Below are 103,163 nucleotides of genomic sequence, written 5' to 3' on the forward strand. Positions count from 1 at the left end.
TGAAGCGACTTATCACACACACACCTCCTCAAACACAGCTCTACTACTGAAGCCTGAACTGTCTTGGGAATTCACTGCATCATCCTAAGACTTTGTCTTCATTCTTAGAAAAAAGACAACTTCCTGTTTCCTAGGGCCCTGGATCCTCTCAGCTGTGCTAGGGGTGCAGTTGGGGGCTCTCACCGCAGGGCCTGATTAGTGGGACAGGGGTCTGAGTCAATTTCCGCAGGAATGGGAGCCCACGGCCCCTTTCTCTGCAGAACTACCTGCTGCTCCCTCACCAGCCTCTGACTCTGGGGACATGGGTCACCTCCTCAGAGTAGGCCGAACAGAGTCCCTCTCCCCGAGTATTTACATGGGGTTTTCAAAAGGGCCAATTCTTTCCGTGTGATCGGTACTGGTCAGATAGCTGCCTTCCTCTAAGTCGACCACATGCCAGGTGCCCTGCTGGGGCTGTAGGCTGGAGGTGACAGGGTGCAATGTCCTCCTGGGCCTCTCCCAGGTGAACACAGGGTCTCAGCATCAGCATCGCCGCAGTCAATGGCATGGCTGGCCGCCTCCTTCTCTGTGTGTGCGCCCACAATTGCCAAGGGGTGTTAGAATCATGACCTTGTAGGAAGCCTCGTAGTCACCACTTCATTTAGTTTTCCTTCTCAGCTTTTGCTTCTTTTTAGTCCTTAGTTTAAAATATGTCACATATACAGAAAATAATGTAACAGTTGCACCTTATTCAATTTTCAGGTTTAAACAGTATTAACATTTTGCCATATGTTGCCGTTAAATTGCTAAGTCATCTCCAATTCTTTGAGACCCCATGGACTGTAGCACGCCAGGCTCCTCTGTCCTGCACCATCTCCCAGAGTTTGCTCAAATTCATGACCATTGAATCAGAGATGCTCTCTAACCATCTCATCCACTGCTGCCCCCTTCTCCCTTTGCCTTCAATCTTTCCTAGCATGAGGGGCTTTTCCAATGAGTCAGTTCTTTGTATTAGGTGGCCAAACTATTAGAGCTTCAGCAACACTCCTTTCAATGAATATTCAGAGTTGATTTCCTTCAGGATTGACTGGCTCAATATCGTTGCAGTCCAAGGGAGTCTCAAGAGTCTTCTCCAGCACCACAATTCAAAAGCATTAATTCTTTGGCGCTCAGACTTCTTTATGGTCTAACTCTCACATCCATACATGACTACTGGAAAATCCATAGCTTTGACTATATGGACCTTCATCAGCAAACTGATGTCTCTGGTTTTTGATATACTGTCTAGGTTTTTCATTGCTTTCCTTCCAGGGAGCAGGTATCTTTTAATTTCATGGCTGCAGTCACCATCTGCCATGATTTTGGAGCTCAAGAAAATAAAATATGTCACTGCTTTCACTTTTCCCCCTTTTGCCATGAAGTGATGGGAAATCATGCCATGATCTTAGTTTTTTGAATGTTGAGTTTCAAGCCAGCTTTTCTACTCTCCTCTTACCCTTATCAATGGCCTCTTTAGTTTCTCTTCACTTTCTACCATTAGAGTGGTATCATCTGCATATCTGTACATGTACATATTTTAGGTTTTATTCTTACATAGTTACATATTTATGGTTTCTTTTTTTGAAAAAGAAATAAAATATTAACTTCTAAAATTTCTCTTCTTCTTCACCCACTCACTATCACTCAGACCTAGAGGTGACTGTTATCCTGAGGTTTTGTTTACCCTTCCCATGCATAATTTAATACTTTAATTCCCTATGTCAGTGTCCAGTCATAATACAGTAGTGTTTTGTGAGTTTTCAAATGACTGAAGACTGTGTAATACTTTACATACCCATTTGTAGTTTGCCTTTTTACACATTATATGTTTATGGCACATCTGTGATGCTATGCCTACCTCTAGATCATTTAATTGTTGGATGGTATTCTATCCTATGTATATAACATGGCTTATTTGTACATTCCTCTACTGGTGGGCAATTTTACTTGTTTCTAATTTTTGATAATATAAAAAAGACCCTCAGGAGGGAAAATGGTGAATTCTGTTACATGACAGCTTCAACACTACTAGAGACAGTCAAATTATTCTTGTTTATGTCACTGCAACCAGTGGTGATAAAGAGTGTCTGTTTTCTCACTGTCTCGCCAACACTTGATGTTATCAGCCTTGTTTTCATAAATAAAATGTGGCAACTCTGGCTTGTTAGTTATAATGACTCTGATGAGTCATGTTCTCATCGGTCCCCATGGCACCTATCACATCATATTATAGTCATTTGAGTTAGTCACCCCCACGGGACAGGGTTCCTGTCCATCATTTTTTGTTTCTCTGGTATCCAGAATGGTGAATGGTGACTGTCACATACTTAGTCAGTGCTCAGTACACATGTGTTGACTTAAATATAAGAACAAAGAGATCAAGGAACAGAACAGCCAGGGAAGACTTAGTGAAAGGGGTGAAATGAAGATTTGCCCAAGAACTGGAGCCTTCACACACTCCTGGATAGAGGGCCAATCAATGTAATGTCTTTGGAAAACTCTGGGCCAGTGTCTGATAGAGCTGTGTACACCCTCTGACCTACCAAATTCACTCACAGTAGAAACATTGAGCATATGAGCCCCAGTGACATACCCTGGACTGTTCATAATAGCACTATCTGTAAAAGCTCCCAACTGGTAATCGTCCACATGCCCACCCATGGGAGAATGGCTAAATAGACATAAGCCATACAAGGCAGTGATGGGAATGTAGGACCTATAGCTGCCAGGAGCAGTGAGGGAAACCCCACAATGCGGTGCAGAGCAAAAGGTGCCACATCTCAAGGAGCATAAGCTGTGTGCCTTTGAGTTGAAGTTCTGCAGGACTAATCTAGTGCAGAAGTCGCGATACTGATGACTTTTGGTGGGAAAGTCAATCCCTACTGGAAGGGGTCACGGAGTGCCCTTAATGTTTTATTTATTTATTTCATATTGGGATAAAACTTACATATGATGAGATTCAGTTTCCTTAAGTGCACAGTTCAGTGAGTTTCGACAAATGCCTACACTTGTGTAGCCACCACCGTAATCAAGATGTGGAACATTTCCATCACCCCCAACAGCCTCTCATAAGCCTCATACTACATTTCTTGACTTCTGTCACAGGTGTCATGACAGGTTATGATTTATTTTGTGAAAATTCACTGAGCTGTGTCCTTATGACACATGTGCATTTTCCTGAATGCATGCTTTCTTGTAATAGCATTCGAAGAGCATCTTTAACAAAAGGTTGGCTCCAAAATTGGCAGTTGGCTGCAAGATGGCCAGTTGAGTGGCAGAGGGGATGCGAGAGGAGCAGTCAGAGAAGTGATGGGCTATGTATTACAGCAAAAACAGAGAAAAGGCTACAGTGAGGGAGGCTGCAGTTTTGACTCAAGCTTCGGTTTCTGCCACTTGCTGCTGGTGAGTGGTGAACCAGTCTCTATCTTTCCAGCAATGGATCCCAGGATCCCTGCCCTCCTCTTTTTGTTTCTCCCTTTATTTGCTAAGTCACTTCAGTCGTGTCCGACTGTTTGCAACCCCATGGATTGTAGCCTGCCAGGCTCCTCTGTCCATGGGATTCTCCAGGCAAGAATACTGGAGTGGGTTGTCATGCCCTCCTCAAGGAAATCTTCCCCACCCAGGGATCGAACCTGCATCTCCTGCATTGCAGGCTGATTCTTTACCCACTGAGCCATCTGGGAAGCCCATTTTTCTCTTTATAATATCCTGTGATAGCAGGAGGGAGCCCTCAAGAGTGTCTTAGAGCCAGGCTTCTTCTTGAAAGTGATGAAGGACCTTGAAATGTTCCTATCAGAAAGTACTACCCTTCCTGGCCAGTCAGCACAAGACACCTCGCTCTCTTGCTCTCAGGAATCCTGATCACATGACTTAAAGTTGTGCCATCTTTGACAGTCTCTTCCTGGTCTTGGCTGGGTGGCTGGCTGGGTGGGACCCAACCATGCTAGCCTGGGGATGGGAAGTCTCCTTGAGGGCAGGTGCATCAATGCTGTGGGTCTCTCTAGGGGGACCATTTATGAGGATCTTACCTTAGTTACATTAACAGAGGTTCTAAAGAGAATTTCATCCTGGAGATCCTGAATTTTTCTTCTTTCTTTCTTTTTCATTTTGCTTTTTATCTTTTTGGCTTTTCTCTTTCTCCTTTTGTTCACCTCTCCAAAGATTTAAAAGAACCCAACCCCCTTAAAGAAACCTAAAACCCAACCAAGTCAGGATTAAAGAGGTGGAGGGTACAGCTAACCAAATTGAACCTCCCTGTCTACTGGTGTAAAATTTTAAAATAGTGCCTTTCAAGATCTGCTACCAATCCTTTTCACTAAGGAATTAAAAGTTTACTTCATTTAGACTGTTCCTTTCCATGGCAAATAAACCTAACATTGAGCCATGACCTTTGTGAAAAAATAAACTTAGGAACTTGCAGAGAAAAAGAATTTTTTCTTCTTTGAAAGTCAGGTTTGAAATTTTTATATCCTTTGAGTCATATTCTTGAAGCTATTGGCTGATTAGTTCAAGAAATGTTACTTTCCCAACTCAAACATGACATTTTGAAAATCATCCATGAATTGCATGCCTCAAGAATGAAAGGTTTTTCTGTGCCGTATAAAAGTTGTTTTGTTTTTTTTTTCATTTTAAGAGCAATCACGAATATCTATAAGGGCACATTTATGACTCCCAGAACAGATAGAAAATTAGCAAAGCCATAAAATTCTTACCCAGCTTTGCTATTGCAGCTGTGTCTCAGTCCAGTCCCCCACCAGCCCTCCTGTTGCTAAAATGGCTAAGGATGATGTTGTTTTTGCCATTACCGGCAAGGCAAATCTTGGCCGGTTGGCTTTTCAAATCTCTACATGCAGATATGAAAAAAAAAAGTCTCTATCTAAGCTTTGTTCTTCTGGAGCAACAAAAAGGTTGCTGTTCCCATAAATTTATTCCTGAAAAGTCTTACCTTCTGATTCTGGAAAACACCCCACTTCTTCTAATCCTATACAGTAAACCAATGTTTAACCTCAGAAAAGCAACTGGCTGTAAGCTTTCTGCCTTAATTTACACTACTGTATTCAGGATCTGTAGACATGGATGTATGTTTCTGTATATGCCCACCCAGTAATTACTGAGGCAAGCCTTTAATTTGTCTGAAACCGTGCAGGCATAATGGTGGAAACCCACACATTTTTCCATTGGAAATTGTAAATGGAAGACAAAGAAAGACCCCCAGCTCCTCTCTCCCCACCCCCTCCACTTCCTGGGAAGATTTTCATGACTCTTTGTTCATCGGGCCAGAATTAAGTCAACACTCAAGGGGTGTTGATCACTGTCACTCAGGTGCTTAGAGCAGTATTACTCAAAGTGTGGTCCCTTGAAGCAGAACTCGTCTTTAGTCAGCAAGGAATGAAGTTAAAAATTAAGAAAATATGTTCAGGAATTGTTTAGAGGGAGAAATGTTTAGAGAATCATTTCCTGCCTGTTGAACCTAATGATATAATAAGTCGCTTCAGTCGTGTCCAACTCTTTGTGACCCCATGGACTGCAGCCCGCCAGGCTCCTCTGTTCATGGAATTCTCCAGGCAGGAATACTGGTGTGAGTTGCCATGCCCTCCTCCAGGGGATCTTCCATGACCCAGGGATCGAACCAGCGTTTCTCATGTCTCCAGCATTGGCGGATGGGTTCCTTACTACTAGTGCCACCTGGGAAGCCCCTAATCATAAAGACTAGGGGTTTATTTTCAACTTGTAAAAACTACATGGTATGGTATTGAAGTCTAGTAGAGCTTTTATTGGGCTTCCCAGGTGGTGCTAGTGGTAAAGAACCCACCTGCCAATGCTGGAGATGTAAGAGACACGGATTTGATCCCTGGGTCTGGAAGATCCCTTGGAGGAGGGCATGGCAACCTACTCCAGTATTCTTACCTGGAGAATCCCACGGACAGAGGAGCCTGGTGGGCTACAGTCCACGGGGTCGCAAAGAGTCTGACACGACTGAAGCAAATTAGTGCACACTCACAGAGCTTCTATCTCTGGTCAGAATGAATTTTCTTTTTTTTTTGGAAGAGGTATCACTAACACAAAACTTCATCTCACATGAGCACAATGGCAGTACTATTATTATACACTCATATCTGAATAACGAGGTAAGTATTAAAGCATGAAGCAATGTCTTGGTTTGGGAACCCTCGGAAGCAGATTCAGAGAGAAGGATCTGGGCAAGTAGCTTATTTGGGGGATGATTCCAGTGAACGACAGCAAGGGAGTGGGGAGAAAAGATAGGGAAGGGAAGGGGGCCAGTCACCAGTGTGTGAGCAAGCAGGTCACCACAGAGGGTGGCCGGATCTCAGTCTTAGGGGGAGCTGGGGTGTGGTATAAACTACTCTTCAGACATGCCCCACTTGAGGGACAAGAGAGGTGGCATATTCATCCACCAACGTCATTTAAAAGAAAATGTATTTATTTACTTGGCTGTGCCAGGTCTTAGTTGTAGCACGTGGGATCCTTAGTTGCAGCACGTGGGATCTAGTTCCCTGCCTAGGGATTGAACCTGGGCCCCAGGCAATGGGATCATGGGTCTTAGCCACTGGATGACCAAGGAAGTCCCCCACCAAGTCCTGTTATGTCTCCTGGGGGCATGGTTAGTTCCCTGGCACTTCGGTTTGCATCTGTGCAACCAGAGTAGCCCCAGTGGTCAGATAAAGCCATCAACTAAGGATTTGTAGGAGCTGCCGGTTGAAAGCTGAACTGGTCTTAATAAGGTGAGAAGGATCACTCCCTTTGGTCACTAACTTTGGGCCTGTACAGAACCTTTTCCACTGGCCTGCTCTTCCACATTGTGTAATTAGTTGGTGGTCTACCTGTGTGGCTCACACAGGCCATCACTGCCTCCTGGGCCCCCAGTTGGACTCTATTTCCCAGTCTCCCTTGTAGAAGACTGTGGCATGTGACAGCTGTACTTCCCTGGACCACCTATGTAAGTCATTGTCCCTGCTCTTCACTCCTTATGACACCTGGAATAGAGATGACCCCTAGGGCAACAGGGGCTTCCCAGGTGGCACTAGTGGTAAAGAACCTGCCTGCCAATGCAGGAGATGTAAGAGATGAGTGTTCAATCCCTGGGTCAAGGAAGATCCCCTGAAGGAGGGCATGGCAACCCACTCCAGTATTCTTGCCTGGAGAATCCCATGGACAGAGGAGCCTGGCAGGCTACAGTCCATGGGGTTGCAGAGAGTCAGACATGACTGAAGTGACTTAGCGTGCATTAGGGCAACCTAGACAGTCATGCCTTGAAGAAGGAAAGAGCCTGGGTCCTTAGAAGGGAGCCACTTGACCAGAAACATAGTTTTTTGGAGGTTTTTGTATAAGCCATTGTGATTTTGAGGCTTATCTATTACAGCAACTAGCATTAATTTAAGTAATGCAACATACACATGTGATCAAAAAATTTATCTTTCTGGCTATCACTTACCATTATCTCAGATCATGCACTTATTTATTTATCAGCCGTCTCCCCTCCACCAGGAAAACTTGGATTTGTATGCCGCTGCATCCCTGACATCTAGAACAATGCCTCAAAACTAGTATACACTCAGTAATTAATTCTCCAATGACTCAACACCAATGCACAGGGTCCATGACAGGCCCCGTGCTAGGAACTTCATATCTCTTATCTTATTTCATTCTCCAAACATCTGTTTGAGGAAACTGGAATATGCATAGACTGATTGAGTTATCCAGAGCTACCCAGCTGACAACTGAGGGAGCCAGGACTGGAATCTAGGCAGTCTGACTCAGTCCTCACACTCTTCTGCCCCCATCCCTTGCTTGATGACATCTGCCAGGTGCCGAGCTCGGGGCTGGGAACAGAGGAACGCATGAGACCTGGCACCCGCCCTTAAGGTCTACCCAACAGCAGTGGTTGACACGGGGCTCGGGTACAGCAGGGGAAACAGACTGGTCTCTGTTCTTATCCATGGGGCAGGCTGTCTTTTAGAAAGTCAGGCTCTGCTACTTACCCAGCCTGAGAAAGGGCTGAGATATAGGATTCAGATCCTCTTGTGGAATACAGAAGAACTGGGCAGAGCTGAAGCCAGGTCCTCTGTCACCAACATGAGACACCGTGAAGGTTGGTGGAGGGACATTTGGCAGATTTGAACAACTTGATCAAAGGCAGAGTGATCTGGAGCAAAGCCCCTAATCCTGAGTGGTGGGAAGAATTAGAAAGAGAGTTGAGTAGGGGATACAGTTAAGAACATGGACTTAGTGATCAGACAGAACGGGCTGCTACCAGCTTTGCCATATACACAGCCTCATGAGCTTGGGCAGGTTAGAGGACCTTGTTGGGCTTTTTGTGCCTTGTCCGTAAAACGTATGTAACCTGCTTAACTCCATGGTAGAGTGATCAGCTAGAGGAACAAAGTGTGTCCTCAGGAAGGGTGGTTGGTATGGTACCTATTCTTTGATCTGTGGTCCCTGGTCTCAGGGTGGGCAAATCTACCCCTTGGCCACTGAGCCACAAAGTTGGAAAGACTTGGAGACTAATCATGGATGCTTGAATGGGGTCAGGAAGCTGCCCAGCTCTTCGGGGGCCTCGTCTTCCTCCTTCCCACACATGGCCACCAGAGGGCCTTGGCTTCTCTGTCTGCCGCTGTCGGCTTGCTCAGACGTAGCCCCCAGAGCCCCAGTGGGGCGCTAGAGAAAGGGCTCTCTTCCCAAGAAGCCAAGGAGCAAGGCATTCAGTGAGCGGTGTTTGTAGTCACTGGTGCTACAGGCGAGGGAACAGACAGACCACTCTGCAGTGGGCGAAGTTGGCCCTTGAGCACATGATCTGCTTTCCATGAAGGGATTACCCAGGGTTACTATGGGGCTGACGTGGGGCCCTTAGTGAACGAGGGACATTTGGATAGAGGCAGATTATAGCTCAGCAAATTTCCAGCCAGGATGGCACCGTCTGGATGGTGGGTGGGAGGCTAGCGGTGTTCTCAGTAGGTGAAGAGCCCAGGAATCCTCCCCAGCTCCCAATTCACCTCACCTTCTAACTCTCAGTTCATTATGTCAGTAAGGTTTGATATTAAAAAGCAAGTAGCCCATTGGAAATGTTGCTCATATCAGCTATTCACACCGTAGTAGGAAAGAGCTTTAATTTTCCATGCTAAATGAAGTAAAAGTGAAAGCGTTAGTTGCTCAGTCATGTCTGACTTTCTGCAACCCCATGGACTGTAGCCTGCCAGGTTCCTCTGTCCAGGGGATTCTCCAGGCAAGAATACTGGAGTGGGTTGCCATGACCTTCTCCAGGGGATCTTCCAGACTCAGGGATTGAACCGGGTCTCTTGCATTGCAGGCAGATTCTTTATCATCTGGGCCACCAGGGAAAGTGAAAGTCGCTCAGTCGTATCCGGCTGCTTGTGACCCCATGGACTATACAGCCCATGGAATTCTCCAGGCCAGAATACTGGAGTGGGTAGCTGTTCCCTTCTCCAGGGGGTCTTCCTAACCCAGGGATCAAACCTAGGTCTCCCACATTGTGGGTGGATTCTTTACCAGCTGAGTCACCAGCCCATGCAGGAAGTCCATGCTAAATCCTTAACAAAAACACCTTAGACATGGCTCCATAACCTGCCATTCTTATCCCTCTGGCTCATCACTCTAAACATTCCAGTTTTCAGAAAGCACCACGCTCTTGCCTGGTTCCTTGCCTCTGCCCACGATGTTTTCTTATTCTGAATGCATCCACCCGCCCTCCCTCTTCTACCACCCCTCCCTTCGATCCAGCAGGTACCTCCCCGATTCCTGCCTCTATTTTCCCAGAGGACTTTCTACTTATCCTTTACAGAGCACTTATCAGAGGAGGTGATTGCTATATGTTTTTGTCTCTCCTCATCACTAAAGTGAGCTTCTCATGTGATTCATCTTCACACACTCTGCTTGAATACCTGTCCTGAGATACTCACCATCTCGAAGGTGATACATTCCATTGCAACCACCTCTCTTGGCAAAAAATGGTTTTCTTATTATTAGGAACCAAATCTCCCCTGATATATGAACCTACTGATTTTCTCCCCAGCAGTTCAGTTACCTAAAATTCTTTCAAATCGAAATAAAGATTCTCTTCCTATAATTAGGAATAGATCTCAAATATAAATATCCTGAGAGTGGGCAACACATGTGTAACTTATTCTAAAGTGTAAATGGCAAGAGCTTTTCCATAAAACAAGATCTTACTAAGAGAACCTAAGGATTTAGGAATACAAAAGGCATCAAGAATATAAGGACATGAAAAATCTGATACAGTAGAAAGAGCACTGGATTAGGAAATGAAAGATGGGCCCAATTTGATCTGTTATTTCTGAGTTTTGGTTTCCTCATCTGGAAAAGGAATCACTGACATGATGAAGAATTCTATTTATTACTATAATTGCAAAATTTTGTGTGGAGTGGTCCATTCACCTGGGCTTGTCTTAAGCCTTTGATTTGGCTTGGCTTTCTCAGCTCTTGGCTCTGGACGGGCAAAAAATTGCACGTGTGTCAATGAGCTTCAGTCTCCTGGGGACTGGGTTGACGTTCTTGGTGCCAAAGATGCTGACTCACACCACTCACCATTACATCAATCAATGAGCCTTTTATTCCCACCTGTTTTGAACCTTCCTCTCCCTTGCCTTGAAACCCTGTTTTACTATGACTATTTATGGAATTTGTATCATAAATATTTGCAGGTAACACATTAACTGCAGGTAACACATTTTATTATGATTTTATTATATAATCTCTTTTCCTGGAGTTTTGCAAGTAAAGACTGCATAAGAACCAACTCTTTATTTGTCCTAAGTTCCACCCTACAGAACCAGGCCAATATTATAATTGCTTGATGCACAAGACTCAGTGACTCAATAAATACTTTACAAAAATAATGTATTTTTTTCCTTTCTTAAAACATAAAAAATTAGGATTTTCTAGATGAATTCCCTTCCTCATTTTTATATTTATTTACTGGAAATATATTGGTGGAGAAAAAAATTGTTAAGATGATATGAAAATAAAATAGATGAAATGAAGTTCATGTTCTTTCCCCATTTATTCTGCAGTTTTCTTTGGAAAAGTGCTACTCCTTGTTTTTAAGTCTGACCTTCCTGTAGCCTTCTGAACCTATTAAGGCATGAGCAGAAATTCTACCATTCTGGGGTCTTTTAGTAGAATTACAGCATTGTGCTAATATCATCCTTTATTTTAAAGCTTATTTAAAACCAGGTCTCAGATTTGCTCTTGAAATACCCATCTGCTCTGCCTCTACCCTCTACCAGTCTGAAGGAAGGGCATTTTGGCAGCTGAGACTTCAGCAAGGTACCTCACTGGCTAACTCACCTTTGGTTTCAGGTTTTCTTATGTTGATATGCTTCTATTGAATTTCTTGTCTTTAAAGAAGTCATTCCTGGAAAATTCCCTTTCTCTTCCACCTCCCTAAACCCCTTTCTGAACTCTCATGGAAGTGATTAAATAATTTTGGGATGACAACTCCAGAGAAAAGGTTATGCATAAACCACATTCATATTAAATAAGTTATACATAAAACTGCTTATCACGTTTACAATTTCAGTCTCTGCCCCATTGCTTCTCTCGGAACCACTGAGTCCGAGGTGAGTTGAATTCCACCCACTACGACTTCCAGGTTCTTCTTCTGGCTGCTTTCTCCACATCCTCCTGAGAACATCCCTCCCTCGGAAGAGTTCCAAGGGGATTCTTGACATTGAAGATGGCAACGGTGGCTTCAGATGGCAGTTGCGAGGGACTGGCGCACAGCCCTCATGTAACTTACGACAAATGCTCACGTGGTATATACACATATACATGTATGCTGGTGAGAGGGGCTCTCCGCCAGACTGCGATCAGTGCAGGGCGTTTGTGTTGGGAACACCAGAGGCGGTGTCTCTTTAATACTCCCTGGCCTCTTGAAACTGCTTGATGTAATCTTCGTCTGAGGGGCTCTCCGTGCACTTCTGTCCGTTGTTGGGAGGCCGAGCCTCGTTATACCTGCTCCAGTCGCCCTTGCAGATAATCCAGGGCAAGATGTCCACTTTGTAGTGAAGCTCCGCTGAGAACTCCGTGCTGATGAGGTTGGGTGTCCCCGCCCCTTTGCCCCTGGTGATAAGCTGCATGTTGTCGCCATAGCAACAGTGCTGGGCAGCCAGCGTGGTGCTCTCTAGGGACAACATGGAGCGAATGCAATACCGGGCTGTGGGTTTGTAGATCTCCAGCTTCTCCTTGGGCCCGCTGGCGTCCTTCCAGCGGAAGTCCTTGCGCTTGATGCGGTCGAAGATGTCAGCTGTGCTGTAGGCCACCTCCGTGGGGTAGGAGCAGGGGCAGCTGGGCAGGTCGTTGATGACCTTGTGCATGTACTTCTTTAGGAACTCGCTCTTGCAACTCATCCAGCGCTCACAGCTATCCGTGTCTGAAAAAGGCCACAGAGAAACTTCTCATCACGTGCAGAACTGGCAGCAGGATGACTTTAAAGTCAACCTCTCCATTCCCGAGTGGCAGCCCCTGGTGAGGTGAACACACTCACACTGTCCTTGAACTTGGGAATTTCTTTGTCCACAAGATTCTCTGCACCACAATTCCTTATTTTATACTATGAAAAAACTTTCAGATACATAGGAGAGAAAATATACAATGACTGCCTAGATTCCATCACCTAGACTCAATCATCATTATATTACCCTCATTAAAATTTTCTTTTGTAAATATATAATATTATTATTCCCAAACCAGTCAATGCTAAAGGAAATCAACCCTGAATATTCATTGGAAGGACTGATGCTGAAGCTCCAATACTTTGGCCACCTGATTTGAAGAACCAACTCATTGGAAAAGCCCCTGATGCCGGGAAAGATTGAGGGTAGGAGGAGAAGGTGGTGACAGAGGATGAGATGGTTAGACATAACCACTGACTCAATGGAAATTCCAGGAGATGGTGGAGGACAGAGGAGCCTGGCCTGCTGTAGACCATGGGGTCGCAAGAATTGGACATGGTTTAGTGACTGAACAACAACAACAAGTTTTAGTAGGCATCTACAAAAAAAGGTGTATTTTCTATGGTTTCCTAAATAACCATAAGCCCATTATCTATCACTCATAACTAAATGAACAATAATTCAGAGGTCCATTCTGAATCTTCTCTCTAAATAAGCAACGAGTGATACAAAGTACCTCAAAGTAGTATTTGTAAGACTAAGTTTTATTCTACCGCTCACTGACTTGTTTAAACTAGGCCTAACCTCTTAACCTTAGGCAGGAAACAGTAACAATCATTATATGCAAATCTCCATGAAAGATGCCTTAAAGAAGAGGCTGGTAGACCCTGGTTTTAGAGAATTTAACATTTGGCCCAAGGCCACTGACCTGTAGGCTTATAGCCAGAACTTCTCATCAGAGGTGTGTCGTGTTTGGCCCTTACAGTATTTTAAAATAATGAATTAATTGCCAATATTTAAGAATTAGTTGATTCTATTTATTCATGTAGATTCCCTGTTCTATTTGAAAAAACAAAAGATATACTGATGCTGGTCCTACATTGTTCCCATGGGAACAAGTGGTCCTGTGAATAGGTGACAAGTGACCACTTCTTGGTCAAGGCAGGAGGTCGCCAGTTTGTCACCTTCCCTGCCTGATCCTGTCCCTATGGGTGTTCGCTCTGGGTCCTTCAGTCTTCAGGGTCTAGGGCTTCTGGGTTAGTGAATGAGTCAGTTTGTGTTTTCCCAAGCCTTGAGACAAAGATGCAGTGGAAACAGTACTTTGGGAGGTGATGCTTGGAAACACCAGCAGGGAAGGGAGGTGGGACAGGGAGGGAAGGTGGCAGTGTGGAGTGTGGATCAAACACGTAACCACTGGAGAGACTGAAGCATCTTTTCCCAGGACCTGGGAAACCCATCCAGAGTCAGGGTGGACCTTTACCCAAGGCCCGTGATCCTGGGAAACAGCCAAGGTTAAGAAATCTCCCCACTTTTGCACATTTTGGAAAACCACTTTCTGTAAGAACCCTCTTCCCCACAGGACATGTTAAGTCTCACCGCTGCCCCTGTGTTTTCCATTGACAAAACCAGACACAGGGACTTCCCTGGTGGTCCAGTGGTTAAGACTTGGCACTCCCAAAGCAGGGGATCCAGGTTTGATCCCCGGTCAGGGAACGAGACACTGCATGCCACGATTAAAGATCCCTCATGCTGCCACCAAGACCCCGTGCAGCCAAATAGAAATAAAACAAAACAAAACCCAGACTTAGATGCTCCAGATTCCCTTTCTTTGCCTGATAAATGATTAAACTGCTCATCCCTACTGATCAATTAGAGCAAAATGTATCTCAAATAAACTTTAGTGAATATTCTCCCCTTCTTTCAAGCCCCTGCCTGAACTTGGGCCTGCCCTCAGCCTGGGCCAGAATACAGCCTTTCCTTAGGGGTGCCTCCCAAAAACAGGCTGGTCTCCCGGTAGAACGTTCTCTGATGTCCTGTCTGTTATTGACACTCTTCCATTTCACTTCCCCTCACAGGGTTCTTCCAGCCTTATGTACCCCTCTATCAAAGAAAATTCTTTAGCCCTAACCCTTGAGATGCTTGCAGGCTTCTAGATGTAGTGTTCTCTCTATTGCTAACAGGCCCCTTGCCCTTTGCACTAAATAATCCTTGGAATACAGTCTTTGAAGAGAGATGTTTTTATTTGGTGGGGGTCGAGGTATTATCCATCACTGACTGGGGGCTGCTCCTGGACTTGTGGATGACTGTGCATTCATGGGCTGGCGGGCTCTGGGGGCCAGAACAGGCTCACAGGCGGAGACCCACAGGGGCTGCTGGGGTGTCAGCACGTGGCATGGGCAGGTTTCCTGCAGCATCTGGCTCAGGAAGCTGCATTGGGTTGGATGATCCATATCTCAGGAAACCCTCTGTGGTGGAATGCAGGGGTGTGTGGCAGAGAGCAAAAGCAAAAAGTCCCACCGGTGTTAGAAAATGTCATTTTCTATCAGGGCAAGTCAGGGGGTACTTCCAGGGGTGAGTGACCCCAGGCTGGCCTGGAGGCTTGGAGGGGCAGCCACAGGTATCTCGCTCAGAGCTCCTGCAAGAAGGCCTGCTCGGGTGCTTTGCTGCCTGGTGCAGTGCACGTGCCCTGGGGTTCACATCCAGGTTGCGCTCCCTTGGGGCTAATCGTGGTCAGGCAGGGTGCTGCCTGATGGGGGACTCCTGGGTCAGGCAGCCTTTGCTGGCTTCCCCATGGGTGTAGGTGAGACTTTCTCCAGCTTCTCTGAGGCCTTTGCCTCCCGGTCCTCTTTCCTTCCTTCCCTCCCTTGGCAGGGGTCAGGCCCTCCCCTCCATCTGAAAGCTCTCCCCGCCTCCTCCTGCTCCCACACCTTTGTCCCTCATAGGCAGGGGTTACCCCAAGGAGGGTTTTGAATGTCCAATCCCATCTGAGAGGGCTGGACTGGACCCAGACTTCGTCCAAGAGCAGAGAGGAGGGCCAGCCAGGTTGGCGATAACTGTGCGGCCCACGGTGAAGCAGAGAAAGGCTGAGGGCAGGGAACACATTGTTTCTCCGGAGCAGAGGATGTACAGAAGGGAGATCACTGGTGTCAGTACCTGGGGGTCTTCAGTGTGGTTTAGGCCCATTCAGATGACACTAGGGAAGCACGCATGGGTTTTGAGCGACAGGAAGTTCTTCAATGCCAATTGTAAGAGTCCCAGCGAGATGCTTGGCAGGTACGGAGGGTGGGATCAGGAGTAGTCAGGGAGGGGGGCTTTCAGGCCTTAGGAGGCTTGAGGGGAGAGAGGGAGGCGTCAGAAGTGACTCTCTGCCACTGACCTGGGTCCTGGGAGTGGTGTCAAGAGTGAAAATCAAGCGGTCAGGATTGGGAGCCAGCTTGCAGGGAGGTTCAAGGTCCTCTTGAGGGAAATGAGGAAGAGAAAGCTGGGGCACCTCTCAGGAGCTTGGGAAAGGCCTGGCCTCAGATGGCATGTGTGGGCCCTTGTGTCAGACTGCCTGCATCAAATCCTGGCTCAAGTATTTAGTGGCTCCATGACCTGGTGCAAGGTATTCTACCTCGCAGGGCTTCAGTTTTTTCATCTCTAAATTGGGGATAAAAAAGGCACCGATCTCCAAAAAGTACCAAGAGGGTTAAACCAGAAGACAAGCAGGCCGTGTACACAACAGAATGCCGCCTGCAGGAATGTGCCGGACTCTATGACTCCACCCCAGCGAGCCCCCGAGTGCGCTGCTGCAGAGAATGGAAGGTCCATCCTGGAAAGCGCGTGTCTGCAGAGCCAGTGGGGGTCCTCCTCAGAGGTCAGGGTTTTCAGAAACAAAACTCACAGAGACTCCAGAAAACAGCTTTGCATTTTCCATCCAGGGCGTAAGGGCATCAAAAGTCACGTACATACAGGACATGCATCCATTGACTTATTATTATTTTTTTTAATCAGACTTACATGGAGTATTCAGTGTGAATGTTTTCAGTGCTTTATGAGTATCACCTCATTCAACTCTACAATAGATCTAGGAGGTAGGCACCATTAAAGTATGAAAGTGTTAGCTGCTTAGTCATATCCAACTCTTTGCAACCCTATGGACCGTAGCCCACCAGGCTCCTCTGTCCATGGAATTCTCCAGGCAAGAGTACTGGAGTGGGTTGCCATGCCTTCCTCCAGGGGATCTTACTGCCCCAGGGATCAAACCCAGGTTTCCTGCATCGCAGGCAGATTCTTTACCGTCTGAGCCAACAGGGAAGCCCAGACACCATTACCTTAGACCATTTTTCAGATCAGAAAACTGAGGCAGGAGTTGGTTAAGACACTTGACCTTATGCTAGTCAAGCTTTTCTCACCCCTGCTGGGCATATTCCATTTGTCCTTCTGTCTCCTCATTTCCCTTTTCCTTGCCCTGGAAGGCTGCCCTGCATGGATCTGATTTGTGGACTCCCTGAGCCCTAGTTTCTAATTGGGGTGCGCCGATGGAAGGACCAGTTCGGGGGGCAGAAAGAAGAAGGAGCGAGGTAAGGGTGCTGTCCCTGAGGTTCCTCCCTCCCTGGTACACGTTGGCTACATCCTTCTGGGAGTCAGGAGTGTGTCCGGTAGTCCGCTCTACCCAGTGGTTCTGGGACCCGCTCCTTCCCCTAGTCGCTTTGGTCCCGTGGGTGGTAAGGGCTCCCACTGTTGCCAGTCCCAGAGTGCTGTACAAGCTCTTCCTGGTTTCCATCCACCTGCTCACACCATTGCCAACAGATCCTCATCAAATGCTCCTCCGTCACCTGATTTGAGTGTGAACGGTGCCTGTTCTGCCCAGAACCTGCCTGACATGCCCTCCCTTCTCCTCCAGTGTGTCCTGAGCTGCCCATTGGGGGCACCTGGTCCCATCCCCTGTGAAAGGGCAAAGCAGCTGCCTGCCTGTGGGGCAGGAAATGGGGGAAGACAGAGTCGTTCTCTGCCCCCAAAGCCTGCCTTGTTGCTTTACTAGTTTACGCAAAACTCCCACAACCTTTAAATTTTGGGGATCAAATGCATTGTGTTTGCAGAAGGCTTCTGCTAGTGGCAGTTGGTTATACGTGAAGGACTGTGATGGAAACCCTGGGCAACCGAATTTCCAAACTGATTCCAGCTTGGCTGAGGAGAGCAGAAGTGAAGTGGCCAAGAGTTTGGTTGTGGGGGCGGGGGGATGCAAATGAGAAATGGGGCAGAAGGAATCTTACCTTTCTGCAAAATAGAATTACATCCAGAAGCACATGCAGCTATTTTTATACAGCAGGATTTCTCCTTGCTGAATAGACACTTTTAACTTTGTTTGGCCCGTGTTTATTGTGCTTGCTCTGGCACTTTCTATCAGAGGAGTAGCAGGGTGTTACAAAGGTTTCCAGAAAACTCATGTGGTCGGGGGCTGGGAGTGCTGGGGGTGGGGTTGGGATGGGGAAGGCATACCTTGAGAAAGTGCCCTTTCTCTTCTTTCCTCCCCATGACCCTCTGCTGGGAAACTGACATCATCATTTCTTTATTTCGTTGGGGACACTTGGTGAGGGCTGCGAGAAGAGATTCCACGAGGCTTGAGGCCCCATGATGGATGAGTCCCACGCTAGGGACAGGGCAGTCCCACCCGCATGCTAGGGAGGCTGTATCGCTAGGGGGGCGGACACAGCAAGGCTGCCGGGCTCCATCTGTCGTTGCAGAAGGCTCCCTTTTGCTTGGTGTATATTTGGTAAGCAAGAAAAACGCTGACAGCATTGGACCCCATAAGAGGAAGACGCAACATTTAAATGGATCCAAGGATGGCATGGCAAAGGCAAAAGGAATCTCTAAGACACTAAATCAACATTTGGATGAAAAACAAAAAGAAAACTCTTCATACCGACTTCAAACAGTTTGGTGGCATTAAACTCTTCATTTCCCGCAAGCAGACTCACTTCGGTGGCAGCTGTCCTGAAGGTGTCTTCAATTCCTAGACACAGACAGGAGCTCTTTTTTCTCTAGTTATATGGAAAAAGTCACCCCGCCACCCGCCCCAGCCCCACTGGCAAATAAAAAACAAATACACGTGAACAAAGCCTTTTTTGTATTCATTACTACTCATGGGCAGAAACTTGCCAACAGAGGAAACAGTAAAAAGCAGGTATACAGCATAAAATATATTAAAACCCCAGATACCATTTGTGGCATGAAATCAGATCCAAATGTGCCTATATGTCCTAAGGAACTCATTCCCTGGTCCCAGGAACGGGGTTTTGGGTGGTGCCGGACACACATCAGGATGTGTGTTTGTCTGGAGGTGTCAGGTTGGCAATGTAAACCAGAGACTGGAGAGTGTGTTGTTGTTGTTTGTTGTTGTTGAGTCACTAAATTGTGTCCAACTCTTTTGAAGCCCCATGGATTGTAGACTGCCAAACTCCTCTCCCCATGGGATTTCCCAGGCAACAACACTGGAGTGGATTGCCATTTCCTTCCCCAGGGAATCTTCCTGACCTAGGAATCAAACCCATGTTCCCTGCATTGGCAGGCAAATTCTTATCCACTGTGCCACCAGGGATGGAGAAGGCAATGGCACCCCACTCCAGTACTCTTGCCTGGAAAATCCCATAGACGGAGGAGCCTGGTAGGCTACAGTCCATGGGGTCGCGAATAGTCGGACACGACTGAGCGACTTCACTTTCACTTTTCACTTTCATGCATTGGAGAAGGAAATGGCAACCCACTCCAGTGTTCTTGCCTGGAGAATCCCAGGGACAGCGGAGCCTGGTGGGCTGCCGTCTATGGGGTCGCACAGAGTCGGACACGACTGAAGCGACTTAGCAGCAGCAGCAGTGCCACCAGGGAAGTCCAATGTTAACAACTTGTCTAGTGGTTAACACTGGTCTTAAGGACTGACTCACTGGGGTTCAAATCATTGCTAGCTGTGTGACTTGGGTAAGCTCCAGAACCTCTGGGTGATTTGGTTTTCACATCCATAAGCAGGGAGAACCAACAACCTTCCTCAGAGCCTTGAATGAATTAAATGAGTTATGCATAAAGAAAGCACTTAGCATAAGAAGCAGTAAGAGTTGGCTGACATTTTCTCCTTCAATATTTGTCTAGCTCATTCTGAGGATGCAGTGGTGTATAGCTAAAAGACCCATTTCTTGTATGCTGGGACTTTTAGCACCACTGATGATGCTGCAAAAAGAATAAGCTGGGGGAGGGATGGATTGGGAGTTTGGGATTAACAGATACAAACGATTATATATAGAATGGATAAACAACAGGTCCTACTGTATAGCACAGGGAACTATATTCAATACCCTATGATTAACCCGTAATGGAAAATAATATGAAAAAGAATGTATGTATAAATATATTTAGGTATGTGTAACTGAATCACTTTGCCATACAACATTGTAATTCAACTATGCTTGAATAAAATAAATTTTAAAAAGTTAAAAACAAAAAACTTCAATGTTAAAAAAATAATATGCTGAGTTTGTCATTACTTGCTCTGAGCAACTGAACCTAGTTTGCCTCACGTTTCCTGGCTCCCTCCCCTACTCAAATGACAATCCCCACTCAGGCTTCCTTTGCAAATGGGAATCCCCTGCAAATGGAAGCGGTCAGGAGAGGAAGGAACAGTGGAATGTGGACTACTTGTTGGAGAACCTTGACTGTCTTGCTAGGTGTGAGTTGATTTCTTTTAAGGGGCTCTCTCTGATTTTATGTGAGGCCCTTGGAGCTCATTTGTATGGTCAGCCTAGGGGACAGACTTTTACAGTGTAGTCACCACCAGGCCAGGGAGACTGCCTGGCCCTTAAGTCTTTCCAGTGAGGCTGAGAATCAAGACACCAGGAAAGTAAAGAGATGGTGCAAAAGAAGATCCTTCATGTTCAAGGGAGCCCTGAAAAGCTGGGAGAATCAGGAACAGAAAGGCAAGAAAGGATGGAAGCCAGGTCAGATGAGAAGAAAATGTAAGAACAGGGCTGCTGGCCATGCTGCTTTCAGCAGAGAGAGAAAACATTCAACATGGCAGGAGAGATGATATCCACTATCAAGTTATCCAGCTCTACTGTTTTGTGTCTGCATGACAACTCTGGAGGAGAAAGCAACAGGCAAGTTGCCAAGCCCTGACATTAAATGCTATCTGTATTCACGTGTGGCTGAGTTCAGTACCCTTCACCCTGGTGGTGGTGGAGGAAGAATTTAATGGTTAAGAACATGGATTCTGGAATCATTCTGCCTGGGTTCAAATCCCAGCTGGACCAGTTGCTTCTTGTGTGGCTCTAGACAAATTAGCCCACGTGTCCCAGTTTCCACAGCTGCCAAATGAACACCATCATCAATACTTAGTCCATGACATTATTGTTAGGATTAGATGAAATAACACATGCAAAGACCTTAGAAATTTGCTTGATACCGAAATACTCAAAAAGTTCTACTCTTCATGACCCTCATTATCATCTTTTTTCTTCCTCATCTTCCAATCTTTATCTTCATTTTCTTTTGTTTCATCTTGTCTTCATCTTCTTTTCCCTCTCCTCCTCTCCACTTTCTTCCTGCCTTCCTCCTCTTCTTCATTCTCGTTATTATGTATTGGTTTATTTCCACCCATCCCACCAGACTTCTAACTCTGTTTCATTGTGATGAGTGTGAGAAAGATCAGGACACACATCTTGATGGAAATTGATCAAGCACTTTTGGAAATCCATCCACTTAGCTGATGGGGTCCAGAACTGCCTTTCCTCACACAACAGCCCCATTTTCTGTACACACCCCTTTGTTATCATACGCATACCCAATCTGATCTTCTCTCTCCGCAGAAAACCCTTTGCTCCTCCACATTTTTGTTCTAAATCTCAGCCTTGTGGTTTGAGAACAAAGTTTCTAGGGGTAGAAAAAGGAAGTCTGGGGTGTGGGGAATCAAATGTTCTGCCTCTGAAATTTCTTTCAGAGGAAACCATTTGGAAAGTGTTATTTCTAGGAAGATCCTGAGATAGTATTTTAGGCTGGTTTTCTACCTGTCTGTGGGGAACATGGTAGATGGAAAACCACAGACCAGGAGTTGATAAACTCTTATGTAAAATGTCAGAAAGTAAATATTTTAGGCTTTGTAGGTCACATATGGTCTTTTAAAAATTGAAGTATGGTTGATTTGCAATGTTGTGTTAGTTTCAGGTATACAGCAAAGTGATATATACATATATGTATATATATATATAAATGATAAGAATATATATGTGGTATCACATGTATATCATATATATTCTTTTTCATATTCTTTTCCATTATAGGTTATTACAAAATATTGAGTATAATTCCCTGTGCTATACAGTAGGTTCTTGTTGTTTATCTATTTTATATACAGTAGGATATATCTGTTAATCCTGAACTCCTAATTTACCCCTTCCTCACTTGCTTCCCTTCTGGCAACCATAAGTTTGTTTTCTATGGCCGTGCATCTATTTACATTTTGTAAATAAATTCATTTGACATACGGTCTTGGTTGTGTATCCTTCTTCCTCCTCCTCTTTCTTCACAACCCTTTAAAAATGTGTGGGCCATACAGAAACAAGACTAGACAGTGGTTTGACAATACTACTATAGTCACAATTGTTTTCCACTCCAATATGGCCTCTCACTGAGTTTGCAATTATTAGTTAAGCTTTAAAAAACATGGACAATGCAGTTTAAAGCAATAATTAACTGCCAAGTTGTCCCAATTTGCTCCCTCTGGAACTTTCAGCAACTCTCAGGCTAATACACGGTTTTTCTGTAGATGGCTGTTAAGCCTCTGATCCTGGCTTCCTTATTAGCCCATGAACATCCATCTTCATGTGTCTCTTTAAGGTACAACCAGTTTCACATCAAAGGACCAAGTTAACCAGAATCACTCCTTAAATTAAGTACATGGTAGCATTGTCTTCTAGGTCATGGTTACTGCAATTGCGTATCAGACTCTGAAAATCCATCTTTTCATCCTCTAAGTTCATTATTTGTCTCTTGTCCCAGTCTGGTCAGAATTCTCATTAGGAAAATGGTTGTCTTGTAAACAGTCAATTTCTATAAGTTTTTAAATAGAAGCTACACCCTTACCCAGACTCACAGAGACAGAGAACAAACTAGTGGTGAGTGGTGGGGAGGGTGAGGAGGGGCACCATAGGGCTGGGATATTGGTGGGGTGTACAAACTATCGGGTGTAAGATAAGCCACAGAGATGTATTATACAGCATGTGGAATATAGCCAATATTTTGTTATAACTGTAAATGGAGTATAACACTTGGAACTTGTATAACAAGATAGAAAATAGAACAAAAAAGATTCTCCGGGAATGTACAGCCACAGCCCTGAGTACACCCACCTGGGCAGTTGGGACGGTCACACGTCCTAGATTCGGTTGCAGTACACGCATAGCCACAAGACCTGGTCCGTTTCTGGTTGCCATTCCCACAGGTGACGCTGCAAACAGACCAGAGACTCCAGTCGCCCTCACCGTCTGTGGAATCTGGAAGGGAGCCAAGGAGATGGTCACCAGCCTTGCCCAAAGAACCCTCACAGCACCCCAATCCGGCTGCCTGCCAACTGCCCACTTGCAGCATTCCCACTGTTGGAGGGGACCAGGTGCCAGCTAAAGGCGAAAAGTTATGGCCCCAGTGCTCATTTCAGGGATTAGCTTCATGATGGCAGGGACTCTGTCTGAGGTTCTGACCCCTAGAAGATGCCTGCGTGCATGCGTGCTAACTCGAATCTGACTCTTTGAGACCCTGTGGACTGTAGCCTGCCAGGTTCCTCTGTCCACGGAAAGAATACTGGATTGGGTTGCCATGCCCTCCTCCAAGGGATCTTCCTGACCCAGGGATCTAATCCGAGTCTCCAGTGGCTCCTGCACTGCATCCAGATTCTTTACCACTGAGCCTCTGGGGAAGCCCAGAAGATGTCTGAAAGTGGAAGTCGCTCAGTTGTGTCCGACTCTTTGCCACCCCATGGACTATACAGTCCATGGAATTCTCTAGGCCAGAATACTGAAGTGGGTAGCCTTTCCCCTCTTCAGGGGATCTTTCCAACCCAGGGATCGAACCCAGGTCTCCCGCATTGCAGGTGGATTTTTTACTGTTGAGCCACTCAGGAAGCCCAGAAGATGCCTAGTAAGTGCTTATTGAAAATGCACACATCCACAGAGCATGGGACTGCAATAATGTGGTAAAGATTTTCCAAAATGACAACCATCATTTCTTTCACAAGCACAGACAGGAGTCACAGGAAGGGGCCCCAAAACACTCCACATGGGAATAGAGCCTTCTTGGACCTTCCAAATGCAGCTGAGGCCATTGGCAGTAGAGGAGCTGCCCAGTGGAGCCCTGCCTGAAGTTCTGAGTCACAGAATTGTGAGAAATAATACACTATTGATGTCTTGGTCACCAAGTTTTGGAATGGTTGCTATGCAGCAGTAGATAATTGATGTGTGCTTAGCTGCTGTCTGACTCTTTGCGACACCATGGACTGTAGCCTGCCAGGGTCCTCTGTCCTTGGGGATACTGGAGCAGGTTGCTATGCTCCTCTCCAGGGGAACTTCCCAACCCAGGGATCGAACCTAGCTCTCCCTCATTGCAGGCAGATTTTTTACCAGCTAAGCCACCAGGGAAGCCCAGATAACTGATAGATAATGATAGAGCTAGATGGTTCTTTGAAGTCATCAGTCAACATCCACGTGCCAGGCCCAATTCTGGGTATATGAGATATATCATTAACTAAAATTTGCAAGGATCTCCGCCCTGTGGTACTAATAGTTTTGTGAGAAGAGTCAGACAATAATCAAAAAACACACACAAAAATAACTAAATTATACAGTGTATCAGAAATCAGTGAGTGGTAAGGAAAAAGGAGAAATGAGCCAGACTGGGGGCTTGAGAGCTGTGAGAGAGGTTGGTGTGTTATCTAGACTAACTTGCTGTTTTTATTTTTTAATTTAAAAAAAATTAAAAAAAAATATTTGGCCACACTCCTTGGCATGTGGGATCTTAGTTCCCTGACCACGCATCAAATCCACACTCCCTGCCTTGGAAGCCTGGAGTCTTAACCACTGGACCACCAGGGAATTCACCTAATTTCCTCTTTTTAAGAGTAAGGGAAGTAAGTCCTGGAGTGCTTGGGTGACCCATTCACGGGTAAGGGGAAGAGAAAAGAAAGCTTGGGCCCTAGTGCTAAGTTCTTTTTCTCTAAAACCTCACTCTGCAGCATCTCCCTTTGAACTACCTTTTCCCGCTTTGTCCAAATCCTCTTCCAGCCTTGGGGCCTCTGCCAGTGCCAAGCGTGTAGCCCGTCATTTTCCTCACAGGGTACGGTCCTGCTCCACTCGGAACAGGTCTTGGTGATTATTATTACGTAGGCCTGGCAAGAATGCGGTACACACATGTTTCTACCTGAACTGCGGGACCTGTGCCAGACTCCCAGGCTGTCGTTTACAGTATGTTCACTCTCAGGCAAACCCAGGGCCACTGACTCTCAGCCCATTGTGTGGAGTCGGTGGGGGCAGTCCTAGTCCCTTCCCCTAACCCACGGCTGAGAGTCCAATCACACCTCACCTGCCCCCGGGGGCCCCATCCCTTTCTCCCAACTCCCCCAAAGGGGTTTTTCCGAATTTGATTTCCTTCTAAGACATGATTTTCCAACCACATGGCCAAGCAGATGTTTGAAACTCCTGCTTCGAGCGAGGGAGGCAGGTCTGCTTCCCCTCCCACCTTGGCTGCCTCCATCTCTCCATCTCCTCCTAAGCATCAGTGTTGTGGAACCGGAGAGACAGCTGAGCAGGGGGCCAGGGCTGCCACCTCCTAGGCTCTTGGTAAACTCACCAAGAATACAAAGGATGTGCCTGAAACAATCACATGCTCGGGCATTCTGTCAGTGGGTGTATCCATGTGTTACATGCACACAGGAATACACTCAGCACCTCCTGTGTGACTCTTGCTGGGGTCTGATTTGTTAAAAGCTACAACCACCACCACAAAAAGTCACCAGTCAAGATGATACTGTCTTCAGACTCGTAAAAAGGGGGCAGTGGGTAAGTCGGAAAAAGCTTATTAATTTACGGAGGAAGAGTTGCTGTCCCCTGTGGGGTGGATCTCAGCCTAAGACACGATCCAAGTAATGCCAAGAGGTATCTTGCTTGGCTCAGCAGAAGCAACGGGGCCTCAACCACCTAGAAATCTCTGCAGTATGTCCTCCCTGGTATAATAAGATGGAGAGCTAGCTTGGGGGAGTATCATCTCTGAACATCGAGATTTTAGCATTAAACATACCATCTTGGAATCTCTGCCCGAGGCAATTTCTTATGTTGGTTTTTTTGGTCTAAATTATTGAATGTTAGTACTGTGTCAAATTATGTGAAAGGTGATTCCATAAGTCTCCTCCCTGTACCCACCCCCTTGGTGACTACCCTTTCACACCCACCCCAGCCCGGGGCCATTGACTTGCTCTGGCCCATGAAAAAACAGCAAACATGATGCAACACAGAGGCTAGAAAAGTGCCAGTGCCTCAGGGCTTGTCTTCTCCCTGGAGGGAATGCTTCCACCACCGTGTGAAGAGCCTGGGTGAGCCCCGAAGGTGAGGAGCCAGAGGGGGAGAGGCCCAGCCGTCCCTGCACCCCCAGCTGACCAGCAGGAACCCCACCATTGGGAATGAAGCCATGCTGGAGCACACAGCCGCAGCCAAGTCAGCCCAGAGTAGAACAATGGTGCAGACAGCCTGCAGACTCTCTCTCTCGAAGACACCTGTGCTTTTAAGCCATTAAGTTTTAGATTGCTGTTGTTTAGTCACTCAGTCGTGTCCAACTCTTTTGCGACCCTATGGACTGTATCCTGCCGGGCTCCTCTGTCCACAGGATTCCCCAGGCAAGAATACTGGAGTCGGTTGCCACCTCCTTCTCCAGAGGATCTTCCCGACCCAGGGATTGAACCTGCATCTCCTGCATTGAAGGTGGATTTTTTTTACTGTTGAGTGGTTTCTAAAGTAACAAGAACTGGAACTTCCCTGGTGGTGCAGTGGTTAAGAACCTACCTGTCAATGAAGGGGATGTGGGTTTGATCCCTGATTGGGGAACCAAGATCCCACATGCCACAGGGCAGCTAAGACCCAAAACCGCCAAAAAATAAATACACTATTTTTAATTCTTAAAAGAAATAAAGTAGCAAAAGCTGTCACAAATACACCAGAACAACCTTCCCTATGAATGCTCTCTGAATGGCTTGGAGACTCTGGAACCATGAAGGATTTATTACTTCAGTAAGTGGATTTCTGCATGGCTTAAAAAAAAATGCTAGCAAAGCCATTTATTTTCCAAACACTTCTTTACTCTGGTCCCCCAAAGTTAGACATGGAACATTTATATCTCCACATGGCTGATTGTTTCTACTGGCCTAGAAAGGAAGTGAAACAAACTTGAGGAAAAGTGGGCACGTCAGTCCACTCCCCAGAAGTGTCTAGAGCACACAGCCCTGGAGGAGCATCCCAGCCAAGCCCCTCCTCCCAGGGATTTCTATTTGTTTAATGTATTTGAAGGACAGAAAGGGAATTTCTGATGTGGGGGAGGTGGAGACAAAGCTCTGAGGGCAGTCTTCCTTTCTGCTATAATAAAACAAGCCTATTTTCATTGGCTTACCTACCAGGGAGCATCGCTGAGAGCAGAAGATGAACTTGAGCAGCAGTAATTACAAAGAGAACAACAAAGATGGTAGAATAGTCACTGTGAACACTTATGTGAGGCTGTGGCAGCCCTGTCTGTGACATCAAAGAGCTGAGTGAGGGCAGAGAACAATCCACAGGGCAGTGGGGTGAGAGCTGGGTTTCCAGGATGTCATTTGAAATTTTAAAGTGGTCATTATATACTTTCAGGGCACTCAAGTTCTGTGGTCCAGTTACAGTGTTTGGGCACCTGAAGTGACTTGAGTCTTGGCTCGGCCACTGGCAAACCTCCACCACTAATTCTAGCTAGACGATTGTGACTGCCGATTATTGAAGCCCTGCCTTAGCCAGCGGCTCTGTCTAAATATCCTGATTGAACTGCTGTAATAATCCTGCAAGATAGGTGAAAACACTCACCTTTTATGGATAAGGACACTGAGGCTCAGAGAGGTTAAGGTGCTTGATTAAGGTCACACAGCTCTAACTTGGCAGGGCTGGGATGAGATCTGCCATCTGCCTGCTCTAGCCATATTCTGCTCTATATCCTGATATTCCAGCAGCTTTGATTCTGGCCCAAACAGCTCTTCCTTAAGATACCTATTGTTATGTGTGTACGTTAGTCGCTCAGTCATGTCTGACTCTTTGCAACCCCAAGGACTGTAGCCCTCTAGGCTCCTCTGCCCATGGAATTCACCAGGCAAGAATACCGGAGTGGATAGCCATTTCCTTCTCCACGGGATCTTCTTGAGCCAGGGATTAAGCCCAGGTCTTCGGCACTGCAGGTGGATTCTTTACCATCCGAGCCGCCAGAGAAGACCAAGATATCCATTATGTGGCTATAATTCAACAAGACAAAGAAAAAGCCTTTCCAAAACAATCACTGTGAAATCTATTAAAACAGGACCACAATCTGTCAGAGAATTGCGAAGAACCGAGTACCAGCCCAAATTACACTTAGCTGTGTCCATCTGATTTCATTATAAGGTTATTCAGAGCAATCTTGGGGATGGCATACTATTATTTGACAGAAAGATACTTATATGGACCCTTCTTTGCTCTGGGTGACAACTTAAGTATCCCAAACACACAGAGTCCAAAGGTGAGCTGACTCATGGTCATTACATGCTTCTACCATCACCAATTAGGTCTATCTTTTGTTGTGTATTTTATAATTTATTCTAAAGATGCTGTTACATCCTACTTATTTCACCCAGGATTTTCTGAAATACTCTAGCTGCAGACATTTGCATCTTATTAAAAACCCTAACTTCAAATATTTGCGATTGATAGCCTTCACTAAGCCCAGTTCCTATGGCAATTGTAGCTGGCCTCAGACAGGGCATCAAGTCCAAAGGCCCAGTGATGGGCACTGCTTTGCCATTGTATGAACCTCACCTTCCTGGGCTGTATGTTCTCTCCTTGTATCCTCCCTGCCCGACACAGGGATAAATACTTTGAAATTGCTCTATACTTTCTTGCTGATTGAAATAAAAGGGGACCTCGCTCATCTGATCCTGTAAAGAATTCTTGAAATTGTATATTCCCTGTGAGTCATACTGAGAAGCAGTAATGATTCATCCACACTGCAAATGCTACTGAGTGACTGTAGCTTGTAAGCTACACACTTACAGTCTTCCTTCTCAAAGTGTGGTCTGAGGACCAGCAGGGTCGGCTTCACCAGGTCGCCCGCCCCTTTTCTTCATCTGCGGCTTCAGGAGCAGCGTTTACCAAGATGCCCAGGTGATTTGTGTGCACATAAAGGTCTGAGAAGCACTGTTTTAGGAGTTCCATGAAGGGATCAGATTTTCTTTATAAAGTAGGAATCCTGATGTCTGGGGCTTCCCTGTGGCTCAAACAGTAAAGAATTTGCCTGCAATGCGGGAGTGTGTGTGTGTGTTAGTTGCTCAGTCATGTTCGACTCTTTGCGACCCCATGGTCTGTTCATGGAATTCTCTAGGCAAGAATACTGAAGTGGGTGGCCATTCCCTTCTCCAGGGGATCTTTTGAGACCCAGGTTCAATCCCTGGGTTGGGAAGATCCCCTGGAGAAGGGAATGGCCACCCACTCTAGTATTCTTGCCTAGGAAATCCTATAGACAGTGGAGCCTGGTGGGCTACAGTCCATGGGGTTGCAAAGAGTCAGACATGACTGAACCACAGTTTAATGATGGCAATGCTACTAAGAGAGACCTCACAATTATCACGATGAAAGTCTCTCCACGACCCAGGGATGCTGTAAGATGCAGACACAGGGTACCCCCCAGGTATTGTAGATCTAGAAAGCTGGGGTGAGGGTGGCTGTGACAGCCACAGTGACTACTGCTCCAAAAGAGGCAAATTCTACCTTCAAGATGGAAATGGAGGGGGGTTCTTAATGTTCATAAATTCAGCAGAATATATTGTGTAAAAACTTTAGATGAAAAAACTGTTTCTAAGTGGTGATCACCAAACTTCTATGAGCATGAGAATCATCTGCTGACCTTGACTGAAAAAAAGAAAGAAGCATACAAAGACTCCAGGTCTCACTCCTGCACATTCCATGGAAGGACGGCAGTGGCCCTCGATCTGGGCTGCACCCTAGTGTCACTCACGGAGCTTTAAAAATCCCTGATGCCTGGGTCCCGCCCCAGAGACTCCAAGTTAACTGATCTAGAGAGAAGTCCAGGCATTGGGATGTAAAAAAAATAAATGCCCAGATGAGTATGGGCAACCATACTGAGAAACACTGGTGTGTGGGGCCTCGCGCTTCCAGATCAGGGGCTTTCTTGGTGGCTCAGACAGTAAAGAATCTGCCTGCAGTGCAGGAGACCCAGGTTCAATCCCTGGGTTGGGAAGATCCCCTGGAGAAGGGAAAGGCTACCCACTCCAGTATTCTTGCCTGAAGAATCCCATGGATAGTAGTCACAAAGGGTCATACATGACTGAGCGACCTACCCTGTCACTTTCATTTTTCCAGATGTCTGATTGAATAGTCCTGGAGTGGGGTCTGAAAGTCTGCATTTCTATTATTGTCTCTGGTGATGCTGATCTACTGGCTTGGGGACCATACCTTGAGATATGTAGGGAAGGGGCTTGGGCCCAGGATAGACATTACGTTTTCACAGGCAGTGGATGGATTCTGATGTTGAGGGTCTGAGCCTCATTCAGAGAGACCATGTTCCACGTGGGCTGGGCAGACAGGTTAAGCTGCAGTCCTGTGCAGTGTCAGGCCAGCACCCTGGGATCCTCGGTATTTCTCTTGTTCAAAACTCTGCTTGGCCCTGGACTTTTACTCCCATTCCTATCTTTCAATCTAACTGTCCCTTTATAGATCCACTTTATTGCCCTAATGGATGTGCTCCTCCCCCCACCCCCCGCCCCCTGAGAGGCAGAATAACATAATGGTGAAGAGGACAGACTCCGGACCTAGACTGTCTGAGATGAATCTTAGGTCAAAGTTGCTTAACTTCTCCAGGCTTCAGTTTCCCCATTTGTAAAGTGGGGTCTCTGCCTCAGTGAGCTGATTAAATGAGCTAATCTTTGAGAGCTTCTATGAAGAGGGACTGTGGAAAGCAACTGCTACAGAAAGGTTGGCTAATGTTCCCAATCCTTCTTGGAAAATAAACTGGGCTTCTGGGAAAGGGGAAGGTTTTATGAGCCTTCTGGTTGGGTGGGGTCTGGGAGCTCTCTTTCTGCTTTTCTGGCGTTTACTGTGTATCTCTACTGTGGCACTCTTTTGCTCCATCCATTAATTTTTCTCCTTTTGTCCATAGACAGGTGAGATGCTCTTCAGGGAAGGACCATGTCTTAATCTTTTCTGGATTCCCAGTACCTAGCAGAATGATGGGCAGAAGATGTGTTCAATGTCAGTTGCAACTAAATGACGTGGTTGGGGGAAAAGTCCTATTCTTTTGGACGTTGCTTAGGATCATCTATTAGCAGGCAGAAACGACTTGCCAATATACAAGTGGCCTTTCTGCCGAAAATGGGGGTGAGGGTGAGAATGCAAATGGTGCAAAACAAGTCATCCTCATAGACCGTCTGCTCCTGAGTCTGCTGAGGCTGAACCACAAGGCCATCATCATGGTGGATGCATTTGTAAGATATCAAATTCTCTTACAACATGGGGCACACTGCCTGATTCTTCATGAAGACTGGCCAGATGCTTTCCAAATCGGTTCCCTCTTCATCTAGTTCTCACAGAAAACATTTCCCAGCTTCACTTGCATCTACATGGGATGATATGACAAAGTCTTGCCAATAGAATTTGAGCAGATGTGATCTGTCATCTCCAGGCTGAGGGGGTTAAAAGAATGAATGCCTTTTCCAGGCTCTGTCTCTCCACTTGTCTGCCAGCCAGAGGCAGAGCATCCAGTGGGTAATTCTCAGGCCCTCACAGTTGGTGGGGCTTAAAGATGGAAGGAGTCTGGGTCCCTGAATGACTGGGTAGAGTCAAGTTCCCCTGACCCTGTCTTTCATCCCAGCTTAAGTGAGAAATGAACTTGGATTATTTTAAGCCATTGAACTTAGATATTGTTCTCTGTCTCACCTATCCTACTCTAAAAGCATAGGAAACTGTAAGTCCCAACTCGGGGTCTTGAAATTTGTTGGTGGGGATGCCTCACTTTGATAACTTGAGACATACATGTCCATGAGGCTTTCAAAGGGCTACTCCATTACAAGTGATAAACATAACATATTTTGCCTGGTCAAAGGAGACAGCTGGGCACATCTTTTTCACTAAATTGATTTTCAGTATGAGTTTTTACAGTCAAATACACAAGGAAGTTCAGAGAAGGAAATGGCAAGCCACTTCAGTATTCTTGCCTGGAAATTTCTATGGACATAGGAGGCTGCTGGGCTCCTGTCCATGGAGTCTCAAAGAGTTGGACACAACTGAGCACTCACACACTATTCGAGGAAGTTATTTGAGTGGTTTCGTCATTTTTGGGGAAAAAAAAAGGCAGGACCTCAAAGATCCCTAACTTTAAAAAAAATCTTTCCGAGGATAATTGGCATTATCTTAAAATTATAGTATTTCTAGAAAAATGTGGTGAGAGGGGCCTCTCGGGTCTTCTGTGGATGAGGTGGACAGAGTCCGTATGAGGTCTGCCTTGTTGAAGACCCAAAGCCACACACTGTAAACAGGGTTTTGCTTGGCTCCAAGTCCACTGGCCTCATCATCTTCGTTTATTCTCTGCACTGATTTTATATTGCTGGGTGGTAAACTCACCATATTCTGGCTGGTCTTTGGTTTCAAAAGTCCGGTGGCCTGGGGCCGGACGGTCCCAGCCGCCGGGGGGGCTGAGGAAATTGCTGTCGTCTGAGGTACCATCGTACTTGTAGTCCTGGTCACCGCCATGGGCCCTCGTCAGGGACAAGGACCTCTGCCACCAGGCCCGCCAGTCGGGCGACGGCACTGACCAGCTGGGTTTATTCTCCGGGTGCTGATCTTTCTCTGCTTCAGAGTCAGGACCATCCACCACCTCTATGGTGACCTGAGGAATTCAAAACAGGCCAGGGTCAATGAGGAGTCAATAGCCTCCACGCCAGGTGACCCTCGGGAGAAAGTCTAAGAGAGTGGAGGGAAACGTGTCTCCCTCAGGAGGCAAACATGCCTCCCTCAGGAGGGAAAGCTGAGGCTGCAGAGTGACATGGGTGGAGAACCTCCAGGGACACCCGGAGGAACCGACACCCACGGGCCTTGGGTTGGGAGGAAGCAGTGTATCACGGGGCCCCTGATTTATGGATGACTACATTGCTGGGAAGTCTTTAATTCAAGGAGTTGACAGGTACTATGAATGGCATAAGAACAACTCATAAAACGGAACACTTACTGAGAACTAACCATGTACCAGGAGCTGTTTGAAAGGCTTTCCATATAGTAACGTATTTAATCCTCACAATGTCTCTATAATGTTGGTTCTGTTGATCGGCCCTTGTGGTTACTGATCTGAAATGATGTCCCTGCCACTCCTCCCATTCTGGTCTGTGGGTGCCGCACCTCCCGCCAAGAGGTGGGGTTTCTTTCCCTTCCCTTGCAGTCCGGGCTGGCCTAACAACTCATAGTAGAGTGTGGTAGGTGTGTCAACGTGACCAGCCACACAAGGTCTTGAAGTTTCCATTTGCATTCTCTCAGAAAGTTCCTACCATTATGTATGGAAGCCCAGCCTAGACTACTGTGCACATAACCGTCATGTGATGAGAGAGTCATACAGCAGAGAACAAAGGCTCCTGAAGTCCCTGGAAAGCTCTGAGGCCCCAGTCAGTTGAGCGGGGAGCCATTTTGGATCTTCCAGCCCCTCTGGGTCACCCCAGCTGATAACGTGTAGAGCAGAGACGAGGTCTCCCAGCTGAGCCCTGCTCAAATTCCCAACCCACAGCACCCCGAGCAGTCCAGTGATTGTTGTTTCAAGCTGTTAAGTTTCAGAGTAGTGGCTAGACAGCTTTTTATAGACAGAGAAACTAGACACAGAGAAGTTAACAACCTGCCTAAGGTCACACAGCTAGTAACTGACAGCCATGGGTATTCTAGCTCCAGAGCTTGCACTCTAATGAACTTTGCCAAACTGTCTCTCAAAAAGTCAATCACCTAGGTACTGTCCCCTCTTGTGACCAGGTGAGCCCAGAGCCCACTGATGCTGGTAGGGGCTGGATGCCACAGGTGGTGTAGAGGTATGGGCACAAGGTCCATGCTGTCCCAGCTGTGAGTTTCACTCATCCCCTAAACCAGACCCAGCACAAACTCCTCCTTAACCAACCCTCAGGGGCAGAGCAGACAGTCCCAGAGTCAAGGTCAGAACTCGCTCTTGGATTTACGGAGCCTAGTTTGGAAGTCACAGGGCTGAAAGAATGCAGCTTCTTGGCTCCAAGAGACAATCAACATAGAGAAATTTGTTTAAAAAAAACATAATAAAAGACTCCTTGGGTTCCTCTGGCCATCACATCGCTCTTGCAACAACCCCTGGACGAGTTATGTGCAAATGAATCAGAAACATGCGCTCCAAGTAATCAGCGCAAGATGTACTGGGCAGATGCTCTTCCAGCTTTGCCCTAACCCAACATCTGAGAGACTTGCTGAGATGCTCTGCCAAATTGCACCAGGTCGTGCCAATCCCCGAGACAAACAGACCCTTCCTTTTGTTTCAGGAATGGAAAAGTTTGAATTCGACTCTCTTCGACGTTCAAAGGAGGTTGCCCCACTCATGGTGGGCCTAGCTGTGGCCTTGTGTGGTCCAGACACGAGGTCCAGGGTGTGGTCTTCTACCCCAGAGTACACTTGGGCCGTGGCAGGCTGACAGCATCTCCTCCTGTGGTATGGGATGCCTACGAGGGCACCACTGGCTTGACTCCATGCCACCACCATCACCCCAGTCTCGTAAGCATCCCTTGCATATTTATAATAATTATGGAACTTTTAGTAATCCCCCAAAAGGACAAAAAGAAGAATTACATCATTCATCGTGTATCATTGGTGTTTGCTGGAGGGATGGCTATTGGAGAGGGACAGTGCCCAGGACCCACATGCAACCCTACAAGGATGGAGTGGAAGGAGTGCACAGTTGGGTGGCATGGACCCGAGCCAGGCAGAGATTCCATGATGCCCAGCCTTTGAAGACACAACCTTTCTCCTGTGCAGTCCCAGCCCCCTATGCCTGCAGACAGAACAACTGAGCTGCAGCAATTGTCTGCAAGGCTATTAGGGGTCTTGGAGGCGAGAAGCTGCCAAGAGCCAGGCAAGCCTGCAATTATGGTAATAAGATCAGTCTCCGGGTAGGAGATAAGGGGGAACAGGCCGGACAGTTTTGGTATTCCGTTTGTATCTAGACTGGAGTCAAAGGGATTGCCTAAACAAAACGTGCCCTGCAATTTCTCCAAGCTGGGAATCAAAACAATTCCATGTTTTAAGCTATTACCGTCAATATGATTCTTTTTCCCCCCAAACTGCCACTTGGATCCAAACAAAATAGATTTGTTGCCTGGCCAGGCAATGAGTAGCAAAATACAAGTTTACTCCAAAAACTATTATCGATGACTAAATCTCATCAGCTTAGAGGTTTCTTTTTCCCCTTTCATTTCTAGCCACTGCTCCAACTGAATTAAAAATAACACTAACAAACAAAAAAACCCCCACACAAAACAAAAACCACACAAACCTTAGGATCCACCCTTCCCTACAGTTAGGAATGTGGAAACCTCATACTAATATCAAAAGAAGAAATCTAATCTTGAACATGAAATTTCATAGGCATCCAATTAAAAAGACTTAATGAGCATGATCCGGAGAAGGCAATGGCACCCCCACTCCAGTACTCTTGCCTGGAAAATCCCACGGATGGAGGAGCCTGGTAGGCTTCAGTCCATGGGGTCGCGAAGAGTCGGACACGACTGAAGCGACTTAGCAGCAGCAGCAGCAATGAGCATGATCATGACTTCTCAAATGGGAGGGGGTGGAGGGAGATTAGTTTTATGTTTTCTGTTGCTCTTCCTCTTATTTACATGTTCTTTAGCATCAAAGAATCTGTTCATAAAAATGTCTTGAACAATAATCGGTGTGATAAGTTGAAGGTGTGCGAGGGAGTACAGTAAATTTCCAAGCTGATGGAGCTGGATCTTACCTTTCTTTGGTATCTTCAATACATAACATTGAAGCATCTTTAGTATATTTGTTTCTTCTGGATTTTTCCATACCATGAATCAAGACAGTAAAAGAAAAAGAACTTTTCCAAAAGACCCAAGTCCAACTTCTGGTTGAATCTTGTCAGATCCAAGAAAGAGAGACTAGAATAGGTGCCAAGTTTGAGAATTCTGTCCAAAATTAGGAAAGGATAAAATCCTTTGCACTATTACCAGTTTCTTTCTTCCTCTTGCAAGTTCAAACATTTATTAGAAACACACTCTTTAGCACTGAAAAGCACTTTCCACTGGGAAACTAACACAATTCTTAGTCTAATCAGCAGTAAACTAACGACACTGAGAATACAGAAGGCTTGATCTTCTGAACTCAGGAGAGTCTTCTAGAATCTTCTAACTCGTTGGCCCTTTTAGAGGACCAACGAACTTGATAGCTACGGTGACCAGGTAGTTTGGGTTTGTGTTTATTTCTGAGAGACGAAAAGGAGCCCTGGGAGTTGAAACGATTTCTCAAAAGCACAGAGCATCCAGGGACAGGAAGACAGTCTCCAGGAAGTGGTTAGGACCCTGATAATGTAAACTTCTTCCTTGACAACTGCCAAAGAAAGAACACAAAGGACTAGGAAGATATATAATCCCTCCCTCTCAGACCCACTGGTGCTCTCAAAACAACTCTGGCAGCTCCAGGTTAAGGGCCATAAATGCCTTGAGCCTTACAGCATTCTTGTTCAGGTATCACTGCTTGTTCTACAAATGTTAGCCTCACATTTCAGGCATAGAAACTGGCTCGGAGAATTCACGTTCCTGAGGTGAACATCAAGGAAGGAGGAGAGCTGGTCTCAAAACTAGATCTCCTGATTCTTAATTATTTTATACTCGTCTCCTCTGTCATTTTCACCCTTGCTGCCATCACCAGCCAGCATCCACCAATCTGGGGAAGCGTCCCGCATCGCTTTGCTGAGTGCTTCCCATGGATGATCTCATTTAATCCTCGTGCATGCTAAGTTGCTTCAGCCATGTCTGACTCTGTGTGACCCTATGGACTGTAGCCCACCAGGCTCCTCTGTCCATGGGATTCTCCAGGCAAGAATATCAGAGTGGTTGCCATGCCCTCCTCCAGGGGATCTTCCTGACCCAGGGATCGAATGTCTCTTACGTCTCCTGCATTGGCAGGCGGGTTCTTTACCATTAGCGCCACCTGGAAAGCCCGTTTAATCCGCACAACCCTACCACTATGGAGTATTGTCCTACAAAGGTGCTACTCCTAGGTTGTTATTCCCATTGTATAGACAAGGAAACTGAGGCATATGGAGGTCAAGTAACCTTCAGCAGCCACAGAGGCCAACCCTGGTTGACAGAAATGGTGCTGCTGGAGCCCATGGAGAGGTGGGTGGACTCTGGCTCACGATGGGGACAGCAGGGCCCCCTTGCGAATCTGAACAGTACCAGCTTGTCTCCAGGAGTGTCTGGGTACATGTCTTGGGCACAGTAATTTCTTGGCTCTTACTCGGCCAGGCCTGCCATCCCAAAAGAATTTTAGGAAAAATGGAGGTGGGAAAATCAGAAATACAAGCACGTACGACACCTGTAGCCCTGGCCAACTCATCTGATTATATCAAGAGGCCTACAGTTGTGTAAATAAGTCTGTACAAGGGGAAAAAGGGGCCTTTAGAAGACTATTTTTAAGTCTCCCTCAATGGAAGAAAAGAAAGAAACACATTGGTTGAAATGAATACGAATCTCAGATGGACCCAGAAAAGCGAAATATTTGGTGGTGAATAGCTACTGTGGTAAGGAATTGATGCGGTGAGCCTAATAATGAGTTTATTTTAGAGATTTCTGCATCTGCTATCTGACCATCAGCTGCGGAGCAGAAACTCTGCCAAGGATACCAACGTTCTGCTTGAACTTGTCCTGGGAGATTTACTTTCTTTCCTGAGTGGTTTATTTATTTATTTGTTGCCAAAACCCAACTTCTAGTTTCGTTTTAAATTTAATATGGAGATTGGGTTCAGGAGTTTGAGGCTATTTCTTTCTATGTTGTGCATTGTTGGGCTTTCCCCTCCCCCCTCCACCCCCTACTCACTTCCACAGCCTGAAGCCAGTCTTAAAATGAAGAGCCCGATTCACTTGGGAGTGAAGCCAGGGGCCACCTGGCTTCAGGGGGTTATTAAAAAAAAAACAACAAAGCTCTGAAAAGCTGGGCTTTTTAAAGGATTTCCCTTCCTAAAAGTCTAGAGGCCCAGCTCAGCATTGTCACTTCGGAAAGGTGTGGGCGGTTTGGTGGTGGTTGAGGGGGAGACTGTGGACCCCAGCCCTGGAGCGTGGGAAGTGCTTGCAGACAAGGGGGCGGTGCTGGGGGCGGTTCAGAGAGAGGGGCATCAAATTCCTGTGCCCTCACTCCAGGGAGGGCTAGCTGGGTGGGGGCGGGGGAGGGGCAGCTTGCCAGAGGGTGATGGGGAGAGGAGGCCAGAAGGCCAGGCGGTGGAAGCCGGCCCCCCGGTATGCCTTCATCTGTTTTCAGTCCGCTCCCCAGGACAGAGGACCATCAGACTGCCCAGGGTGACTGGTGGGGCTGTCTGCTTGGCTGCATCGGTCCTGTGTCAAACCAGTGGATTTCAGCAAAATGGTAGAGCTCTGAGGAAGGGGCTCTGAGGAGGGTTGTCAGCATGAAAACCATCACCCCTTTTGAGAAAGCACCTCACCTTTTAAAGGACTACCAGGGAGCTGACTTACTCGTGTGGTGAGGTATGAGGCCACAGCAGCCAGCTGTGTGTGTGTGTGTACGCACGTTCACACGCACTTATACTCAGACCTAGGGCTGGGGCTCTCAGGGGTAGCACACATCGGTCTTTCTTTGAGCATCTTTCTGAGCAACCAATGCTCTCCTTTGCTGGTCTTCCCAGAGAGAGAAGGCCAAGAACACAGCTCAGTATTCCTTTCTTTAGGGCCAACAGGTCATCAGATCAATAAAACACAGGTCCCTCTACTCCTCTGACTGGCCCCAGGCGGTTATCAATCACGGGGCTTGTGCAAAGCAGCAGCGGGATGACCCAGCTGGCCAACGGGCAGCAGGACAGCATTGGCTTGGTCTTTTTGGGTCCTTGGGTGTGATGGTATCTGGGTTGGAGCATCTTTTGCTTCAAGTCCATTTTTCCAGGAACGGGTTGCCCCGTTGGAGCAATGGGGAAACCTATACTCTTGGGAGGTGTAGTGATCTCTTCTGTACAAAAGAAAACTCAAGAAACATCTAGGGAACTCATAGAAGTGGCCTGGTTCCCTTCCCACCCTATGCTCCAAAGCAGCCCATTCTGAAGTGGTGTGGAGGCAACCTTCCCATAGGTACTGGGGTGGTGCTGAGACCAGCTGAAGACAAAACGCTGACTGCTTTGTACCTGTTAGAAGTCTGTACAAACAGGTGGCTGTGGGCTCAGAGGGGACAAGGACGAATGACTTCCACTTTATAAAAACTGTGTTTTATAAAAGTCCAAGAGGCTTTGTCAGAAGGTCTCGAGAGTGGTCTTCTCATGATTCATCCTCCACGTATTCTCTGTTCCCTGGTCTTGCTTTATAATTCTCTCCATCAACCCCAACAGCCTCCTTGCCCCTCAGGAAGCCCAGTGGTACTGTTGCAAAGCTCTCTTCATCTGGCTAAACAGCACAGCTTATGCTGATGAAAAATGGATTGTGAGTTCTGGGGCTTTTCTGAGCTCATGCACAAATCCATCGTGTGGGCTGGAGTGGGTTTAGCATTTCATGGTTGCCCTTTTCTTTTTATGGAAAAGTCATCAGGGTTTCCCAGATCTGAGGATCCCAACTGCCTCCCTGACATTTGGGTTAATATTTAAAAAAACCCAAGTGATGTCTGGGGACTTCCTGACCGATGGACTTATCTGGGAGACAGAAAGGGGATCCTGATAAATTCTCCTAGAAATTCAGTTCTAGGTGGAACCCATGAACTTGGTAATTCTCCAGTGTGGGGACTGCAGCCCTCCAGTCCCCTGTATCCAAGCCTTTTCTTGTAAGTTTACATCAGTGACTCTTAAATCGATGGCATTAATAGCTCAGTTCTCGGCATTTAGCTCCACAATGAGATTGCCCATCTCTCAAAAAAAAAAAAAAAAAAAATGCAAGCCGCAGCAAACCTCAAATTGTTTTGGACATGGGCTAAGCACCCTTGGGATAAGGGTGGTCTGGTCCTACAACCAAAAAAATCCATCAACAAGGAAAAATCACTTCCTGTCAATGAAGGAGTGATGGGGAGTCACACTGAGCAACAGTAAGGGGATATCTATGCCTTTTTTGGTCAGTCTGCACCTCCCCCAAGTGGATTCTGTGTTCTTTATCAGAGCGCCATGTGGCCAGTTCCTGGAGAGAGAACACTGGAGAAAATGGTTCGTTTTTCTGATTAATCAGTTGGATTGATACAAGACCTATCAGAAACATTAATTGATCCATGGAGTGATTTCAGCACACGGGTTGTCAAAGCCTGACTTCCGGAGCACTGTTCACTTCTGTGCCCTTGTCTCTGCCCTGCCCTAATGGTCAGGTCTCTTCTCAACCTTTCCATCTATCTGGGTCTGCTTTCCATGGAACACAGCACTTTTTCTGCTCCACTTCCATGATCCTTCTGGCACTCTCTTAGGTGGCAGTTGGAATCTTCACACCTAGGTCATTTCCTGGAGGGAAGACCTTACATTTAAGGTTCAACATTTCTTAACTTCCCAGTAGCTAACACAGCATTTTATACACGGGGAGGTAGGAGGACTGGTGGATGTATTATTCTAACTGAGGTGTATTTTTCTGCCATGGACGTTAATTGGAATTTGATGCAGAGAAAGAATAAGAATAAGGACAAGCTGCCCTTCCCCGTCTAGTCAAAGCCAGCTATTGTTCTTCCAGTGGTCATGTATGATGTGAGAGTTGGACTATAAAGAAAGCTGAGCGCCAAAGAATTGATGCTTGTGAACTGTGGTGTTGGAGAAGACTCTTGAGAGTCCCTTGGACTGCAAGGAGATCTAACCAGTCCATCCTAAAGGAAATCAGTCCTGAATATCCATTGGAAGGACTGATACCAAAGCTGAAACTCCAACACTTCGGCCACCTGATGCGAAGAGCTGACTAATTTGAAAAGACCCTGATGCTGGGAAAGATTGAAGGCAGGAAGAGAAGGGGACGGCAGAGGATGAGATGGTTGGATGGCATCACCGACTCAATGGACATGAGTTTGTGTAAACTCCGGGAGTTGGTGATGGACAGGGAGGCCTGGCGTGCTACAGTCCATGGGGTCGCAAAGAGTCAGACACATCTGAGTGACTGAACTGAACTGAACTGCCTTTCCCCAAGTGAAAAGAACCGAGGACAAATCTTACAAGTTTGGAGGCAGGCACTTGAGGACAGAGGCTGTGCAGGGGCCAGGCTGCCCAGGGAGATAGGCCTCCCTCCACCACCATGAGGCCCATCTCTGGGGAGAAATAGAGGGAGGAACAAGTGAAATTCAAAATGAGGAGTTTGTCTCTGACACACGGACTGGTAGGGTGAATTTTCTTGGGAGCCTGAAAACCTGTGTTTGAGCCCCAACTACTATTTACTAGCCATGTGATCTTGGGCAAGCAAACCAAATGGTAACTTGCTGAGAATTAGTTGCATTATTGATAATATTGGAAGAAGACAACATGTTTGGCTTCAACATGTTGGGAGAGTCATGTCAGATTCACCTTGCCTTGTTGAGTAAACTGTGCTATTTCAGTGCAGATGACAGTTCTTAATTTCAATTCCAGGTACCCCTTTCCCTAACCTCCTGTTTCTTTCAGCTTCATCCCACTCCATCCTAGTGGCATGTATTCCTCTATCTCCTCGGAGCTTCTATTTTTCACTCCCTCCTTATCGAAATTTCTTATCAGTCATTTTACACTTTAGTGCAACTAAAGTGACAACTGAAGTGTTGTTGCTTCCTAAAGGAATTTCTGGAGATCAAGACAAGGGAGAGAGGCTTTGCCTTCCTGAGCATCTTGGAAATCACATGATGATTTGCCTCATCTACTCATGTGTTAGATTGGCCTTTCCCTATAGCTACCATATTTCATCAATTTCAGGGCATATTATTTTGTTTTATTTTTCTATTTCAACAGCTCTGAAATCAGATCTGGATGTATTTGATAATCATGGGTGTGCCATACTCTAATTAGCAGTGTTTTCTTTTTTCAGTGGTTCAGAAAATAATGATGCATCTTATAATCCAGGGTGTTACACAGATGCAATGTAACACTGCTCTGACAGAGATAACAGGATTCATCAAGGGGCTAAGGGCAAAAGGGAGGCGGGATTGGATCAGGAAACAAAGGCATAGACTGTTTCATTTTCTTCCACCTTTCAGTTGCCCAGCATTACCTGGATATTTGGATTCTGCCCATTGATATCAGCTTTGGAAAGATCTGGAAAGTTGGGTAGGTCAAGGAGAAAGGATCTGGGGCCATCTCTTTGCAATGAAGGGTGCCCAGCCTCTTGCTGGAATTGCTGTCTGGGGAAGGGCTGGTGTCCAGCCTGGTGGTCTGAATGTTCCCCGGGGGCTTCTTTGGACAGAGGAAAGCTGGTTTCTGATGTCGAGGCACTTTCCATGTTGAGGTTATTCTGAAACAAACAAACAAGCAAATAAATAAATAGGAGAAGCAAGATTTAGAGATGCCACCCTTAAAAATTCGAGACGAGGACAATTCCAGGGGTTGGAATTAAGCCAGGGTTGTATTCCCAAATCATTGTTCTTCCCATGGCTTAGTTTTTCCACCTTCAAAAAGCCAAATTATCAGAAAAATTTTCCTAGCTTGCTACTTGGGAATTTTCTGAGGGCTAATGAATTTGATCCTGGGTCGGGAAAATGCCCTAGAGGAGGACATGGCAACCCACTCCAGTATTCTTGTCTAGAGAATCCCATGGACAGAGGAGCCTGGTAGGCTACAGTGTACAGGGTTGCAAAGAGCAGGACACAACTGAAGTGACTTAGCATAGCACAATGTGTTATGGGATATTTATCCAACATCAACGTATATCAACATGAAGAGCTTGATAGAGCTTGAAGAGCTTGATGGAGAACAGCTGCTCATTTAGAACTGGAATCAAATTATAGTTTGCTTATCCCAGCTTCAATTGATTAACCACTCTGGCTTTAGTCATAACCCCAGTCTTCAGAGTTTGTTTCTTTGATGTGGGTCAGCAAAAGATCTGACCAAACTGGGGAAAACACTTCAGTCAAATCATTGATTATATCCATCCATTCATCCATCCATCTATCCATCCATCATCTCGTCCATCCATCTACTTATCAACCTACTTAACCTTCTTCTCTCCTTTCCTCTGTCCCTCCATCCTGCCTTCAGTGTTTTCAGTCATCCACTCACCCATCCTTCCATCCATCCAGTCAACACATGTCAACCATATGCTAGGCATAGGAAGGCCATGAACAAGACAGACACAGGCTCTGTTCTACTGGACTGCGCATCTAATTGGGTGGAATAAACCATAAATATACACATGAATAGGGTCAGATCAGAGAACGGTGATTGCTCAGAAGAAAATAACAGACAGTGGTCAGGGACAACATGATATAGGTGGCTGAGGAAGACCTGTCTGAAAAGGTAACATGTGAAGTGAAACCTGAGCGGCTGTAATTACTGAGGGAAGAACACAGCAGAGGGAAGAGCAAAAAAGACCGTCCTGAGATACGGATGACCTGGCTCATTCGAGGATCAGAGAGAAGGCCAGTGAGGCTGGGACAGAGTGAAGGAGGGGAGAAGGACCTGAGATGGGAATGGAGAGGTGGGGGACAGCCCAAGAAAAAGTGACAAAGGGGCATTCTGAAATTGAGTGTCTTTATCGTGAAAAGTTGCAAGTCTGTTGTTTTTCCATGCTAGCAAAAAAATGTCTGTTTAGTTGTCACTGGGGGAAAATTTTTTCCAGTGATTGGAGACTGTGGAAGTTGCTGGACTTCTTTCCCAAAGCAGCTTCTCCTGCACTCCTCCCTGGCCCTCTGGTTGGAGGCTTCCTCCATCCCTTAAGGGGTAGCATTTTCGTGTTTACTGGTGGAGGGAGATGTGGAGATAGAATTTCACCCGAGTTTGGGTCAGTGGTTAATGTTCTTGTTATTCTTGGGCATGTTTGGGGGTTTTGGAGTGGATATCCCAGCATGTTGCTTCTGCACGCACTCCCTGCCCCCTCTGCCTGCAGTGCCTCTGACCCAGTTAGGGGTTACATCTGGTATCAAAACACTCCTGACTCTGAGCACCCGAGGTCAAGAGTGGGCTGAGGACGGAACACATGCAGTGGATAACCGTCTCATTTAACACTGACCTGAGGGGCTGGATTTTTCTCTCTCTAAACAGACATGGGATGAGGAATAAACTCACTGGTGCAGAGATCACATTTGTGAATGTTCCCAGAGGCCGAGAAGAGGACTGAGCTAGGAAGAAGCCTGTCTGCTATCTCCTCTTAAAAACGTGCAGTCAGGGAGGGGAAAGCGGGCTGCCCTTCATCATGTCTTTGCCTGCCCTTCCTCTTTGCCGGGAGATGTGGCCAGGAGCAGTCTTTGCACACCTCCCCAGTCACCTCTCTGTCATGCTTTCGTCTCCTGGCATAGCCTCCTAGAGAGAGCTGCCCTGGCATCCCCGGGCATTGCTCAATGCAACAGAGGCCAAATGCATTATGCCCAGCTTGTCCCATCCAGCACGCAGCGAGAGTGAGAGACAGGCAGCCTAATTCTTTCCTCAACACAATCATCTCTATCATGGCCCGGGGCAAGCTCACTGAATGCAATCGTTCTCTTGTTTTTCTCCCTGGACCCCCAATAATGTTAGTGAGGACAGCTGACTTCTCAGGGAAGATTTCTTGCAGAAGTCCCGGGAAACTAATTCTCAGAAAGGGTGCAGGATTTGCTCGCCCACACCCTGAGGGATACCCTGCAAATCCAGCCCTCACTTCATGGTAGCAAACGGCACACACTGCTTGACTGTGTGAAACAGGGAGCTCCCGAGACTTCCCTGGCAATCCAGTGGTTAAGAGCTCACCTTCCAGAAAGGGTGAGGTGTATGGAGAGAGCAACAGGGAAACTTATATTACCATATGTAAAATAGATCGCCAGTGGGGATTTGCTGTGTGACTCAGGGAACTCAGATAGGGGCTCTGTGACAACCCAGAGGGCTGGGATGGGCAGGGAGATGGGAGGGAGGTTCGTGAGGGAGGGGATATATGTATACCTATGGCTGATTTATGTTGATATTTGGCAGAAAATAACAAAATTCTGTAAAGCAATTATCCTCAATTAAAAAAAAAAAAAGACTGCACCTTCCAATGCAGGGGATGAGGGTTGATCCCTGGTCAGGGAGCTAAGATGTCACATGCTTCTTGGCCAAAATAAAAGAAAAAAAAAAAAGAAAGAAACCAAAACATAAGCCATATTTTAACAAATTCAATAAAGACTAAAAATAGTGCACATAAAAACAAATCTTTAAAAAGTGGTGCCCCCTTTCCTCTTCCTTGTGATGAAGCAGTCTTTCTACTACAAAAACTCTTATTTTAGAAGAAGAGATGTTGTTGTTGTTCAGTCACCCAGTGGTGTCCGATTCTTTGCGACCTCATGGACTGTACCACGCCAGGCTTCCCTGCCCCGCACCATCTCCCAGAGTTTGCCCAAGTTCATGTTCATTGCATCGGAGAGAGAGGAAAGGTATTTTGGCTGCATATTTGTCGCTTGGTTTAGCTGGCTGATAAAACAAGGGCGGGATCTGATGGGTTTCTTGATCTGACTCTGGAATTTCTCCTGGGAGGAGATGCACACAGCGATCCTGGCTTAGACATGGACTAAAGACTCTCCGTGGCTGAACGATCCTCCACAGAAAGCAAAGCAGGCAATAAGAAGAATCCCACGCTGTCCCAGCAGGATGTCCAGAGAACTCAGGGTGGGTTGGGTCTACACTTGAAAAGAGGAATGTAGAGTCAGGGCAACTGGGCTGGACGATTCAGGCCACAAACGCCTCTACCAGGAAGATGGGGGCTAAAGTATGCTTTGGCTTGAACTATGCACACAATTGTGGCATCTCTCCATCCTTCCCCAGTCCTTCTCCTCCTGCCTCCCCCCACCTCCCCTCAAACAAGCTCAGCGTTTGCCAAGCGTCTAGAAGATGGGAATGGGAAATCATAAAAAGTGCTAATCATGATCTCTGAATATCTGAATTATTCTTGCTTTTCTACAACACATGTTGACCTGGAAACCTTGGCTCCCTCCAAACCTTGGTACACTCTCAAACTGTTTGGAAACTAGAAGCCCTCAGGTAGAATATCTGCCTGCCAATGCAGGAGATGTGGGTTTGATCCCTGGGTCTGATCTCCGGGTTGGAAAGATCCCCTGGAGGAGGAAATGGCAACCCACTCCAGTATTCTCACCTGGAAAATTCCATGGACAAGAGGAGCCAAGGAGTCACAAAAAGTCAGACATGCCTGAGTACAGCACTGATAGGGTAGGAGAAAGATGCCTCACAATGGCTCACATAAAATGAAGCTCTACTTTCTTCAATTAATAACAAGATTCAGGAGCAACCATTATTATGATAATCAAGAATCTAGGGCAGGAGACAGTAGACTGGGTCTGCTGACAAGGCAGGAAAACGTTTCTTCATCCTTTCTCAAAGACACACGACACAGCTTCCTTGCAGAGGCCCCATCTGCAAGACCTCCTTGCAGGTCTTGGTTGAAGGGCCAAACTCACTCACTGAGAGTTCACTTAATGATCCTAGCAGAGTGAGGATTCTCAGGAAGGGTGGATCTCAAAGTGAAGATTTAAACAGTTCGTGTTTTATTCAGCAAAGCAAGCATCCTTCTCTGAAAATATGAGCTTCGGAGAGTCCACTCTTTAAGAAATAGTACCGCTCTTTTCAAGGAACTGCCAGATTCATTTGGTTTAAATTCAAGTGACACAACGGCATCAGTTCAGTTTGGGAAAATATCACTTTGCCCACAATGTGTCTTTGAGTTGACGTTCGACCTGGGACATTGCTGCAGCTCTAGGAGCAACATTCTCTCTAATTTGAGAGCCGTGACCACTAATAAAGAAACAGAAGAACTAAAGCTGGTAAGTGGTTTATACTCACGCATTGTTCAACTGTGAGGGAAATGACATATGGTGGCCATACTATTCAGCTGCTACTTGATGCTCCCACCTTTGTGCATAGCTCCTGTCCCTCCATTATTCTACAACTTATTTTTTTCTATAACTTATTCTTATTTAAAAAAGGAATAAAGTTATAATGAAATGCTAACAGGAATAATAAAATAGGCTCCATGCTCATGTAGCCTGGTGTTTTGCCTTAGATGGCAGTATTATTGTGGCAGATATTGCAATTTCCAATATCCATTCTTCTTTTTTTAAATCCAGGGTTGATTTCAGAAGGCAACACACCTGGCTAAAACTACATTTCCCAGCACCCACTGCAGGTAGGGATGACCATGTGACACAGTTCTACCCAATGAGATATAAGTAGAAGGTCCCAGATACGACTCTTAGACAGAAGGCAGAGTCAGTTTACCTTTTGCCTCTTTTCTCTCTTCCATTTTCTCCTGCCTGAAGTGTGGATAATACAAGTGTTTGAAGTGAAATGAGGCTGCTGGCATGAGGCTGAAGATATACTCTAAAGGTGGCTGAATGGCAAGATAGAGTGGCTGAGGTCCCTGATAACATGCTGGAGCTTTCATACTAGTCCTGGAATGATGACCTCTGAACTTCTTGCCCCCTTGCTACAAACAGGAACATTGATGACAACTGCAGCGCTAGTAGCAGTGTTCCCTGTGTGACTCTAATTTGAGAACTGTGACCAGCAATAAAAAGAGAAAAGCCCTGTTTAGCAAAGTGACTCATGATTGGGTACCATCCCCAGCTTATGGGGGTACCAACCGAGCATTTAGTGAATCATTCCCAAGACCTTCACAGTGTCAGCCAGGTTATGAGAGCTCAGCCTTGCGGCTGATTTTCCAAATCTGCCCTCTACCACCTCCCTCCTCCTTCCATATATAGAATCTTATTGTTTCAGCATCTATACCTTACCTTTCTCAAATCTGTTACTTGCTGGGTAATGTCATATTTCCTTTCATTTGTCTGAAAATCATATCACTAAATTTTGAGGAGTTTGCCCTCAAACAATCCAGATCTCCCTGGTCAAATGATTGATTCCAGAGGTGGGGCAGGGAAGTCAAGGTGAGTTAGGGATGCTCTCCTGTGGCAGGAAGCAAGGAAGACTCAGGAATTAATGGTGTTCTCTCGGAACAACACAGGAGCCATTCTGAAGGGACCCCAGTGCACTGGGATTAGATACTTTGGGTGTCAAAACACAAAAGTTGTCGTTGACTGCCATACATTGCATCTGTGACATTCAATGAACCTACGATGATACTCACAAAAGAGAGGAAGCCAGGAAAATCCATCATCCGCACTCGAGGTAGGGGTTGTATAACTACTTACTTGGAACATTTGTATTAAGGAGAAATAGAGGTTTGCCTCAGGAAATAATGTCTGAACAGAAACTGAACGAACGAGTGCCATGGAGCCCGTGAAGCAGGTGACGATCACAGAGCAGAGAGGGAGATGGGCCAGTGAATGTGGCGATCTTGGCGGAGGACACGGAGTGTGCAGACTCCCCGAGGCCTCCCAGGGCCTGGCTCTGAGGCCCCAGGGCCATCAGGCTGGAATGGAGTGGGTGTTAGGCTCACTGCCACTCTGCTGTCTTAAGTAAGAGATCACTGAGTAAATAATACAAATGCCAGGCCCAACCCCAGACGTCTGGACCCACCATCCTTTGGTCTGAAAGCTTTCTATCCTAGCGTGCTGTGATTTTTCCATTAGGCCACCACTTCCCCGGTGGCATCCTTTGGGTCATCTGGAGGCTTGCTGGAGTTCTATGTGTGGGCATCGCCTCCCTGGCTCCCATCACTAGCTCTGAATGCCCCCAGGAAAGCTCTGCCAAGATGTGCTGAGGAAACCTCTCATCGACAGACCTGGTGTGGTTTCCAAGATGACAGGCCCAGACACTTTGTTCCTCATGTACTTTTTCCATGCAACATCCCCGGTCCAAGACCCAGGACGTCCGACCGCGGCCCTCAGCCATGTCAGGGGAATCCATCCTTTTGCTCGTCCTTGTGACCAAGGTGGACTGTCATGGACCACATCGAGGTCAGAGTGCTCACAATAGAGTCGACAGCTGGTCATTTGGCACAGGAGAGAGGGAGGGGTTCTTTGGAGAACCAAGCCACAGAGCTATTTAGGGCGATCAGCTCGAGGGAGGACAATCAAGGTGTGAAAAGGAGTGATGCGTCCACCTTTGGAAAAACTGGGCTCAGAATCACTGCCACCTGCCCTCTTCCATAAACTTCAACCAAAGGCCGGTGTGTGAAAACCAGCGCTGATCTGACCACTTCCAGAGCCTCAGAAGAGGTACACACTAGTAACAAATTGTGGCTGGCTTGGACAGTTTTAATGCCTATATTTTTTTTTTTCTTTCAAGGCTGTGGTAACCATTCCCAGATTAACACAACCAGGCAGACTTCTTGGAGGCAGACGGGATGGCAAATTTCTGGAGGGCAAACAACAGGCTGTATCTGCAATCTCAAACCCCACACCCTCCAATTCCAAACGAGCTCGGGGGGCACCCAATAAGTACTAATTGATGATAATGATGGCCACGGGCCTAGTTAGATGTTGTTTTAATTAGGCTCAGGCTACAGGCCTCATTACCCCTAATGTGGCTTTTATGTGGGATTCTAAAGAAAAAAAAATTCAAGAATCTTCTATTGAAGATATTAAAGAAGATATTATTAGCAAGGCTTTTGGTCTCATAGACTTTGAACAACAAACAACAAAGATTATAATTAATGTCACTGCAGCCTCTCTCCTTAAAATATATTAACAATATAGCTAATTAGCAATATGTCCTCATTTGGGCTGGACAGCTGCATATTATTATCGACAATGCTTGTTTCCTTTCTGCAGATTAAAGGCAGCCATGCTGCATCCAGGCATATGGCCACGCTCCTTCCACATTAAAACACTCCGTTTTCTTCTCCCCACGATAAACACACTCGGGGCTTTATCTGTGCCGGGCATCGATTTTTGTCTGGAATGTTTCCACACGTCTAAAAATAAGTTCAAGAATGCCACGGGTGTTATTTCAAAGGGAAGAGCACAAGTTTCCCTGTTTGGGGAGAAAAAAAGGATAAAAGGGCACAGTGATTATCTTTTCACATGACTGGTGGGCGAGCGCTCCCAGGAAGAGAAAGTCAAAGGATGAACATTGTGAATTTCAGGCAGAAAACCTGCCTTCTTGGGAGGTGGTGGGGGATGCTCGCTTGTTCTTAGGACTTGGGAAGACGGTGAACACAGGCCTGGCACCAGCTGGTGGTGGAGGCTTGCTCAGTGCAGGGCGGGAGAGAAGGAACCAGATCTCTGGGGGGAAGCCCGCATTATTGAAGACACCGATGGTGAGGTTGGCCACCTTCTGCTGGCGTGTGATGGTAATCACACCCCTTCAGGTAGCAGGAACAGGGCAGACATCCATGGCTGTATGTTACAGCAAACACAAACATGCAATGCCCCTTTGCAGGAAAAGACAAACTCCTGGCAGAGGGAAGTGGCCATAACTACTTCGATCTTTGCTGTCGGACCCTGAAGACAACTCTGGGAGCTAGTGACACAGGCACATCATGTTTCAGGAATGCAGGAGTGTTTCATCTTGGTTGGGAATGGAGCCTTCTTTTGAAAGTCTGACTAATAGCTGAGGAATCTTCTGTTTTGGAGGCAGAATGTATCAGAGGGCTGTTTACTCTAGGGCTTGGGAGTGACCTCACTTATGATCTCGGGTGATGCTTTGGAAGGCATGAAGAATGGCTGACTCCTTGCACTTGGGCACGGAGCTGGCTCCATAGGGGAAGGGGCCACTGATGAGCGTCTCCCACCCCTGTGCTTCTTTCTTAACCGAAGGCTCTTGGGGCCAGCTGACAAAATGGGAGTCAATGCCCCACTAGCTCGTCTCGGATACTTCTGTAAACAGCTTTGATCTTGAAAATGTGCGGATTATTGGTGATTTTTCAAGTTGTGCTTTTCTCTGCTGCTGGCGAAGAAAACAGAGTGAGAGCCACCCGGGCCCTGTTTCCTTTATGTCCTGTTAGACTAAAGAAGGGACAGAAATGAGATGCGAATTATCCTTTCAAGTCTAAGAAAACATGTAAGAAGCAGAGTTCAAGGCTGGAAAGTCAGTTTGGCTAAAGAAACCTTCACGCATCATCTGAACCATCTCTGCCAATGGAAGTGGATGGAGAGATTGTTTTCTAGAATCCTTCTAGGAGGAGATGGTGAATTTGCCTAGATGAGACACGTGCATAAATAACATCTCTTGGGGTGTGAGATATGCGTGCTGCCCACTCCCCCTGCCCAGCCCCGCTGTAAGATAAGGGAAGGGCTTGTCTGCTGAGTGCTGAGAGGGGGATTTGAATTTAAGGGTTGAACTTGAACTTGCTCGGGGTTCAAGGAACAGGTCAAGGGTGGCCACAAGGGGGCTCTGGCCATGTGGAGATCAGCCTCCCCTCTAAGCCAAAATTGGAGCAAATATTTAATGAATGTGGATTATTGTGGTTTTTTTTTTTAATTGTGCTTTCTCCATTATCTAGGAAGGAAAACATAGTGGTAAACTCTCCAGATCCTTTTCCAGGACCCAAGTTGCAGAGACATCAAATTATTAGCGTGCCTAAAGGGCCCAGCTATCTAAGTCCTCCCATGACCAGAGGAGAGCATCAAACAGGACAAGGAGACCCCAGAGGTAAAGGCCCCCTGCAGTGACGCGGTGTTTCCCCATGTGGCAAGGGGACACCCAAGACCAAGTCAAGGCTGGTGCTCTGCTGTCAGAACCTGGGAGGCAAGTCAAAGGCACAGACTGGCAGAGTTCAGACTGGCCCGGAGGTGGGGATGGCCCAAGGGACCCTTGCCCAGCTATTGTTTTAATTAAGAAGATGGATTTCTCTCAACACCCAAAGTGAAGACCCATCACTGAAACCTACCATGCATTTCTCTGCTCCAAGTACCCGTAACTAGGTTTTTAGAGGGCACTGGACCTTAACCTTGGAATCCTAGGAAAGGGTTTATGATGTTGAGGAAGGGGCCTGGGCCAGGAGGTATGGAGGCCTGGGTCTATGTCCTGCCTTGCCCCTATCTAGTTTTGTAAGCTTAGGCGAGTTCCTGTCCCTTTGCACCTAGATTGGTAGGGTTTGCGAAAACGTCCGCAGATTCTTTCTATAACTATCTTTGCCTTGGGTAGTGGTCTGCTACACTGTCTTTGCATTTGGTCATGTGACTTACTTTGGCCGATGGACAAGAGTAAGCAGAGATAAACGTATATTGGAGCTCGACTTTTTTTTTTTTAATTGCTCTTTGGAATCCTGAGACTACCCTGTGAAGAGGCCTGGGCTAGTTTGCGGGATGAGGACAGTTAGGTGAAACAGAGATAATCTCTAGACTAAACAGCCAGCCAATGACTTGTCACACAAAGGGAGACTATGTTAGACCATCTGGCCCCAACTGAGCCAATCCAGACTAGAAAAGCCACCCAGTTGACCCATAGAATCATGAGAAACAGTAAACATTGTGGTTTAAGCTAATGAATTCAGAGTGTTTGTTACACAGCAAAAGCTAACTGATACAGGACCTCAGCTATTTCTTCTGTAAAATGGGTATGGCAACATAGGATGAGAACTAGAGAAAAGCTCCCAATCCATCTACCTGACCTCCTAGGAATGGAATCCTCAAGAGACGCTTGTCCCAGAAAAAAATGTTTTCTAATGATTAAGGGAAAATGATCGAAACCAAAAGGCTAAAAACATCAAATTGAGGGTGAGGAAGTTAAACAAAAATCTGATGGTTCTAAAGGCATGCAGTGCAAATGTTATCTTCATCTGCACCTTCCTCCATCCCTCCACCTGCCGACTCAAAGCTGGGTCAGATCTGCTGAAAAACATCCCCCTGCCTACTGCTTCCATCATGCACAGGGGCTGCTCTGTTAACAGCTCCACAGCCAGTGTTTCAAAGATTCAGAGCTGAGACTTAACAATGCTCCCTCACTTTCACGATGCACCTGTATGGCTCTGTTGGCTGCCAGAAACCAGTAATGCTCATTTATTGGGGAACCCCTACTGACACTATAAAGCAATTATAGAGCCATCACAGACCGATTATGGCCTGAGGTGAAGAGAAAGCTGTACCCCACCAGGACCGGTTCCCCTTCCCACCTGCTGGTGCAGACTGTTCTTATTTGGACTGCTGTTCTGTTCTCCTCCAGGGAAACCGTTTGATCCTGGCTTGGAAAGCTGGCAGCTGATGCGACTGCGGGCCCTGGACTTCGCTTGGCTAATCTTTTTCTATAAATGGATGGAGATTTGTTCTATTCATAGGTTCACTCAACAGGCATTTTGTGGGCATCTGCTTTGGGCCAGGTGCCGTGAGCCTGTGGTGAGGCAGTTCAGTAGCATATACCTTGTGAGGAGAAATGATCCAGAACTTGGAAATAAAGCAAAAGGATAGTTGCAAGTTGATCAGTTCCCAGCAGGGCATAGTATGACAGGCCTGTCCCTGGTTATTTACTTTTCTAGGAGAATGGACCTTTGTTTCACATATTATTTACTATTGCTTAGGGCTTCCCAGGTGGCGCTAGCAGTAAAGAATCCAACTGCCGATGCAGGAGACATAAGAGACGTGGTGTGGTTTGGATTCCTGGGTTGGGAAGATCCTCTGGAGGAGGAAATGGCACACCAATCCAGTATTCTTGCCTGGAACATCCCATGGACAGAGGAGCCTTGTGGGCTACAGTCCACAGGGTCGCAAAGAATAGGACACAACCGAGCAACTGAGCGCGCGCGCACACACACACACACACACGCATACACATAGGGCTTAGGCTAAAAGTTACACGTGAAGTTGGAGATTTCCACCCTGTAGAAATATAATTTATTTTTTGGTCTGGTAGAAACAAAAATTTGTTAAAAGTTCTCATCATAAGAGATAAAATTCCAAGTATGTGAGGTGATGGATGTTAACTAAACTTGCTGTGCTAATCATTGACAAGGTATCATATCTCATATCATTATGTTGCTGCTGCTGCTGCTAAGTCGCTTCAATCGTGTCCGACTCTGTGCGACCCCATAGACGGCAGCCCATCAGGCTCCGCTGTCCCTGGGATTCTCCAGGCAAGAATACTGGAGTGGGTTGCCATTTCCTTCTCCAGTGCATGAAAGGGAAAAGTGAAAGTGAAGTCGCTCAGTCGTGTCCGACTCTTAGCGACCCCATGGACTGTAGCCTACCCGACTCCTCCATCCATGGGATTTTCCAGGCAAGAGTACTGGAGTGGGGTGCCATTGCCTTCTCTGATCATTATGTTATATACCTTCAATATACACAATGTTATATGTCAATTATATTTCAACAAAACTGGGAAAAAAACTAACAAATAATAAGGTCATTGCCCTTGCAAATCTACTTTGTCATGATTTTCTCCACTAATTTTATAAATATCTGTTCCTCACAAGCTCTTAACTGGCACTAGCATCTTCCTAGTTCTCTCATTAGCTAGTTAAATAAAGGTTTGACAAGTATTCATTTTATTATTCATTTAGGACTATGCCACATGGCTTGCAGGATCTTAATTCTCTAACCAGGGATCAAACCTGGGCCCTCGGCAGTGGAGCACATAGTCCTAAACCACTGGACTGCCAGGGAATTCTGGACATGTATCCATTTTATGAGAGACTCGTGTTTTTAATATTATGAAAATCATATCTGGACAGGGTTTTGTCTGTAAGACTTCAGACTCCAGTTGGGAAGTTAAGAAATGCTTGCATATGAAATGCCAGGGAGAAAGTGGGAAATTCTTTAAGAGTGAAGGAGTTCAATATAAGGAAGTAAAAGCATCCATACTTCTAATTATGATTCCACAGCTCATCATCTACTGAATGTTTGACAATAACCATTTAAGGTTCTTTCATTTTCTCTAAAAGACCCCTTTCTGGATACCTGTCTAATGCACTAACAAGTTGAAACAAGTATGGAGAAGTATGATCTGTAAGCAGGACTTTTTGTGGGTTTCTCCTCTTATTGGGAAGAGCAGAAGGCCAAGCATCAACTGGCAGAGGGCACCCACCAGACCACTTTCAGCCACTTTATTGATATTAACTCCTTGACCCCATACAATTTCTTATTCTGACCCTAGAAAAAGAAAGCACTTGCTAGTTTTGTTCTTGATAAAGATCATTCTCCCACTGGAGCTCAGTTAGCTGAGGTTCAAGCAAAGAGAAGACTGAGCTTCTCAGGGGCTTTCTTTTGGGGGTGGTCATGAAAGGGGGAGCACCAGAGCACATACTTACATGTTACTACTCTTCCCAAGATAAACATCACGGTACGAGGGTGTATCTGTCTGAATCTGGGCAGGAAATGGATGGCACTGAGCTATGTGTGACCAAGGGAGCTTAATGAAAGAACGGTTGACAGATGGGTGGACAAGGAGGCTGGAAACCACCAAAGATGCTGTGGTATCCAGGGCCGGTAAAGCCAGGGAGATCTTACACCTCCAGGCCTGAAGAGGCTAGGGAAGGGAGCGGTTACTGCTCCCCAATGGGAGGTGTGTGTGTGTGTGTGTGTGTGTGTGTGTGTGTGTGTGCGCGCGCGTGCGTGCGTGCGTGTGTGTGTGTGTGTGTGAACAGGCGCCTTACAAAATACTGACACCTCCCTCTTCTTCCTCTCCTCTCTTGTCATGTTTACTGTTGGCCAATTCCAATCAGAAGCTCAAGATCAAGGGAGTCCATTGATATGATACATACAGATCATGTGCCTGAGGCACACGTTAGGATGGGGAAGGCTGAGAGGTCAGTCTAGAGAGGTGAATGGAAGATACTGGGCACATGGGAAGTATCTAGGATAAAACACACTATCACCCAGACCAGGCATAGGACTCTATATCTAATCTTCACAACACCCCTTTGAAGCAGACATGAGTGCTTGTGTTCCAAGGAGGAGGAAATTGAATTTGAGAGGGCCTGGCTAGCAGAGTAGGCACCGCAACCCTGTTCCTTCCACTGTATGCTGTCCTAATTTCTCTCCCAGGTGTTATCTACAGTAAGAGAGCCTGCAGCCGCCTTGCATTTCCCATCTTTCCTCACTGCAGCTTCCACTCAGGCAACGGGTTCAAGGGGCCTGCTTCAAGAACACTGGCCAGCAGCATACTTTTGATTTAATTCTCAGCTCTTCTCCCCTACTTTGTTTGTTATGGGGGTCCTGGCCACATATTCTTAGGAAAACTATCCAGATACCAGTCCAGCCCAAAGCCACTTGGCTGTGCAGGCTGATGCCTTCACAGGGTCAGTAAGTGCTGGTCAACACAAAAAGCTGGTATAATGAGCATGAACTACAACGGATGCTGGCAAACTAATGATGGAAAAAGACAGGAATGAAATGGCACATTGTACTTCATGCAAGTGTTCTGGGATCTACAGTAAGTCTCCCACATACCAATCTTCAAGCTGTGAACTTTCAAAGATGTGAACATGCGTGGCAGTCCCTGTATGCCAGCTGTTGTATTATACTACTGCACTCTTCAAGATACTTTACTGTAAGATTAAAACTGCTTTATTTTTTATGTTTGTTTGTCTTTTATGTACATGTTATTTGTGTGAAAAGTATTTAAACCTATTCCAATACAGTACCCTATAGCTGATTGTGTTAGTTGGGTACCTAGGCTAACTTTGTTGGACTCAGGAACAAATTGGACTTACAAATGCATTCTCAAATGGAATTTGTTCATACAGTAAGTACGGGACTTTATTTTGGGGAGCCAGATGAGGCAGAAAATGGAGAAAATAGGTCACAAAGAGCAGGCCCTCACACTATTTCTTTGGATATTAGCTTTAGGAGTCATCACCTTCTTCCTGAGATTTGCTAAGCATTTGGGGTGAGCTTTGAAAGTGACAGGGACTCAAATGGCCATCCACAGCAGAATGTATAAGAAAGGTATATGCATAAAATAGTCATAGAATGAAACATTATCAGTGAATTTCACAAACATGATATTGAACAAAGGAAACCAGATTAAATGTATGGTTCTATTTATATTAAGTTCAAAAGCAGGCAAAACTAAGTAATGCTGTTAGAAGTCAGGACAGTGGTGATCCTGGGGATGCTGGGAACCTAAAGGGAGCCCTGTGGCGGGGGCAGGCCACAACAGCCACATTCTGTTTCTTTTTTAAAAAAAAAAAATATTTATTTTTATTTATTGATTTGGCTGCACTGGATCTTAGCTGCAGCATGTGGTATCTCTAGCTGTGACATGTGAGATCCAGTTCCCTGACCAGGGATGGAACCTGGGCCCCTTGCATTGAGAGCATGGAGTCTTAGCTACTGGACCCCCAGGGAAGTCCCCACATTCTGCTTCTGGAAGCTGGTTACACAACGTGTTCACTTTAGGGAATTTGTTGAACTGTACACGTATGATTTGTGCTCCCTTCTGTATGCGCAAGACTTACCTGCTGAATTTATATAACTACTAGAAACACAAGGGGAAATAAAACAGAAAAGGAGTCATAGAGAAATGGCACCTGGCAAGGTCACAGGGATTTCTTTAAGATGCCAAGCTTCTGTTACTGCTATTTTCTGAACTATAAAGGATGCAGGAAAATACGTTTCTTTAAAAACAGAAGGCCCCCACCTTGGTCCATTATTTCCCTATGACCTAGTGTTCTCACCTCTAAGAGGAGGAGCATATCTGTAGCACAAGCACTTCTTCTCTCCCTTTATGATTCCCGTCTCCCATTGGCCTTTCCTAGGACTCACTTTTACCTTGTTACCTTTTCTCTTGAATGTTTGCTTCTCAGCCCAGCTTCTATCTTCCCTCATCATAACCAGCTACACCTCTACCCCCTTTTCCAGTGTTAACTCTGTAGTAGTCTTATCCAAACACTCATTATGAATCATCTCAATCAATGCCTCCCAAAGCTCCTACCAGATGGGTACCATTATCATCACCCCCATTGTACAGATGAGGAAACTGAAGCTGAGGATGTTATCAAAGTCACCAGCTCCTAAGGGGTCCAGTTGGAGCTGACCATGGCTGCAAAATGTGGCTGAGAGAGGTCGGGGCTCATTCTGGACTCATGGAGACAAGAGAAAGCAGCTGGTGTTAGCCAAAGTCACAGGGATAATGCCAATACTTCTTCCAACCACCCCAGTGTCAAGAATGGCCAGGAGGGACTTCCTGGCAGTCCATTGGTGAAGACTCCATGCTTCCACTGTAGGGGCTATGGGTCTGGTCCCTATTAGGGAATCTAAGCTCCTGCATGCCACTCAGCCAAAAAAAAAAAGAGAGAGAGAGAAAATTTCTTGAACTGAATAAAAATGCAAATACAATGTTCAATTAAAAAAAATTTTTTTTTAAAAAAGAGTGGCCAGGATACAGAGGGAGACCCTTGATTCTGGCCAGTAGCCTCTCCAAAGACGTCCAACTTTGGAAGGGCTGGGGAGAGTGATGCATTCAGCACCAGTTTTAAAGCCATTTTCTTATCTACAATCCCACAGGAAAATCCAGCTCGTCCTGAGAACAGTTACACCAGATCTACCAGGCGGGAGCAGGGTATGAGTGGGGTCTAAGAATTCAGTGCCCTCTTTTTACAGAACAGGGTGCAGGGGATGGCTGGGGACAGGGCAGCACATGAGAGGGTGTCTGGGCTGGGCCCAGAATGCGAGATTCCTGGTTCCTGGCCTGGGGCTCTTCCAAGGGAACTGGCTGCTCTGGTGGCAGAGTCCTGCTGCTCCCCCATTCCCCGCCCAAACAGTCTCCTGAGACTGAATCACAAAACATTAGGCTTTCCCTTTGGAGTTGCGGTCTCAAAATAAATCTGGACCTTGATAAATGCTCTCTGAGTGGATGGATGGATAAAGAAACCAAATTTCAAAGCCCAGTGGGTGTGGGCACAGATGACTCCCTGCGGTTTCATTCAGGGCCACCATGCCTGTTGTATAAGCTGTGCATGGAACAAAAGAGCCTGGTGGGGGGCAAGTATGGTTTGGAACCAAGACTGGAGGACACGGTGTCTTCTTCCCAGAGGAGGTGCCTTGCTGCAACTCAGACAGAGGCTAATAGAAGCCCTTGGGTCAAAGGCCTCTGTCTCCTCTACCTGCAAAGCCTCTCCTTCCCTTGGCAACACAGAAAACTCCTATGTCTCCTTACAAACCCTGTGAAGATACTGCCTTCTCTGTGAAGCCTGCCCTGATCCTCAGCAGAATTAGTCTCTCCTTGCTCTCTATCACTTTTGTATTTTATACATGTATATATGTCTTCAGTCACTCAGTTGTGTCTGACTCTTTGCGATCCCATGGACTGTAGCCTGCAAGGCTCCTCTGTCCATAGGATTTTCCCGGCAAGAACACTGCTCCTTTTCATTGTATTTTTATACATTATTAGAGCTTTATTCATTTTTTGTTCAGTGTCTGACTAATAAAGGCACGCAAAAAGTGACTGAACTGCAAACAGCTGCACAAGGGGTAAGTTACATTAGCAACATTAGCTTCTTCAAGCTCCTTCATCCTTAGTGAAAGTCACTCAATCATGTCCAACTCTTTGTGACCCCATGGACTATACAGTCCATGGAATTCTCCAGGCCAGAATACTGGAGTGGGTAGCCTTTCCATTCTCCAGGGGATCTTCCCACCCCAGGGATGGAACCCAGGTCTCCCGCATTGTAGGCAGATTCTTTACCAACTGAGCCAAAAGGGAAGCGCAAGAATACTGGAGTGGGTAGCCTATCCCTTTTCCAGTGGATCTTCCTGGCTCAGGAATTCAACCAGGGTCTCCTGCATTACAGGCGGATTCCTTACCAACTGAGCTATCAGGGAAGCCCCCCCAAATCAGGCTTTATTTCATAGACCTATCTTATCTTTGGGTGCTCAGTCACTCTTCAGTTTCATCTGACTCTTTGCAACCCCATGGACTGTAGCCCACCAGGCTTCTCTATCCATGGGATTTTTCAGGCAAGAATACTGGACTGGGTTGCCATTTCCTCCTCTAGGGGATCTTCCCAACTCAGGGATTGAACTCGCATCTCCTGTGTCTCTTGCATAGCGGGTGGATTCTTTAGCCGCTGAGTATTTTGGCTATTTCTAAAATTCCTCTGCCATCATCCTAGTCCAGGCTAGGACTCTAGCCTTGTCACTCTGCCTTTCAAATCTCAGCTTAAATATCACCTCTATCACGGAGGACTTATGCAATCATCAAGTACCATCCCTACCCCAAGAGAGTTCCCTTCCATCACTCCGCTTATGTCCTTAATACTATCTGCCACAAGACAAGACTATTCTATATACAAACAAAAGTGTCCTCTGTATTCTTGTTGTCAGCCCCCATGAGAGCGTCAGTTCCTTGAAACAGGGCTTGCATCTGTTGTGTCGCTTCTGTGTCTTGGCGCTTAGCCCAGAGGCTGGCACACAGTAGGACCTCACTGCTGCCATCTGAATGGATGGATGGATGCATGCATGACTACGTGGACAAACAGGATTTTAGAGTCTGATAGGCTAGGTACATTTTCCTCACCCTGCATGTCTGAGACCACATCTGGGCCCTGGGGTGTGGGGGTGACTTGGTTCTCAGCTTGGTCTCCACTGGTGTGATGACCACATGTCTTGGTACAGTCACCAGTCCCCAAGTCATGTCATGAGCCATGCCTGGTGCCTCCCTTTGCCCAGAGAGAGAATGTGCAAAACTGCGCTGGGGGTGCCAACCGTGACAGCTGCCTGGGTAGGACCGATTCACTGTTCCACACCCAGTCAGTGCGGTGAGGAGCCACCCTGGGGGAGCCTCCGGGGACTGCAGGGTTGGGAAGCAGGGGGGTGGGGGTGGGGCTGAAAGGAGACCGGGAAGGAGGAAGCACAGGGACCCAGGGATGCTGCTCTTTGGAATTCACTTCTGACCCTGAACACGTTCTGAATTTGCTTCTCTTCAATGTCAAATAGTTCTAAGACTTTATATCAATGTACATCCATACACATACTGATTCATAAATGCACAGACTTATATGTACATAGGTGCATATATATTTGTGTATATAAATATATGGATAAATACATGTGTGTATATAAATGTAAAAACATATTTCTTTAATATATATACACATATGGATATGTGTGCTTCCCTGGTGGCTCAGGGGTAAGGAATCCATGTGCAATGCAAAAAATGCAGGAGACTTGGGTTCGATCCTTGGGTCGGGAAGGTCCCCTAGAGGATTAAGTGGCAACCCACTCCAGTATTGTTTCCTGGGAAATCCCATGGAGAGAGGAGCCTGGCAGCCTACAGCCGATGGGTAGCAAAGAGTTGGACACGACTGAGTGACTGAGCATGCATGCATATGGATATGTGTGCTTCAACAGTAATTTGTTTTAATTTTTACTTTAATTTTAAAATATCCTAAATAGCTCATTCTTTCCCAACCAAGCTCAGAGAAAAGCTGGTAATAATGTGGTTATCACTTTAACCTAGTGGTTCTCAAAGTCTGGTCCTCAGACTAGCACCATCTGGGAGCTTGTTAAAAATGCTGATTCTCAGGCCCCGCCATCACCCTGCAGAATCTGAGTCTCTGGGGTGGGGCCCAGTAGCCTGTGTTTTAACAAGCCCTCCCCATGTTTCTGATACAGGCCAACATCTGAGAAACTCGGCACAAACACAATGAGATAAGGAGTGGATGGCTGAGCTGTGGTCAGGAGCTGTTCTCCTGGGGGTCACTTTAGCAGAGGGAATGAGTTCCAGAACATGAAAGACTCTCAAAGGGTTGGCATACTTTTCTTAAGGGAAACGTGATCAAGGAAATAGTAAAGGAGCCCCCAGCTCCAGTCCGGCCTGGGGAGATCCTCTGAGCGGCCAGGGATCCCCCTACAATGAGAACAGCGTGAGGGGAAGGGCAGAACCCTCGCCTTCTGGGTTCCTGAGTCAAGCGACATTAACCCTGGACACAGGGGCTGAGGAGATGAGACCCGAAGACGGAGAGCACCTTGCGTGGCTAGACTCTCTGCCCGCATGCCCCAGCCTCCCTGGGCCTCTGCCTCATCCCGATCGCTTGGGCAGCCAGGCCCCAAGCGGGGCTGCGGAGCATTTCCACCTGATTTCTCCCCCACGCTGTGTGGGCTGGTCTTTGAACAGGCCCATGGGGAGGCACAGGCTTGTGTCCTGATGGATGACTGGGTAAACTTTTCCAGCTCCAGGGCCTGCAGAGGATTAAACAAGGCCCAGAAGGCGGCCCCCAAGCAGGCGTAATAGAGAGAAATTGTCCATCAGCTTATGAAACACGTGGAAGAGAGATGCTGGGTTTGCAAACACAGTCTCTTTCACCTGAGTGCTCCATGGTGCCCCCAAACCCCACCACTGAAAATCCATCTGCAAGGATCAGTTAGAGACTGTGCAACTCCTAACCTGCAGTTTTCCAGGAGATTTAAGCAATGACTCATGGGTGAAGCTGAAGAAGCAAAATCTAATCGTCCCCAACACATACACAGCAGTCACCATCTAAGCCAAATGTTCCTTCTTGAAGACCGAGCGTTCATTCATCAACTTGCACACCTGCTTCTGATTCTTCAGGGAGACCTTCCAGAAAACAGAAGCCTGATGGATGCCTTCATCTTGGGGGTCTGAAGTCTCCGTAGGCAGCACCCACTGCTGCCAGGAATCCACCCCACAAAAACCTCTTCCAACAAGCCTCACAGGCCCCGACTGGCAAGGCTCAGGTAGCAACCAGAGCTCGACTCAGCTAACAAATCTGTTCCTCCTCGGTGACAACACCACGTGTCTGCTTTAAGGACGGCTCTCTCCCACCCACTCCACACCTCTGCACATAGAAGGACTGGTTTTCAGATACAGCTAAACCCGTTTTTTAACCAAATCCCTGGGGATTCAGTCACCGAGAGCTCCAAACACCCTGCCCAGAGCCTACAGAAAAGGCACACAGTCGGCAGAAAGTTCTCCAACTTTCTCCAAGCCCATTACACGGACTTATGAATGGCTTCTTTCAAAACCCTGAGTTTGAAGGCAGGCTCTAAAGGGTCAGGAGACAGTTTGTTGCAAGTGGATCTGCTCCCCCTCTGACCAAAGAAAATAGTTTCTAGCTTTTCCAAAGAGAGAGGAAGCATCTTGTGCCTGGTCCGGGTTTCCTCCCTCCCTCCCTCGCACCTCGCTTGCTCTCTGCCAGACCATGATCTCAGGCCTCAAGCTCGTGGAGTAGAAGATCCCGGCCGGGATCCTCGCCCCCGCCCCGAGTGGAATTTCGCCCATTCCAGGTCTTGAACAAAGATTCCCCGGCGCACGTTTGATCTCTTCACGCTCCGCTCTCATTAGTCCTTCACACTCTCCACCGCTTGGAAAAATACAAACAGCATGGTTCAGTTTTAAGGTTAAGAACTGACAGTCTCCATAAACACTGTTACAATAAAGCTGATTCATCCGCTGCCAGCATTCGGCATCTGCAGGAGGCGGACGTGGAAACCCTGAGCTTCAGAACAAGAGAACAAGTGCCGAGCGGCCAACTGCGGGGTGCAGGGTGCCCCCACGTCGTGGGTGCCAAAGGCCTGTGTGGATCTATGTCTGGATGGTTAAAGAATTACAGGGGAGGGACAGGGAAATTCGGGGAGCAAGGGAGCTCAGGTATAAATTCCTGACCTATGAAAGACACAAAGCCATCAATGATTCTACCGTTGTGAGGTCGCAAAAATGAAAAGTGGTCCATGAAGAGGTTATACAATCATTCTCAGGATGCTGTAAGTAGGGAGAAGCAGAGGGTGAAATGGATGGGGGCAAGGTATTCCTTGAACTTCAGCCACCCTCCACCCTCGGTCACCCCAAATATTTAGGTGCTGAAATCACCTCATTAGCTGGAATTCATTTTAATGGTGTGTGGGCAGATGAGTGTCAGTATCCTTATTCATTTACTCATATAATTCCTGAGAGCCAATTACTCCGTGCCAAGTGCTGGGAATACAACAGAGGGGAGACAGGGACCGTCCTTGCCCTCATGGGGTTTATAGTCTCCAGCAGGGGTTCCCAAACTTGGCTTACTTCCTGATGTCCAGGTCATACTGCATGCCATTTAAATCAGGGTGTCTGGGTAGGATCGAGGTACTAGTACCTTTAAAAGACCCCTAGGGGTTCCGATGCATAGCAAAGTTTGGGAACCACATAGGATTTTTAGCTGACTTGCCAGGATTGGCCTGCTCAGTGAGTGTGGAGGCCTGGCCCATGGCTCACCTCAGCGGTTCCTGCTCCATGAGCCCAGAAGGACTGCATCCTAAGATTTTCAATGCAAGGGCAGAGTTCTCTGTAAGCTCAATCTCCTCTGAGCCCTTCCAGGGAGTTTCCTAACTAAAAGGACTAGCCACATCCTCACATTCTAGTAGGGAAACTTCCTTAATCCAAACTCGAAATTGGGACACATGACCCCACACCTGATATGATAATAGTATAATATATTCGAAAGCCAGGCCCTCCCAGAAGCCCTAAGCCCTCTGGTTGCCATATTGATAAGGTCATTTCATGGCATGAGTCCTGGGAGCAGACTCCCAGCAGGTTTAAATCACCTAACGTCTTTGTTGAGGTTGAAAAAGAGAACTTGCCTCTTAAGGCCCTTCCCTTTTGTTCTCTCTGAGCTTTGATACTCAGTTCCCCTCCAAGCAATCAATGGAAATCCATTATAGACTTTCTTGGACCTACTCCTGGATTTTCATCAATTTAGAAAGGAAACATTACATTAAGTCCTTTTTTTTCCCCTCTGGAAGGCTCCAAGAATTTTTGAAAATGAGAATAAGGGAAAAGAGAAAGAAAAGCAGAGTCTGCTTTGAAGTTGCAATGAACATACACAAAACAAAGCAAATGATGGATCCTGAGAAAAGTTCCAGGAGGAGGAGGCTGTGTCCCTGCTTCCCATCACACCTTCTTGAGGATGAAGTGGTGCCCACTCAAACCACCAGGGCCTGCCAGTTGGCCAACTCAGCAGCATTCCACTATAGAGATTAAAACCAACTTTATGACTGTGGTGCAAATAATAAAGAGCCTGGCAGGATTTCCTTCCAAAATGAAAGCTCATTTATTTTCCAAGGTGTATAATTTGGTTGTAAATGTTTCCTTTGGGCCAAAACATCCCAGATTGGGTTTTTGCCTGGAACACATCACTGCTTTGCTGGAGAAAAATGGCCTCAGTGTGATCCCTCCGCATCCTTCCACTTGGCATGGAGGGGTTCAAGCTGGCCTGCTCTCTCGCTTCACATCTAGCCTTGTGGCAGCAGTTTAGGGGGCAGCAGCAGGGATGGGGACTCACTAGGGAATAGGCCCACACTGGCTGCATCCATGTCCAAGTTCTGGTCCATCTGTGAAATGGGCTGATTCACCGCTGGTCTCCACTCAGGCCTGTTCTGCTCCCTCTCAGTTATTGGGAGAGTGGAATAGTCTTAGGGACCCGGTTCCACGTATGAGCTGACTTTTCTTCCAAGTCTTTGTGTCTTATTCTATTAACATTAAAAAAAATCATCCTAAAAAATCTACTCAGCAATGACTAATATTTGGATAAAAGCAAAGCCAGATTCTTTCCAGGGCTCATGGGCTGACCACACGGACTTGAGGCCAGAGTTTGGCCCACAGCGTTAAGTCAATCTCACCCAAAATAAAATAGCTTTTTCTCCTATACAAGCAGATTAAGAGATAACAAGGTTTTCTACCGTTTTCAGGTTTATCAACTCTCTTCCTGACATCATATACTTTTAACCTGCTTTTTATTTGCATCTTAACATTAAAATTCAAAGCCAGTGCTATGCTTTGTAGATGAAAATATATTTATTCCACAGTTTTTTTCTTTTCCTCCCAAACAGCTGGTAATGCAGAACAGGGAAACATCTTGTGGGATCAAAGAGATGGCATCAAAAGTCATCATGTGACATCCCTTTAGGATATCAGAAGTTGTTCCTCTAACACTGGGATCAGGTGAAGGAGGGGGGAAGAAGTCGGCTGAGAGAGAAAACAAGATCACTCAGGGACCAGGGGTACAGTGGCAGAAATTATAGTGCTACAGGAACCAGCTCAAGGGGTGAAGGTCATGGTATCATGTATTTTTTTTTAACGTGGACCATTTTTCAAGTCTTTATTGAATTTATTACAATATTGTTTCTGTTTTATATTTTATTTTGGCTTCAAGGCATGTGGAATCTTAGTTCCCCAACCAAGGATTGAACCCAAACCTCCTGCACTGGAAGGCGAAGTCTCAACCACTGGACTGCCAGGGAAGTCCCAGTCTCATGTATTTTGAAGTCACCTGCTGGGAAGTGATCGAGCATACTTTTGATCGACTTGAGATGCTCCTGAGAGAGACCAGGAAACAGTGTGTCAGGCAAAAGGTAACAGAAAAAAAACAGCTTCCAGTGATGTGTGGACATCTATTAAGATAAATGATCGACCCATTTGTCAAAATTATATCAAATTTTTTAGTTGGTCATGGCCACATGAGTCAGTTCACAGCTACACACACAGCTCATGCTCTGCTCTTTGGATAATCACCAGCTACTGGACATCAGGGGATTCCCAGGTGGTGCTGGAGGTAAACAGCCTGCCTGCCAATGCAGGAGACATAAGAGATGCAGGTTTGATCCCTGGGTCTGGAAGATCCCCTGGAGGAGGGCATGGCAACCCACTTCAGTATTCTTGCCTGGAGAATCCCATGGACAGAGGAGCCTCGTGGACTACAGTCGATTGGGTCACACAGAGTCAGACACATCTGAAGGGACTTAGCACACATGCACTCACTGGACATCAGGCCCCTAATTCAAGTGTAGCAATAAGAAATACTCTTGAAGGAGAACGGAGTGAAGAAATGCTAGAGAATAAAGCTTTCTGATGATTCACGCACAAAAAAATGATTCAAACATGAACTGGGCAGCCACTGTGCCTCAGTCTCCAGGTCACTACCCAGTGACTCTAGATAATTCCTCCAGCACTTTCTGTCACTGCCGTAGGCAACATGCTGCCCACCTGCATCTGGGAAAATCAGATCCATACAGTGTTTAGAAACCGCAATATTGACACATGATGAAACAGTCGTAGAGGAAATTCCGACTTTCCTTAGTGTCAGACCCACAAAAGAAAGGGATTCAAACCATGCCTGCTGCGTGAATGTCAATTTTGCACTGTGGTTAGAGGGTTTTATTCTAGGACACACACATCACACCGCGATAAAAGAGAAGCCAAGAGCCAACTGCTTTTTGAAAACTGTAATTCTTTCTTACTTCACTACCTTATGTCAATATATCTGAGCCTCTGGGGCTGTAAGTCACATCCTGTGGTGGTCAAGTTTCATCTCCTTTAGAAGCTTTCAATCCTTTTCACAGTTCCCAGGTGCAAAGATGACTTGGCTGAAAGTCATTTTGGATTCAGAATATTGCCCACAGAGGCCTGAACAGTGGGGTTTAAGGAATAATTATCTTTCATGCCTCAGTCCCTCTTGTAAATTACTCTTCGTCCTGCATGCCTGTGCACACACACACATCAACACACACACATCAACACAGACACACACATCAACACACACACACACACACCCCAACACACACACACACACACACATACAAGCCAGTTTCCTGACAAAAATGCCTGTGATTGCTGCCAAAGCATCTGGCAAAGGGATCCTGGGTCACTAGAACCTCCCTGACCTGTGCAGGCTACAAGCTGCATGATGGCTTCCTTCATCTCATGGTCAGAAATGAATCAGAGGACAGCAAGAGACATACAAAGTGACATTTAACTACATGATGTTTCCTGACACTGCTCTTTTTGGGTAAGTTGAAATGGTTATTTCACATAAAGTCAGATCCAGGCCCTCCTCCTGCCCCGATGGGTCTTTATTTTAAAAAATCTCTTTTAGATCCTATCCTTTGTTGTGGTTAAGAAAAAAATTCAAAGAGTAGGACATTTATTATAGTGCAGGGGTTAGTGAATGACTGTGAATTGTACCATTAAAAAATCAAGTCAAATTAGGTGGTTTTACATTTAGAAGAAAAAAATATGAATGGAGAAGTCCAAACTGGTCACTTCCTGCTTGTAGGCCAGGCCACTGTGAGAACTCAGGAATTTAGTCAGGGCTCTGCTGCTGTCTGCTGTTAGCATGTAAGTAAACCTTCTGGGTCTCTGTTTCTTTGTCTATAAAATGAAAATAACAATATCCACTCCCCAAATGTGGGGAAGGCATTTTGGAAAGCACATCACTCTATGACATTACAGATTGTATTGAACAAGTACTACACGCCAAGGGCTACAGTATCTGCTGTGAGAAAGGAAAGAGAAGTAAGCTACCACCCTGTTCTCAAGACTCTTACTCTGACTTGGAAGGCAGGGTGGGGGAGGGAGGTGAATATTATATTATGCTATATTATATTGTATTATATACATGTGTGTGCTGAGTCCTTTCAGTTGTGTCTGACTCTTTGCGGCCCCATGGACTATAGCCTGCCATGCTCCTCTGTCCATGGGATTCTCCAGGCAGGGATATTGGAGTGGGCTGCCATACCCTTCTCCAGGGGATATTCTTGACCCAGGAATCTAACTCGCATCTCTTATGTCTCCGGCACTGGCAGGTGGGTTTTTTACCATTAGCACCACCTGGGACGCCCATATTATATACAATTATATAATCATTATGTGGATACATATATCTATATAAATGGTTGCATTGTACAAATACAGATTAGATAGCTAGATAGATAACTGTACATATGTAATCTTCATTTAATGGGTGTGCAATGGGTTCAGAAATGAGCCCATTTCTACCTCAACAGCTCACAGGAAAGTTTTTGTGGTTTGTCCAGAATTTTTGCAGCTGGAAAGAGGGAGGAGGCAGTGTTAGCCAGAGCAGAGAGGCGAAAGAGCACAAGAGGGCACAAGAACTAGTAAGAGCCTGATCTGGCTGCAAATTCAGCCTAAAAAGCAAAGGGCAAGAAAAGCTAATTAATTCCAGATACACAGCTCCTCAGTACCTGTTTTGAGGCAAGAAATGGGGGGAACCATTGGACTTCTTAAGCAAGGAGGGCAACAATTTTTAAGATGAAGCTGAGTACTTACTATATTTTGATGAGCATGAGAATAGAGACGCTAGACTTGAAAAGGAGATTAGGAAAGGAAAGACCGAGGTCACCAAACCAGAGAGCAAAAGGGAACTGTCACCATTGGAACAACAAAAATGGGCAGGAAGCAATGTCCATATGAGGGGGGAATATGAACCCATCCCCTGGAATTCACAACTTGTGCAGTTCACTCCGTTTGAGTATTGGATGGAGCAAGTGACTTGCTTCTAACAAACAGAATAAGGCAAAAGTGATCAGAAGTCACTGTGATCAGGTAGCAGAAATCCACGAGTTTCACCTTGCTAGCACTCTCTGGCTGTGATGAAGCCAGCTGCCATATTTGGGCTGCCCCATGGAGAAGCCCACATGGCAAGGAGCTGAGGGCATCCTCTGGTTAACAGCCCTGGAGAAACAAGAATCCTGCCAATGAGCCAGCTGGAAGCCAGTCTTCCACCAGCCATGCCTGGAGATGGCTACAGCCCTGCCTGATACACTGGAGCAGGCTAGGAGAGACTCTGGACCAGGAGTGTTCAATTTCCTGATGCACAGAAATTCTGAGATTATATTAAGCTGCTAAATATTGGAACAGAAGACAAATAGTACAGGGAGGAAGATACTTAACTGACCTGGGGATGTGAGTAACAGATGCTCTCTGAAGTTAAAACCCCAGACTCATGGCCCAAAGTTGTACATACTCATTCTTCTAGGCTTTGTTGATTTTAGAAACTTTTCATAAAAAGAAATCTCTCCACCACTCCTTTCTTTCACTGTTTCCTAAGGCTGATTAAAGAAACATGACTTGATTTTCAACTTCAAGCGACTCGGGGGGCATTCCAATAGAAAAACAGCAGGAAATTAATGCCATACACACCAGGCCAGGCAGATGCTTCTGAAACTGACACGGAGGTGAAACACACCTTTCCTTTGTCCACCTTTTACCATCTTTTGATTTTGCATTGGTGTTTGCTTTTAGGGGTCTTAAAATGGGAACATATCTTTTAACATATGATGAATCATCCCAGAAGCCCATGGGGGTTAGTCACTCAGTCATGCCTGACTCTTTGTGACCCCACGGACAGTAGCCCGCCAGGCTCCTCTGTCCATCGAATTCTCCAGGCAAGAATACTGGAGTGGGTTGCCATTCCCTTTTCCAGGGGATCTCCCTGACCCAGGGATCGAACCCAAGTCTCCTGCACTGCAGGCAGACTCTTTACCATCTGAGTTACCAGGAAAGAAACACATGAGTGGCGCCAAAATACTTGAATGATAGCTAAAAACTTGGCCAAGGGATTGTTAAGAAATTCATTATGTCTTCATTTATGTTTTTTTGTTGTTGTTTTTTAAAAAGACTTTTTGATGTGGACCATTTTTTAAAAAATCTTTATTGAATTTGTTACAATATTGCTTCTGTTTTATGTTTTGATTTTTGGGACGCAAGACATGTGGGATCTAAGCTCCTCAAGCAGGGATCGAACCTGCTATACCTCATCCTTTGGAAGGTGAAGTCATCACCACTGGACCACTAGGGAAGTCCCTTTTCATTTATGTTTGAATTATGGATATATTTAGAAAAGTTAATATCATGCTTATGAACTGAGAAATAAACCTCAATACGAAACCCTTTAATTAATTTTGTATGAAACATAATTATTTGTAGTTAAATTCTTTTCATCTGCCTTCTTGCTGTGAGAAAAAGAAATTACAGAACTAGCTTGCCACAGACTTTGTAGAATCTGAAGACATGTTACGTACAAATAAGTAACCACACTCTTTTTAGCAGCCAAGGCTAGTCTTCGCATATGGATCTTCCTTGGCAGTGGAAACAGCCTCTGTATTTGAACTTGACACCTAGGCAAGATTTGTGGTCATCTCAGTGCTGAGGGACTGTCACCTGCAAGCCAATCAGAGGTGAGCTGCTCTGAATCGCCTCCTGCTCTTGTAGGTGTTTCAGCCTTTGAAAGTGCGAGCAGATCTTTGCATTTAGTCCGGGATTGAGGCCAATTTTCTCTGGCTTGAGTTTACCTCGCCTGTCTGAGTGAAGGAAAAGAGAAAAGAATCCTGTTTGTGGTTGTTCATGTGCCTGTGCTATGCTCAGTCACTTCACTCATATCCTTCTCTTTGCGACCCCATGCACTGTAGCCCACCAGGCTCCTCTGTCCATGGGATTCTCCAGGCAAGAATACTGGAGTGGGTTGCCATGCCCTCCTCTAGGGGATCTTCCCAACCCAGGAATCGAATCCATGTCTCCTGTGTCTCCTGCAACGCAATGCATTGTGTTTGTTCTGAAGTGTTACCATTTAAACCTGGCAAACGGGGTCTCTCTTTCATTTGTGGCTAGATTAGTGCCACCTCTGTTGCAGCTGTGGTAATAGAGAAACTTTCCCTTTTCAAACACTGTGAGCACTGGGGCTTCTGTCATTCCACTAAAGCAAACATATTATCCAGCTAGTTGAGAAAATAAGTCCATCTTTCCTCCAAACACTGGAATAATTCAGGGAAAGTGCACCTGCTACTCTTAATGCACAAATATTGTGAATTTCTAAGTCCTTCTTCCCTATTAGATGGGTTATAACAAGTTCTACCCAAACTGTGGTTTGCTGACTAGTATCTGGATAAATATTCATAGTGCAAATAGATCCTGAAGGGTGATAAACGTGACTTTCAAATTCTGGACATGCTTAATTTCTTCCCTGGGTTTTGGCGCTGGGGAAGGACTGGCCTTCTCTTTTTTTAGACTCAGGCCTGGTATTCTGAGAAGTGGTGGGCTGCATGGCAAGTAACGGTCAGTTATTGGTCACATGACAAGGAAACCGAGAGGTGAGGCAGGAAGAAGACAAACCAATGAACGCACAGGCCTAGGTGTGGTACCCGGAGGTGCAGTACAGAGTCCTGCGAGCAGAAGCCACCATGAGCAATGAGGCAGAGAGGCCCAGCTGCCCACCAAAACCAGGGGCCGCTGCTCCCCACTGGAGGCAGCCCCCAGCCCCGGCCCTAACGAGAATGCATTTTCCAGCCACCTTGACACAAGTATGACTGATGTGAGCAGAAGTGATGTGTGTCCCTTCTGAGCTGAGACTGTTAAGAAGACATCAGAGCCTCCATCAGCTCTTCTCCCTACTTTTCAAATTCAATGCGATCCTCACTCCACTACCAGTTTCTCCCCATCCTTCGGCTTTCTCTTACTTCTGTTTATTCAACACGTGTTCTATTATTGTAACTATTCCTCTGCAACCCCCGCCGCGCCAACCCCTCCTCCCCCCCGCCCCGTCCCACAACTCTCCTTGCCCCCTTCTCTCCCTCTGATCTATTCACCGGCAAAAGTTCAGTTCTGGTTGAACCCAAGGATTCGAGTTCTCTAGGTTAGTAGCCAAGCAGATGGGTGATGGGAAAAATAAAACATCCCAATGTGAAAACATCGCTGCACTTTGGATTCATGTTCTCAGAGCCCTAATGAGCTCTTAGGACTGTTCCAATGTCCACTGCCCTTTCCTCAGAAGCTTGCCTTCTCCAGTGTTCAAGATGGACTGTTTGGTATCTTCTTTCTCCAAACTTCCCACTCTTCCTCACTGTCCTCATTGCACATTCATTGAGGGAACGGAAGTCATCCCTTAGACGGTCACGCTCAAGCTCCCACCACTAGATCTGAACATGTAGCTCACCTTCTCCCTCGTCCCAGCTGTCTCGGGGAATGACCATCCCTGCTTCGATCAGAGGCCAGTTCCCACGCTCACACTCTTGCCTTCTCAAGGAATTTAGTCCCCGGTCCTTGCCTCTCAGTCTGGCATCATTAACTTCTCCCTTTCTATTGGCTCAGTTTCATCAGCATCAAAGATGCCCTGGTATCTCCAATCTTGAAACAAATGAACCAAAGACTCCTCCCTCAATCCCATATTGGCATGCTTCCCCTTCATAGCAAAACTTCTCTAAGTCTTACTTTTAGATTCTGTTTCTACTTCCTCACTTCCCACATGCTCATTTATCTGGGAGTTGTTGTTCAGTGGCTCAGTCGTGTCCGACTCTTTGCAACCCCGTGGACTGCAGCACACCAGGCTCCCCTGTCCTTCACCATACCCTGGAGCTTGCTCACACTCATGTCCATCGGGTTGGTGGTGCCATCATCCAGGAGAGGCTCTCTCTGTTCCCGTAGTGCCTCTGAAACAGCTTCATCGAGCCACCAGCCATGGTCATGCTGCCCATGGGTACCTCCATGTCCCCCTCTTTGCTCTGACTGAAGCGTTCAACAGGAGGTCTCCTGCTTGAAGTCACTTTCCTCCCTCGATTTCTGTGACACAACCCTTGGTTTTCCTTCTTCTACCACTTTGGTCATGACGTTCCAGACTCGGTTCCTGGTCAGTCTGACCCCTTTCCCTGTTCATCATCTTCCTGTAGACATCTACAGACATCTCAAATGTCGCATGTCCGATACAGGTCCATTGATGTGGACATCATACACTGCCCACCCCCCTCCCCCGAATAAAACCAGAAGTTATCTGGGATTCTGAAGTCCAGTCCGTCAGCAAATCCTGTCAGCTTTATGTCAGAACTGTGTCTTGCATGCATTAGCCGTCCACTCTGCTCCATCCTGGCCCCTGTCCCCTCCTCTCTTGCCGGGATTATTTTATGATGAAACCTTCTGACATGTCTGTACCCTTCCTTCCCATTCTCTACAAAGCCGACAGAGCCATCACTCAAAATCTCTTTCATGCTTCCTTTCTTGCTAATCTCAAAAGAACAGCCAGATTCTTCATCATGACCCACAGGGCCCTGCCTTCTTCTACAAGTTCAGAAACCACTTCTCCCTTATACACTGTCCTTCAGTCTCTTTTCCGTCCCTCAGTCAAGCCGAAGTCTTTCCCACCTTAAGGCTTCAGTACTTGTCATTTTACGTGCCTGACCTGCTCTCCTCCACCTGGAACATAAGCTTGTTCTCTATTAATCTCCAGCATCTGGTGCAACCCCTGCATACAAGGAGCGCTCAATATGTGAGTCCTGAATGAGTGAATGGAATTGTGGAGCCCTTATTCTGTGCATGGGTCATGTCCTACACTTCTATGTATGTTATTTCATTTACCCAACTGCTACCTGAATGTCTCTGAAATAAGAAACACAATTCATGTTCATTTAGTTTCCTTTTGACTCCCCTTGACAATCAAACAACTGTGACATTACAGGATCGAGGCACTTGAAATGGACATCAGCTCCAATTATCTTTGGCAAAGAAAAACCATGAAACCTCTTAGAGTGCTCAGAAATGGGCTTGTAGGGTGTCGTGAAACAGGACTGGCTTGAGGGTCAGTCATCCTGGAATAAGTAGTAAGGTCTTGGCAAGTCCTTTCGTTTCTCTGGGTTTTTGATACCTCGTGTCTAAAATGAGACGTTGGGATTCAGTTTTCAAGGTGTCTCACCAACAGCGAAACTCTAGGATTTCATTGCAACCTGCCTTCTAAGCAGAGAGCCTCTCTGTGGCTGTGGGGATGGTGTTGAACTGGAGGAGCCTGTTCAGCCCAGTGAGCTGGGCACTGGGCACGCATGCAGCCATGTGCAGTGACCCTCGCATGCACGGGCACTTGTCATGTGCCTGGGTATTCTGGCAACACAAAGGCATCCTCCTCGTGTTGTTGGACCAGGATAGAACCTTCCAGGGGCACTGCGGTAGCAATTCCCCGCCAGCATCCGGCTTTCCTTGGATCTCAAGAGGAAAGCTGCCGGTGACCCTCCGAGGTCACTCCAGGTGGAACACCTGGGCTTTTGTAGATACCGAGGTTTTCTTCTAAAGGGAATCTGTGTAGGCTTCAGGCAGCTCCTGACATCCAGGCAGGCACCACAGCACTGGCAGGTTTCCACAGCCCTCCTTCCATTCCCCATCCTAAGCGGCATGCAGAACCCCAACCCGAAAGAGCAATGGATGCCGCCTGGTGCCCTCCAAGTAAAGTAAATTGAGTTAATGGTTTGAGCCATCTTGGAGCAACCATTCAGTACCAGAGGAAAAAATGCATCTCCTTCATTAGAAGGTGGCTCTTTGAAGCTACGGTTCTGTCTCTGTTTTCCCATGTTCACAGCCTCTTTCTCTGTTCACAGTAGGAAGATGAATTGTGCTCTTCCTGGCCCCCCGGCACACGTGTCCCCCTTACTCGGGGCCACATCACTCTGTAATTGAGTTCCTTGGTCACTTTCCTTCTCTTATTCCCCCCTTTCCCAATCTATGAGCAAATGTGAGGCCAAGGATGTGGATGTGCATGTTAGGGCTATTCCAGAGCCTCACACTGGGCAGAGGGTACACAGACTGAGACCTGTGGGCGTGGCACCCATGTGGGATGGCTCTTCAGGGGGCAAGGCCAGCGCGTGCCTTCCAGGGAGCCTGCCTCTCATCACTCCCACTTGCAGTTCAATTCGACAGTCACTTTCTTGGGATTCCCCAGCCTCTCCGAATATTTCCAGTATCTTCTAGTTGATGCTTTTTCCCATTTACAGGTAAGATCTCCTTTCCAAGGTGTCTTTGGAATTGAGTGTTTGGCCTCCATCAAAGTCTCAGCAAGAAGATCACAGCCATTCCACCTGGTTGGTGTGTCTTCCTGAGCGTGCTGTCCGAGGAAACTGGAAAGCAAAGGTTCTGTCCAGTTGCTAGCCTTTTTCCAGCCAAGTGTGGAGTGCTGCACTTTTCAAGAGTAATGGATTAAACAGGAGGGGAAGCTCCGAGCCAGGGGTGACTTGGCCACTCTTTAGAATGCTGTATCCTCTGCGGACTGATTTCCCTGCTGTAATAAGTGATCACATATTGGAAGAATAATTTTGGCTGGTTCCATTCAGGCTGGTAATGTTGATTGCAGATGCTTCAGTCTCCACCACCTGGAGAAAGACTCCAAGTCAAGCCAAAGACATCCTTTACATTATAAGTCATTTCACGAGTATGCTATGGAATATTTTCCCTCTTAGAAAGGGAATAAGGTGCTTCATTTTCTGGGAATCATACAAAACAACTAAGTTCTTTCCTCGCCCAGCTCTAGTGTCTGTAAATGCTAACAACTGCCTGAGATTTCCACACCAGGGCTATGTAAAGAAATGTTGTCCATGTGGATATTGGGGAACTGCACAGAGCCAATCCAGGAGCTTAGATTGGCCTCAGTCCTTTAAAAATGTTTACTACCTAAAGGATAACTCTAAACAAGTTAGTGAATAATGGGATATGAACTTTGCCATTTTGCCTGACTTGGGTGACTTGGCCCTCTCATTTGAGGCAGATCTCCTCTCATTAATGACTTTCTGAAGACCTTGCAGAGCCTAGGGAAAGGGTTGGAGCATAAAAATATAACCTGATTAGTCAAACAAAAAGTCACCATATTGAATAGAAGGCTCTCAGACCAATGGTTAGACTCTGAGGAGTGTTTGGGCACATGTAACCACAGTGATGGAATGCCTATCTTGCAGCGCTCTCAAAGATATTCTTTTAAAAATATTTTAAGTTGTTGCCTCGCTTTATTGTACATGGTGTCCTATAAAGAAGATATATGTCCTCAATTGAGCTTTGAAAGGGGACCACGGGGCCAGTTCCATCTAAAGGGGATGAAGTCAAGCAGTAAATTTGCTGGTCACTCTTTTCACATGGACTGTATCTTAGCCAGCGGTTGGTCTTTGATGTCATGACAATAGCACTGGGCCACGGAGGCAGAGCAGGATCCCCCCTGACGCTGAAACTTGTCCACACTCATTAAAACTTGGAGAGCAGCCTGCAGGGTAGGATACACCAAGGAGAACAGGGAGTTGACTCTGGGCTGTCGGTTGCCTTTCCTAGGGAAAAAAGGCCATCTCTCCTATACTATCTACCCTGCCTGCCACCTTCTTTACTGTATTTTTTTTAATTAATTAATTTTTTATTTTTAGCCACACATCATGGCTTATAGAATCTTAGTTCCCCTGCCAGGGATCGAACCTGGGCCTTTGTCAGTGAAAGCATGGAGTCCTAACCACTTGCCTACCAGGGAATTCCCTCTTTACTGTATTTTTAACTGAAGGATGATATCCATATAGAGAAATGCATGTCTATAACTATACAGCTCAGTGAGATTTCTCAAACTGAACACAACTATGTAGCCAACACTCAGATCGAGAAACCATATTACCAGCAGCCAGATGCCCCCTTGTGTCCCCTTAATAAGGGTAGCTGGTGTTTTCTCTGTTGCAACAGCATAGATTAGCTTTTCTTTTTTTTTTTTTTTTGTATTTTTTTAAAATATGGAACGCTTCACGAATTTGCATGTCATCCTTGCGCAGGGGCCATGCTAATCTTCTCTGTATCGTTCCAATTTTAGTATATGTGCTGCCGAAGCGAGCACAGATTAGCTTTTCTTGGTCATTTAACAGTAACAGAATTTCCTTGCATGTACGCTTTTGTGACTGGCTCCTTCCGCGTGACACTACATTTGTGAAGTTGTACACGTTGTGTGTAGTTGTTTGCTTTTTCCCAATGTGTGCACTTATTGCCTTATTATCCATCTGACTGTGGATAGGCACTTTGGGTATTTCCAGTTTGGGGCTATTTTAACTAGTGCTGCTACAAGCATTCTTTTTTAGGTTTTTGAGTCCACAGATGAATACATTTCTGTGGGGAATATACGCAGGATGGGATTGCTGGGTCAGAGGGTACATATATATTCTGTCTTAGTAGCTACTCTGGAAAAACAATTTTCCAAAGTGTTCACATCTGTTTGTATTCCCTATAGGTGCTCCACATTCTTGCCAACGGTCTTTTGTTTTTGTTTTCATTTTGCCATTCTGTGAGATAATATAGTGATTTCACACTTCTAGTGGTCATACTTTTTTTTAAGTTTTGTTTGTTTTTCTGTTGAAGCCATCAACCTAGTCAGTGCTCAATTCTGTAACAATTACAAAGTTATTAAGCTATTAAGATCATTGACATGAGACTGGTCCCAACCCAAAGTTTGGGGAGCAAAGAGAGAAGAGAGAGGGCACTACAGAACATATCCAAAGTATGAGACAAGTTATGTCAGAAGCAAAGCAAAACAAAGGATAAAATTCACTGGGGGTACAGGGCTGTCAGAGACATGGGAGGATGACAGAGAAAGATCTAGAACCACGGTGGCCCACAAGCTGACTAGATATTAGCAATGCAATGACACAACCAGAAAAGGAAATACAATACTCCTCTCAACTATGGGAAACATTTAAAAATTCCTGACCACTCGCTCCTCAGAAGACCTTGAGGAAAAGTACTTTGTGACACACCAAGGAAAGGGAAAAATCTGATTAGTCACAAGGAAAAGATTCTTCTCGCCAGAAACTCTAATTGGAAAGCAGAATATACAGCTCAGAGAGCTTGCAAAACTCCTGTCCCCAGGCGTGCCTGTTTCTCTCGTTATGTCTGAGAAAGGAAGGTAGGAAAGGGTGCCTCTTTGTAAGGGACTCTTTACCAAGATGTTGCCGGCTTCGAATGTTAAAGCCCATGGGTGATGAATAACAGATTTGTGGGCACAGTTCCATCCCTACCACGGAACACACAGTTTTTAAGCAGTGAAACTGCACAAGAGAGACCATGCAGAAGGAAGATGGAAAGAGAGAAGTGTATGTCTCTTGACTCAGAAATAACTTTTGGTGGAACCAGTATGGACAGAGCAACCCGTGGCCTTTCTGGGTCTAGCTTCTCAGAGGCAGGATCCCGTAGGCTCCACTCACTGGTGGCTCAGATGGTAAAGAATCTGCCTGCAACACAGGAGACCCAGCTTCCATCCCTGGGTTGGGAAGATCCCCTGGAGAAGTGAATGACTACCCATCCCAGTGTTCTTGCCTGGAGAATTCCACGGACAGAAGAGCCTGGTGGCCTACAGTCCACGGGTTTGCAAAGAGTCAGACGTGACTCAGCAACTAACACTTTTCTTTCTTCCCCTCGGTCTGATTCCAGCCTAAAGCCAGGTTGAGCGGCTCCACAACACAGCCTTGGGTAATGGTTGGGTCCTGCTGGAAATGTTCAGCATATCCATCCAGCATCCATTTCTTGGAATGTGGACGTGGCTGCATGGTGGGTGGGGTGAGAAGTTACTCTTGTTGTTCAGTCGCTAAGTAGTATCTGACTCTTTGAAACCCCATGGACTGTAGCCCACCAGACTCCTCTGTTCATGGGATTTCCCAGGCAAGAATACTGGAGTGGGTTGCCATTCCCTTCTCCAGGGATCTTCCTAACCCAGGGATCGAACCTGTGTCTCTTGCATTGGCAGGTGGATTCTTTACCACTGAGCCATCTGAGAAGCCCAGGGTGGGAAGGTCTTTTTAACCAGGAGACCAGCTCTTTACCAGCCTTTTCTCCCAAGCTTCCCCTGCTCTTTCCTTTCCTTCTCCCACATGAAACAAGCAACCAGGAGTAACCTTTCTAGAAGCATCACTGATTGACATGAGGCAGAATACGCATCACCACATGCAGCCAGCCTGGACTGCCTCCCTTCTGTGATATATTTCCCTCTCCACAATGTGCTCAGAATAATCAGACATTAAACCTTGGTTTCATGACACTGCTCTGCCTTAGTTTCCTCAGCTGCAAAATGGGAGAGAATTTTCATTAGGCTGTTATGAGAATTAAAGGTGCAAATACATACAAAGTTGTTATTTATTCTGCTTTTGGCACAGAATAAATGCTCAAGGTTAGCTTTTATATCACTATCAGCATCATTATCACCATGTTTGAAGATAAAGTTTAAAAATCAGTATAATTATCCCATTAGGATGTCTATTTTTATTTATTTTTTTTAGTCTACTTTTAGATAAGGAAAAATGAAATGCATAGAGTTGAAGTGGCTTGTCCAAGGTCACGCTGCTCTGTAGTACCAGATTCATGGGTTGAAGTGTCCTTATGCACCCAGGATGGTCCTTTCAATGTTATAACCTCCCATGGATACAACTTTTACTATCCCATTTATTTAACAGGACATAGAAGCACAGAGAAGTGTGAGACTTTTGCTGAAGGCACACACGTGAGAAGCAGAGGAAGAATTGAAACAAATCCAAAGCCTTTGGCCACTCTGTTGGGCTTTGCGATGAGTTTTGGCTGACAGGATGCTAACAGATGTGATCTAAGCAAAGGCTGGAGTATACTTGTCCTTCGGGATTGCCTCTGCCTTTCTGTGATTTTTCATCATCATGAGAGGAGTGCAGGGCAGGTAGCCTGCTAGTTATGGAAGTCTGGAGATCCAAGGAAGAAACCCAGACCCAAACCTTAGCCTGTAGCCCAGCCTGCCTAGATCTACTGAGCCCTAGCAACCCACAGACCCACAAGCGTGAGAATACATGCTTGTTGTTACAGGCCACTGAGGTTTGGGGTAGTTTGCTGTGACGCTCAATTGGGCAATAGCTAAATAATACCTGATATGTCCTGAGTGCTTCTGGGGACTTGCAACTTGCAAGAAAAGCATGCATCTTGACCAGAGCTTTTTAATCTGTAACGAGCATGTGATTCACCTGGGGCCCTGATTAAATTGTAGATCCTGGTTCAGTCATTCTGGGTGGGGCCCGAGATTCTTATTTTCTAATGAGCTCCCAGGAGACACTATTGCTGCTGCTCCATGAACCACACCGTGGGTGCAAGTATGGAGAAATCACCCCTAGCTTCTCACCTGTACCTGCAAGTCATGACTGCTCCACGTACCTTGGGGCAGTAGACAGGCCACCTTATGTGTCAGTAAAGAATAGTCCTTGCCCTCTAGCAAGAATCCTTTGTGGGTTTCTAAGAGTCATCAGTCTTCCCATGTCCAGCATGGCCAGAGGGTCAGCTCATGTTAACATTCCTGCAGGCTTTTTCCAGGGCTAAGGATTAGAAACACTTAATGAGATCTCCCCTTTTGAATTTTTGTCCTTCCTGAAATTTGAAGATTTCCAGCAATAAACCTGGCTTCCAGTTCGTTTTGGGCTCATAACCAATACCAGATTTCCAAGTCACAATGTAATTGAGTCTCCAGGCAGGAGATACAAATCTATTTCTGGTTCTCTTAACTTCCAGTCAGGCAGGGCATCAGGACAAGAAGATGAAGGGAACATCAAACAGCAGCTTACAGAGGGAGTCTAATCTCCTGCCAGGAGACTTTCCCAACTGGTTCTTGTCCAGCAACTATTTCTTTCTACCACCACCATCACCACCACCAGCAACCACGATCACCTGGAGGATTGAGCTCCCTGAAACTTTTGATTTGGAGAATCCCGAAAAGGTAGGAGAATTCTTTCCAAGAAAACAGTATCTTCTCCCCTTACTTCAGTTTTCCATAATATATTATGGATTATACACCTGTGTATTAGCTGTAGGAAGATACCATCCTGCAACTAAACTTCCAAATTCTCTCATTTTCTAAGAGTGTCCTGGGTTTTATAGATCCTAAACATGTTATGTGAGTGCCTCTAAAAGATGGCCACAATTTTATTTTTATTTGTTTATTTATTATTTTTAGGGGAGCGTGGGACAAATTGGAATATTAGGATTGACACATATATTACACTGATTGTGTGTGTTCTAAGTCACTTCAGTTGTGTCTGACTCTTTGTAACGCTATGGACTGTAGCCCACCAGGTTCCTCTGTCCATGGCGATTCTTCAGGCAAGAATACTAGAGTGGGTTGTCATGCTCTCCTCCAGGGGATCTTCTCAACCCAGGTATTGAAACCTCATCTCATATGTCTCCTGCATTGGTGGGCAAGTTCTTTACCACTAATGCCACCTGGGAAGCTCATATATATATATATATATATATATATATATATATATATATATATATATACTACAATGTGTAAAACAGGTAGCTAGTAGGAACCTGCTATAAAGCACAGGAAGCTGACCTTGGTGCTCTGTGCTGACATAGAGGGCTGGGGTGGGGGAAGGATGGAAAGCAGGCCCAAGAAGCAGGGGATATTCGTATATGTACAGCTTATTCACTTTGTTGCACAGCATAAACTAACACTACATTGTAAAGCAATTATATTCCCTCAAAAAAGTTAAAAAAAAGATTGCCACAATTTTAAGTAAGCTAAACATATACCCAGCTAGTCTGCCTCTAAGAATTCACACAAGAGAAATGAAAGCATATGTTCACAATGCAAGGAGTTATACCCAAACACTTGTAGCATCCTTACTTTAATAGGCCCGAGTTGGAAACAACCTAAATGTGCTTCACTGGGTGAATGGAAAAGCATATTGTATACGCATACCATGGAATACCAACTGGCAATAAAAGGATCAAACTCTTATGCACCAAACAACATGGATGCATCCCAAAGTCATTATGGTGAGCAAAGGAGCTCCCTGTGCTGTACATTCAGTACCAGTCTGCTTATGCAAAACTCTAGGAAATGTAAAAACTGATCCATAGTGACAGAAGGCAGATCAGTGGTGGACGTTCCTCAGGAACGAGGGGAGGAATCCCCAAGGAACACAAAGAAGCTTTCGGAGATGGTACATTATTTATTCATCATCTTGATGGTAGTGATGGTTTCACAGGTGTCAACTCCTCAGACTGTTCACTTTGAATATGCACAGTTCATTGTATGCCAACTACATCTTAATAAAATGGTATTAAAAAAAATAATAACACAACTGCCATTTCCTCCTTGTTGTCTCCTCATCACAATCTCTAAGAGGTGGCTGGGAGCCAAGGCATGTGCTTTGTTTCATTGGCTTCGGCATGAATGCTCTCTCTCGATGCTGGTGGGAGTAAGGTAGCACCTGGGTGACCTATGACATCATTTCCAGCCCCCCCTGGCATGCTTCATATAGATTCTAGCCACACCTTGTTATTTTTTAAAATAGAGATGAGGTGTACAGCAGGAAGCAGCCTCTTGAATTCACAGTCGACCTGCCTTTTCCTAGGTCACTTCTGCTGCACATCTGGGATTGAGGTGCTCCAGACTGTGAGCCTGACAGCCCAGAGCCCCAGACACGAAGCTGAAATTCTCCTGTTCCTTTGGCCCTGCAGCGCGGTTCCCTCCGGGGAGGGGGGCTGGGAGTGCTGCTCTCTGACGGAGGTGTGTCAGCCGGAGACAGTGCTCTGTGTGAGATGACCTGGTTTACTAAGATGTGCCTGGGTCAGTCCAACAGGAAGGAGTAGTGACCCCGGTGTTCTCACTTCTACTCAGTTTACAGAAACAACTTCCCAGTAACACATGCTGGTCTGTGCCTGGAGAGTTGATGCAAAGCTACATTTATCCAGGAACCCTGACCACCACCTTTTTTAGGCATTAGAAGGTGCTCTTACACACCCTTGAGGGCTTCCCACTGTTGCTCAGCCTCCCACCTAAAATAGCAAACAAGCGCGGGATGAGGCTCTCCTGAGGAAAACAACAGTCATCTCTCTATACACGAGCCATTCACAGGCTCTGCCTAGGCCTGACCTTTCCCATTCCTATGATTTTGGAATTCCTCTCTTCCCGGCTGCTCTGGGAGGCGATGGCATGGTTTGATTCTGTTGCTGCCACTGTACAGCCCTTTCTGAGGTGAACAGACTTCAGCCCTGTTAACAGCAGCAAAAAACAGCAGGTACCTCATGGAAACTCCACACTGTACATCTTCCTACACCTAAAGAAATGGCCAGTGAGCCCATGGCTGAGGTTTGAGTAGTGCTTTGTTTAGTTTAGTTTCTTCCAGAAGCAAACCCTGAGACAAAGAGCAAGTGGTACTTGGGAGATATCCCCAGGAAGCTCTGGTAGGAGAAAGGGAAAGAAGGTGGGGAAGGGAAAGAGCCATAATGTTATATGATCAAGTCAATGACCAGGATGGGCAGTGAGTGCTTAGTCCAAAGAGGAACACTGGTCACTACCATGTTTATTTTCTTAGCATTGCATTCTACCCAACATTTGCACTAATACACCACAGAAAGAAATTAAGCTTTATATCTTTTATGTATAGGACTTCTTTTGACGTTCTTATGGAACAGGAGTACAGACAAGGTTTAAATAAAATGCAAAATGAGTTTTTCTTTTTCAGTAACACACTCCCTTGCTGTTTCTTCAACCTCATTGCATTCAATCCTGGGAATTAAACTGACATCCCAGTCCCAGCCCTTAAATAATCTGTCTTTTGAGGATTGAGTACAGACAGAGAAGTACCCTTAGCTGTCACTGAAGAAAGGGGCTTCATCACCACCCTTTTCATTGTAAATCATAGAATCTTGAGCCAAGGTCATAGATGTCCTCAGATGAAAGAGAAACAAGAGGATCACATAAACCATTAAAACATTGTAAAATTAGATCAGTGAAGACAAGTTAAAAAACTGAGATAATCAAATGTGGAGAAGAACTGTTAAATAATAACCTTCAAGTCCTGCATGAGATGTTTCTTGAAAAGGGAAGAAATAATGGGAAAAGAAGAGCAAACATGCTATTAAGATGTATCAAAAAAGATTTAAAGGATACATTAGAGAAAAAAAATATTCGGTCACTAGTGGCTGTAAAAAGAACTTGTACAGGCTTCCAGATCAAGATGGCAGAGTAGAAGGACATGTACTCATCTCCTCCTACGAGAGCACCAAAATTGCAAGTAGCTGTTGAACAACCATCAATAGGAGGACGCTGGAACCCACTAAAAAAAAAAGATAGTCCACTTCCAAAGACAAAGAAGAAGCCTCAGCAAGACAATAGGAGGGGTGCAATCACAATAAAATCAAATCCTATACCCATCAGGTGGGCAGCCCACAGATTAGAGAATAATAATATCAAAGAAGTTCTTGCACTGTTGTGAACATTCTGAACCCCACGTCAGGCTTCCCAGCCTGGGGATCCGACAAAGGAACTGGGAATCCCCAGGGAATCTGGCCTTGAGGGCCAGCAGGGTTTGATTACAGGCCTTCCAGAGGGCTGGGGAACCAGAGACTTCAGTCTTGGAGGGCACAAACAAAATTTTGCATGCACCAAGACCCAGAGGAGAGGAGCAGCGTCACCATAGGAGACTGAACCAACACTACCTACTAGAGTTGGAGGGCTTCCTGTGAAGGTGTGGGTTGGCAAGGGCTCACCACAGGGATGAGGGTACTGGAAGGTCCCCCTTGGCGTAAACCCTCTTGGACTTTACCATTAATCCTACCATAGAGCCTGTAGACCCCAGGGCTGGGTCTCCTCAAGCCAAACAACTACCAGGGAGGGAGTATAACCCCACTCATCAGCAGATAATTGGATTAAAGCTTTACTGAGCAAGGCCCTGCCCACCAGAGCAAGACCCAGTTTTTCCTATCACCAATCCCTCCCATCAAGAAGCTTATACAAGCCTCCTAGCCTCAGCCATCAGAGGGCAGACAGAACAAGCAAGAAGAAGCACAGTCTCACAGCAGCTAAAACAAAAATCATATTACAGAAAGTTAATCAGGATGAAAAGGCATAAAGTTATGTCCCAGATGAAGGGACAAGATAAAATCCCAGAAAAGCAACTAAATGAAGTGGAGACAGGCAGCTTTCCAAAAAAAGAGTTCAGAATAGTGATAGTGAAGATGATCCAGGATCTCGGGAAATGAATGGAGGCAAAGAATGGGAAGATGCAAGAAATGTTTACTAAAGACCTAGAAGAACTAAAGAACAAATAAACAGATGAATAACACCCTAGAAGTAATCAATAGCAGAAAAACTGAGGCAGAAGAACAGATAAATGACCTGGAGGACAGAATGGTGGAAATCACTGCCACAGAACAGAAAATGGAAAAAAGAATGAAAAGAAATGAACACAGCCTAAGAGACCTCTGGGACAACATTAAAGGCACCACATTCTCATTATCGGGGTCCCAGAAGGAGAAGAGAGAGAGAAAGGGCCTGAGAAAATATTTGAAGAGATACAGCTGAAAACTTCCCAAATATGGGAAAGGAACTAGTCAACCAAGTCCAGGAAGCACAGAGAATCCCAGGCAGGATAAACCCAAGGAGGAACACACCCAGACACATAGTAATCAAACTGACAAAAATTAAAGACAGAGATAAAATGTTAAAAGCAACAAGGGAAAAGTGACAACATACAAGGAAACTCCCATCAGGCTATCAGCTGATTGCTCAACAGAAACTCAACAAGCCAGAAGGGAATGGCATGATATATTTACAGTGATGAAAGGGAAGAACCTACAACCAAGAACACTCTACCCAGCAAGATTCTGCTTCAGATTTGATGGAGAAATCAAAAGCTTTCCAGATAAGCAAAAATTATGAGAACCAGCTTTACAACAAATGCTAAAGGAACTTCTCAAGGCAGGAAACAAAAGAAAAATGAAAAGACCTACAGAAAATAAGACGAAAACAATTAAGAGAACAGTAAGAGGATCACATATATCAATCATTACCTTAAGTACAAATCAATTACATGCACCAACCAAAAGACATAGACTGGCTGGGTGGATGAAAATATGTACATGTATGCACTTCCACTTACCACATCACTCTGCTTGACTCTCCCAAATTGTTAGTGATTATTTTATACTGTTAAGTTAATCATGTTTCCATTATGGCTTGCAATTGTAACTATTTTTTTGTTGTTGTTGTTTGGCTATTGATTGTGAAAACCGATAAACATCTTTTACTATTGTGATTATGTAACTATTACTCACTTAATACCATTGTATCATGATTGGTCGACAGAAAAATAATAGAACTCTATATCACCAAAGCATAGCATAGCATATCACCAAAACTAGGGTCTAATAGAAAAACCTGTAATCACTTTTTAAAATCCAGATGCATATCAGAATTATCTTGAAATTTTTTGAAAAATACAAATGGTCAGGTATTGCTTTTTTTCTCCAGATACGTTTCTAATGAGCTGCTGCTGCTGCTGCTGCTAAGTCACTTCAGTCGTGTCCGACTCTGTGCGACCCCATAGGCGGCAGCCCACCAGGCTCCGCCGTCCCTGGCAGTCATGTTTAAAAACAACTGGACTATATGATGATCTTTTACTTTTATCTAGTTTGTTTCACTTTTTCTATTTCAAATTCAGTGCTCTCATTTCATTTATGTTCTCCAATTTCTCCATCTCTTCTTTTTTTTGATGTTCTTTCTCAGGACTTTATCAAGTGTAGGAGAAAAGTTTTTGTATACATATATAAATATGTATAATATATATTTTTGAAAACTTGTGAATTTTTGCCTAACTAAAAAATTACGACAGTTTGATTCCACTTGCTTGACTTAGTCTGAATAGAATGCTAGATTTCTAATTAAAAAATAGATATGCAACAAGCAACAAAGGTTTACTGTATAGCACAGGGAACTATAGTTAATATCTTGTAATAATCTATGATGGAAAATAATTTCAAAAATGATATATGTGTATTTGTATAACCAAATCACCTTGCTGTGCATCTGAAACATTGTAAGTCAACTGTACTTCAAAAAAAATATATATATATATGTATATATATATATTTTTTAAGTATCTATACAAGTACAAACGGGATTCTTTCCTTTGGAGGCTTTAAAAACACAATAAAGTCTTCTTAATTGAATGGATAGTTCTCATGACTTCTGAGCCTCAAAATCAATGCCTTTTAGAACATGGGTGGAAAAGAATGAATGAAGGGGCTGCACAAATAATAGAACTTTCTTCTGGTTTGTATACAGGAAAATAAAAGTGAACAATAAAATTACAGTGTTTCAACTGAAGGTGGCAGACTGGGTATTTTCATTTACTTGTTTTCCTTCTCTAAACTCTACTGAAAAAGAAGATGAAATATAAGAATAAATTCCCAACAGAATTGGAAAGCTGAGAGGGAACATCTACAGAAGAAGGAATGATATCTGGTAGACATGAAACAAATGGTAACCAATTGAAAGTGAAACATACTACAGAGTTGAGAAAGCGAGAGAAAGATTGCCAAAAGAAGTGAGTTTCTTTAGAGGAATTCCCATAGTAATGTAAAGAATAGAGCCTGTGTCAGTTTCACTAGCAAGTATTTACTAACAAGAAATGAAAACCTATGTCCCAGCTTGTACAAGAAAGTTAACATGATATTATTTACAGTATCCAAACCATTGGGAACAACCCAAATGACCATCAATGGGGAAATGGATAAATAAATTGTGGCATAGTTATACAATGGAATACCACTTAACCATAAAGAAGAGAAACTTACTGGTGTACACAGCAACATAAATGAATGTCAAAAATAATATGTTAAGCAAAAGAAACTTAGACACATACTCAGGCACACACACACACACAAATGCACACCATATGATTCCATCTACATGAAGATTTAGCAGAGGCAAACTAATCCATGGTGATAAGAGTAAGACACTGGGGGGAGCAAATTGCCTACAAGGTGCACTAGAAGACTTTTGGGGATGATGGAGATGTTCCGTATCTAATTTTGATAGTGGTTATATAGGTATATATAATTGTCAAAAATGGAACTGAATCTTTACAATGCATTCATTTTATTGTATGTAAATTATTCATCATTAAAAATGTTTTAAGTATGTAGAGAGAGAAAAAGGAGAAGGAGGAGAGAAGGGGCGAGGGGAAGGAAGAGAAAAGAAGGGAAGAAAAGAGAAGAAGCTACAGAAGGTAGGTGAAAAGGGTAAGGGCAGGAAACTGATAAAGCGTGAAAGAACTAGCACTAGGGTTGCAAAAGCTGGAAGATAAAGCTAAGACAACATGCATTAGAAAAATGCAAAGAAAAAAAAATTAAGAGATGTGGAAGACTGTTTGATTTTGAAATCCTAACATTAGTGTCAAAGTCTACTAGGAGTTCCAGAAGGTGAATGCAAGGACATTGGAAATAAGCAACGAAATTACTAGAGCAACTTTCTCAGGCTGAAGAGAAACTTGAGGATTCAGATTGAAAGCACCCACCACATGCTGAAGAGGACTAACAACTAAGGCCCTAATTCTGAGCACAAGCTAATGAAATTTCTGAGCATTATGAATAAAGAGAAAAATCCTAAAAGCTTCCACTTAAAAAATCACCTACAAAGAAAAAGCATCAGACTTTTCTCTGAAACATGAGATGCTATAAAAGCACTTGCACTACATCTTCAAAATTCTGAGGGGAAACAAGATAGAAAAAAACTAACAGCCAAATTAGCATTGAAGTGTGAGAAGCACATAAAGATGTGCTTAAAATTTTAGAATCTGAGAGTTTATCTTTTTTATTGTTTCTTTTGGCCCCACCACACAGCTTGCAGGATCTTAGTTCACTGACCAGGGATTAAACTCGGGGCCCAGGCAGTGAGATTGGTAAATCCTAACCACTAAACCTCCAGGGAACTCCTAAGAGTTTATCTTTTGATAAAACCTTTCCAAGAGAACTTTTGAGAATGTATTCCAGCAAAATAAAAGATGAAGATATGAGATTGCAGAAGCAGCAGCAGCAGACAAACAAAAAAATAAATCTTTTAGTTAAGTCTAAATAATGATTGGGAGAATTATACCACTGCTAAGAAATTACTCCTAAGACAGCAAAAATGAAAAACAATGAAGGAAAGAAGGAAGATATTAGAAATGGAAAGAAAAATTAATAACCTAGCACTAAATATTCAGATAATATGATTAAAACTTGAGAGAGAGAGATAAGAGAAAGAAATGGCATGTTAGAATCTTGTTTTGGGAAAGTTTAGTGAAAGTCACTCAGTTGTGTCTGACTCTTTGTACCCCATGGACTGTAGCCCAACAGGCTCCTCTCTCCATGTAATTTTCCAGGCAAAAATACTGAGTGGGTTGCCATTCCCTTCTCCAGGAATCTCCCCAACCCAGGGATTGAACCTGGGTCTCCTGCATTGCAGGCGGATTCTTTACTGTCTGAGTCACCAGGGAAAGTTTGCTGCTGCTGCTAAGTCGCTTCAGTCGTGTCCGACTCTGTGCAACCCCATAGACAGCAGCCCACCAGGCTCCGCCATCCCTGGGATTCTCCAGGCAAGAATACTGGAGTGGGTTGCCATTTCCTTCTCCAGTGCATGAAAGGGAAAAGTGAAAGTGAAGTCGCTCAGTCGTGTCCAACTGTTAGCGACCCCATGGGCTGTAGCCTACCAGGCTCCTCCGTCCATGGGATTCTCCAGGCAAGAGTACTGGAGTGGGGTGCCATTGCCTTCTCCGAGGGAAAGTTTAGGTTATATTATAAATACTCATTGAGTCTCAACATTGATAGAAAAGTATAATTTCAAATCTGTTTGGTAAAATATTAAGAATTGGAGAGATAAAATCCTTTCCAAACTTGAGGAATAATAAACAAAGTAAATAATATTTAAGTACGTACTAAATGTTTAAGTGCCAAGCTCTAACAGAACATTTACATGCATACAGTGTTATAATTCTAACAACAACACAAGGAAACAGTTTTTGTATATCTATTTAACAGATGAGGACATTTAGACCTAGGCTAACTCTCTTGCCAAAGTTCACATAGATAAATTGGAAGGCGGGAGGCAAAATGAAGAAAATTTGAAAACACTAAGTAAAACTGAAAACATATCTTCAAATCTATTAGTAATCACAATAAATACAGGTGGGTTACATTCATTGATCTATTGCATGACAAAAGAAAAATTGGCTATTGGTTATTAATAAGAGAGATATTTAAACAAAAAGGGGAGAGAAAGGCTGAAAATAAAGGTTGGAAAAAGATACCCAATGAATGGCAAGAGATGCAAAATTACTATCAAAATATGTTTAAAAGTCAATAAAAAGATATATAAGGAATTTCACCTTGACAAAAATATAACCACCAGGGAATTCCCTGGTAGTCCAGTGGTTAAGACTCTTGGTTTCACTGAGGAGGGCATGAGTTCAATCCCTGGTCTGGTAGGAGAACTAAGATCCTGAAAGCCACTAGACTGCTCCCCCTGGCCCCACAAAAAACCACCAAAAAAAGACATTTTATCTCCTAACACCATGAATTCTAAACAAGCAAAGCAAAACTTCATGGATAATAAGGAGAAGAGAAAAATGCACAGTGGTAGAGTCAGAATGCAATTAAATTCTTTGAGGAATAAGCAGATTAAATAAACAATAAGTAAATCAGATGAAGGGTTTTCACAATAGAATTAACCATCTTGATTTGATAGGTCTTATAAAGAGATTTAAGACTACATCATAAAGAATGTGTAGTGATGAAATATTTGCAAAATATGCATGTATTATATACAAACTTTATATTGATAAAGTAAAAATCCAATAAAACATATGATGTTTGAGAAAGCATAAATGATCAAAAATGACTAGAGAAAAGTTCTAGTATCTGAATAGGCTGCTGACCAGGAAATAACATGGAACATTAATCAGTGATCTCAGTCAAAGAGGTACCAAACCCAAGAGGGCTAACAATGAGTGAATTCTAACAATCTTATAAGAAATAGATAATTTGTATTATTTAAAGTGCTAAAGTGAACAAAAAAGTGTTTCTAATGCACACCATGAAACCATAATGATATTACTACAGAAATGGATATTGCTAGCTCTCATGCTCATAGCTCAGTCAGTCAGTAAAGAATCTGCCTGCAATGCAGGAGACCCGGGTTCGATTCCTAGGTTAGGAAGATCCCCTGGAGAAGTAAATGGCAACCCACTCCAGTGTTATTGCCCGGAGAATCCCATGGACAGAGGAGCCTGGCAGCCTACAGTCCATGGGGTCGCAAGAGTCGGACACGACTTAGCTACTAAAGAGACAGAGAGAGAGATCTCATGCACACACCAAGAAAACTGTAAGTGCATATTGCTAAGTATAGCTTTCCTAGGTTCTAAAACTAATGAATTGGAAAACATAACAAAATAAAATGAAAAATTCACAATAGCAGCCAAACCTTGAAAACAGCTTGTCAAAAGAAATGTGAAAAGAAAGATGAAAAAAGCTATAAAGCTTCACTCAAGAAATAGAGATACCTAAAGCATGTCCTGAAAGAGAGGATAATATTATAAAATATTTTCAATTCTTGTCAATTTACCCCCCCAAATATATATATATAGCAATTCTCATTAAAAGCTCAATGAGATTTTTAAACAAAATAACTCTTAAATCTGTTTGAAAATAGACATTTTATAAGAATTTCTAAGGAAAAAATTTTATTAAAAGTATATTTTCCCTATTAAAACATACTATGAAACTACATGAAATAAAAGTGTAGTGTTTATAGAATATAAAACATGAATAGAAAAATGAATGTCAAGGAACATTTGTTTTCTCTATATGTATATACAAGACATTTGTTTCTTGTATATGTATATATGTATATCCCACTAATATATATTTGAAAATTTTAGTATATGTTAAAAATGGTATTTTTTACCAACAAATATAGAACGAAATATTTAATAAATATGATAGGACAAATGGCTATTCACTTCGACAAAAATCAAAGTTTTGTCTTTATCTTAAACCCACAAATAACTTCAAAGTAGGTTGTAGTTCTAAACAACAACAACAACAAAAACACTAAAAAAAAAATAGAATAAAATATATTTAAATATTCTGACAGTCTTTATTTGAGGAACTTTTTTTTAAGTAAGGCATGAAAACCAAAAGTCATGTGAGAAATGATCCAGAGCTGATTACATTTAGAACAGAAAGTTTCTGCATGACCAAAGGCAGCATAAACAATGTTAGAAGATGAATACAAGAGTGCTTCAACATTTGCAGTCTCTGAGCTAAAAGCTCAGAATGGTAGGTATTTTGCAAAGACAGCCACAATGACTCCTCCCGTCCCTGAACACATGCTCCACTGCTTGTCCTCCCATCAAGAGGAGTCAATTTCTGGTCCCCTAGAATCTAAGCTGACTCAGTGATTTGTTTAATTAATAAAATGAGGCTGAAGTTGGATTGGGCTTCTCTGATAGCTCAGTTGGTAAAGAACCTGCCTGCAATGCAGGAGACCCCAGTTTGATTCCTGGGTCGGGAAGATCCGCTGGAGAAGGGATAGGCTACCCACTCCAGTATTCTTGGCCTTCCCTGTGGCTCAGCTGGTAAAGAATCTGCCTGCAATGTGGGACATCTGTGTTTGATCCCTGGGTTGGGAAGATGACCTATGTTTGATCCCTGGGTTGGGAAAATCTCCTGGAGAATGGAAAGGCTACCCACTCCAGTATTCTGCCCTGGAGAATTCCATGGACTGTATAGTCTATGGGGTCGCAAAGAGTTGGACACGACTGATGACTTTCACTTTCCTAAAAGTTCATCAAGAGGCCTTGCAATTTCTGCTTTTACTCTCTGGCTGCTCTGAGTCCACCATGTAAAGATATGCAGGATAACTTCCTTGAGGATGAAGAAAAAGCATAGGTGACAGCCAAAACCAACTATCAAACATATGAGTGAGGTCCTCTTAGACCACCTAGCCCATGTCAAGCCAACAGAAGGCTATAGCCACGTGAATAATCCTAGGCAAGATCAGCAGAAGAACCACCCAGCAGAGTCCAGGGCAAACTGCTGACACGAACTCATGAGCAAATAAAATGTGGTTGTTTTAAGCCTCTGCATTTTGGGATGATTTATTATGTAGTAATAGTTAAGTAGAACAGTTAGCCATAATTTAAAAAGAATTCCTGAGATAAGATAACACAGTCTACCTGGAAAATGGGCAATGCAAGTCACAAAATAGGAAACACAAAGGTTGTTGACTTGAATCAGAGCTGGAGGAGTCTTGCACATGAACTAGAACAAGAACTCCAGCCTGCCTGGGTCTGAATCCTGGCCCTGCCCATCATGGCTGTATGACCTTGGGTAAGTTATTCAAATCTCTGCGGATCTCAATTTCCTCAACTGTGAAGTTCCAGAAAAACATCTATTTCTGCTTTATTGACTATGCCAAAGCCTTTGACTGTGTGGATCACAATAAACTGTGGAAAATTCTGAAAGAGATGGGAATACCAGACCACCTGACCTGTCTCTTGAGAAACCTGTATGCAGGTCAGGAAGCAACAGTTAGACTTGGACATGGAACAACAGACTGGTTCCAAACAGGAAAAGGAGTACGTCAAGGCTGTATATTGTCACCCTGCTTATTTAACTTATATGCAGAGTACATCATGAGAAACGCTGGGCTGGAAGAAGCACAAGGTGGAATCAAGATTGCCGGGAGAAATATCAATAACCTCAAATATGCAGATGACACCACCCTTATGGCAGAAAGTGAAGAGGAACTAAAAAGCCTCTTGATGACAATGAAAGAGGAGAGCGAAAAAGTTGGCTTAAAGCTCCACATTCAGAAAACTAAGATCATGGCATCTGGTCCCATCACTTCATGGCAAATAGATGGGGAAACAGTGGAAACAGTGTCAGACCTTAGTTTTTTGGGCTCCCTAATCACTGCAGATGGTGATTGCAGCCATGAAATTAAAAGACACTTACTCCTTGGAAGGAAAGTTATGGCCAACCTAGATAGCATATTTAAAAGCAGAGACATTACTTTGCCAACAAAGGTCTGTCTAGTCAAGGCTATGGTTTTTCCTGTGGTCATGTATGGATGTGAGAGTTGGACAGTGAAGAATGCTGAGTGCCGAAGAATTGATGCTTTTGAACTGTGGTGTTGGAGAAGACTCTTGAGAGTCCCTTGGACTGCAAGAAGATCCAACCAGTCCATCCTAAAGGAGATCAGTCCTGAGTGTTCATTGGAGGGATTGATGTTGAAGCTGAAACTCCAATACTTTGGCCACCTCATGTGAAGAGTTGACTCATTGGAAAAGATCTTGATGCTGGGAAGGATTGGGGGTAGGAGGAGAAGGGGACGGCAGAGGATGAGATGGCTGGATGGCATCACCGACTCGATGGACATGAATTTGGGTAAACTCCGGGAGTTGGTGATGGACAGGGAGGCCTAGTGTGCTGTGATTCATGGGGTCGCAAAGAGTCGGAGAGGACTGAGCGACTGAACTGAACTGAACTGAGTTGATCTGTAGGGTCATTGTAAAGACACTTAGTAGCATTAAGTACAAATAAATGTTGCTTTTGCTTTTACTGCTATTCATAGCTCAGATCAACTCTTGACTGAAGCAGTGAGTACAAGATACTAAATAATTTTATTGAAGGCAAGTAGATGGATGATGGGGTTTAGGAGTTAGAGAATAAAAACATTTAGTTACATTTTGGCTTTTATGTTATTGCAAAAATGATAAGTTTGATGATTTCAGATACTTTATTAAATTGCATTGTTTGAATGAATTCTAGCTTTGCTATGTCAAATCTATAAAAATTCATGATTCCGAACCTGAGTTTTAGTAGAGAAGCACTCATTTGAATTTCCCTGGTGGTTCAGATGGTAAACAATCTGCCTGCAATGAGGGAGTCCTGGGTTTGATCCCTAGGTCAGGAAGATCTCCTGGAGAAGGGGATGGTTACCCACTCCAGGATTCTTGCCTGGAGAATTCCATGGACAGAGGAGCCTGGTGGGCTCTAGTCGATACGGTTGCAAAGAGTCAGACATGACTGAGTTACTAATACATGTTAAAGGGATACAGTTATTATTATTATCATTGCCTGTGGTTCTATATTGTGGGATATTCTGTCTTCCAGGCTGCTTTTGATTATATATAATTGTTTTATTACTATTTATCAATTAAAGACATATGAAAGAGCTAATCTGAATATCTGATCAACATGAGACAAGAGAAGATAAGATTTCATTCAAAAGTGAAAAAATTGATTTTTCTGTGCATTTTTATATAACTGTTACAGACAACTATAAAATTTCTTATGTTTCAAAATACTGAAAACAGTATAAAGACTAACATTCTTATTTATTATTATTATGAGACACATAACCAATAGATACAGCATTATGCTACTGCCTCATAACAGGATACCTAATGGTACAGAGACAGTCACAAAGTAAAAAATATATCTCCTAGTATGTTGAAACTCTGGAGGAGGGTATGGCACCCACTCCAGTATTTTTGCCTGGAGAAACCCATGGACAGAAGAGCCTAGAGGGCTACAGTCCATGGGGTTGCAAAGAGTTGGACATGACTGAAGTGACTTAGCACAGCATAGCATGTTGAAAATACCAAAAAAAAAAATGGTTAGTCATGTTTATGTGTGTGTGTATGTATGTATACATAATGCAGATAGATATGTTCATAGCTGACACAATAAGACTGTCAAGCTGTGTTTGATAATGTAAATTGTTACCCTTTCTTTTGTAGTCAGTATAACTTTATCAAGAACTTGGAACGCAAATATTCTTCAAAGATTTTTATACTCATAAGATAACAACAAATTAAGCAGCTTCTGGCTCTGCAACCTCAGGCCAAGTTACCTAACCTCAGTTTTTTCATTTGAAACAGGGATAACAATATTGCCTAACTCATGAGATTTTTGTGAGGCTTTAAAAAGAAAACACATGAAAAGTGCTAAGAACAGGGCATGACACGTAAAAGATGTTTGACAGATCTTAGCTACTATTGTTATTCTTACTTCTATTTTATTCAATGCCCTTGATATGTCAGATCTTAAACAAAGGTGCATCTCTTGTAAATGTTCCCAAATATTAAGCTGGTGAGAACAAATACTACACTTGACCTTCAACAAATACATGGACACCAAGGGGGAAAAGAGGGGAGGGATGAATTGGGAGATTGAGATGGACATATATCCACTACTCTGTATAAAAGAAATAACTAACGAGAGCCTGCTGTGTAGCATGGGAACTCTGCTCAGTGTGCTATGGTGAACTAAATAGGAAGGAAATCCAAAAAGAAGGGGATGTATGTATACATATAGCTGAGTCACTTCACTGTATAGCAGAAACTAACACAACATTGGGAACAACTAAGATACCCCAGTCTAAAAAATAATAAATATTCCCCAGTATACTACAGTTTGTGTAAATGAAGCTACCATTGTGTCTTTCTGACTCCAATCTCATATTTTAGAATATTTTAAGCAGAGATAAAAATAATGTAACATAAAGGTTGATGAACTTTTGGATTACAAAGGATGATTTTTAGCAGCTTAAGCTATCCCAGAGCCAACACATTTAAATTTAAATGCAGTTTGAGATGGGTTAAACATCACCAGTAAACAGAAAGAATACGGTCCCCACAGTTCTGTTTTCAAATACACCTGCTACTAGTGAATTCATATCCCGAACCCTGAAAACCACAGACTAATACGCATATTTTGCAGACCTCCTCACTTTGGCAGAATACATTCGCTTGAGTTGAATCGTAATACTTTTGAGAGTCAGAGGGCCAAAGGAATAACTTTAATCAGGAAGAATATAAAACTTTTATAATAACAAATTACAAAAGAGAGTAAAATTATGAACTAAATTGTTAAACTCATCAATCTGCCTGAGTACGTTAATTGAGTGGACAGAATAACCAAACACGATTACAAGATAAGCTGAAAGCTGATGGATTACCAGCTACTTGGGACTCAGGCTACTCCTAGGAGCCTTATTCTTTCTAAATCCCCCATGTCTTCTGCTCTGTTGGGATAGTTCTTCAGCCCCAGGCTCTTTTGAGAATTTAATTCACTTCCCCTTTGCAGTTGCCACTTCCACCAGCTGCTTCTCTCATCACCTTAACATTCAAAGGGAAAAGGCCAAGCCTAGGTTATTCTAATGATAGCAAACACCTCATAAAAAAATCTGCCAAATTTACTTTTCCATAGAACATCATTTTTACAGCTTTTCATGAGTCCATGAGGAAAGAAAGCATCATGTATAAAATATGACTTCCAGAATTCTTGAAGATATTAGGCATTGTTCCCAATGTTACAGTGGGTGGGTGTACCACCATCTATAGAATGGGAGTGTCTTCAATTTCCCCAAAGAGATCAGGTCAGGCTGTCACTGTACCTGTTTGCCCACAGGAGAAGAGGAGAGGACCTCAAAAAATTAGGATGTTTTCAGAAATGTCCCCAGGTTAAAAGAACTTTAGGCTCTGGGGTGCATACTTTTTCATTTCTGATTTTACATTCTTGCGTAAAGATCACCTTGCTTTAGTCTACAACATCCTGCCAGAGAGAGAACATGGTGTAACAAACCAAGAGTTTGGAATGTGTAAACTTTGCAAATTTCTTAACCTCTGTACCTCGGTTTTTGCATCTATGCAGGGGGTGGTGAGGATATTAACAATGTAGTACATCGTTAAATTAGTTAAGTTCTGCAAAGAACTTAAAACTAGCACATGGAAAGCACTCTGGAAGTATTTAAGTGAATTCTTCTCTCTACACTAGGGTTTTTAGGCAACACACTGCATAAAGATGTGAGGAAAGAATTAACAGGGCAATGATCTTAAAACCCTTTGGCAACAATGAATGATGCTTATCTGGACATTGCAGAGCACAGGGTTTATAGAGGGGCTGCTTGGAGGAGGAGATTTTAGGAGTGAGTTCTTGCTGCCTCCTGGGAAAATCCCTGCTGACTTCTTTACCCATGCCCCAAGCTGACAGTTGTCAACACCTCTGACAGACCCAAGGAAAGGTGTTTTCCAAGAGAGCGGCAGGAAATCCCTACCTGGGCAGCCGTCCTGTGTCTGACGCCCGCTATCCCTTCCCTAGTTGTGACCCCCCACCCACTGCGTTGGAGCTGCACAGACCATCAGAATTCCATTCCTAAGGCGACCTTCAACAGGGGCAGAACGCTGGAAGAAGTCTTTTGATGTCAAGTTTTAAGGCCCCAGGTAATGCCATCTCAAAATACAACAGGTGGCTTGACTCCGCGCCCTCCGCAGGCTAGGAAGGTACAAGGGTGGCTCGGGGACCACGTGGGCGACCAGGGATACTTTCTTCGGGGAAATTATTTCCTGACCTTTGGCATTGTTTTCTGAGTTGGCAGATTCAACCGGGTTCTTCCTCCCAGACCTCGTCTGGGGGTTTGTCCTAAGTTGAGGTCTCCTTCCGCTCCTCCCCCCGCCCCCGCCTCTCAGAATACCATTACTTCGCCTCTGAAGGGCAACCAAAGACTTGACAGCACCCCAAAGCCAACCATGCGTGCTCCACACTTCCTCCGCCCCTCGCGCGCTCGCAGCCTCAGGTACCTGGGGACAGACCCGGAGGAGCGTACCGCCGGACCTCCGAAGCGGTTCAGCCTCCAAGCACTTAGCCCGCTCCGTCCAGGCTGGAGACGGGTGGCCCCGGCCAAACTACTGCCCAAACAGCTGTTCTTTGGTGGGGCGGGGACCCGCCTCCCCGCATCGCTCAGGTGCTAGGTCAGCACCCCGCCACCCGGGTCCCGGCAGCCACGCGCGCCCCTGCCCGGCGGCGCACTCACCTGCAGCGGGGTCCGGCTGGCGTTGGCCGCGGCCGCGTCCGGCCGGTCGGCGGCTCCGGAACCGCGCAGCACAGTGATGTGCAGCGTGAGCAGCAGCAGCCCCAGCAGCAGCAGCAGCTCGGCCGCCAGGCGCACCATCCTCCGCAGGCGCGCGGCTTTAGGACCCGGCGCGGCGGGCGGCGGCGGCGGCAGCGCCGGGGGAGGAGGAGTCGGAGCCCGGGAGTCCGGCAGAGCGGCTCCCGCCTCGGCCCCCGCCGGGGCCCCGCTCCCCGAGCCCGCGGCACTGGCGCTGGCTGCGGCGGGGCGCGCCAGGCCGGGGGAGCAGGAGCCGCCACCGCCGTCCCCGCCGCCGCACCACAGCGGAGCCACGGCGGGGCCGGGGGCGTCCAAGCCGGCGGCGGAGCAAACCCCGGCGCTCCCCGGCGGCGGCGGCGGCGGCGGCGCGGACGGCGGGCCGCCCGGGGCCCGGGCCGGGCCGGGGCCCACCCTGCGGGCAGCGGGCAGCGGGGGCGGCGGCGGGGCGGGCGCAGCCGAGCCCCCGAGCGCACATGGGCGCCGCAGATGTGGCCGCGGCGCCGCAGCTGGAGCGGGAGCGGCCGCCAGAGGAGCGCGGGGAGCGGGAGGAGGAGGAGAAGGAGGAGGAGGAGAGGGCGGAGGAGGGCTTCAGCGGCGGCCCGCAGTTACCTCCACGCTTGGCTCCCCCGCCCTTGCCGCCCGTAGCCACTCACCCGACGAGCCACCTCCCCTCCTCCCCGCGCTCCTCCCGGCCGCGGGCCGCGCCGCCCCGCCGCTGAGTCCTCCGGAGAGCCGGCTCCGGACGGGGGCCCCGGGTGAGCGGGGGCTGTCACTGTTTGGAGGTGACCCGCGAGCCCCTCCGGAGTCCGCGTCCGCCTGCCGGGCTGCGCCGAGCGCGCGCCCCCGCTGCCGAGGTCGCTGCGGCCGGCGAGGGCAGAGCCCCGTGCGTGCCGAGGCTCGGGGCTGTGGGTGGGTAGAGGGTGCCTGGGCGAGGTTAGACACTTTTATTGACAAGTGGAGTTGGGAGTTGTGGTGATGAAAAACCGAGAGGGCGCCGGCCCAGCCAGGTGTCTGCCGGCGACTGTGCGCCCCTCCCTGCAGCTGGCGTTTGTACGAGGGGGAAGAGACGGGGTCGTTCCAGAAAGGTCTTGACACTCGCTCCCAGACGGTAGGCCGCCCGCTCTCCGAGCACCGCTGCTCAGGCGCCCGCGCCGGTGGGTAGAGCCTGGGAAGGGAGGCGAGTCCGATTCGCCGGGCGTCCGTCTGGTCCAGCGCGCAGGTGTCTCGGCAAGAAGCGGCAGGGGTGAGGTGCCCGCGGCTCGGGCGCGCAGGACGGAGGTGGGGCAATGGGGGCCAGTCTCAGCTCAGGCCGGCGCAGGTCGGGGGGCTCATCCCGGAGGCGCCGCGCCCGGAGGGGACCCGGGGGCTGCCGTCGCCCAGCTGCGGCTCCCGGGCCAGCGTCTCATGACCGCGCTGAAACCTCGGGTTCCCGCGCGCCTCTCATGCCTCGCAAGGGACAGCCGGCCGGTGGAAGGGCTCGAGGGTCGAGCAGAGGGCGCGCGGTCCTCGCCTCGGATGCGCTAGAGAGCCGGGTCCCGGGCTGGGCTCAGCTCACCGCAGCGGCGCCGCGCATCCTGCCCGGACGCCCGCCTTCTCCAAGGGGCTCGAAGTGGCGGGCGCCCGGGCTGGCCGGGGCCTTTTATACGCCTCCTCCGCCGCCTCCCCTCGGGTCCCTCCTTGCCTCCTCCCCTGTGCCCGCCCCGTCCTTTCCTCAACGCGAGCGGAACCTTCAGCCTAGGCGTTCCCAAATTTCCGCAATTTCCAAGCGCACCTCGCATCCTGGATTCCAGTGTCCCGGCGATGGAGCCTCTCCGTTCTCCAATGGGAACTGAAATTAAATAAATAAACAAACCTTTCCCTCCGACACGCCCCCTTCCCCCGCTCCCATCCTTACAAACTCAAGTAAGATTCTTAAATCAACTCCCTTCCGAGAGTTCCTGTCTTTATGCAAGACACCTCAGCCAAGTCTTACCCAAATTAAGACCAAAAACACTTTTACTATTACGAAAGTTCATAGGGGTGGGGGTGGGCGGTGTTCACCCTGGCATTTGGAGTATTTAAGTAGCGGTGGTTAAAGTATAGTATTTGGTTGTTTGGTCGCTAAGTCGTGTCCGATTCTTTTGGAACTCCGTGGACTGTAGTCTGCCAGGCTCCTCTGTGCGTGAAACTGCCCAGACTAAGAATACTGAAGTGGGTTGCCATTTCCTTTTCCAGAGAATCTTCCCCACCCAGGGAGGGAATCCGTGTGTCTCCTGCATTGGCAGGCGGATTCTTTACCACTGAGCCACCAGGGAAGCCCAAAGTTTGGTGCACCAGTTGGTTTTGTGTCAGGGGCAAGAAGAGCTAGTTACTGCTCTGGAGATGCTTTGTCAGCATCTTTAAAATCCTAACCAACCCTAGCATCTTACTAACACATTGACAGCTTCTTCAAGCACTCCATGTCTCTCCTTTTCAGTCATTTTGTGTGTGGTTGGGGGTTGGGGGAGCGGAGGGGCAGGGCATTGAGAAGGGGCAATGTTTGGAGGGAGGGAGCGCTTTAAATGTTTAGGCAGCAGGTCCTGTTAGGCATCCTATTGCAATCCGCAGGCTCTAAAATGCCAGTAATTGTCAACTGGAGCGCTGAGGAAGAATTTGAAACAATAGATGGTCCCGGGTTCAGATGGGAGATCAAAGAGGAGATCCCAGCGGCTCTGAGATCCCACAGGGATCCTCCTGTGTGTTTCCAAGTTAGAATCACTTAGAAGAATGTGAGGGAGTCCAGGCTAATCAGCACATCGATGGAATGTGTAAATTAAGATGGCAAACTGGAATCCTGTATCCAGAGAGAGTTTAGGCTGGCTCTAACCCCCAGTTGTGCCAGATTGTGATGTGGGCACACAGGGGCAAATGACTTTCCCATTGCCTGAGGCAGGCTGGTCTAAATTAGAATCCAGGCACTTCTGCTGTATCCTGTGTTTCCATCACACACAATCTCCACATGTGAGCCTCAACTGCCTCTCCTCTCATCTAAAATGAACATTTTTTTGGATCCTAGGAGAAGTAACTTTTACAAAAATGTTGGAAAGAAATCCTTGCAGCGAGTGTAAATTCTTGTTAATGTGTAAAAGGAGAGTTGGAGATCAAAGTCTTTGTAAAATGTTGTAAAAATTGTAAATTGAATTTTGGGGACTAAAGTCTGTATAAAATGTCAAACAAATGTATGAATGAATCCTATTAAAATTCTTGCATGCTGTGAAAGCCAAACTCCAGGTGAGTTTATGTTCTAGTAAGCACACATAACTAGTACTGATAAGCCTCCATCCCCTGTGATGACTGTTGCCAAACAAGGCTACTGGCAGTGCTCTGCTTTTGAGGAGTGAGGGAAAACTAGACTGCAAGTTTTGTGAAAAAGAATTATAAATTTAATAGCCCAAGCAAATTAAGTGTCAAGCACATTTAGGAAATCATACCAACAGTTAATGGAAGCTTTTAAAATCCTACCTGCTTGAGTTTCCACAGCACTTTATTCGTATCTTTTATTATTGATCTAACTATGTGTTAGTAGAATGTGTCTGTTTGTGTGTCTCCCTTTATACCAGACTTGGATCACCTTTGTGGTAGAACATTCCAGAGCACATCTCCCTTACCCCCCTGTCCAGTTGTTTTTTTTTTTCTTCTTCTTCCTTTGTTCACAACTAGAGAACACTTTCCAGCAGCACTGGGTCTAGGTAGGACTGTGGAGAGTTCTGTCACTTTCTGACCTGGCCATTAAACACTAAGTGAAGTGACCATCTATCACACTCCCTCTTTGCTTTTGTAGGCAAAGGACTTTGAGGTGGAAGGAGCCCAAATCTCTGAGTTACTGCTCAACAGAGAGCTATTGCACCAGGAATACCTGCATGTAACCTTGTTCAGGAGGAAATACACTTTGTTGTTCAAGACCACTGTGATTTGGGGATGTTTGCTACACAGCTAGTTCAACCTGTCCTACAAGTACAATCCTCAAGACC

The 103,163-nt window shown here is 45.7% G+C and overlaps 1 protein-coding gene and 1 non-coding gene across 2 annotated transcripts; both read right to left on the minus strand.

Annotated features, from left to right (window-relative positions):
- Positions 1-10,737: 10,737 nt before the first annotated feature.
- ISM1 (isthmin 1) lies at positions 10,738-99,357 on the minus strand. The gene is made up of 6 exons (XM_081552348.1): positions 99,100-99,357; positions 42,160-42,399; positions 32,369-32,633; positions 22,841-22,984; positions 18,373-18,462; positions 10,738-12,445 (listed from the first exon to the last, which is right to left on the minus strand). Exons 1-6 carry the CDS (start codon positions 99,235-99,237, stop codon positions 11,928-11,930), a joined length of 1,395 nt encoding a protein of 464 aa, XP_081408474.1. The 5' UTR covers positions 99,238-99,357; the 3' UTR covers positions 10,738-11,927.
- LOC145533647 (U6 spliceosomal RNA) lies at positions 77,180-77,286 on the minus strand. Its single transcript, XR_014074227.1, has one exon. It is a non-coding gene; the product is annotated as a U6 spliceosomal RNA (small nuclear RNA).
- Positions 99,358-103,163: the final 3,806 nt, after the last annotated feature.

This window comes from Giraffa tippelskirchi, chromosome 13 (genome assembly GCF_054371585.1).
Source record: "Giraffa tippelskirchi isolate mGirTip1 chromosome 13, T2T-mGirTip1v1.2.pri, whole genome shotgun sequence".
Classification (NCBI taxonomy): domain Eukaryota; kingdom Metazoa; phylum Chordata; class Mammalia; order Artiodactyla; family Giraffidae; genus Giraffa; species Giraffa tippelskirchi.

Excerpts from the sequence above, each read along its gene's own strand:
- ISM1 (XM_081552348.1), bottom strand. The coding sequence starts at position 99,237 with ATGGTGCGCCTGGCGGCCGAGCTGCTGCTGCTGCTGGGGCTGCTGCTG. Across the intron at positions 32,634-42,159 it reads GGCAGAATCCAAATATCCAG|GTCACCATAGAGGTGGTGGA; the intron begins GTAATGCTGGGC and ends TGAATTCCTCAG. Across the intron at positions 12,446-18,372 it reads CACCAAACTGTTTGAAGTCG|ACACGGATAGCTGTGAGCGC; the intron begins GTATGAAGAGTT and ends GGCCTTTTTCAG.